The following is a 117839-nucleotide window of genomic DNA, read 5'->3' on the forward strand; positions in this document are numbered from 1 at the left end:
GAGTCGTATGAAGATTGCCTTGGACTCGGCGAGTCTGTTCTTGGACTCGGCGAGTCAGGTCGCGAAACCCCCAAACCCTTCGAGTTATGACTCGAATCAGTGAGTCGGGTGGAGACTCAGTGAGTTGGTCAGGTCTGGACTCAGAAATCAGTAGACTCGGCGAGTCATGGACTGACTCGGCGAGTCGAGCCAGGAATGGAAGGAATCTGAATATTATGAACTCGGCGAGTCCGTAGGGTGACTCGGCGAGTAGGGTTGACCTGGAAGGTTGACTTTGACCAGGACTGTGACTTTGGACCAGGGTGGACTTGGTTGTCTTTCGGGGGTCAGTTAGACTCAGCGTTACATTGATATTGGTAGTTCGGGGAGCAAGGGGAGCAGGCGTTCCGTGGGTTGTCGGGAAGCAGCTAGTAAGATCATCAGCAAGTTCAGCCAGTTCAGGTGAGTTTCCCTTGGTGTGAATGGGTCTAAGGCCACAATGCCGGCCCATGTAGTTATGAGTAGAAGACCTGGGGGTTAGCCCTAGGCATAGTATGTTAGCATTGTTGCAGTACGAGGTCCAGTAATAGCGGGCGGGCGCCCACGGACTTGTTTATATATGATAGTTATACTTGTTGTCTGTGTGATACATGTATGTACCTGGTAGGGAGGTGAGTGTGGGCGAGGTCCCGTATCTCACCAATAGCAGAGAGTGGATGGGGTTCCATATCTCACTAGTAGCAGATTAGGGGCGAGGCCCGAATTAGAACAGGAGTGAGAGTGGGCTAGGCCCGTACCTCACTACCATTAGGAGCATGGATGGGGTTCCATGACTCCTCAGTAGCAGGACATGGGTGAGGCCCAGGAAAGGCGAGGTCTTAGGACCGAACCGGTTGCGTGTGTTAGTTATGTGTTATGAAATGTTTATGTGTTGTTATTATTATTTGACGGGCGAGGCCCTGTGACAGGCGAGGCCTAAGTAAAACAGATCTGTATCCGAGCGGGGCTCGAAGCCAGGCGGGGCCTGGAGCGGCGGGGCCGTTGTAGCGGACGAGGCCCGAAGTAGGGGGCGAGGCCCAAGATAGGGGGTGTGGCCCAGTATGTGTAGTATGTGGATATGCATGGTATGTGGTAGGGTGGGGAACTCACTAAGCTTCGTGCTTATGGTTTTCAGTTTTGGTTTCAGGTACTTCCGGTAGCGGAGGAAGGAGCTCGGGGTGATCGCATGGCACACACCATAGATTAGACAGCCTGGGAATTTTACTCTGATAAAGAACATATGTTTTGAAAACTTATACACATATTATGTTTTGGAATGATGAAGTTATTTTAAGTAATGATTTATTAAAGAAATTTTTGGTCTTAAATTTTGGGTCGTTACAAGTTGGTATCAGAGCCTTGGTTTGAGGGATTCGGGCATACTCTCGGGTGTGCCTGAACTCAAACTGAGGGGTCGGATAAAAGGTTTTCAAAAGTGAAAAGATAGTTTCATAAAGAGAGTTTTGAAAAAGAAAATGGCTTTATAAAAGTAAAAAAAAAAAAAAAAAAAAAAAAAAAAAAAAAAGAACTTGAAAGAGAAAAGAGGTGTGGTGCATGCAATCAACCGAGCTCAAGTAAGTACCCCAAAATACCCATACAAGTTTATGTTTTGATTATCAGTTAATAGAGTAGAATGCTAGATTAGGACTAAGGATCTAGGGAGGATGCCTTATGTGCCTGTTATATGTGCTTTTGATCTGCATGACAGTGTAGAATAGTCGGTAGTAGGGTAGCCTGAGTAGGTTATGCCTGAGTTATGAGTTGTGTTGCATGCTAGTTAAATTCTTGCTATGTGGATATGATTGCTTGAGTATGTTATGGTTAGATTTTCCCTCGTCCGAATGCTTCTTGCTTTGTGCATTGTGGGATTCTGAGTGATGGGAGTTAGCCATTAGGTGGGTACGTCCCGTCACATGTGATCAGGGTTGAATAATCTCAGAGTGTTGGATTTGGTCCTATTGCGCAGCTCTCGTTTGAGTCCAACCGTTGTAGGAACGGGTCTTTTACTTGAAGGATTATCTGAGCCTCGTCACATGTGATGGTATCTAGGTGATGGCTAATTGGCATTGCGAGGAGGCCTTCAGCAGCTGAGGACTGGTAGAGTTGAGTCAAAGGGTTCCCTAGGGTGAGCCTAGGATGAGGTAGTGCTGAGAGCAGTAGAAATAGCAAAAGGGACCTGGTGGAGTCGAAGCAGTTCCTGAGGAAAGTACGGATAGATGTGGAAGGTAGTATGGGCCCGTACTACTGAAAGCAGAGGATCCGTACTCGATTCAGGGAAGGCCGAGACAAGATCGGGAACCTGGTAGTGAGTATGCTTGGTCTCGCAGTAGGGAGGAGTATTCTGATAGTGGTTATGTTGTATGTTTCAGTATGGTGACATTGCAAGAGGGACCAGCGGGCGGATCAGGCGCCGGAGAGAGTTTAGGCTCGGGTTTAGGGGCCGAGCAGCTCGAGGAGCAGATGAGGGAGTTGATATCAGTGGAGGTTACGCGCAATATTCTAGCTCAGACTCCTGTGATCTTTGGCACGGTCAAGGAGGGTATATTGGAGATTTTGGATGAGAGGCTGGGAGCCTTCCGTACTGAGATGATGGCTTTATTGGGAGTGCGTACCTTGACATTTCGGGAGTTCAGGGCTTGCGGGGCACCAGATTATCATGGGGCTAGGGATCCCATCGCTAGCAGCAGATGGTTGGCTGATGTTGCCAATGCATTCCGTACGAGCCGGTGTCCTGAGGAGGACAAGGTCCGACTCGCTTCCTGTCTTCTGAAGGACAGAGCGAGGGATTGGTGGGAGGAGATTGGTCACGCTTTGGGGGATGATGCCGCGTTGGACGCGATGACTTGGAGTGATTTCTCAGCGAGGTTTAGAGCGGAGTTTTCGCCGATGATTGAGGTGCAACAGTTGGCCCGGGAGTTTCAGGATTTGACGCAGACTACCGAGACTGTGGCGGAGATCACCGCCAAGTTCAGAGAGAGAGCCCTTCTGGTTCCGCAGTATGTCGCGGATGAGGAGATGAAGAAGGCACGATATCACGAGATGCTGAGGGATGACATCAGAGAGTTCGTGAGCAGGTCCGGATGTAAGACTCTGGAGGATATGATTTCTCGGGCCAGGGAGAGGGAAATTGATTTGGAGCAGATCAGGAAGAGGAAGTCGGATGAGGGTCAGGTAGCCGCGAGTTCGGGAAAAAGGCCCAAGGGGACGGATTCAAGGATGAGGGATTATCAGGACCGCAGTCGATGCGGAAGGTGTGGCAGGACGCACGGGGGCGCGTGCAGGAGTGGTAGTGGTGGTGAGTCCGGCTGTTTCAGGTGCGGTCGGACGGGTCATTTTAGCAGAGATTGTACTGCTACCAGCTCCCAGGGATCAGACTTGATATGTTTTCACTGCAATCAGCGGGGCCACAAGAAGGCCCAGTGCCCTAGTTTGTTTTCAGCAGGACGGGTGATGGCACCCGCCCCTGCAACTTTGAGGATCGCAGACGGCCGTCAGGGCCATGCGGAGGCGCCTGCGGTAGGAGGCAGGGCTTTTCAGATGGCTACTTTGGAGATGCGAGCGACGTCGGACATTGCAGGTATGTGACTTCCGTTTTCAGTTCTTTTATTTTGTGCATGATTATATTGTTATGGTTCTACATCATTAGCGGTTGAGAATTTTATCTCGATCGGATTCATTGGGATCGAGTTATATGCCATTTGCATACCTTGGTTATTGGTTAGTAATTAAGGAATGAGTTGTACCGAAGAACGTTACTTTGAGTGTAGTATCCGTAGCATGCCAAGGAGAGACTCGGTATGTCTCGCTAGTTCGGAGCCGTATAAGTTTCAAAATGGACAGGTCGGATCCTTAGCTATGGTAAGCTTGGGATTCCTCAGCGGATTGGTTATGGTAGCAAGGATTGGGATTTCTTCTCACCAATCATCGAGGGGTAAGTAGGGTCCATGTGGGGGAGAATCCTCCGAGTATATAAGGGTAAGGGCCACATGTAGAGCTCGTGTGAGTCGAATTGGGGGATTTTGAGGTCAGATAGTAGGAGATGCTTTCGGGTCAGCAGTCAGTGGTGGAAAGTGATGTAAGACTACGGGGCAGTCGTAGCATTTTGTGGTAACTCTTGGCGGAGTCGGGGCGAGGCCCTTATCTCCTAACATTCAGATAGGGAACGGGAATGGAAAGTGGATGAGAATGGTATGGAGCTGCCTGTATAGCCATGGAGAGATGAGACCTTGGAAGAGGCCTCCCTATGAAACAGTCGGGTGAGACCCGAGGGCGAGGCCCGTATGAGGATAGCAGTAGAGGTGAGACCTGGGGGCCGGGTGGCTCAGCAGTACGGTTGGGTGAGACCCGTGGGCGAGGCCCGTAAGTTTTAGCAACAGGTAGGATCTGGTAGGATCTTAGCGTTTAGGCAAGGGGATCGGGGATCCCAGGAAATGGTAGTGCCAGTATGGTAGAATAGATTGAGCTGTATAGGTGGCGGAAGTATCTTCGAATGTCGCTGGGAGCGACTAGAGGTTGTGCTGGGTCAATATTCGGTGAGGGTCGGTAATCCAGTTGTTGATAGGTCGGTAGGGACCAGGATGGTCTCAGTTCATTCAGAAGCCAGATAAGAGTAGCAGGATTCCTAGTCAGTAGCAGTGCGGGGATGCAGAGTATGGTGGAATTCAGTCAGTCGATCGTGGGGTGCTCAACACCAAGTGATAGCAGGATGAACGCCCAGAGGGTTCTGGCAACGATGACCCGTACTGGGAGTGGCGGGAGTAATAGATTTGGTAAGGAAAGGGTCTCCGCAGCGGCAGGAGGGATAGATGGTTATGGGGCGTTGCCTCGGGAAGGCAGGGAATCGCGCAAGGAAAGAAGGGGTGGACCCTTATGTTGCAGTAATCACGGATTACCAGAAAGATTGTCGGTGGGGTAAGTTGTGTTCCCAGGATGATCAGGGTCAGGATGCATCCGAAGTTATTATCTATAAGAATGGGTATTGGTCTGAATGATTAATCGGAAGGCCAGCAAAGTTAGGCAGCTGGTGCTAAATCAGATGGTGGGGCTTTGAAGGTTGATCGCCGACAGTAGAGTATAGTAAACTTCGAGGACGAAGTTTATTTTAAGTGGGGGAGAGTTGTAACACCCAAAGTTTCTAAGGCCAGGAAGGGAAAGAAAAACCCTAATTTAAGGGCCGACTCGGCGAGTCCAAGGAGGGACTCGGCGAGTTCGAGCGGGATTCGGGCCGAGGTGTAAGTAACCGACTCGGCGAGTCGGCTAAGGTGACTCGGCGAGTCTGGTCTGGGCATGGAAAACCCTAAATGCGGGACTTGGGGCCTATATAAACGTCTTAATCTCCTTCCTATGGTTCCTTACTGCCTCTTTAGCCCTGGATAACAACCCTAGCCGTCATATCTCCTAGTTGAGTCTTGGAAGGTGCATTAAGGCTTGGAAAAAAAAAGAAGAAGGAACTTGGAGAAGCAAGAAGGAGCTTTGGATCTGGGATTGTGAGACCATTCTGAGCACTTGAAGGTAATAAACTAGTTCCTGGACTCTTTTGCACCTAGATCTATGTGTGGTTGTGGGGCTCTTTGGCCATAATGTTGTCATTTTGGGATGGAGGCCGAATCTGGAGTTGCTACTTCAGATTCAAGTGTTTTAGGGCCTGGAGAAGCATAAAGTATCAGCCTTTGAGTCGATTTTGAAGTCCCTTGGCCCTACACCCTAGTTAATGGCGTATCTTGCCTAGATCTCCTTCTCTACACGTAAAGTTTGCAACTTTACGTATGGAATGGGCTTGGGAAGAGTGGATCTATAGTTTGGAGTCCATGCATGACTCAAAAATCAGCTGCATGTGAGGAGATCTGAAGGGACTCGACGAGTCCTTTGAGTGGACTCGGCGAGTAGCATGAAGAATTGGAGAAACTCGACGAGTGGGATGAACGGCTCGTCGAGTCGTATGAAGATTGCCTTGGACTCGGCGAGTCTGTTCTTGGACTCGGCGAGTCAGGTCGCGAAACCCCCAAACCCTTCGAGTTATGACTCGAATCAGTGAGTCGGGTGGAGACTCAGTGAGTTGGTCAGGTCTGGACTCAGAAATCAGTAGACTCGGCGAGTCATGGACTGACTCGGCGAGTCGAGCCAGGAATGGAAGGAATCTGAATATTATGAACTCGGCGAGTCCGTAGGGTGACTCGGCGAGTAGGGTTGACCTGGAAGGTTGACTTTGACCAGGACTGTGACTTTGGACCAGGGTGGACTTGGTTGTCTTTCGGGGGTCAGTTAGACTCAGCGTTACATTGATATTGGTAGTTCGGGGAGCAAGGGGAGCAGGCGTTCCGTGGGTTGTCGGGAAGCAGCTAGTAAGATCATCAGCAAGTTCAGCCAGTTCAGGTGAGTTTCCCTTGGTGTGAATGGGTCTAAGGCCACAATGCCGGCCCATGTAGTTATGAGTAGAAGACCTGGGGGTTAGCCCTAGGCATAGTATGTTAGCATTGTTGCAGTACGAGGTCCAGTAATAGCGGGCGGGCGCCCACGGACTTGTTTATATATGATAGTTATACTTGTTGTCTGTGTGATACATGTATGTACCTGGTAGGGAGGTGAGTGTGGGCGAGGTCCCGTATCTCACCAATAGCAGAGAGTGGATGGGGTTCCATATCTCACTAGTAGCAGATTAGGGGCGAGGCCCGAATTAGAACAGGAGTGAGAGTGGGCTAGGCCCGTACCTCACTACCATTAGGAGCATGGATGGGGTTCCATGACTCCTCAGTAGCAGGACATGGGTGAGGCCCAGGAAAGGCGAGGTCTTAGGACCGAACCGGTTGCATGTGTTAGTTATGTGTTATGAAATGTTTATGTGTTGTTATTATTATTTGACGGGCGAGGCCCTGTGACAGGCGAGGCCTAAGTAAAACAGATCTGTATCCGAGCGGGGCTCGAAGCCAGGCGGGGCCTGGAGCGGCGGGGCCGTTGTAGCGGGCGAGGCCCGAAGTAGGGGGCGAGGCCCAAGATAGGGGGCGTGGCCCAGTATGTGTAGTATGTGGATATGCATGGTATGTGGTAGGGTGGGGAACTCACTAAGCTTCGTGCTTATGGTTTTCAGTTTTGGTTTCAGGTACTTCCGGTAGCGGAGGAAGGAGCTCGGGGTGATCGCATGGCACACACCATAGATTAGACAGCCTGGGAATTTTACTCTGATAAAGAACATATGTTTTGAAAACTTATACACATATTATGTTTTGGAATGATGAAGTTATTTTAAGTAATGATTTATTAAAGAAATTTTTGGTCTTAAATTTTGGGTCGTTACAGAAAATTAAACCATTAATTTGATGACATTTCGATTTATATAAATATCATAGATAAACAGTAACTTTTAAGTAATTTCCCAATGCTACTATGTCAATGACCAAGTCCCATGAAATTACCGGTTGGAATTTGAGGTATTTCCATGTTCTGTTCTTTTGTTTTTGCTCATTTCAAGCTATATTGGGTCGTAGTAATCAATCATGTGAAATGATTAACTGCTGATAATATATGGTCTGTAACATGCTCATATTTTTATCAGATGGAGATTGGAGGGTGTAGTTTGCTGTAGTTATAACGGTTAACATGGTCACCCATAATTTATGCCCACCCTTTGCTTGACTTACTCTCACTAGCCACTACGTTTTTTATGTTATGTCTGGGTGAAACACGGACGTGATTGAGTAAACAGCCACCTTTGTTCAACGCATATGAAGTGTTTGTAGAAAGATGAGAAATGAATTGATTGAGAGAGAAAATTGAGAGAAGTGTTTTTCATTGTTATTGAATAATAATACAATATATCAATATATACTGAACAGAAAAACATTGCGTACTAATTACGATTCTAACATTTAAATGACGTGTCACTTCTCTAATGGTTGACTTATTGACTTTTATTCTCCAATAGCCCCCGGCAAGCTGGTGGACATGTAAGGAGACCAAGCTTGGAAATAGCATGAAGATGATCTGCACCAGATAAGGACTTGGTTAAAACATCAGCAGGTTGATCTTTAGTGGAAATGTGGGACAAAGATATGAGACCATCTTGAAGTTTTTCACGCACAAAGTGGCAATCTACTTCTATATGTTTCGTTCTCTCGTGAAAAACAGGATTCTTTGCTATATATATTGCTGCCATGTTGTCACACTTCACTGGTATAGAAGTGATATTAGGAACTTCAAATTCAGTCAGTAAACGACTTAACCAGGCCAACTCAGAACAAACCCTTCTCATAGAGCGATATTCATCTTCTGTGAAGACAAAGAGACAGTAGCTTGTTTCTTTGATTTCCACGAAATTGGACTTCCTCCCATTGTGATAAAAAAACCACTGACAGACTTTCGAGTAATAGGGCAACCAGCCCAATCTGAATCACAGAAGGCTTCTAATCTGAAATTTGATTTGTCATTAAGAAATACACCTTGATATAAAGTTCCTTTCAAATACTTGAGAACATGAATTGCTGCATCAAAGTGCTTTTGACCAGGATTGCTGTTGAATTGACTTAAAAATTGAGTTGTAAATGATAAGTCTGGTCGAGTATGTAATAAGAAATTCAATTTCCCAACCAGTTGTCTATATGATGTAGGATCCTTGAGTTGATCAGATTTGACATATAAATCTTTGAGTTTGCTAGGCAATGGAGAATGAGTAATTTTAGCATCATGAGGTAAGTAATACTCCAATAAATCTGTGATAAATTTGTGTTGGTGAACAATCATTCCATCTTTTGTTTCAACAAATTCTAACCCCAAAAAGAAATTAATGGATCCTAAATCCTTGATTTTGAACTGATTGTCCAAAAATTGTTTTAGATCATAAATCTCTTTATCATTATTCCCTGTAACCAGAACATCATCTACATATACTGCCACAATGATTATTGAGTTATCAACTTTCTTGATAAAAAGAGAATGGTCATTTGAAGATCTTTGAAAACCTCTAATTAAGAGAGATGAAGAGAGTTTGTCATACCATTGGCGAGAAGCTTGCTTCAAACCATATAGTGACTTGTTGAGCTTGCATACAAATGAAGAATCTGTTCCATCCATTCCAGGTGGTAACTTCATGTACACCTCTTCATGTAAATCGCCATGTAAAAAGGCATTATTTACATCAAATTGATGTATTCTCCACTTCTTTTTAACAGCCAATGCTACTAAACTTCGAACTGTATTGAATTTGATTACAGGTGAAAACGTTTCATTGTAATCTATCCCCTCTTTTTGAGTAAAACCTTTAGCCACTAATCGAGCTTTATAACGCTCAATCGATCCATCTGCTTTATACTTCACTTTATATACCCATTTGCAGCTATGGGTCGTTTTCCTTTAGGAAGCTTGACAATTTCCCATGTATTGTTAGCTTTTAAGGCATCAAACTCTTTTTTCATTGCTTCTTCCCATAATGGATTGCCTTTTGCTTGATGATAGAATAATGGTTCATTGATTTTAGGAGTGATGGAAATATTGTTAACCATTGCAGAAACATGATTGGAAGCATGATAAGCAGAATTAGAACCATTGATGAACATATTGGTAATGGTGTGAGAACAATCATCAAATTGACTTGTCACATTGTAACATATATAATCCTTTAAACGAGTTGGTTGAGTGATGTTTCTGTTAGATCTTCGAATTGGAGGTGGTACTGCTTCATGATTAACAGGAAAAACAGGTGGTATTTCTTCATGATTGATATGGTCATTGTTGATAGGAGGAACATGTAGTACTTCTTCATGATCTGGTTCATTGGGAGTTTGATGCTCTTGATTTTCATTGGAGCAATTATGTTCACTTTGGACATCTTCATTGAAAGACATGGGAATATATGAATCTTGGACATTAATACCCTTTGTGAAATGAAGAGGGAATACATGTTCAATAAACTTAACATCCTGTGAAATAGAAATGATTCTTGTTTCTAAATCAAGAACTTTATAACCCTTTTGACCAAAAGGGTATCCCACGAATATGCAAACTTTTGATCTAGGCATAAATTTGTCCCTGTTGACCGATAAAGTTGAAACAAAACATAAGCAACCAAAGGATTTCATGTCATTCAAATTTACCTTTTTCTTGAATAAGACTTCATAAGGAGAACTGTGATTCAACACTCTTGAAGGGGTACGATTTATGATGTGAGCAGCAGTCAATACACATTCTCCCCAATAACATTTTCCTAGCCCGGATTGGAAAAATAATGCACGTGATACCTCCAACAGATGTTTATGCTTTCATTCAACCACCCCATTTTGTTGGGGTGTGTACGGACAGGATTTTTGATGAACTATACCAAGAGATTGAAAAAATGAAATGCCCTCATGACTAGATCCAAGTTCAAATGCATTATCAGTACGAATATTCTTTATAGTGACTTGAAATTGAGTTTGAACATACTTGATAAATGCTTGAATAGTTGTGAATGCACTAACTTTATGTTTTAATAAATGTATCCAAGTACATCTACTGTGATCATCAACAATGGTCAAAAAATACCGAAATCCATTGTGAGTTGGAGCCTTGTATGGTCTCCATATATCTATATGAACCAGATCAAATGGTTGTTTTGATACAGTCTCACTCAATGAAAAAGATAGTTTGTGTTGTCTTGCTTGATAACAAACAATACATGAATTGAACAAGTCATTCGTACATTCCTTATTTGTAAGAGATAACAATCTCAGTTTTTCAAATGGTAAATGACCTAATCTATTATGCCACAGAGTTACATCATTCTTTTTGCATGAAACTATCTGATTGACATTAATAGATGTAGGAGTCTTCAAGTACTTGTTGCCACGAATATACAGATTGTTCACTCTTTTCCCTATAATGAAGCTATCCTTTGATAAAGGGGCCTGCATTACACAAAAATCATCAGTAAAGATTATCCAAACCTTTAACTGTTTGGTGATTTTGGCAATAGATATGAGATTATGTCTGAACTCTGGAACATATAGAACATCACGGAGATTGATGGTATTGTGGATTGGAACATCTCCAATTTGAAAAACTGGTAGTGTTTGACCATTTGGCAAAGATATGGAATGAGGCTGAGGAAAATTCATTAGTGAAGAAAATAAGGTTTTGTCTGAACAAATATGATCTGTTGCCCCCGAATCAATGATCCATGAAGATTTTTCACCATTTGAACCAAGAACAACATTTAAGATGTATGATATATGATTTCCTGAAGAATCAGTATAGTTACCTGCAGTATCCATTGATCCATCAGTAATCACAGAGTTGATTTGAGTTGATCCACTGTTATTGTTCAGAAGCTGCATCAATTGCTTGTACTGCTCAGGTGATATAGATTGAGAATTATCAACAACATTATTTGCCATTGAATCCATCTTCTTTGACTTTGTGAACTTGAAATCGGCTGGAAAACCATTCAGTCTGTAACATGTTGACTTCACATGCCCTGCCCTGACTTCTTGCAGTGAGAACAGTTAAGATTCCTTTTTGATGATTGATTCACTTGCATTGCCATGGCCTCCGTAACAACATTTGGATTTGAAGAAATATCTCTCTACCTTTCTTCATGAATTAACAATGAATGAACAGTAGAAATGTTAGGTAATGGATTCATCATGAAGATCTGTCCTCTTATAGCTTTATATGAATCGTTTAATCCCATCAGTAACTGAATTAAACGTTGTTCTTCCATAAATTTGTTAAAAAGAGCAGCCGATTCACATGTACATGCAGGAACTTCTTGAATCATCTTTAATTCATCCCATATCTTTTTTATTTTTGTGAAATAGCTAGAAAAATCCTCAGATCCTTGATTAATAGAGTATAATTTCTTTTGAACTTGATAGATCAAAGTGCCATTAGATTGAGAATACCTTTCTCTTAGTTCAAACCAGATTTCCTTTGCTGTCTGGAGAAACAATACACTTTCAGCGATTTCTTTGTTTAAAGAATTCAAGATCCAAGAGATGACCATTGAATTAACTCTATTCCATGCGTGAATGAGATCTGAACTTGCAGCAGGAGGATTCATAGAACCATCGACAAAACAGAGTTTGTTCTTTGCTGAAAGAGCTAATGTCATCGATCTCTTCCAGGCTGCAAATCCTGTTCCATCGAAGAGTTTTGACACCAGAATCGTGCTTGGATTGTCTGAAGATCCAAGATAATAAGGGCTTGAAATTTCAATGTTAGATCCATTGGATCCGTTTGCTTGATTTTGAGTAGAACTTGACATGATTTGAAAAACAGAGATCAAATGAAGTGAATAAGAAACAATAAGAATGAAATCAGGAACTTCTGCTCTGACACCATGTAGAAAGATGAGAAATGAATTGATTGAGAGAGAAAATTGAGAGAAGTGTTTTTCATTGTTATTGAATAATAATACAATATATCAATATATACTGAACAGAAAAACATTGCGTACTAATTACGATTCTAACATTTAAATGACGTGTCACTTCTCTAATGGTTGACTTATTGACTTTTATTCTCCAATAGTGTTTGATAATATGCTTAAGTGAACGCAGGTAAGAATATGAGCCTATAAACCATCCTCTTGCTCAAACTTGGGTTCAAACATGTTGGGGACATATTTTATCAATAAACGGATATGGAAAATATGCTTGTTAGAAGCAAAATCATTAACTTAATTTTTGTCAGTTTTGAAGCATCATGATTCAGTGAAAGAGATTAGATTCATTGTTGTAAAGAGGAGTCTAGACAAGAAATGGTAGTAAATGACTAGATGGTTGTGGTCTTGTACCACCACTCATTGCTAGTTGATAGATTCTATTGAAGTGTCACTTATGTAATTTTATTTAATTACTTCTGTACTAAAGAAATAAACTGATGTAAGCTGCTAGAAAATAGGGCCTGATAAAATTATTTTAGATTGTTTTAAGAGAAATAGATAAATGAAATGTTTCACAATAATGTAAGAAGTAATGCAAAATCAAGGATGAATTAGTCACCCTCAATGCAAGGTGCATTGAACTTTAACATTGTTGTTTAATGTGATTTGTATGTTTTGACTGTGTCTGGACCTTGCAGGCATCGGTTAATATGGTTAATATGATCTCTTAATTGTTTAAAGACACTCTTTGAGATCTTTTGAATTTACTTTTTCAAGATTACTGAGATGCTAAAGAATAGGATATCTGCTAAAGTTTAATTAGATTGTTGCTTTCATATAGAAGGAAATTGTATGTATCTCAAGATGGCAGCAAGTTCTTCTTCCAATTGTTTTCATGTTATGTGCTTTAAGCTTGGCTTGATATAGACAAGCATTAACCAAGCATTCTAATGTTGAACCCTATTATTATATCCCTTTGACTTCTTGAATACAAGACACTAAGGCCCTGATTTATTGTTTTTCCCTAATACATGATGCTTAAACACATTTGTGAAAACCATGACACTCAAGGGAATGGAAGAAAACAATGAGGTTAAATTTTTGAAAAATTACAACTTAATGGGGAAACATCTTCTCGATTTTCTCTATTAAGTCATTCTTTATGAGTTAAGTCATAAAGAAGCATCTACATATAGGTTACTTGACTGAGTATTGTCTTCATTAAGTGAACTAATTCAAAATAAAAATAAAAATAAAAATAAATAAAAAAAACTACACCTAATAAAAGATTTTATGCATAATGGAACTGTAATGAAACTTTTGAGGGCTTGGTACATGAAGTGATTTTTCCTGACTTGTTTCCATAAGTAATGATCATCCAACATGTTGTTGCCATTCAAGGCTTTTGAAAAATCTCATCTCTCTGATATAAAATATTTACAACAGAAGGTTACATTTTCTATGTATAAATAGATGTGGCCTCAAAGAATTGATAGCACCTGTGGGTTTAGAAACCAAGCCCACATAACAAAACTTCTTTGTATAATTATTGTTATATTAGAAAATTTGTTTGGGTAAAAAAGGTTTCACCAAAGAACTAAGTATTCAGGATACTACTCAACCAATAATGATGACAAATGAATCTTATAATTATGTTTACGAATAATGATAAACAGTTACCACTTTTGATTGAATACAATTAGGAAAGGAATTGAGTACTAAAAAACGTGGACATGAATGTCACAGTTTTCAAAGACACAGAATGATTGAAATCATTGTAACTTATCTCCAACGGTTCTTGATACTGTCTTTGGAAGCAAAAAGGATACACCATTTGTAATCCAACATCAGAATTTACATCATCATGAAGAGCACATCAGAAATGCACGAATCACATACCATCGATGCATAGGAGAAAAATAGGTTATAGCCAACAATGACCGCTTGGAAATAGAGTTAACCTTTATTATTCATTAATATGGGGGTCTTCTGAATTCCTGCATGAATTAAAGTATATAAATATAAAGTTGAATTAATGGAGAAGGATCCATGGTTGTTGACAATAACAAAACAACATACATGACTAGTTTTGAAATGTACTCTAAGAATTATTAAATCAAGGAACATGTATTTACCTCTTGTTTCATCTTTATAATGGAGTTGATATCCTCCCCTGCAGCATAAAACAGGCCAAAACTTGTTTCTATTTCTCTTAGCTGTGGAGTTGTAGAATTTCCATTGGTGAAAGTTGTTATTGCTGGGTAATACTTAATGCACAAAGTATCCAATAATGGGAATGAAAAATCCTCCTTCCCGAAGCTAAACCCCTTAAGACATTGAAGACTTCCAAGTACTAAGGACTTTAGATGAGGTAACACAATCTCTTTCATTTTGCCATCAGTTCGTTCCTCCTCTTCTTCTACAACACCACTTGCATCCTTAACAATTACCTCTTCAATATGCTTGCAGTTCTCTATACGTAGCTCTTGGAGTTGCAATAGACTACCAGCCATGAAACTAGTAAATACATGTTCTAACCTATCACATCCCCATATATCGACTCTTGTTAGGTTTGGAAACTCAAATACTGTCCATTGATTGCTCTTCCATATATACCTCAGACCACATAGATAATTCAACTTCATTTCTCTGAGGTTTCGAAGATTGAAAAGAGTAGTAGTAGTAGTAGTAGTAGTTTGTGACGATTCATCAAAACCACTACCACTACTACAATTACTATTTTTATTTCTCCCTGCTGCTTCCAATGCAGTTTCAAATACCTCCTCTACCTCCCAACATGAGAATACAGTTATCTTTTCCAGCTTTTGCAGTTGCAGCAACTCACTGGATGGAATAATCTTCTTAACATAACTGTTTATGTTTACATCTAACTCGATCAAGTTATGAAAAGACCAAGGCATCCCGTATGAGCTGGGGTATGGTGTCTGCAAGTCCAATAAAGAAAATGTAGGCATATGTTAAACAAAAACATTTGAAATATCATATATTGTACTAATTTGAACAATATACAAGAGATTATAATTATTAATCACGATAGTACTTAATTATAAATCCAACTAAAAGTTATCCAATTCATGGAGTACTATATTTGATCTCATAAATTAAGTTAGATATGCAGAATACGTTCTGGAAAATTTTGATTCAAGTGGCAACAAAAGATTAGACCCAAACTGGTATCATTTTGTTTTAATACTTTTACTTGGCCTCATGGTTTCTTAATTTGATGATGCCATATATATATATATATATATATATATATATATATATATATATATATATATATATATATATATATATATATATATATATATATATATATATATATATATATATACACACACACACACACACACAAGTAATTATACCTGACGATGTGCAGCAGTTGTGACATGAAAGTTAAGACCACATTCTCCAAGAGTATGTTTGCCTAATCCTGTGTGTATATACTTGAGTTGGGGGGCTGTGGACCCACCAGGTGCAAATACCAGCATTTTAGGACAATCAATGATCCCAACCATATCCAATGAAGGCCAGAGGAATCCATTCATCCCCAAGAAGAAACCCTCCAGCTCAGGTAGATCCAATAGTACAATGGACTTTAGATGAGGCAAGACCACAACCTCCTTCGATGATGATGATGATGCATTGTCTTCTTCCTTCTTCACAATCTCTTTCAAGGCCTTGCAATATGTTATAGTTAACTCTTCGAGCTGTCTCATGCTTGCAAGTGCAGAGAATGTGAATATGTGTTCCAAACCCCTACAACATGTGATGTGCAATATCTTTAGACTGGGAAGCATAATTACGTTATTTAGCCTTGGAATTCCACCATTTCCTTCATCACAACCACTCTTTTCAAATAATTCCTTCATCCCATCACAAGACCTTACTGTCAGCACTTGAAGCTTTTGCATTTGTCCTGCTGCATAACATGGAATCACACTTGACAATACATCACATTTATATATCTCTATCTCTCTAGCGTATTGGCATAAACTCCAAGAAGCGACACCTGCTTCTAAAAACTGCAAAACGCGTGGAAATTTGATGTAAAATTAAACTATGTACTTACCAGAGCTTAATTGTATGTTACAAAACTACATACATATACACAACTGTGGTATGAGAAAACCAATTCAACATTTTAATTTTAATGCTAAATCAACACCAGTGTTCTCCATATGAAAAATACAGTTTCCGTTTTTTATAAATAATGCCAGGGTTCACTAAAGATAAAATAAATGACACACCACTCTACAACCAAAAATTTTAGAATGCAAAATCAATGAAATTGAGAAAGCATATGTAATTGTTTAGCACAACAAGCAGCTAAAAATACTCATATCTTCTAGTTGAAATAGCCAACTCAAAGGTTTTCTATCAATTTGGTTGATGATGAAATTCGTTTTGGGTAACATATTTTAAAGCGCTGTTGAATGATGTGCGTAAATTAAAGCAAAATCAGTTTCAAGCATAAATTAAATGATGAGAAGTGAATAATTTTCTGGGTGCTAATGGAGACCGGCTGGAACCTGGCCAACAGAACCAATTAAATGATTCATCAGGAAAACAAACATATAATATTGTGATAGACAATATTCAACCTTGCATAGTTCTCCATTAATACTTGTGTTTGAAACTGATAGTTAATTATGCATGATTTTGTTTGTAGCATGATGGCCCCTAATAGCTAAACTAAGTTACTATGTTGTCTAATACCTAGCGCCTTCTTGGTTCTTTCTTGTTCAGATTAGAGAACATAAATGTGTTATCTTGGGTTTGATTTCAGTTCTTTTTTACAAACATGACACCTTTAGTATTTATAAAACCAAAAAGCACCAAAGAATAACATTAAATAATATCAATATATTATAATACGTATAATTAAGAAAAGTAGTACTAAATCATATTTGGCTTTGAAAAAAAAGACAGACGAAAATGTATCATATGACCATTACAAATTCAATTGAATATATATTTGATAATATAATTAAACAAATTCATAAGTCAGATAGTAATAAAGCTTTAAAAATGAAATAGAATTAGAGGAGTAAAATGGAACATTCTAAGAGGTTGATTCTTTGGGTTAGTTACACAAAACACAAAACTCAAAAAGCACTTAGTAGAATAAAAATGGTCGACAGTATTTGACCTAAAAAGCTACCTTCTCTAATGGTAAAAAAAAACATTCTAAGAGGTTGATTCTAAAGAATTGATCTCTAAAAAAACCTTCAATTAAAGATACTCTAAATATGAGAACTTAAATATATAAATGGTTGAAATTCTGGCTATAATGGATGCAATAAAAGTTTAAATCTCTTGTAGGTGATTTGGTGATTTTCATAGAATATTGCAAAGAAAAATGGATGTTAACAAAAAAATTAAATAAATACTTGTATATGTACAAAACATACCTCAAATTGATCAAGTGAAGCAGTAGCTGTAGTGGTATTGTTGAAAGATATTGTATTGCTCCCATCCTTGGTACCACCTCCACCAATACACTTCAGATTCTTCATGTATCTTATAATGAGAGAATCAAGCTGAGGGAACAAGATGGTGCTTGTGCGGGTAGATGTATTCATTTCTTCATCCTTGTCATCTTTGTTTGAAACAACTTCTTCAATACCATAACATAGTTCTATCTCGACTTTCTTTAGGTTGGAAAGAAATTTAGCCATGAGAGGTGAAAACAAGTACTTAATGCTTTTGCAATTATAAATACTTATATTTGTGAGGTTGTGGAATGGTGATTCTGATTGCTGTTTTGGAAGAGTGATGAATTTATTCCAGTTGCTGCACTTCCACACATGACTCATGTTGTCCATATAACATAGAATCAAATGCTGGAGGTTGGGAAGTATAATAGGCTGTTGTTGGTTATGGTGAGTTGTTACCAATTCTCTACTTGTTGGACTCTCACTATCTATCTCAAACACCACCTCCACTCCTTTAACTTTGTTCAATAAAAGTTTATGGAGGTTATGAAAAGAGTGCATGAGACAGGATGGGAATACATTAGAAATACAGCTAGTAGTAACTTGTAATGTCTCTTCCTCTGACAGAATATCAGTCTGCAGACATATATTTCAACAAAAAATGCAGCTAGTAACATGAGTACCGAATTGTGTTAATACTTTATATTCACACTTAGAATTTTGGATTTGCAAAAGATTGTTTTAATTTTAGGTAATTTTTCAAGAAACATTTGCGAATGATGGAAATTGTCAAACAAGAAACAAAGTTTAGTTTGAAATTGAGTTAATAAGCAACCATAGTCAATTAAAGGGTTAAGTATGCCAAATTTATATGCCCACCAAAGAGACACATAATTGTTTCCAAACAACCTAAGTCCCTACGCTTTTAAGTATCACCCTTTTTGATTGGATAATTAGGAATAAGAAGCTGCAACTGATACCCCTAATTAAATTTTAAATTAAAAAAAAAAAAACGAAGATGAATGGGTTCAACCATATTACCATCCCAAACCATCTCCTCTGTAAATCCACACCCCTTCCGATGTTGGAAGTACCGCCCCAGCTCTCCCTTCCATTTGTTGGAACTTTGTTAAATGGAAAACACTCTCTTTGGGATTTGTTCCACATCAAAGGCTTGGACTAGAGGGATTGGGTTGGATTTGGTGATTGGGCTAGGCAAATTGGTCTTGAAAGCTTATATTAATATATATATTTAATGGTCAAAGATTGGCCTTGGGCCTTGGGGTCTCATTGAATAGTTACAATATTTTATATATATATTAATTCCGATTTTGACTTTTATTATATATTAAAAATCTGTTAAATTCGTTTTAACTATTTTGACAGTTATTTTCGGTTAGCAGTTTTGGAGGGAAAAAACCTGGCAATCTATATGTATAAATAGATCACCAAAGACCAGATTTCGGGTTAAGAAAAATTGCATACAGATTCCTCTTATAATTTCGTACTCCAAATACAATGAAGGGAACATAGAGAATTTCGTCAGAATCAAAAGAAGTTCTTAGTTGATTTGTTGTATCCTCTAGACAGATCCCTACTAGGGAAATTTCTGTCTTAGAACACTGCAATTTGCAGGCCTCAATCTACATAATTTCGTTTTTGTGTTTCTATTGTAAGCATAAACCATTAAATATGTTTTCTGTAAACTGATTCTTGTATATATATATATATATATATATATATATATATATATATATATATATATATTTCAATTTCGTTTATTTTATTTCTATTAATCTTGTTGATTGTATACTTTTGTCATAACACCATTTTCATCAACCAGATCCAGACCCACTTGGTCCAGCTGTTTTCAAGATAATCTCTCTACAATGTAGAATTTTATCAACTTGAAGTACAAAATCATTTAACTTGCTATCAAGATCAAGAAAACAGAAGAAAGGAATTTATATTGGCTTGTAGCTTCGGCTCTCATCTATCTTATTATGTTGGTTGAGTTTAAGCTGAATCGATTTCAGCATTTAAGATATCTGGTCTAAATCAAGGTATATAGAACATAAATAGATGATGGTACCTAGAACAAACCATGGCTGTTGTAAAGAGGCTACATAATTTGTAGTGCTTAGTGCTTTGTATACATTGTATTCCATGTTTTTTTTTTTTTTTTTTTTTTTTTTTTTTTTTTTTTTTTTTTTATAAATATGAGTTGGGATTGATTTATGGTATGAATTGTGGGTTGTTTAATGACTTTAATCAAATTTGGGGTTTATTTGTGTAATGATTAGAGTTTATTTTTGTTATGAATTCTTGGGTTTTTTTCAGGTATTTTTGTTCTTTGCATCTCCGACATGCTTTTTCCGTGGCATGTTGATCAAAAGTATTTTTGTTGTCTTTTAATCCAACTAATGGTTTGTGTGCTTCAGTTGGGTTTTTTACATTCTGGGTTTTTGAATTCTTGGAATTTTATTATTATTATTGGAGATGGTCTTATGGAAGCAATTTAAGATTAAGACAGAGGTCCTTATTATTAAAATAAAATATTAATATATGTAATAATACTAAAAGAAAAAGAAAAAATTGAAGGGAAAAACAGTCCTTTACATTAAATTTATCAAAAAAAAACTGTAATGGCGTTAGGAGAAAAAAATGTGATGGATTTGCCAACTATAAAAATATGTATACTACATGGACCAAATTTATATGTCTACATAATAAAGTATGTCAAACTTTACCATTGTGTTCTTTTTTTACTAAAAAATCATAAATGGCATTTATAACAAATAAAGTTACAAAATTTTAGTAAGCATTTGTTATGTTTTAAACTATTTTAAACTTGTTATAATAATCCTCTAATTAAAAATCATATGTTTTAGTCATTTTATAAATAAATGAGTTGGTCACATTTATACATGAATTGTTTCGCAAACATTACTTCAAGTGTTTTGTCGGTTAATGGTTAGTAACCTTATGTTCCAATTGTGATGCCCAATTTAAGTCATCCCATCCTTTTTTTATATAAAAGAAAAGCTTAGTCCTTAATCATGTAAGAAAGTTCAATTGAAAGTCATACCTGCTCTTGCACTTGGTTACTCTCTACTAATTCGCTGTTTTGCTTGTTTTCACCGGAATCCCTTATATTCATTTCCATAAGTGCTCTCAGATCAAAACTGGTGGTGGAAGGTGTGAATACATTTCTAAACCTCTCACATCTTTCAATACTTATGCTTTCAACAGCTTGAAAGCCATAGACGAGGGGACGAGAGTTATATGCACCTTTTATCCTCCACACCTCTCTTAGATTCCCTAAGTTCACCACTTTGATGCTTCTTAAGCTGCTAATGTTGTCTTCTTCACCAATTGCACCATTACAATCCAAGTCGATGTTGAATAACGATTCAATGGAACCACAATTCTTGACTTTAAGTTCTTCAAGATGATGCAGCAGAGACATGGGATTGCACGGAAATAGATTCACAAGGTTATGGCAATTATTCACTTCAATCTCTTTCAATTTAACTTTCTCATCTCTATTAAGTTCCCAAGGCCATATTTCCTTTAAGTTCTCCATGTCATCAATTTGAAGTGTCTCCAACTTAGGAATCACAACCTGCAAAAAAATCACCCCTTAATAGCCACATCCAAAAATAATACATCACACAATCAAATTACAAGTACATTTTCAAACTTTTAGTATAAAAGATTATTTAAATTGTATTTACATAAAGCATGTATATATCTACCTCTCCCTTAAACAAAGTAGATGTTTCCAGTGGAAAAATGCATGTGAAACCTGGAATGCCCTTAAGTTTCAAATCTATGAGTTGTGGTAACTCAATTTTGTTGAGATTAAGGCACAAACCTAATAGCTTCGGTAGTCCACCCAAAGATAAAAATTTCAGCTTGGGGAATGTAATTGTTTCTTTTCCACTACCCCCAGTCCCATTATGTATGATTTCTTCCATATTATCGCACTCATAAACTTCCATATGCTCAAGATTTGACAAAGTGTTTGCAACACAGAGTTTGAAAAGGTATCTCAACACCGCACAACCAGAAACGACAAGGACTCTTAAATTGCATAATGAAGAGGATTGAGAAGAATTTGAAGATATTACCTCAACATCTTCAAGATCAGTCATGTCATCTACACTTAAACAAAGCACCACAGTTTTCACAAACAACTCATTAAGTTTCGAGTCTAGTATGTCACCTTTGCTGGTTACTAACTGCAACGTGTTTTCATATGGGTGACTACTCTTACTGATATATCTATCTAAACGGCGTCCCACTGATATCTTGAATCGTTCAAGATTCTTAAATGACACATTCTTCATTTGATCCTTGTTATTAAGGAACTCTAATTCTAATGCGAAAAGGCTGCTTGAACGCTTTGACAACTCATTGTAGTTATCATCTATAAGACCAGATGAATTTCCAATATAAAGTTCTTCAAGTTTGATCAAATTTTTCAAGACACTCTGTTCTATACAAAGACCATGAGAACATCTCAGATCAAGTAGCCTTAATTTCTTTAAGTTTCCAATTGTCAAAGGTATCCGATCAATTCCAGAATCAACAAAGCTGAGCACTTCCAAGTTCAACATATTTCCAATACATGAGAAATCAAACATTCTTAATGAACATGCATGAAGTTGAAGCACTCGAAGGTTTATTGAGAATTGAGGTGATGAAGGAAGTAATGGATACTTCATTTCATCGTAAGATATTATCTGAAGCTTTTCCATTCCTTTATAAAAGTCTTGAGGAAACCTTAGCCACTTATCTCCATGCATAAGTTTCAAAATCGTTAGATTTGGGAAATTAAGGTCTCTTGGAAACTCAGATATACTCTCACATGATAATGAAATTGCTGTGCAAGAGTCGGTCATATTATTTTCAATAAAACCATGCATATTACCATGGCTGACAATTGAAGCATGCTCGACTTTACAATACATATCTAAAACAAAATCGCGCACCAAATCGTGAATCTTGATGTACCCAACATAATTACTTTCAATTAACAAATTTGAATCCATGAGTCTCTCAATACAAGAATACAACCTCGTTCTTGCCTTTCTAATGGTATACACTTTTTTGAATAAATTTAATCCCCACCCATATCTCACTAAATCCTCGGTAGGGATATCAAAGTCTTCGGGGAACAAACCGCAAAGCAAAAAAATGGCTTTGGTCTCCTCATCTTGGAGATTGCGGTAGCTCATCTCGAAAACTTCATTTGCAACATTTTCAGTTTCATGGTCCTCTAAACGGGAGAGTGCATCTTTCCATGAATCCTTGCTTTTATATCTAAGAGTTAGGGCCATGGTTTTTATGGCAATGGGTAAACCACAACACTTCTTTACTATATCTACCCGTATCTGATGAAGCTCCCGATCATAAATTTCTACGAATTGGAGGAACAAATTTTGTGCTTCTTCTTCTTCTAAGACTTTGACATTGATAATTGAATTATCTTTAACTCCCATCATTGTGCAAATATCTTTCTTTCGTGATGTCAATAAGACCTTGAAGTTGACACCTTGATTTGGTAAAGAAGTACTTAAACCGATATCTTCTAGATCAACAAATTGCCAAACATCATCAAGTATTATGAGGAACTTATTCTTACCCCCATCAGAGTTGTCATTAAACCATTTACGAAGTTTATCTGCTCTGGCTGATTTAGTGCTTTCACTTAGGTCTATACGAAGGTAGTCTGCTACAGCTTTCTGAATAGCAATAGGGTCTGTCTTTTCGCCTACAACCGCCATAACAATATAATTGAACATTTTCCTCTTTTCCACAACGTCTTTTATCCTTTTCATCATTGTGGTCTTCCCCACACCGCCCATCCCACATAAGGCTACCATGTGACCTTTGTGGTTCGATCCAAGTGCTTTTAGTGCTTCTTTAAAAGTCACCTCTCTTGACTGGAATACATTGTGTTCAATTGATGGGGTGGAGGTGGATGCCTTCATTGAATCGAGTACTTTGCCCAGAGGAATGGGATGATCAGTCCAAGTAATTAGAGAGTGTCGTCTCATCACACTATCAATCTCCTCAATTATATTGAAGGCATTCTTCCCTACCTTGTGCCTAATCTTTAAATTAAAGCAACTAACGACTTCACCAAGAACCTTTTCGGATTTTGCCATGATTTTTCCTACATCTTTCAACCAACCCTCGACATAGGTTGGAACCTCAAGATGATTACTAGTATTTCGCATCATGTGTTCTTCAACGCTGAATCTTGCAGCATTTAACTCCGTCATTTTAATACCCATGTTCCTCACATACTTCATGCAAGAAATAATGTAACGTAGGTAATCGTTAATGGGAACCATCAAAATTGGAATAACTTGTTTCATGATTTCATTAGTTGCTTCCATTGTTGGATATGCTTACTTGTGTAGCACCTACATAGTAGCCAATAATTAATCATACATAATTATGTGGAAATTAATAATAGACAGAGCAATTACATGTCCTATTGGATGAATTTAGTAAATTTGTATTGGCCCATAGATAGTCGAATAAATGATGTATTCCATAAAACAAGTTATTTTATAATTGAAATGAGTTTAAAATACAATGTTATAGAGTTCTAAGGACGATGCTAGTAATATAAATCAAGTAAATGGTTTTCATGGGCTAATTATAAAAACATTAAAATATGAATATGTTAAAGATGATGATAGCAATTACATGCATTTTAGATTAATTCTATCGATTAAGGTTGGAATTTATAGGTGATGTAATGTGTAAAGAAGTCAACTTTATAATTAAAGATGCATTTAATATTAGCTCATGTCTAGAGCCAAGATGTTGCTTATTGTTTAAAGTTGTATATCCCAAAACATTACTATAAGAAAAAATATAATTATGTTAATTCTTTATTTGTTCAAATCAATCAACAGTATCCCCATAGAAATATGTCGAAACATATAATTTTCAATCAAAATGACAATAAATCATTTTTAATAATGACTAACACTTATCTATCATTTTGACTTTGGATTTAATTATAATTATGGTTATACATCAGTTAAAAACATAGTAGAGTTTACACTTGTTGAAATCGCTCGATAGTAAAAATGATTATTTTGTCATTTCATTGAAAATGATGTGTTTCTACATATTTTTTATGGCAATATTATCGTTCCATTCCAAAAAAAGAAGAGATGTACTATTCAATTATAGTTTTTTGTTTATACTAATGCTCTAGAGATGCAAAAACTTGAATCGTCTTCAACAACACCACTAAAACTAGCAAGGATCTAGTAGATGAGGTTAAATTGTTAGCATTCAATTGGTTAAATATTGGAACTAAGAAAGCGATTATTATTAATTGTAGAACTAATGTATGGATCCAAAATTAGAATGCGTCATAGACTTGTAATCCAAGCTTCTCACTAGCATTTTTCCTTATAAAGTGTTTTTTGATGTAAAAAAAACATATATCTATTTTAGGGGATCCTTCCATTGTAACATCTTCAATTTGATCCCATAGTTTTTTTTCCTTAAATAGTGAAAACAAAACTTGTGGTAAACTAAATAAAATAAATCATAAATTGAAAATAAAGAATAAGAAAATGAGTTAGTAAAAGGTTTAGATTAAAAGGTAAAGAGGATAATAATTTGTATTTAAAATAGAAAATACATGAGGGAGGGATAAATCAGACAAGTATCAATTAAAAACTAGTTCCTTAGTGGTGAAAATGAAAGAATAGGTCTTGGAGGGGCTTAAGGTGTCAAGTAATTAAATATGTATAAGTGAGACCAGTTCTCTTCCCTCGCATTTTACCCCAATTTGATCTACAGAAAATTAAATAACAGATGGCGTTTTCATGATGCTAATTTTAGTCTTAAAGTTTGATTGCATGCATATAGACGAGGGAAGTAATGACTTATGGTGACTCATAGCGAGTATAATAATGGCCTTTAGTGACTAATAACGAGTATTATGGTATCTCATATCAAGTATTAAGGTGACTTGTGGTGACTTATAGAGAGTATTATGGTGACTTGTGGTGATTCATAGTGACTATTAATGTGACTTGTAATGATTAATTGTGAGATGAGAGTTTAAACCTAAACAGTTTAAGATGAGCAGTTCTACTTGGGATGACTAAGGGTTTGGGAACTTATTTGCAATGCATAGTGAGTCTTGCACTATTTGTTTATTTATGATGTTTATATGAGAACGGACGTTAATAACAATGTACTTTGACTTATTTTATAGTTTTCTCCAAGATGAGTTTTGTTGTAGTAAAGACACTAAAAAAAATGAAAAGCGAAACAAGAAAGAGAAAAAAAATAATTTTTTCTTATAAAAACAAAAACAAAAATAAAAAACATGAAAACAGAGTATATATCTATTTAAATGTTAAAAAAATTTTAAAAATCGAATATAAATGAAAATAAAAGAAAATAAATAATAAAACCCACTTAAATAACGTTCCATGAACATTCGTCGCACATGATTAAATCCTCGAGTTTGTATTAATTACCACCAATGTGGGTAGCATGCGAACACATCACCGGAGCCAAACCCTATATATATATATATATATATATATATATATATATATATATATATATATATATATATATATATATATACCCGTGCAATGCATCGGGATATAATTTTCTACAGTAAATGGATGGTTCGATCGATATATTATTTCCTTCCGAAAGTCAACCTTAAAAGGTATTAGCTATAGATTTTATGATTTTCTTGCATTATATGGTAAATCTTAATGAGGTTACAAGATATAATAAGTACGAAATAATGAAAAATAAATAGATTTTATGATTTCTTGCATTATTAGGAAAAACATTAGAATATTAATTTTCAAGCTTGTAAGTGGCCCATCATAATTATATGACATCTTATTATAACTTTTAGCATTGTAATATGGTTAATTTTTGAAAAGCCAAAGGCAGTTAAGTGATTATAATTTTCTAAAAGATTGATCTTAACTTGTACAAACTTTCAAATAGGAAAACTCATACTCTAACAATAGCAATTGTTTAAAGAGCGATGGTCCTATAAAAAACTTTCAAATGGTTGTTTTTTCACTAATTAAAGTTTTCGTATTCAAATATCTTTGGTGACTAATATAGCGCATTATAAATGCAACGACTTCCATATACAATAACAAAACCTACAAGATATAGCCAAATTTCATTCATAATCATTTCACGTTAGAATATGATATAAACTTAATAGATGGGCAACAGTAGAGTTGTGCATGGGTCGATTTGGGTCGGTTTTGGACCCAAACCCAACTGGTTTTTAGAACCCAATAGGATCGGTTTCTTATAGGTTCAATTTCGTGGGTTCTGAGATCGGTTTGGGTGGTTTTTTGGTTTCTTGGGTTCAACCCATACACTCACGAGAAGATTTATACCCTCAAACTATCAAGATTGACAACTTTAGCATCACTTGTAAAGGCGACAAAGGGTGAGATGATGGTTTGATTTTCATTAGAAGATTTATAGACAATACCGGAATTCGGGATATAAATTGTACGTGAAAAGAAAATTCATGATTCCAAATTTGAATTCGATAAATATAGGATCCGATTTAATATATACAGTTAAGAATTATTAGCTTGTTCAAGCACAATAGGATTGTTTTTTATGTTTAATAATATATACTATTCAACTTTATAGGTTAACCGATGGTTACATGAAGTGGAGAAAGAAATAAAACCTAAGATTTAGGAGAGTCGATTTATGCATTTTCTAATTGTATAGTATGCTATAAAACTTATACCTCTTAATGTTGAAGAATTATATATATATATATATATATATATATATATATATATATATATATATATATATATATATATATATATATATATGGGCTTAGGGAATATGTGGTTGTCATGTACCTAATGTTAGGTATAGAACCATCCAAAAACTATAGATTTTTAACAAAATGTCATCGAATCTCTCTACCATCTTTCTTGTATCCTCTATTAGAACTTATACTAAGCTTTGTATATATTTTTATGGAATTTTATAAGTTTGATTTTGCAGCACAAACCATATATAAGAGCATCACAAACCATCTATAAAAATATTTTACCAACTATTTGTAGGTCTTCAATTGAAATTTAATATAAAAAATACATTGAAAGATTGAAATTATTTATTAAAAAAACTCAATAAACTGCTTATCATAAGACATCATAGAAAACCCATACAAGTATACATAAGATAGGTATTGAAGGAAGTTATGAAACCTATTAAAGGTCTAATAAAAAACACATTTGAAATAGAAAGATATTGAAGATAAATCACCAAATAAAATATAATATAAGTTTAAAGGCAATAGGAAGCTAAATATTAAAGAAAAATGTATTTTTTAATCAAAATAAAGTCGATTTTGATGGTTTTATACCTAACATTACATACATGACAGCCACTTATTCACTTTTCCATATATATATATATATATATATATATATATATATATATATATATATATATATATATATATATATATATATATATATATATATATATATATAGTAGTATGGTACTCGCACAATGCAATGGTCGGGGATTGGGGCGGTGGATGCTTGATGCTTTTTTCGATGAATGATTACGTAACAATTTAATGCGACAGGTGGCATTTAGTACGTTGTTTAGTTTAAAATAAATGTTTGTTGTGGTTTTGGTTTTGGTTAAAAATAAAAGTATAATGGTTTTTTAGTTTAAATATATAAGTACCTTGTTGGTTTGGTTTAAAATAAAAGTAAGTTGTTACTTTTGGATAAAGTTTAAGTATCTTAGTATGTTGCTCTCGCTTTAAAAATAAATTTGCTGCTATTTTACATTAAAATGAAAGTAGGTTGCTCTTGGTTTGAAAATAAATTTGCTGCTATTTTACAATAAAAATAAAAGCTTGTTATGGTTTTAGTTTAAATAAATGAATGTGGTTGTCTTGGTTTGGTTGCATACGTAAAGCACGACTCATTGCTTGTTGGGGTTGGGTTTTATTTTATTGCAAATCTGGGAGCAAATTGTTATGATTAATGTTTAAATATAAATTAAATAATAAATAACATGAAACATATAAACGTAAAAGTATAGTAATCAGAATCGAAATTGGACTATAAATATTAATGATACCACAACAAGGACCAAAATTGAAACAATAGACCTTTTAGGACTAAAATTGCAAACAAAATATTTATTGGGACCAAAAATAAGAAAATTATACTCAATTGGGAAAAAATGTAATTTACTATCATATTGATAATCAAAAATTGAAATGGTAAATAACACTTAGACATCCACATTAAAACAAAAGCAAAATCAAATATAACTAATTCCATATGTGTCGAAATGGTCATAAACCAACATAAAAATCTTAAATCCAACCACAAACATAATTACTACCGGTCCTTTCATTTGGCAAACATTCAAATTAAGCAATTTTTTATCTTCCAAAAATTATTATAAAAAAGAAACACCAATAAAGTGTTGAAAAAAGTATACGATGGATTGTAGAGATGAACACTAATATTAAACAAAGGGTTTGCACCAATATTGAAAAAAGTACACGAATTGTAGAGATGAATGTGAGAGACAAATTTGATGGAGGGACGAAGATTGGGGGAATAAAGATGGAAAGTAATTATTTGATAAAATGGTTTCCTTTTATAAAACTTATGTTTCAATAAGTTGTATATTGTGTATTGAAGGGTAAGCATAAATTGATTGCATATGATGTAGTAGGTGTGGTACCTTGTAAATTTCAAGAGATGTCTAAAATGCTTTATATAATAATAAAGCTATATATATATATATATATATATATATATATATATATATATATATATATATATATATATATATATATAGTGAGAGAGAGAGAGAGAGAGAAAGGCTCAAATGTTTGTAGCAACTATTGTGTTCATTAATGTACCAATCGGTTTCTGGAAAATGCAAATCAACGACTACTTCTACCAAAAGAATTTTAATCAACTTTTGTCGGAACAAAAAAAATTTCTTAGGAATCAGGAGGATTAGGATTTATTAGATCGGCATGCACTTGGTGTTGTGAGGTTATCCTTGGCAAATAACGTTGCTTACAACATTTTCCATGTGGAGAATACTCATGGTTTTATCAAGGAACTACATAACATATATGAAGGGCCTTTAGTAGCGAATAAGGTTTGTGTGATTAGATAGTTGATATTAGATCTCAAGAGAATATGGATATCAATTAGGCAGCTTGATAATGAGGGTCATCATGTTAGTTTTGGTGATCAAAAATTGAATGTGATGAAAGAGAACATAGTTGTTGCTAAATGTCTCAAACATGGTACACTATATATAGGGGGTGTTTGGATAGGAAAAAAAAAAGAGGTGCTTATTGCTTATTCCCACAATAAGCTAATTTGAGTGTTTGGATAAAATCCAACTTATTAAGCTAAATAAGCTAATTTTAATAAGCATCCCTCCCCATGCTTATTGCTTATTACTTATTCCTACCACAAATAAGCTATAAGCAATAAACTAAAAAACTAATCCAAACACCCCCATAGTCGAGGTTTTTGAAGTTGAAATACGTGTAGTCGAAGAAGTTTCGGACACCTACAAATATGACACCAAAGTCTTGTGTATATGAGTGAGGAGGAAACTGAGATGCTAGTATCCATAGGAAGATCTAAAGACGGCGATAGCTATTTATAAGCTATCTATTATTGGCAATAAGAAGATTGTCACTTTTCCGAAGATAGGCAATCCGCCAACACCAATCACTATGGAAAAGATATGTGAAAGTTCATGAAGAATTGGAAGCTCTGATAAACCTAGAGAGAGTAGGAAAACTGGTGATAATATGTAAGAGAGTGAAATTACGGTGATGTTACAGACAATGTAGAGATCGAACCTCCTACTAGCTAGAGATCTATTACAGAATAAGGTACTCGAGTCAAGTACTCTCCATTAACTAATTACTTTACCTGAGTCAAATCCAAAGGCTTTGATGATGAAAGACTCCATATAGTAGGAGAAAGCTATGGAAGATGAGTTGCGTACACCGTAGAAAATGTTGGAAGTCAACTCTGACTAGGTCCTGCTTTTGACCGAGTTTTTGGAGAAAATGGGCATTTGGTTACCAGCTATTTAAGAGAAAGTGGATGTTGTTTTCTTTTTTGTTTTTGAGTAAAATAAGGATTGTTTTTAGCCTTTAAATAGTAGTAGTATCTTGCATTTTATTCCTGTGTATTCAGTTTTGATTAAAAGTAATAAACCAGAGAAAATTGCTCCAAAAGAGTGTTCTTTCTTCCTTCTCGTTTCAGTTGCTTGAGTGTGATCAGGTCCTATGGAAGCTTGATTTCCAACACTTGGTATCAGAGCTAACCAGGTTCAGTTTATGCCAAAATACATCCGGTACAAAATAATGTCATCTTCAAGTCAAACCGTTACAAGAGACAATGGTGGAGTGCCATTTCAATGTCCGATGTTGACTCCCACGAACTACACCACGTGGGCGATCAAAATGGAAGCTATAATGGATGCCCAGGGAATATGGGAATCCATTGAACCAGTAAACGGAGAAGCTATGGATGAGAAAAAGAACAAGTCGGCTCGGGCTTTTCTTTTTCAAGCAATACCGGAAGACATTCTGCTGCAAGTGGCGAAGAAAAGGGAAGCAAAAGAGGTTTGGGAATCTTTGAAGTTAAGGTACCTGGGAGCAGATAGGGTACAAAAGGCAAGATTGCATACACTCAAAAGTGATTTTGAGGCGTTACGGATGAAGGACAGAGATTCCATTGATGATTTTGCAGGAAAATTAAGTGGTATGATTGCAAAATACAACAGTCTCAGGGCAACTCTTGAAGATGGTGTGTTGGTGAGAAAGTTGCTTGACTTAGTTCCAGATAATTACCTCCAACTGGTGGCCTCGATTGAACAACATGCAGATATTGACACAATGCCATTTTATGAGGCAATCGGTAGACTGAAAGCATACGAAGACCGCTTACGACTTCGGAGCGGGTCAACTAATGAACAGAGCACTCTACTACTCACTAAAGTTAGATGTTAAGAATGTTCAGAAAACTCCAGGAGGAAGTTCATCGAATGGAAGAGGTCGTGGTTCACAACATCATGACAGAGGTGGTCGAAGTGGATCACGTGGTAGAGGAAGTACCCGAGGTAGGGGAGGCCGTGGAGGTTCCAGTTGGCAGCGAAATTCAGGGATCAACTACCAAAAGAGCAGGGACAAGAAGCATATAAAATGTTTCAACTTGAGGAGCATGGCCATTATGCATCTGAGTGCAAGGCACCAAAGAAGAATGGTGATGAAGCCAATCTGACTCGAGTAGAAGAAAAAGAACCGACACTGCTTCTAACTGTGTGTGGAGAGGATGATGTCACCATGGTCTTGCTAAATGAAGAGAAGGTGTTTCCAAAACAAAACGAGGCAAAGAATGAGAAGGGTGAAGATATATGGTATCTAGATAATGGGGCAAGCAACCATATGACAGGGGTGCGAGAATTCTTTGCTGAACTTGATGAAAATATAACTGGGCAGGTACGTTTTGGTGACGGCTCTAGAGTTCAAATCGTGGGGAGGGGCTCTATTTTGCTGGAATGCAAAAATGGCGAACAACTAATCACAGAGGTGTACTTTATCCCAGCACTACACAGCAACATATTGAGTCTGGGACAGATGACTGAAATTGGATATAAATTTGAGATGGTGCATAAATACTTGAGAATACATGATGAAGGTGGTCGGTTAATGATGAAGGTGCAAAGGTCAAAGAACCGCCTGTACAAGATAGCGCTTCGCACAACTCAACCGGTATGTCTCGCATCAAGTCTTAATGACGAAGCTTGGCTTTGGCATGCGAGGTTGGGGCATATAAACTTTCAAATCATCGATTCAATGGTAAGAAACAACTTGGTACGAGGAGTACCAAATTAAAGCATCCAACAAAGTTTGTGAAGGGTGTCTGGTTGCTAAACAAGCTCGTCAACCATTCCCGAAAGATAGAGAATGGCGTGCAGCTAAACCCCTTGAATTAGTCCATGCTGACTTATGTGGTCCAATCGATCCACCCACAATGGCAGGTAATCGATACTTTATGTTGATTATCGATGACTATAGTAGGTATATGTGGGTTTACATGATTAAAAGGAAGGATGAAGCGCTTAAAACCTTCAAGGGGTTCAAAGCACAAGTTGAGAGTGAAGGTCACTTGAAGCTAAAGGGGTTGCGGACTGATCGAGGGGGGGGAGTTCACCTCCCAACAATTTGTTGATTTTTGTAAACAGGAAGGAATCAAACGGCAATTAACTGCCCCATATTGCCCTCAACAGAATGGGGTGGCGGAACGTCGCAATCGTACCATCCTCGAAGCCATTAGATCTCTGTTGAAGACGATGTATGTACCAGATACGTTATGGGGGGAGGCAGTTTAACATGCTGTCGACATAATCAATCGAGTTCCAACGAAGGGGTGAAGGGAATGACTCCATACGAAGGGTGGAAGAACAAGAAGCCAACGCTTGAGCACCTGAAAGTGTTTGGCTGTGTCGGACACGTAAAGAAACCCAAGAATCAGACCACGAAACTCAGTGATCGTAGCACGGTGATGGTATATTTAGGAAGCGAGCCTGGAACAAAGGCTTATCGTTTCTTCAACCCTAAAGAACATAAAGTAGTGGTATCACGTGATGTAATCTTTGAAGAGAAACGAAAATGGGTCTGGGCCGGTATCCAAGGTCATGAGCCCACATCAAAAGAACCTTGGTTTGAAACATTTATGAATAATGGATACAAAAGAGAAGCCCATCAGCAAACAATTGGAGGCCAAGTTGAAAACCCTATCAAACAAGACAATGTAAACGATCCACCTTCACCACTGCTCGCATCACCTGGAGCTAGTTACGACTCAGAAAATGCATGAGATGCCACACCCTACACAACGAACGTGAAAAATTCACCGACATATACGCACCAAGACGAGAGTTCTTCAAGGTATGATCATACACCTGTTCGAGGTTTTCGAAACCTATCTGAAATTTATGATGAAACGGAGCCAATAGAAGTTGAACTAGAAGAATTAATGCTTGTGGATGGTGAGCCAACAAACTATTTAGAAGCAGCAACTGATCAAGATTGGCAGGAGGCAATGAAAAGAGAGATTGACTCCATCATTAAGAACCACACATGGAATCTGACCACTCTCCCAAGGGGGCAGAAACCAATCGGTTTAAAATGGGTGTATAAGCTGAAACGGGACGCAGAAGGAAAAGTATTGAAGCACAAGGCTCGTTTGGTAGCAAAGGGGTACGCACAACAGAAAGGCATAGATTTTGATGAGGTCTTTGCCTCGGTGGCATGGTTGGAAACTATTCAACTATTACTGGCTTTGGCAGCGAAGAATGGGTGGAAGGTTCACCACTTAGATGTAAAATTAGCCTTCCTGAACGAGGAACTACAAAAAGAGGTATACGTTTCTCAACCTGATGGTTTTGTGATTACAGGAAAGGAACATATGGTGTATCGGTTGAACAAAGCCCTTTATGGGCTACGACAAGCTCCAAGGGCATGGAATATACGCCTAGACAAAACACTTAAAGAATTCGGCTTTAGAAGGTGTCCTCAAGAACAGGCGGTGTACAAGCTTTAGAACACAAAATTTTTGTTGATAGTCGGAATTTATGTCGATGACATGATTGTGACAGGTTCTAGTGAAGAAAAGGTGGCTGAATTCAAGAAACAAATGCAAAAAGTGTTTGATATGAGTGACCTGGGGAGGTTATCTTACTATCTTGGCTTAGAAGTAAACCAATCCAAAGAAGGCATTGCAATTGGTCAAGCAGGGTAAGTGAAAAAAATATTAAAAACGGTTGGAATGATGGACTGTAATGGCTCAAAGTACCCTATGGAACCAAAGTTATCCTTGACAAAGGATGAAAATGGAGAGTTAGTGAATGCTACAGAGTACCGGTGTCTCATTGGAAGCCTGCGATACTTGATTCATACAAGACCGGACCTTGCATATTCGGTAGGAGTTGTTAGAAGGTACATGGAAAACCCAAGAGTAAGCCACCTCAAGGCAGTAAAACAGATTCTAAGGTATCTGAAAAGCACCATCAATCATGGCTTGATGTATAAACCAGGTGGAGATGGGAAGCTAATTGGGTATAGCGATAGCAGCTACAACATGGATCGGGATGATGGGAAAGGCACAACAGGAACAGCATTTTACCTTTCAGGTAACTTGATCACTTGGTGCTCGCAGAAACAACACACGGTAGCTCTATCTTCGTGTGAATCTGAATTTATGGTTGCAACTGTTGCGGTCTGCCAAGCATTGTGGCTGAGAGGTTTGTTGAAAGAATTAACTGGAGAGGAAGCTGGGAAAGTCAAGCTATTGGTAGACAACAAATCCGCGATCAAGCTAATAAAGAATCCGGTTTTCCATGGAAGGAGTAAACACATCGACACCCGATACCACTTCATTCATCAGTGCATTGAAAGAGAGTTGATTCATGTGGAGCATATCAGTGGAGAGGAACACAAGGCTGACATTCTTACTAAAGCACTCCCAAGATTGAAGTTCACAGAGATGCTAAGCATGTTAGGCGTCGAAAACCTGGAAGATATAAGTCAGAGTTAACGGGGGAGAATGTTGGAAGTCAACTCTGACTAGGTCCTGCTTTTGACCGAGTTTTTGGAGAAAATGGGCATTTCGTTACCAGCTATTTAGGAGAAAGTGGACGTTGTTTTCTGTTTTGTTTTTGAGTAAAATAAGGATTGTTTTTAGCCTTTAAATAGCAGTAGTATCTTGCATTTTATTCATGTGTATTCAGTTTTGATTAAAAGTAATAAACCAGAGAAAATTGCTCCAAAAGAGTGTTCTTTCTTCCTTCTCGTTTCAGTTGCTTGAGTGTGATCAGGTCCTGTGGAAGCTTGATTTCCAACAGAAAAAACATGTTTTGGGTTAAGGATTTGTTAGATGGCAATAAGACATATGAGAGTAGATTTGTAGTCAAGGGATTCCAACAGAATGGAGAGGTTGATTCTCCACTTGTGAGGACGACAATAGCCTTTGAAGATATCCATTTAGAGTAGCTAGATGTGAATAAAGCTTTTCTCCTTGATAAATTGGCAGATGAAATCTACAAGGCACGACCTACTCTTATAGTTTTTGGTAAGAAAAATTTGGTTTCCGAGAAGAATAAAAGTATGTATGGAATGAAGTAAGCTTCTAAGCAATGACACTTAAAGTTTGATAACTTCATAAAGAGAAAAGAGTACTTGGGACGTGGGATGGATCACTATGGGGTAGAGAGATTAATTATTGTGATGTTAAGAGCACATCCTTTAGAGTAGTTTGTAAGCAAAAGATATCCTTTTCTTTTGAGAGCTAAACTAAAGTGCAACCTTTGTGAGTGTGGTTGTAATTGTCCTTGAAAGTTAATAAAATCATCTCTCTCTTGTTTGTTCTGTGGACGTAGGTAGGCTAGATTGACCGAATCATGTTAAATGTTGTGTTCGAATTTCTGTTTTTCAATTATAGTTTTTGAAAAGTTTTATTCCGTGTGTTTTACCGAATTCGTTTATCATTTGTCTGAAGTTGCTTAACTTGTTTTTTGAATTCCGACAATTATTTAAGAGGTGAAATTTTAATGCTTAACAAAAAAAAAAGTACAATTGGTTGAAACATATACTTATATACTAACTTTTTAATCATTTTTAATTTGAAATAAGTAAATTACTATTTGAATAATATAACTTTTTAATAATACTTGATATATTTATTATTTTTAAAGAAAAAATGAATATTAGTGGCTTAGTGCTATATTAAGGATGGTGATATAATGAATTTAAAAGAATGCAACTTGAAGAGTCGTCAACACAAAAAGAAATCTCTCATATTTTCTTTCTCAAAATAAGGAAAAAAAAAAAACATGTTAATAAAAAGACTTGACGTGGTGAACATCTTGGGAAAAGTTTAAAATCGAATGACAAATTTGTTTTCGATGCTCAAACTTTACTATGGTTGAAAATTTGTAAATAAATATTTATTGTAATACAATATGTTTTACATATAATAGTACAAAAGATATAACAAAACTCTCTTATCACTGTGAAGCTCAAGAAAAAGATGGCATTAATAATTCGGATGCAAACATGTTAAGCTGTTGGGTAATAATTCATGTGCAGCATAGCATACCCTTCAATACCAACCGAAACATAGACCCAAAATCAAACTAAAATTGAGTGCAAAGTTGAGAATCAAATTGAAATTGACATTAAACCTAGCTTTGGAAGATTTTAGGAAATAAAGGAATTATTGGAATATTTTCATAAATACAATAATTTGGTAAAAAATAATAAAGAAAAGAAAAGTTACGGTATTTCAGAAATGGTTGCTTTAAATTTATGTTGTTGTTTTGGTACATAAGACATGCTCTAATCCAACAACTATATAAGTATATATGCATCCTAGATTCCTTTAGCTGATTCCAATTGTATTGCTTTGTGCCCTAGACTATGATGTAATTTGTAAATATAGTCAATATCATGATCTAAAATGAATTTGAAGATAAACTTGTGGCATACTAATTTTGAATATGATGACAGTAACAAAATTTAAGGTTAATTGCAAAGACTGATATTCAATTATGTCATAATTTAGTTTGGTACCATAAGCTTGAACATCATCAAAAAATATGAGCAAATTGTTATTCTTTGTAACTAATTAGCATAAGCAGTATGTTCTTAGCATGGATCTTTTTAATTTAAGTGATCAGATTCCTAACTAAAACAATTTTGTAGTCATTTTATGATATCTCTCTCTCTCATCATCATATACTAGAATATTACATCTAGATTCACTTGCTCTTAGTATTCACCATCGTTCTTTACCAAATCCCAAACTCATGCAAAATCTTATGAGTCATAAAGCACAGAAGTCATAATCTAAGTTCAATTAAAAAAAAAAAACAAAAAACAAAAATCATGGATTCTATAGAAAATGCTTGTAGAATAATGCATAAGAAAAGAGAATAATACCTGGACTTTGCCTTGTTCTTGCAATCTTCTTGTTTGAAACTCTCTCAAACTATCCAAAATAAGGTACTGAGAAGGGCATTTAAAGAGAGAAAAACAAAAGCATCAATAATATTTTGTATTAGAAGTTTGGGTGTGGTGTGGGCTTGGTATCCTAACTTTTCATTTATTTATGGTCTTTTCATTATAATTTAAAGGCAAATCTCTTAAAGGAAGCTATGAATGTCCTATAAATATTGAAATAGTAAAATTTAGTGATTAGAAACAAGTAATTAGCCATAAGTAAAAGAAAAAGTTTATAATGATATTAATTCAATATCAAGTGAATAATATACTAGGCGTAGTCCCCAGACTATCCATATATTATCCAGATATTATTTTTCAAATTTATTACTGAACAAAGAATTTTTCATTAATTCTGTGATTAAGGTAGTCCACACCACTTTTCTCATGGCTACAATAAACAAGAAAAGATGTAACCATTTAAGAAAGACTAGACAAAAAATCAATATAAAGCAGGCCTAAACAACCAACAATAAAACACAGTGGATAGAAGATGCAATTCACAGGGACAAAAGCTGCAATTTAGTACAGTATTTATCACGTGATGTCAACATTTACAAGACATTGATTGATGCTTATTTCAATGCTTGAAGAATTGATGAAGTTATTGATAAGTAGAAGAACATGGTGGATGATGGTTTTAGAGTGATTACTACTAAACAAGTGGTTCTCTAATAGGAAGGAAAATGGAAAAATTGTGGAGTGTGAAAGTCAAAATCGATGAAGTAATCAAAACTCAAAATCGATGAGGTAATCAGAAGTTAAAATCAATTTTGTTTTATATGCTAAAAGGAACGATGACACAGAGTAATCAAACATCAAAATCGTTTTTGTTGATGAAAAAAACGCAGTGAAGAATGGAAAAGACTAAATACATACCTGTGGTTTGATTTGGTTTTACCGATGAAGAACAATTGTATTACTGTTGAAGATAGATGAAGCAAGCAGCGATGGTTACCGAAGAAGGAGGTATGAGTTGTTTTTGCTGCAACGATGGTCATTTCTTTTTAGTGAAGCTGGAAAGGCAAGGGTAATTTGGGAATGATTTTCTTTCCCACCCAATCAGGCCAAATATGGGGGGATGATTTTGAGGGGAAGAAACCCTAATTTAATCCTTCACAATCCTCTCGTTTCTTCATTTTTCTCTCCATTTTCTATTACTTTGGTGATTAACATTTCGTTGAAGCTACTTTTTGTCTTATCCCTCTTTTCTACCTGTTTCTATCTTCCATTGTAAAACAAATGTTCATTACAAAGATGGAATGGACAGCTAATGGAATTGACAAGGTAATTGAATGGTACATTACCATTCCAGTGTCATGTTTGGTTATTCGAATGAGAAGGAATGAAATTAGTTATTTATCCATATTGTTTGGTATGTAGAAAAAGAGAAATGATTTAAATGAAAATACTTGACAATGACCAAAATATCCCTACAGCACAAAAAGTTTTCATAAATAGATATTAAAAAACAATCACATAAAGTTGACACTTTGTGCAAAGAGAATAAAATTGAACAAGCTCGCAAGATTTTCTTGGATCTAAAATCATACATCCCATGCCCACATAGTGCTCATTTTCTAGATATATTCATACATGGTTGGTGAAAAGCTAAGAGGGTTGCGAAGCACATTTAACAATTTAAGAAATATCTGTTATCACATATTCGACAATCATCAAGTCATATTGTCAAGATTCCATCTTTGGAAAAGTCAATTAATGAGTTATTGAACGAGATGAAAGGTCATAATTTCCCTCCTAATACAAGTAGATCAAATATCGAGTAGATGAAAAAAAACACCCAACAACACCAAAACTTATAAACAATTGAAAAAGAAATATAAAGAAGATTTACTTTCAGGCATTCTATCCAACACTTGACATGCATAGATTGTTCAAGGTTTAAGAAATTCTTTCATAGATTTTTAGAATTGTAATAGATAGAAAATGAGTAACGTTGGGATTTAAGGGATCAAAATAACAATGTGGAGTTGAAAGTCTTTCTTTATAAAAAGATAGTGTTCCTTTCAGAAAATCCAATATTTTCCCTTTAAAAATAAGTTGCAGTCTAAAAACCCAAAGACTGAAATGTACAAGTATTTTCCATACTTATAATATTTTCCCTTTAAAAATGAGTTGCAGTTTTAAATTACATAAAACCGTTTGAGTGAATGTATCCCCGTAAACTATATGTATCGTTGTTTCCCCATATGAGTTATTAACCGTACTAACGACATAGATGGCCTGTTACGAAGTTCTTCAGGCGTTGGAATGTTATGACATTTGTCACCCTAGACCTGCCGGTCTAGTTGTTGCAAGCAACTTAGGTGCGGGATTGTCAATCCCAATATAGATCTATACACAACTATCACGCTCTCTTACTGGAGACCCCGGTTATAATACAGGACTTTTGAAGGTACACTGATTTGTACGTGAAGATTTTGGCTCACAAAATTAGATTCAACGGGTTTACGTATAGTGTAAATGAAAAACCATTTTGTAAGTGGAATAATAATCTTCCATAGTAAGTTCATAGTGTATAAGACCCATAAATTATACCGATTATAGTTTATCATAAATGTTTTGTAGTGATGAAAACCTTTATATGTAATATTATCACCTTTTCATGGAAATAAAATAGCATGAAATTAATAAATCCACATTTCCTTAATATTATACACTTTGCTCAGCATGATACAAAGTGTTGAAAATTCACAAACCATACTTGAATCGTTTATTTTTACATCAAACAGAAGTACGCGAGTCTTTAGCTTTTCTGTTCACGTTTTTAGAAAAATTATAGAAAAATCATCATAAGTCGTAATCTGGATCCGTAAACTCTCGGAGCTTAGAAAATGAGTCTACTTTGTCCAAAAATTTTGTTATGTCCTTAGGTGGTTCCTAACCAGAGTGAAGATGTTCATTTTCACAACCTGGTACGAAATTGTTCTGAAATGACAGACAGTTTTGTAAAAATCACCATAAATTGTAGAAAAATCGTATGAATGCATGAAAGTAGTCCTTAAAAAGGTATAGACCTTAACTATTTTCATATTGTACAATTTTTAAAAATATTAAGTTTAAGATGGGTAAAACAATCCATGAATAGATAGCAACTTTTCTGTAAAAAGCAGATCTTTAAGTTTAGATAATGAATTAGTGATGTAACTTGTATCCCCCCCACCTCTTAAAACTTGGAAAAAAAACCTCGAAAATGTAGGGGTATCAACTCACCTTATATGTTTTCTTGATGAGTGGAAGGTTGAGGATGAAGAGTTTCAAGTCAAGAGCACTTGAAGAGTGCTTGGAGATTTTGATTATCCTATGGAGACTAATATGTGAATATGTGTGTAAATGACTTAATATTATCATGGAAGTATGTAGAAATCTTAGATGTTTGAGGAAATACTTACCAATAAGGAGGAAAGGACTCAAGAACACCTCTTGTAAAGAAAACGTGACTTAGAGAGAGAATGAGGGATTCTTATGGAAGGAATAGTGGAATTTTGGAAGGAAGTGTAGAAATGAAGAAGGAAAATCTTCTAAAAATGTTTATATAGGATAGAATAATGCAAGTGGATTTGTTGGGATGTGTGATGGATAATGATTTGACCAATGGAGACTAGAGAAGTAACATAAATGTGACATGGGTCTTGATGGTGGATCCAATTGGTCCACTTGTGTCATATAATATCTTTTTAATTTTAGATATAATTTTATGCAAATGTGTGGTTTATAATTAATAAAGCTTGAAGATGTGCATAAAATATGAGTTAGGGGGTCTAAGATGTGAAAAATATGAGTTTTATGGAAAACCGACGTCATAAACTCTTAAAAATGACGAAAAGTCAGAAACTGCCAAAAATCCGAAGTGGAGTGCGAGGGCTTCGCAGGTTTCGGATGCATGAGTATAAGGTGCAAAAGTGTAAGATGCGAAGGTCTCGGATGTGAAAGGTAGGATCCGAAAGCGAATGTCATCCTACGAATGCGAAAGTACCCACTGTGAATGCGAAAGTCACAGGTTCACTGTGAGAGGGTTCGTTGCAAGAGGTTTATGTATGAAAGTGAGGGTTTCAGTACAAAAGTGAGGGTTTCACAGGTTGCTATGGTTCCAAAGGCTTGCGAAGCTTCGTAGATGAACGGTAACCTGCGTAACTTTCTAGATCTTTTTGGTTTTCTCCTCCCATTTTGAGTGGTTTTCAACAAGTTGAAGGGTTGGGATGGTATGGGTGTTTATCGAAAAGGTTAGAAGTGTGATTCTAGTTACCAAGAGAGATATGGAAGAGATTTGGGAGAGAGAGAGAGAGAGAGATTCTGTTTGTAGCCTTTGTTATGGTTTTGCCCCATAGTGTTAGGATTATAAACTCCACTACGCCGTGTTATGAGTGTTACATATCCCCGAAGGATACATAGTTGAATTTCATCGAGTTGTTACGTTATTCACCCTATTTAGGGTTTATATTTGAAAATTTGAAATCTCCGAGTGATACTTTGTATTATGATAGTAAGTTATTCATTAGGAAACATAGCATAAACCCTAACATACTAGTACCAGTTGGGTTGAGCAGGTTTACTTTGTTGACTTTGCTTGACCAAAATTGATGGTTGTCACACAAATATATACCAAAACAATCAATTTTATCCAATAACATCATGTCAAAAAATTGTAATACATTGATATTAAAGGGATCTAACTTTACATTGTTATTAAGAGGTTTTCCCGAACTGTATAACCTAATACTACACTGCTATTAAGGGACACCTTCTTGTTTCTATTTCTTATTGTTATGCTTCTGTTTCCACATGATACCTGTTTTCATCATCAACACATTTGTATTCAGAAAGGCTTAAAGTATCATCAATCTATGTTATGAAATATTAAAATTTAATACACATGTAGTAAAATAACTTTTGCCAATTGTCAAATGGGTCTTTTAGAAATACCAAGAATCCAGGCTTCAATATAGCCCATACCTGTATAAAATATTAAAATTTAACACACATGTAGATTATAAAAGTTAATATGAAAGAGTGAAATAGTAAAATACCTTTTGCCAATTGTCATTGCAACAATTCAACCAAAAACAGGAGGAGAATTTTCTTTCATCATCCCAGTTTGAGATTTTTGGTAAATGCTTCACTAATACATATTCTTCTTTTAGCTAGGAGCCATACTCTAGACAAAAGGATAACTTTGAAGCCCCCATAAACTTGCATACCTGTTTTCAACATAATTTATGTAGGAAGGAAGAATATGATTCAAGTTTCCAATATAAAATATAAGTTACCTCTCTGGAATTGACAATGTCCTAGTGTAAGGTCAAACCTTGAAATATGATAATGTTTAAAATAGACTCAGCATCAGCGCATATCTCAGTATCAGCATCAGCGTGTCAGCAGCTCAGTTTGTAATAGTTTAGTTTATTCAGTGCATCGTAACAAATCTTGTATTTATCTTGTTTCCATAGTTAGTCTAATTAGTTAGCTGGCGTATCCCTGATTTGTAGGGATTGTCTAGAATAGCAGTATATAATCTTTTGTATAGGTTTGTGAATGGTTACGCCTTTCACAAACCCTAATCGCTGCTTTGTGCACACGATAATCTCTTTGTGAGATTATCTTTCTTAGTGAAAGCTTTTCTTCGTGAATTCCTCTTGTTTTTATTTTCTGTAATTGTTTGATAAATTTGATTGATCTAAAGGCCTCTTCAATTGGTATCAGAGCAGGTTTCACTTATCAAACAAATGGCTTCATCTTCTTCTTCGTCGAACTCATCAAATCATCCTTCTGCTAAAATTCCTCCTTTTGATGAAACAAACTTTGCTATGTGGAAAATAAAGGCTCTATATGCTTTAGAGTCAGTAGATGAAGACATGTTGGACATTGTCGAAAAGGGTCCATATGTCCCAATGTATCAGCCTCTGAAAAACAACGTTCCTGATGGTGCCATGAAGAAAACACCTAGAGAAAACTGGACGGCAGATGACAAAAGAAAAAATGGTTTAGATGTTCGTGCTCGTGCCGCAATCAGCTACGCTCTGCCATACAACATTTTTGGGCTAGTTCAAAATTGCATCTCAGCAAAGGAGATGATGGATACTCTGACTGTATCTTTTGAAGGCACTGAAGAAGTCAAGGCTACTCAAATAAATGATCTTAACCGAAGGTATGAACATTTTTTTGCTAAGAAAGGTGAAACCTTGACTCAAACCTTTAATAGATTCAATACTCTTGTTAATGATCTTCGGAGACTAGATCAGTTGAAGCATAGAACTGTTATAGTGCAGAAGTTTTTGGATTCTCTGGGTGCAGGTTGGGAGAACCATGTTGATGTGCTGAAAAATAGTGAGAAGATCAATTCTATGGACTTACAAAGTCTCTATGGAAATCTTCAATACTATGAAGAATCTAAGCTTCAAAGAAAGGAACTGGTGAAAGATTCTCAACGTGAATCATCTGTAGCTTTTTTCTCAAACAAAAAGCTAGTGTCAGATTCAGACACTGAAAGTAATTCAGATACTGATTCCTCTAAATCTGACACTGATGATCTTGAAAAAGTTGTGGCTAGTGCAGCTTTGATTGTTAAGACTTTTGAGAAATCAGGTCGAAACTTCTCAAAGTTTCAGAAGAAGATGGGTGGAAAGTTTTCGAAAAGATCAGAAGCTGATAAAAAGCATGGTACTGATAAGAAAGAGAAGGCTCAGTGCTTTAACTGTGGGAGCACTGATCATTTTGCAAAGGAGTGTAAACAAAAGAAACAAGGCTCGGATGAATACTGGAAGCAGAAGTACAACAAGCTGATTGAGAAGCTGAAAGCAGAGAACTTGGAACATAAAGTTCTTGTTGCTGAAGAAGAAAAATGGAAGACTGATGAGGAGTCATCAAATGATGAAGTCAAGTGTCTAATGGTAAAGATAGAAGACCCGGATGTTTCTGAAAATGGCAAAAGTACATTTGATGCTGATATGTCTGATGCTGTTGAAAATTCCAGGAAGCACAACACTGACTCTTCTTCAATGTACCAGGTTAAAAACTTTGTTTCCTATTCAATGAATGAAAAAATCAAAATGTTTGAGTATTTGGGCGTCATTAATTCTAAGAAGAATCAAACAATAAGAGATTTGCAAAATCAAATTGATCTTCTTGAAACTGATATATCCATGAAAAATAACATTATTGACTCCACTCAGGAAAATCTTAGAATCACTAGTTTGTCAAATTCTTCTTTGTCTGCTGAAATTGACAATGTTAAAAATCTTTTGATCAAAGAACAAACTGTGCTTCATACTTGGGCAAAATCTCATAAGAATGCAAATTATATTATTTCTGCTCAAATTCCACATTCATGTGAGAAAATTCTTGGGGGTAATTTTGCAGAAGCTGAAAAGGTTTTTAAATCACAAGAAAAGGAATCTGAGTTTTATTCCATGAATGAGATGAAAAACAATTTCAAAAATAAGTTTGTCAGTAACTCTTTTATTAATCAGAGTTTAATTGATGAATATTGTATTACTAATTCTGATGGTATTACTGAGTGTAATGTTGAAATTACCGGAATTGATCCAACCTCTTACCCTACACATCTTGTAAGACCAACTCCACTCACTGAGAATATTATTGCCTTTCCTATCTCAAATGGAGTGTTTCATGCTGTTCATGAACAACTTAAGCATTTTCCTGATTGCAATTCATCTGTGAATGAGTCCAAATCAGACACTGATAGCTCATCATCTAACACTGATCAAATTCTTTCTGACACTGAATTCAGTTGTGACTCAATGATAAACAAAAGGATTCAAAGCTCTCTTGGTGAATCTTACATGTCGAAATGTGTTAAATCCAAAATTTTGCTCACCAAGAAGAACTTTGGTACTAGAATTTGTTACAGATGTGGTGATACCTCTCACAAGATCAGTGAATGTTCATTTGATAAATCATCTTTAAGAGCTGATAATATTAAAGTTACAAATGAAAAATGGATTCTTAAGTCAAATTCTTTAAACTGTCTTCCTAAGGAGTGTTATAATCTATTATCAAATAACTTTGTGAATGACCCATCCTCGAATGGGTCAGTGTGTTCTAACTAGTTTCTCAGCACTGCAGGGTCAGGAGCATCTTTGGTACTTAGATAGTGGTTGCTCAAGGCATATGACAGGATCAAAGTCTCTCCTGGAAGATTATGTCAAGAAAATTGGTCCTGCAGTTACTTATGGAGACAATGGAAAGGGGTTCACTAAAGGATATGGAAATATCAAATGCAATAACGTGGTTTTTCAAAATGTTTCATATGTAAAGGGTCTCAAACACAACCTTATCTCCATCAGTCAATTGTGTGATGCTAACTATGAAGTTCACTTTACAAAGAAGGAAGGCAGAGTTGTCAACACTGACAAGAACATCGTACTTTCAGCAAGTAGAAAAGATGACATATATGTTCTTGACACGTTCTCGAGTGACAAGGCACTGATGCAATACTTCTTTACAAAGTCTCAGACGAATCTTAGCTGGATTTGGCACAAAAGGTTCTCTCATCTAAGCTTCAAGAACCTATCCAAAATATCCAATCAAGATCTGGTTAGAGGGCTTCCAAAATTCAGCGTTGTGAAAGACAAGATGTGCTCAGCTTGTGAACAAGGAAAACAAACCAAGTCCTCTTTCAAACCCAAGTCATGTTCCAGTATATTAGTCCCTCTTCATTTACTCCACATGGACTTGTTTGGACCAATTCCTGTCCGTTCTCTAGGTGGAAATAAGTATACTCTAGTGGTGGTGGATGAGTTCACTCGATTTACATGGGTGGTTTTCCTGAAGAAGAAAAGTCATGTTGCACAAGAAATTATTTCACTGATTCGTAAAAATGAGACACTGACAGGTCTCAAAGTTAAGCAGCTAAGAAGTGATCATGGTACTGAGTTTCGGAATTCGACTCTTGAAGAATTTTGTGATCATAAAGGAATTGGGCAAAACTTCTCAGCTCCTCGTACTCCTCAACAAAATGGAGTTGCTGAACGAAGAAATAGAACACTAATTGAAGCAGGAAGGACCTTGATGATCCATGTTGGTCTTCCTATGTCGTTTTGGGCTCAAGCTGTCAATACAGCGTGCTTCACTCAGAATCGATCTCTAATTCACAGGATTCATAAGAAGACACCATATGAAATGCTGAAAGATCGAAAGCCAGATGTATCCTTTTTTCACATATTCGGATGTATTTGTTATATTCTAAATCAGCGTGACCCAAGATCCAAGTTTGAACCTAAGGCTGATAAAGGTATTTTCGTTGGGTACTCATCTATTTCAAAGGCTTTTCATGTTTTTCATGTGAACAGGCAATGCATTGAAGAATCCATTCATGTGAAGTTTGATGAGGAATCATACACTGATGAAAAAGTCACTCATTCCTCTTCTATTTTTCAAGAGCTTCTCTCTTGTCCATTTGACGAAGTCCCTCCTGCTGGAGATGAAGCTGATTCTTCTGATTCTATCGTTCCAGTTCCATGTTCCTTGAATCAAGATACTGCAGCCAGATCAGCAGATAATTCTTTAGGTGCTGATGAAATCCTTGAAGCTGAAGACTCTCATGCAACTGATAACTTGTCAGTGTCAAACTCTCCGGAATCAACATCAGTTTCTGAACATTGATATCATCCAGTAGATCAAATTATTGGGAATATTCATGATGGTGTCCGAACCAGATCTCGTGTATCTAATAACTTTTGCATGTATATTAATTTTGTTTCAATGATCTTACCTGACAAGATTCACACAGCTCTTCAAGATGCTGATTGGATCAGGGCCATGCAAGAAGAACTGAATGAGTTTGAAAGGCACAAAGTTTGGACTCTTGTCCCAAGACCATCAGGAAAGACAATCACCGGAACTCGCTGGGTCTATCGCAACAAGGTTGATAAAGATGGAATCATTACTCGCAACAAGGCAAGGCTTGTCGCTCAAGGGTTTACTCAAATTGAATCCATCGACTACGGCGAAACCTTTGCTCCAGTTGCTCGCATTGAAGCAATCAGACTGTTTCTCGCATACGCATCCTACATGAATTTCATTGTCTATCAAATGGATGTGAAAACAGCCTTTCTTCATGGTGTGTTAGAAGAAGAAGTTTTCCTCAATCAGCCCCCAGGCTTTGTTGACAAAGATCACCCTGATTATGTGTACCGATTAGACAAAGCTGTTTATGGACTGAAGCAAGCAGGGCTTGGTATGAGACGCTGACATCGTATCTTCTTGAAAATGGATACAGACGAGGAGCAATCGACAATACTCTCTTTATCAAAAACAAAGGCTCAGATATGGTTCTTGTTCAAATTTATGTCGATGACATCATTTTTGGCTCTCCAAATGAGAAGCTGAGCAAGGAATTTGAAGAGATCATGTCTCAAAGGTTCGAAATGAGCATGATGGGGAAGATGACCTTCTTCTTAGGTCTTGAAGTTCAGCAACAAAAGTCAGGTATTTCTATTTGCCAAAGTAAATATATTTCTGACTTGCTTGTTAAGTATTCTCTCAATGACTGCAAACCAGCCTCTACTCCAGTGTCCAAGACTGATAAGATACACGCTGATCCAACTGGAACTGATGTAAATCACTCTCTGTATCGAGGAATGATTGGATCTCTTTTATATCTCACGGCAAGTCGTCCTGATATCATGCTTGGAACCATTCTCTGTGCTCGATTTCAAGCTAATCCCAAGGAATCTCATCTCATGGCCGTCAAACGTATCTTTCGATACTTGAAAGGGACTCAAAACCTAGCACTGTGGTATCCTCGCGACTCAACATTTGAACTTTTTGGATACACTGACTCAGACTATGCAGGATGCAATTTAGACAAAAAGAGTACATCTGGTGGATGTCACTTCCTTGGAAATCGTCTCATCAGCTGGTCTAGCAAGAAGCAAACATCAGTAGCCATCTCAACTGCAGAAGCTGAGTATGTTGCTGCTGGGAGATGTTGTGCCCAGCTATTATGGATTCAAAATCAGCTTCTCGACTATGGGATCAAGTTCTCAAAGACTCCCATATATTGTGATAACACCAGTTCCATTCAAATCACACAAAACCCTGTTCAGCATTCAAAGACGAAGCATATCGAAATCAGACATCATTTCATCAGAGATAATGTTGAAAAGGGAAAGGTTGTTCTTGAACATGTCAAGACTTCAGAGCAACTTGCTGATATCTTCACTAAGGCACTGGATTCTCAAACAACTGCTTACATTATTGGAGAACTTGGAATGATTACATTGTAATTAATTTTGCCGTTTAATTGTGCTAATGTTTGGTATTGTCTTATAAGCTGATGTACATTGTGCTGATGATGACTTGCTGATGATATTTGCATACTGAGTACTTGGTTTGATCTCCCATCTTTCTCTCTTCTTCAAGTGTTCTAAACTAAAGTTGAATGATTCACTGTACTAAACCATACACTGATAACAACTTGAAACTCTTTGCCGATAGTTAGATCAAAACACCAAGATCTATCACACGCAACTATCCCCTCTTACCAATCTTACACTGATTCTGTGATTCAGCGTGACAAAACACACGCTGATGAGAGTCTAAAAATCTTTGTCGATGGTTAGATCAAAACACCAAGATCTATCACACACAACTATCTCTTCTTACCAATCTTACACTGATTATGTGATTCAGTGTGCCAAAACACATGCTGATGAGAGTCTAAAATCTTTGTCGATGGTTAGACCAAAACACCAAGGTTTATCACACGCAACAATCCTCTCTTTACCTTCTTCTCATTCAGTGTCTAATGATTCAGTAAGATAAACCACTCACTGATAAAGTCACAACACTCTGTGCCGATGGTTAGATAATGAAACTAGTATCTATCACATGCACCAATCTCCTTGCTAGCCTCAATTGAGCAAGCTGTATCTTGAATTGACGGAGATATACTTTCAGCATGTAATTTTTGTGACACTAATCTCAGCGCTTCCGCAAACACTGATTGACGTTTCATCTTCAGTCAACGGCTCCTTTACCCAACGGCTACTTTTTAATGGCTACTTTTTATCTGACAGGTTGTTACGATACGTCATTTTTCTTTTAAAGAAGATAATCATTACCTTTTTGAAAGGCCTGTTTAATTCCATATTTAAACCTCCTCTCTCCCTATTTCAAACTTTCCTTCCACAATCTAACCTTCTTTCACCTATACTCAAAACCCTAAAACCCTAAAAACTCTCTAATGGCTGCCTCTTTGTTCACCTTCTCTTCTACTTCACGAAGGGTAATCCCTGCCCCAAACTCTCCTCCTCTCCCAATATACATTAAAGCCACCAATGTTGTGTTCAACCCTGATATTCCCGAGGTTCATCGAGGTCTTGGACTCGATGATTTTGCTAATTTCTTAGCCTCTTGCCGCCTTCGATACGCAATCAGTGACGTTCCATCAGAGTTCTTCCCTGAACAAGTTTACGAGTTTTACTACATTGCAACCGTCAATGATGCTGATGATAATGTTGATAATGAACCGAATGACAGAGACACCGAACCTGTTGACAACACCACTGTTCAGCCTGAGTCACCAAAGCCAATGCATGAGTCTGACTCTGCGGGGCATAATAGTCCAGCAGCTACTGAAAAGCTGGTTGAAGATAGTGAGCATGATGAAGAGCATGATGAACCAGATGATGAATGTCAAATACTGGATATGAACTTCATTAATCCTCTTATTCCAGTTCAAGAAGAAAGTTTAGATGACCTTGAAGAATCTCATCCGCTATCAGTCGATCTTGTTGCTGATCCCATTGTTCCAGTCCAAGGAGAAGATTTAGACGTTGCCAGTGAAGAATCTCATCCGCTATCTCGAAAGCGTAAGGTAGCAGATACTGACTTGGCTCATTCTCAAACTGATACTTCTCTGCCTGGCAAGAAACCCAAGTCCATAGTCAGTATATCAAATCTTGCGGCTGAATGGAACATGTCTCCTGATCAAGTTAAGCAAATTCTTGATGAAGCTAATCAAGCTCAGCTTCTAAAGAACATTGCTCAAGCTGATGAATCTCTTATTCAGCACAAACTTAATCTCAATCTTCTCAACCTTCTCCTAGCAGTAGTAAGCCTAAGACTGACAGTGTTCTTGACAGGATTGATCGAAAGAGGTTTGAAGACGTTCTTAATCGACGAGTGTGGTGATAAGATCATAAGAGTTAAAGCTTCCAAACCACGAAATGAGAAAATCCTTATGCTGCTGATCACTCGCCAAGGTCCTCAGCATTCATACACTAAAGTTGTCAAGAGGGATGAGCTGATCAGGTATGGATATTCTGAATGGATGGAACTACTTGAACTAGCATCCAAGCAAACCTCAGCTCACTCTTCAGAACTGACTTGTGCTCTTCATTTGCTGATCAAGAAAGTTCAGTGTTTGGATCTTGTTCCCAAAGAACGACCTCAGCATCAAGGCCAAAGGTTATCTGCTCCTAGAACTCGAAGAACCAAGTTTCAAGTTGATGGTGAAGATGTATTGGTTCTAGACTTTGGTGCTGGTGGAATAAACAATTCTCTTCCCATCAGTGTTGATCCGGTTCAGCATAAGTTTATCTCAGCTCCTGAGCACGGGATGTTCTATCTTGATAAAAACAGAAAGATGTGTTTTCAGCGAACTGCTGAGATTCCAAAGGCTCCAACCACTCATCTCGTTGGCTTAAGGCAAATGTGCATGAGCCATCAAGATCTCTCCGGAGAATTTCACATTCTTATTGCCATGGAGTTGCTGAACAGAAGACAGAAGTTGCTGGATAGTCCTTACTGGCCAGTAAAAATAGAAGCTGAAGCTGAGTATGAAGAGTTCCTGTCCAGCGGTGTTTTAATTTATTTTGTTTTGAACATCATCATATTGCGGGAGATTGTAAGGTCAAACCTTGAAATATGATAATGTTTAAAACAGACTCAGCATCAGCGCATATCTCAGTATCAGCATCAGCATGTCAGCAGCTCAGTTTGTAATAGTTTAGTTTATTCAGTGCATCGTAACAAATCTTGTATTTCTCTTGTTTCCATAGTTAGTCTAATTAGTTAGCTGGCGTATCCCTGATTTGTAGGGATTGTCTAGAATAGCAGTATATAATCTTTTGTATAGGTTTGTGAATGGTTACGCCTTTCACAAACCCTAATCGCTGCTTTGTGCACACGATAATCTCTTTGTGAGATTATCTTTCTTAGTGAAAGCTTTTCTTCGTGAATTCCTCTTGTTTTTATTTTCTGTAATTGTTTGATAAATTTGATTGATCTAAAGGCCTCTTCACCTAGGGATAGATAATGTGGTAATTTGAGAAGACAAAAAGGTCCTTAAGAGAGAAAGAAAACTCATTGACTAGTCACTAGTCGCTACCTACTGAATGAAATACAAAACATAACAACGAATTAAAGGATGATACACTTCCAGAGAGAGAGAGAGAGAGAAAGATAGTGTGTGTGTGTAACAACCAAAAATTTTCATCCAAATTTTCGTTTTTAAATTCATAAAAACATAAGTCATATCATAATTCCAAAAAGTGTTCATAAAGTTTTCCAAAAACATTTATTCTAAATCCAGGATCATCACTCCTTCTCGATGCAGGTATACAATCATGTCGGAGCTTTCCCACGGTCATCGGAAGTACCTAAAACACATAACACATAACATGGTACGCATAAATGCTTAGTGAGTTCCCCAAAATACCACACACATCTCATTAGCCACTCGAGGTTGTAACTCAATAAGACCCTCTAGTCAACGTGTCTCAATGGGACCCTCCAGTCCACAACTCAGATTGGATCCTCTGATCCCTTTGCTCAATACTCAAATAAACATAACATACATATCACAAAGCAATAAAGAGAATATCAAAGTATACGATATCTCAAACATAGAGCATGCACATAAGACCCTCCGGTCACACGTATGTTACCCTTCACGGTATGTATAGTGAGAAGACTCACCTCATGATTAGTAGAAAATAGATACACACGTGGTAATCCAGAATAGCCTCCACCTAACAATATAGACGAACAACTCAATCAAGAACACTATTTTTCCCCTTTATATAAAGTCCTCTTTGTTTACCCTCAGGATAGGTAAAAGAACATTGTTGACTTTGTTTACCTAACCCTCAGGATAGGTAAAAGACCTTTATACTCGTCTAGATATAAAAGAAGTCCCTAAATGACCCACACACAAAGTCAACAGACAAAGTTGACCTGACTCGCTGAGTTCACCCATGTGACTCGGCAAGTCCAATCGCGTTTCTTCACTGTTCTCACCGGCATTCACTCAGATCGTCGAGTTGACTCCTAACTCGACGACTTGTCTCTGGGTCAAACCCGATCCGAATCGTCGAGTCGCTTCATGGATTCGGCGATTCATCTGAACAATCCTCTCATTTGATTGACTAAGGTCAGATCTGCAACTCTAAACCATAGATGTAGCCTCCTAGCATCCGAAAGTCACGTAAAGGTCCTAACTTGGGCTCCATGCATGGTGTATATTGCTCTATAAACCATCAATACTCCATTAACGCTCTCAAGCTCCAAAACCCCGTGGTTACACAACCATAACTTCCTACTTTCGGGCTCTCTGGACCTCAGAAGGTCCAGATCTACAACACAAGATTAGAAAGGGAATTGGATGCATCCAAAACCCTATTCAAGAAGGTATTACAAACCCTAACCCCCAAAATAATATATCTACACCATTGAGGAAAGAAAGGGTCGAATATAATACCTCCAATTAAAGTCCTCTGAATGAGATCTTCAAATCTAGCAGCCTCCTTTTATCTTCTAGGTTGAAATCTCTTCTCTCTTGCAAAAGTTATACTAATAATCTCAAAGTAGCTATCTCTCTCTCTCTCTCACACACACTCTACTCGCTCAATGGCTCTCTAGGGTTTCTCTCTGGAAGATATGGCCGCAATGGGAGGCCATAAGGTCCTTATATAGGCCTCAGACCCAGAATATTAGGGTTTACCTCATCAGCGCTGACTCAGAGAGTTAGCTCTCCGACTCGTCGAGTCTAGTCATTTATTTGTGTCATCAACCGTGTCCCTACTTGACGAGTTGAGGCACCAACTTGTCGAGTCCCTCTGAAATTCTCAAATTAAAATAATAAAATATTATACCTGGAAAACTGGATGTTACAATTCTCCCCCGCTAGAATATGACTTCGCCCTCAAAGTCATGCTCCAAAAATAGCTTAGGATGCTGCTCTCGCATCTCCAACTCCAGTTCCCAAGTAAAATCGGATCCCCTCCGATGTTGCCACTGAACCTGCACCAGGGGCACTTCCTTGTTCCTCAGAATCTTCACCTTCCGATCTAAAATTGCAATAATCGTCTCAACATATTTTAGGATCGCATCAACCTGAATGCCCTCCAATGAAACTATTGTCGTCTCGTCGGCTACACACTTCCTCAGTTGGGACACATGGAAGGTGTTATGGATTTGGCTCAATTTAGCAGGCAGCTCCAACCGGTAGGCCACTTTGCCCACCCTGGCAATCACTCTAAAAGGACCAATGTATCAGGGCCCCAACTTGCCCCTCTTCCTAAATCGGATCACTCCCTTCCAAGGGGATACCTTCAGGAGAACAAAATCTCCAACCTGGAACTCCAAATCGGAACGTCGTATATCTGCATAACTCTTCTGGCGGTTCTGGGCCGTCAGTAGCCTCTGTCTAACCTGCTGAATCTGCTCAGTCATCTTGAGCACTATCTCAGTGCCACACATCACTCTCTGACCCACCTCTTCCCATTAAATGGGAGTCCAACACCTCCTTCCTTATAACAGCTCGAAAGGAGGCATGCCTACGCTCGAATGGTAACTGTTGTTGTATGAAAACTCAGCCAAAGGCAAGTATGTGTCCCAACTCCCTCCAAAGTCTAAAACACAGGCACGCAACATGTCCTCGAGTGTCTGAATCTTCCACTCACTATGCCCATCTATCTGTGGGTGGTATGCGGTATTGAAATGCAGACGTGTAACTAACTCCTCGTGAAATTTCCCCCAGAATCTAGAGGTGAAACGCACATCTCGGTCTGACACTATTGAAACCGGCACCCCGTGCCGAGACACCACCTCCTTCACATAAATCTCGTCTAATTTCTCCGCCAAAGAGCTCTCACTAATAGCAAGAAAGTGAGCACTATTCGTTAGTCGGTCCACGATTACCCAAATTGTGTTGACCCCACGCGCAATCCTCGGTAATTTGGTAATAAAGCCCATGGAGATCTGTTCCTACTTCCACCAAGGAATCTCCAGAGGCTGCAATGGACCATGTGGACGTTGATGCTCTGCTTTGACCTGACGGCAGGTGAAACACCTCTCAACTACCCACGCAACATCCCTTTTCATACAGGGCCACCAATAATCCCTCTTCAAGTCTAAATACATCTTAGTGGCCCCGGGATAGATCGGGAACCTCGACCTATACGCCTCCTCCATTAATATACTCCGAGCTCCGCCCATATAGGGCACCCAAATCCGCCCTCAGAAAGTCAAAAGCCCTCGGCTATCCGTCACAAATGCAGATACCTGCCCAATCACCCACTCCCTCTTACGGTTCTCTGGTCTTACAGCCTCCGCCTGGGCCTCCCGGATGGTATCTAAGACTGGAGTCATCACCGTCATCCTCATACATATGTATAGGATCGGAGCACACTCTGCTCTACGGCTCAAGGCGTCAGCTACCACATTAGCCTTGCACAGGCGATACAAAATCTCACAGTCATAATCCTTTACCACATCCAACCACCTCCTCTGCCTCATATTAAGATTGAGCTGGTCCAGAAGATATTTCAGACTTTTATGGTATGTGTAAATGGTGCAACGAACCCCATACAGATAGTGACGCCAAATCTTGAGGGTGAACACCACTGCCCCCAGCTCCAAATCGTGGGTAGGATATCTTGTCTCATGAGGCTTCAACTGCCTCGATGCGTATGTTATCACATGCCCCCTCTGCATCAGAACTGCACCCAGTCCCGATATAGATGCATCACAGAAAACTACGAAGTCCTCCACTCCCTCTGGAAGGGCTAACATCGGGGCTTCATACAGTCTCGCCGAAGGTTCTTAAACGAGGTCTACTGCTCGGAACCTCAAATAAAAGCAACACCCTTCCGGGTTAATCTGGTGAGTGGAAAGACAATCTCAGAGAAATATTTAATAAACCTTCGGTAATAGCCGGCCAACCCTAAGAAACTATTGATCTCAGATGGAGATCTCGGTACCTCCCATCGCATAACTGCCTCAATCTTGGCCGGGTCGACCAAAATCCCCTTCTGATTAATGAGGTGTCCTAGAAACTGGACCTCCCGTAACTAGAACTCACACTTGGAGAACTTGGCATATAGCCTCTCCGATCTCAAAACTCCCAAAATCTCTCTGAGGTACTCCTCATGTTGTTCCCTAGTCCTTGAGTATACCAGAATATCGTCGATGAACACAATCACTGATTGATCCAACATGGGCCTGCACACCCGTTCATGAGTTCCATGAACGTTGCCGGTGCATTGGTGAGTCCAAAAGGCATCACCACAAACTCGTAATGCCCATAATGAGTCTGAAAGGCCGTCTTCTAAATATCCTCATCACGAACCCTCATCTGATGATAACCAGACCTTAAGTCAATCTTGGAAAACCAAGATGCACCCTGCAACTGATCGAACAAGTCATTGATCCTCGGAAGTGGATAACGGTTCTTTACCTTCAACTTGTTCAACTCCCGGTAGTCAATACACATACGGTGTGCACCATCCTTTTTCTTGAAAAAAAGGATCATATCTCCCCACGGTGAGCTACTTGGTCTAATGAACCCCTTCCCCACTAGCTCCTAGAGCTGAGAGGCTAACTCCTGCATCTCTGGCGGCGCAATGCTATAGGGTGCCTTGGCAACAGGTGCCTCTCCTGGGATCACATCAAACCGAAACTCCACTTGTCTCTCAGGTGGAAAACCTATCAACTCTTCGGGAAACACATCCTCAAACTCACATTCAATCGAAAACTCATAGATACAACTCATTCTCTCAGTAGCAACCCGTGTATCAATCGCATATGCCATATACCCCATGCATCCCTGCTGTAAACTCTATATCGCTCGGGCAGCAGAGCAGAAAGCCGACTCAGGCCTAGTACCCTCGTCGTACACCGTAAGTACTCCCCCACTAGGTTCTCGTATAGTCACGAACTAACGCTGGTATTCTATCATAACTCAAAATCGACTCAACCAGTCCATGCCCACAATGACACAGACATCACCCATAGCGATCAGTACTAGGTCTATCGAAAACTCAACACCAAAAATCTCCAGAGTACACCCTCAAATCACATCAGTAGCCAAAACCTTATGCTCGTCGGCTATGCAAACCCTCAGAGGCCGACTCAAAGCCTCACGCCTAATGCGAAGGTGAAGACTAAAAGATAGGGACACGAAATATCGACTCGCACCCGAGTCAAATAACACCAAGGTAGACATAAAATTCACAAGAAAAATACCTATACACATCATGATATAAGCACAATATCTCAATATAATCATAGGAATGAATAGATTACATACCGACCACGACGTTAGGTGCTGCACGGACCTTCTCCGTTGTCAGCTGAAAGGCTCTCCCATGAACCCTCGACGCCTCGGCCTTCACAGGCCGACTATCAGTAGCACGCACCGAAGCTGGTGCAGATCCCTGTGCTGACCCCTGCACGAGCTGAGGACACCCGGCCTTACGGTGACCTGTCTGGTTGCAATGGAAGCAAACCGAGAATCCATTGGGGCAGTCCTTCGCCATGTGCCCCTCTTTGCTACACTTGTAGCAAATCCCCATATGACATGTACCCTCGTGGCTCTTGCAACACTTGCCACAAGTGCGACCCTTCTAGCCCCCAAATCTAGTATCAGCGGGTTTGGCCCGCTTCGTCGCCAGCTGCGACTGCACTGGACTCCGGTCCCTACCCCGGGACTCCTCCTCCTCCCTGGTCTCTAGCTCAAGATCAATCTCCCTCCTCCTAGCATTGGCATGAAGCTTAGCCAATGTCTTGTATGATGAGTTCGCCAAGAACTCTCGTATACCCTCCTCAGAATGCTCAAGTACCGACTCACATGTGCCTGCTCAGTGGGCATATGCTCCGGGCAAAACATCGCCCTTTCGTGAAACATCCTTGAGATCTCAGTGACTGACTCTGTCTTCTGCTTGAGAGACAGGAACTCCTATGCCAACCGCTCCCTCTGTACTAGGGGAACGTACACATCTTGGAACATATGAACGAATCTCTCCCATGTCACTGCAGCAAGGTCTGCATAGGTAAAACTAGAGGTCACAAATTTCCACCAGTCCTTCGCCCCTAAGCGAAGTTGGTTCAGCGCAAACCGAACTCTCAAGTGATTAGGGCACGAATAAGTATAGAAACACCCCTCAATGTGTAACACCAAATTTTTAAAACAAATTTTTGAATTTTAAAACACACTTCCATTCATAAAATATTGTCAAACATATTGTATCCACCGATATAATAGTAAAAACATATCCCAGAATCATATAACAAAATTCCATGAGTGTGTACAAATCATGTCGGCGCCTTCCCGTTATCATCATCGGTACCTGAAACACATACACAAACACTGTAAGCATAAAATGCTTAGTGAGCTCCCCGAAATACCACATACAACATATAAGCAACTCGATGCTAGAATTGTGGTTACCTTCCGGCCATATATAACTCTGTGGGACCCTCCAGTCACATAACTCTGTGGACCCTCTGGTCCTAACTCTATGGACCTTCCGGTCCTAACTCTGAATCATACATAACACAAACACATAGAAATCATATCACATAGATAGCACATAAGATACTATGTCACATAGCTCTAATTACCACTCTAGGTAAAGTATAGTGAGAAAACTCACCTCGGGAATCTCGGTAAAGTCTCGTACTTAGGAATACTGGCCTAGCCTCTGCCTAATCACAATGGTAAATTACACTAAATAAATATCACTCCATAAAAGTTGGATATTCTCTCATTAAAATCCCTAGAAGGGTAAAAGACCATTCTACCCCTTTTCTGGCCCAAAAGGCCCACTAGTTGTCAAAACCCTAAAAGTCAACAAAAGTCAACTGACCAACACTGACCAGACTCGTCGACTACCCTTGGGTGACTTGGCGAGTCCAAGCGGGTTTCCCCATCCTAATGTCTCCCTTGACTCGTCGAGTGATCCTTCCACTCGGCAGGTCAACCCAGTCCTGAATCAAGGGGCAACCCCGCCTCGACTCTTCGAGTTCCTTATGGACTCGGCGAGTTCCTTTCATGGAAATGTTCAACTGACCTCCTAAGGTCAGATCTACTTCCCTAACTGATGGATCTATCGTCCTAGGCCTCAAATATCACGTAAAGGTGCAACATTTACGTGCATGCAACCAATAAATGATCATAAATGAAGAAATAACCCCCAAAAGGGCAACCTAGTCCCTAATTTCTCATCAGTTTGCATAGAGTTGAAGGGTAATGGCTCTATGGACCCCCTATAGACCAGATCTGATGCTAATAGCAAAAAGGGAGTCTCATACTCACTAGATCTCATATGGAAATGGAGGAAAAACCCTCAAATCATGGAATCCTATTCATCAAAATGAAATAGGAAAGAATTATACCTCCAGGAATGATGTTCCAAGCAGATGATCACGGATCTAAGCTTCCCACACTCCCTAGCTTGATGATCTCCTCTTCCTTCTAGCAAGAACCACACCAGAATGATGAAATTTGCCTCTTCAAGCTCTCAAACTCACTCTCTGCTCTCTAGGTTTCTCTCAGGGGCAACATAGCCGCAAATGAAGGCCATAAGAGCCTTTAAATAGGCTCACAAACTCGGGGATTAGGGTTTCATTTGCCAGCACCGACTCGGCGAATCAGATACCCGACTCGTCGAGTCTGGTCGTGAAAACACGTGGAAGGATCCTCCCCTACTCGACGAGTTGAGGAACCAACTCGTCGAGTCCCTCCATAAATAAATAATAAAATAATGAAATTATCATACCCCGAGAATCCGGATGTTACACAATGTCAAACATCCATCTCATCGCAACAATCGGGTCCTGAGTCCCGTCAAACTCCGGTGGCTTCGTGTTGCTAAAATCCCGAAACAACAACGAGTCACCTCCCTGAGGTCTAGTAGCAGCGATAGCTGCAGTGGCGGCAGCAGCAGCATCCTCAGTGATAGCAGCGTATCGCTCGTCGAAAGTCTCAATCAAGGTGGTCTTAATAGACCCAAACATCTTAGGAATCTCTACTCGGATGGTTACGGCCACCTCCTCATGAATGATCCTCTATATATCCTCATCACTAGCCCCACCGCCTTCTGGGTGTGTCCCCACCATGATGTCTCTGAAACATAACACAAACATGTCAAAGACTAGTTCGAGTAGACTCACACTCGATCATTTTCCCTACTTGTTCCTTAGCTCCCTAAGAATTTCTACTTAGGTTGCATACATATCTGATGTTTTCAGTAGTACGAGCCCAATACTACCTTCCACATCCGGCCTGTAGTCATCCCAAGTCCTCCTCCTACGATTCTAATTCCCAAGCACTATACCCCTCTCAACATCAGAACTAATCTCGTCTCAACTCTCTTACTCTAAATGCTCATGTTCTCGACTCTCATGATCACATACACATAGCACATAACAAATAATTACGATTCCTAAGCTAAGGCATCACAAATGAGGCATCCTAGCCCTAAGATATGGAATACCTAGCTTATTCTCTAGCATGCATCACTATTATTTCATTAATTTTTTCATAGCACAAGTAAGTAAGTGAGGGTATTTTGGGAAGTCACCGTTCGGGCTCTGGCTGATTGTACACACTGCTCCATCTCGATTTCTCTTGAACTCTTTCTCTTTTAGAAAACTCTTTTCTTTTTGAAAATCTTCTCAAATCCTCAGTTTGAGTTCAAATGTACCCGATGGTGCATCTGAATCCCTCAAACCAAGGCTCTGATACCAACTTGTAACAACCAAAAATTTTCAACCAAATATTCGTTTTTAAATTCATAAAACATAAGTCATATCATAATTCCAAAAAGTGTTCACAAAGTTTTCCAAAAACATTTATTCTAAATCCAAGATCATCACTCCTTCTCGATGCAGGTGTACAATCATGTCGGAGCTTTCCCACGGTCCTCGAAAGTACCTGAAACACATAACACATAACATGGTAAGCATAAATGCTTAGTGAGTTCCCCAAAATACCACACACAGCTCATTAGCCACTTGAGGTTGTAACTCAATAAGACCCTCTGGTCAATGTGTCTCAGTGGGACCCTCCAGTCCACAACTCAGATTGGATCCTCTGATCCCTTTGCTCAATACTCAAATAAACATAACATACATATCACAAAACAATAAAGAGAATATCACAGTATACGATATCTCAAACACAGAGCATGCACATAAGACCCTCCCGGTCACACGTAGGTTACCCCTCACGGTATGTATAGTGGGAAGACTCACCTCGTGACTAGTAGGAAATAGATACACACGTGGTAATCCGGACTAGCCTCCACCTAACAATATAGACGAGCAACTCAATCAAGAACACTATTTGGCCCCTTTATATATATAAAGTCCTCTTTGTTTACCCTCTAACCCTCAGGATAGGTAAAAGACCCTTATACCCCTCTAGATATCCAAAAAGTCCCTAACTGACCCACACACGAATTCAACAGGCAAAGTTGACATGACTCGCTGAGTTCACCCATGTGACTCGACGATTCCAATCACGTTTCTTCACTGTTCTCACCGAGATTAACTCAGCTCATCGAGTTGACTCCCAACTCAACGAGTTGTCTCTGGGTCAATGGTCCTGGGTCAGACCCGATCTGACTCGTCGAGTCGCTTCATGGACTCGGCGAGTCATCTGAACAATCCTCTCATTTGATCGACTAAGGTCATATCCACAACTCTAAAACATAGATCTAGCCTCCTAGCATCCAAAAGTCATGTAAAGGTCCTAACTTGGGGTCCATGCATGGTGTATATTGCTCTATAAACCATCAAGATTCCATTAACGCTCTCAAGCTCCAAAACCCCATGGTTACACAACCATAACTTTCTACTTTCGGGCTCTCTGGACCTCACAAGGTCCAGATCTACAACACAAGCATAGAAAGGGAATTTGATGCATCCAAAACCCCATTCAAGAGGGTATTACAAACCCTAACCCCCAAAATAATTATCTACACAATTGAGGAAAGAAAGGGCCGAATATAATACCTCCAATTGAAGTCCTCTGAATGAGATCTTTAGATCTAACAGCCTCCTTTGATCTTCTAGCTTGAAATCTCCTTCTCTCGTGCAAAAGTTATACTAATAAGCTCAAAGTAGCTCTCCCTCTATCTCTCTCTCTCACACACACACTCTACTCGATCAATGGCTCTCTAGGGTTGCTCTCTGGAAGATATGGCCGCAATGGGAGGCCATAAGGTCCTTATATAGGCCTCAAGCCTAGAATATTAGGGTTTACCTCATCAGCGCTGACTCTGCGAGTCAGCTCTCTGACCTGTCAAGTCCATTCATTTATCCACGTCAACAATCGCGTCCATACTCAATGAGTTGAGGCACCAACTTGTCGAGTCCCTATGAAATTCTCAAACTAAAATGATAAAATATTATATATCTGGAAAACTGGATGTTACAGAGAGAGAGATAGAGAGAGAGAGAGGGCCTCAACATGTGATAAGATGCGATTGTTATCTTGAACTATATTTACTCTGGGAAAGTAGCAAGGGTGGGGTGGAGTCATGCCTCTTTGTAGATTTGACCAAAACACATATCACAAGGACAAATCCACTACTATTAAGTCATTACTATATTTTCTAATTAGAATTTTTTGAAAATATAGGTAGGTAGATAGGGTTAGGTACCTAGGCAAGGAGTTTTTGATACTAGGTTGATTGGAATATTGTGCAAGGGGACTTTGTAGGCTACCATACTTGTCCAGAGCATCCTCAAGTTGTGGTGAAGGAAACTGTAATCATTAACAAGCAATAATCATATTTCATATATAACTTAATATAAACCAAAAAGAATCAAATACAAAATATGAAAGTGAAAGTGAACAAGGGGGCATACTTACTTTTAATAAAACACGAAAAGAATGTGGTTGTGTTTGTGAAATGCATTTCAAAAATCCAACCCAAAATTTTAGGATTCTCCATACCTATACACAACCACAAACATTTATTTCCTCTCTCTCTCTCTCTCTCTCTCTCTATATATATATATATATATATATATATATATATATATATAATGGTTTTTATGATCAAGTCGCTCATGCGTTTACTTACGAGTTTGGAAAGTAGCTACGAAACAAAGTCAATCTGGAGCATGAATGAAACCAAACCACAAGTTACAAACTGATACAGAAAGTCAACCAAATTAAGATTAAGATGATGGAAATGAATCTAAAAAGGAAAAGTAGGCTAAAGTTATGTTGTTGTTAACAGATAGGTTGGGATTATTATGAACTTGTTCCAACTTTTCAAGTGTCATCCCCATGTCCAGGACCCATAACAACCACCATGATTTACAAAAATAAGAGCCATATCGACACCATTTCCTACAACATTATAAGATATACATATACAAATATATTACAAATACACATACACTAGGAATCGAAATAAAGTTTCTGTTATACATTATACTTTACATGACAAAATGAATTATAGCGTCCTACTTTTTATTTTTTAATTATAGCATTAAATTACATTACGATTTATATCATCCTACTTTTTTTGTTTTTAATTATAGCATTGTAGTTTTGAGGCTTGCCTAATTAAGACATAAGAATTTAAGACATCCTACATACATAAATTCTTATTGCACACAAATACACATATATCCATCATACCTACACACACACACACACATATGTATATATATATATATATATACAATATATACAAATACACATATGCATACATTATACACACATAAAATTTTGATTGCATACAAAGACACATATACACAATACACATACATCAATTATATATATATATATATATATATATATATATATATATATATATATATATATATATATATATATATAATACATACAAATACACATATGCGTACATTCATACACACATACATGATTGCTTACCAGATACACATAAACATAAACAAAATGCACTCATAAACATTTAAACTGTTGGATTAAACAAATTTGCATACTAAATACCAAATACCGTATGTTTGCATACTATCAAATTTATGTAATAATCGTTACATTTCTTATCATAACCTTGAATATGACCAAAATAATTCTATAATTATTTTAGGTCATAAAAATTTGCATACCATATGTTTTAGCTCAAGTACCATCTATTTGCATACCAAATACCATCTATTTGCATACCAAAGAGAATTACTTACCTGAATTCGAAATTATAAGCATCTGTGGTGGTGTTTATGCCAGAAAAATATGCAATGGCGCCTCGCCGCAGCAGTAACAATGGCTGTTTGTGGATTTCTTGATTACAAAAAAAATTATCTTAGAGAGGACACAATTCGTAGGAGAAAAACCGATAGGAGGGATGAGAAATTACCAACTGGCGGCGGTTTTGTGGTGGAAGGGTCACCGAAAACACACCTAATCGCCGGTAAACGTCCCAAAATGGCTGGTAAACGCCCCAAAATCGCCGGTATAAAAACCCCGGTGGTGTTCCTGTCGGTCAAGGTGATAACTGACTTGTGAATGGCCTTAAGTTTTCCAAATGGTTAAAGTGGAGTCGTAATCGCCGAGGAAGAGAAGTGGGAGTGATAGTGAGAAAGTAGAATGTTGACATGGGGATGAAATGGACTTAAGCTATTACCGACGGTAATAGTGGTGATGCTAAATATGTTTCCTTGCAAACCTAAACTAGCATAAATGTATTAGACACTAAATTTTAGTCTTGAATAAGTCTAATTAGTCTCTCTTTATTCAAACATGAAAATTAGTTGTAGATATTATCATCGGTTCAAATACATGGTATCTATTAACCGGTCTTTGATTGTTTAGTCATAGATGTCTATTTTTCTTGTAGTGCGTTCATTGTTGCTTTGTTTGAGCTTGCCACCACCAAAAATATATGAGTTATGAGGTCCATAGTGCATCTAAGAAGCCCAATACTAGCCAAAGATCATCTCCGTCAACTCTCCAAAACCCATATCATCGGATCTTGAATAATCAATAATCCCACTAATCCGTTGATCATCCTCGCTCGTAATTGTCTTCGAAAAATATGAAATCAAACACAAAAACTAGAAAGTACCCGAAAATAAATATATAATAACAAAAAGTAAAATATGCAGAAGATTAACTAAAAATAAAAGAAAAAATAAGCTTATATAAACTCTAGAAAAAATAAATAAAATGTACCTATCAGGTTGTTTTAGTTGCAAACTGTACGGATTTGTGATCCTCTTTTGGAATATGTTTCTTATTGTGGTTTTGCTGCCTTTACTAGGGATCAACGACGGAAATCAGATCGCTAATCTCTGGTTCCCTCCCATATTTTGTCTCATTTTCAATTCTCTCTCAATATTTTCGTTCCCCCCTATATCTCCCTCCCAAATTCTCCCTCTAAAAATATCTTACCCTAATTTCAACCCGTCACTCCTTACCTCCACGACCGTCGATTCTGGCCACCCCACCCCCAACCCCTAACATCACCAATTTCTGCCGCCACCACACCCAATAGCGCCGATTCATGACGTTAAGTACACCTCAGATTCTCTTAGAGGTGTCGACAACGAAATTGAAACACCACATTATGGGTTCTTCGAGTTTCTGTTGCCAATCTCCATGATTCCAGGTATGTTTTGATGTTTTCGACACTTTCAAGACTATTCTAATCTACATTCCCCAAATCTATGATTCTATAAAGTCAGCGTCTCAATATTGTAGATATGAAGGATAATCGTTAGTCGAGTGAGTAGATGGCCATGGATGAGGAATCATCGCTTGTTGATGAGAATCAAAATGGAACTCAAACACTTATTCATAGCAGAGAAATTCATATTCTAATTTGGGTGTTCTTGTTGTTTTACCTGGCTTACGATGCTGCTCAGAATTTGCAGAGTACACTCAAAATTGTGAGTTTTCTTTTTCTGGTTTCTACATATATTCAGTAATTTTATGTTTAGTTATTGTGTTAAATTTGATCAATGTTTGTATGTAGACTGTTAGGAGTGTGTAATGTAGTGTTTCTATGGATCGTTTAAATCCGAAATAATTCATTTATATATAAGAGGTGTAGAAAAATGCATCATTTTTTATCACAGAGAAGTTGGTGGATGAACGACTCTATCCTTTCCACATTTCCGATTAATGAATTAATTATTGAGAAAACTTTGCTAAGTTCAGTATAAAATTTGTAACAAATTGATGTCAATTTGGATTTGAGGAATCATAATGTTAACCTCAAAAGTCAAGGTATACGTTTTGATGGAATGGAGTCATAGTTACAGATGGTTGGTTGATTATTTTGTGTTATAAAATGTATAATGGTTGGTTGATTATTTTGTCTTATAAAATGTATAATGGAATGGAATCATAATTACCGATAAATTATTCCTTTTTGTATGGATTTTTCAGCTAATCGGGAATCTCTCAACTCTTTTTTTTTTTATTTTTTTTTTATTTTTATTTTTTTTTTATTTTTTATTGAAGGGTGAAATTGTAAGCATCTATAACTAAATTGATCCCATAAAATTTGATTCTAAAAATGACTACTTATTTTCTTCTTTTTGTTTCTTTTTTTATATATATTATTTAGTAGTAGAGCATCTTATGTAGCCACACATAGAGGATCAACCATCTGTCCACAATCACTATTTGATCCTGTGCAAACCACGTTTTTAAAAGTACGTTTATACAAAGTGTTTGCTTTGTATGTTATTCTTGATCGTATTCATGAGGAGATAAAGGATGAGTTATGTGCGGAACGTGAAGAAATTGGGGACAAAATACAAGAAACTGTCAATATGTATAACGACATCTTAAAACCCACTCAAGGAAGTAACCTACCCAATTAATTAGACTTGCACACTTGATTTTTGTAATTTGGTTTTGATATTATAAAATCGGTTTAGCCTTTGACACTTGATTATTGTTATTTGGTTTTGATACTTTAAAATGGAGTATTAATTTTTTCATTTTGCTAGTCAAATATTATTAGCTAATTTAGTACTTGAATTTTAATTATAGTTTATTGTATGCATTGAGTTTCATTTTGTAGATTCTGGTTATATATTTAGAACAACAAAATTATTGCTATAAATGTAATTAGCTATAGAAATTGCGACAGAATCCACTGGTTTTTAAAGCTTTCCCAACAAGGTATTCGACAGCTAAATAATCCAACAGCGACGGATTAGCGACAGATTTGTGACGGAATCTAGAGGCTCCTGAACAGTTTGTGTCATCGCTAATCTGTCAATAATCTGTCGCTAAATCCGTCGCTAGTCCATCGCTGACAATTAGCAACAAGGGTTTTTTCGACTGGCAAATTCCGTCGCTGATGGCCTTCAGCGACGGATGCAACGGAATTGACGGTCGCTGATACCCCTGTTTCTAGTAGTGAAAAAGCTCTTAGTTTTGTAATATTTTCATTAAAAATTTTAATCTTATCATTTAAGTTTCCAGTATTTCGCTATTGTATTTTGCATATATTTTTCACAACCAATTGCTATTTTTCTGTAATTGAGTCCAACATCTACTACAACATAATCTAGCTTAAGTCACTCATCATCGCATTAACACTCGTAAACCCACGTAATGATAACAAAAAAATTTTAAATATTAAAATTAATATCTTCAACTAACATACTTAAATCAACATGTATCTTGTTATTAGTTTTACACATTTTTTCCTCATTCGTGAACATCTTCATAGCAACCGTGTTCTTCTTCAGATCTTATTTAGATGATCAACAATTTTCCCCTTGAATACTGGTGGCATAGTTGTTTGGTTTAGATGGCTAACACTACAATCAATGGGGTATTAGAACATTAACGTCATCATGAAGAAGACATCCAAAAATCATGAATTAAAAGGCCATTAATAGGCAATTAAGAGATTGGAAATAGAATTTACCTTTAATATGCACTTGACTTTAATCAGTCTTTCTCTTTTCTGAATTCCTGCATAAATTACATAATTAAGTTTGTAAATATTGGTAGCACATTTTGACAGTATCAAAAAAAACTTTTCATATGTAGTTTACTAATTATTAAAGGAAGAAACTAGTTTACCTCTTGTTCATCTTTATAAAGGAGTTGATGTCTTCCCCTGCATAAAACGAGTTATAATTTATTTCTATTTCTTTTAGCTGTGGAGTAGTGGAATTTCCCTTGGTGAAAGTCGTCATTGCTGGGCAGTAGCTGATTGCCAAAGAATCTAATAAGGGTAATGAAAAATCCTCCTTTCCCAAGCTAAACGCCTTAAGACGTGGAAGACTTTTAAGTGTTAAGGAGTTTAGACGAGGTAACACAAGTGTCTCATTCGTCTTGTCATCAGATTCTTCTTCTGCTTTTACAACAATGACCTCCTCCATATGCCCGCAGTCCTTTATACATAGCTCTTGGAGTTGCAATAGACTACCAACCATGGAACTAGTAAACACATGTTCTAACCTATCACATTCACTAATTTCAACTCTTGTTAGGTTTGGAAACTCAAACACTGTCCATTGATTTCTCTTCCATAGATTCCTTAAACGATCTAATCCCACTAACTCCAGTTGTGTTAGGTTTGGAGGATTGATAAGAGTAGTAGTAGTTTGTGACGATTCATCAAAACCACGTCCACTACTACAATTTCTATTTCTCCCTGATTCTTCCAATGCTTCAAATACCTCCTCTACCATCTTACAACCACTCACACGAATCTTTCCCAGCTTTTGCAGTTGCAGCAACTCACTAGATGGAATAATCTTTTTAACATCATGACTATGTTTCACATCTAATTCAATCAACTTATGAAAAGACCAAGGTGTCCTTTCTGAAGTAGGAGGGAATGTGGTCTGCAAGTTCAACAAAGAAACAAACACCATGAATTTGAAATGTCATATGCCATAAATATAACGAAATTGTAAGAGTAATAACAAATATCAATGAGGTGATTATAATTATTATTAAAGATGATCATGGCAATTACTTACCCCAAACAGAAAAATTCGAATTTTGATCTCATAAAGCAATTAGTTATCCATATGTAACGTTGTTTAAATGAATTAATTAAAACATTTTTACTTAATTGGATGACGTGGTAAGAATAATAAAGAAAAAGTTATACCTGAAAGTTCAGACCATGTTGATCAACACTATATATACCAAAGGTTGTTTTTATAGACTTGAGTTTGGGAGCTGTGGACCCACCAGATGCAAACACTATCATTTTTGGGCATTTCTCGATCACAACTTCATCCAATAATGGCCACCGGAACTCATTCATCCCCAAGAAGAAACCCACCAGCTCTGGTAGAGCTTTTAGTACAATAGATTTCAGACGAGGAAAGACCACAACCTTCTTTGATGATGATGCTGATGCATATTCTTCCCTCTTCACAATCACTTTCATTGCCTTGCAATTCCATATCTTTAACTTTTTGAGATGTCTGAGGCTTTCAAGTGCAGAGAATGTGAATATATGTTCCAAACCCTCACAACTTACGATTTCCAATATCTTTAGGTATGGAAGTTTAGGGACAATAGCATCATTTATTCTTGGAATTGCTGGTGTTGGTGTACCACCTTTACCTTCATCACAACCACTTTTGTTGCTGCTTGTCTCTTGAGTTTCAAATACCTCCTTCATCCCATTGCAAAACTTTATTTTCAGCACTTGAAGCTTTTGGCTTTGTCCTGCTGCATAACATGGAATCACACTTGACAATGCATTACACCGTGATATTTCTATCTCTCTAGAGTATTGGCATAAGCTCCAAAAAACACCACCTGCTTCAGAAGACTGCAACAACACATGCAAAATTAAACTATATATATGCTAACAGAGTTCAATTGTTTAATTGTTACCATCCTTGCTATACATACATACATATACATTACTTTAATACTTTGCTATTATTTATATAAGGCATATAATTTCACATTTGGTTTTTAGTTTTAACAACGAATGACAAGACTCCTCGCCACATTAAAAAATATACTCTTATTTTATTAATAAGCAGATGTATTGAAGAGAAAATAAATGGCATACGACCCTGCATCCTGAAATTTCAACAATGATGATCAACAAGGTTGAAAAAGCACATGTTCATCGCAACAAAAATTATATAGTTCGTATTTTAAGAAAAAAATTATTATCATATCCATCAAAATCTAAACATGTAACTCGTTGAAATTATAGCTATAAAAAAATAGTCCAACTTAACAAATTAAATGCAGTTTTTAATTAAATGAAAAAGCGTTTAAAATGCTTGTTAAAAAAGCAACAAAGGATACATCATAGATGTAGTAATTGAACAATTTAATATAAAGAGATAAATAAACAAATGAGGAATCATTTTTTTTATTTGAAAAAAACCAAATATCAAGCATTATAAGCTAGGTTGAAGATAGGTTCAAAGTAGAACTGAAAGTTAAGGCCGGGGCTTTTTTCCAAGATTGCGCAATTTAGATATGAAAAAGATGAACCATCATTGGCAGCGGAAAGAGATTTTAGGAAATGCATGGTATGCCAAATTCGTGTTTGCTAGCTAGTGATTGATGGTATATATAATTTGTGTATGTAGATTATAATCAGAGAAATTAAATATCCTCATAATTTTGTTCCTATAAATCTTCCAATTCAATTAAATAGTGACACGTGTAACATTTAATATTTATTTAATGATATTTTAATTAGGTAAGAGGATTTGTAGGAACAAAACTAGAGAAATTAAATATCCTCCTACTTTTTGTTCATACAAAAATAATGATATTTGTAACATTTATTTTTTTTTAATAATATTTTAATATACTAATATGACGCATGTAAACATTAATGTCATTGGTGTTTATGCATATCATTGTTGGTTGAGAATCACGTTAGCCAAGTTTGACTAGAAATCAACAAATCAATGGAGTTTTTTATTAATACAATCCGGTTAAAAAAGGAAGGATTTAATTTGTTTCTGAAAGTTATTTGCAAATGGTTATTATCCGGAATGGAGATAATGTTGTTAGCCTAATAATAATAATAATAATAATGATGATGATGATGATGATGATGATGATGATGATGATGATGATGATGATGATGATAATAATAAGAAGAAGAAGAAGAAGAAGAAGAAGAAGAAGAAGAAAATGAATGTCTAAAAATTACAGATGACTGGTGTTGTATCTCGGGTCAAAGAGAAAAGAAGTTAGAGCTGAGCATTTTAGTGGATCTAAGCCTATTTATTATACCAAATTACTAAAATGCGATAAATAAAATAAATAACTAGAATGCAATGCAATCAATCGAACACGTAGTCGAATCTTAGCTATTTAGTATGTTGATAGTTGATATTATTATTAATTTTTTAATGGGTTTGATATTATTATCTTAATAATTATTTTTTTAACTTGTAATTTTCTTTCTTGTTGTTTGTATGCTCTAGCCTCTCGTCAGAGTTGGCGCTTTTTTTTAATGATATTTACTGAGCTGTTCATATATATATATATATATATATATATATATATATATATATATATATATATATATATATATATATATATATATATATATATATATTCTAATAAATGAATAATTTTTAATATTCTTGTGCCAAATGTCACTTTAATACAAGTCCTTATTAATATTATATCATGTGTCATGTAGATATGTTAGACAACTCATTCCAAAATTCAAATTTACATTTTCTAATTATATGTTAAATTTGAAGTTAAAATAACTTTAAAATTTTGATATATCTCTTTATTAATAATTGATTTAAAATGAATTATTAAAAACAATTGATTAATAATTATAAATTTTTATTATGAAAGTTTAATTAATTTTATAATCGTGGTTCCTACGGGTTATAAACTAGCATATATATATATATATATATATATATATATATATATATATATATATATATATATATATATATATATATATTCTAATAAATGAGTAACTCTTTTGCCATGTGTCACCATGTTAGACATTGTAATTAATATCATGACACTTGTTAATCTATTGACACTTGTAATTAATATCATGACACTTGTCAATCTATTAATTCTCCATTTCAAATTTCAAATTTCAAAATTTAAATCACATTTTAATTACATTAAATTAATAATATTAGAATTAAAATAAAATAAAATTTATACCAATTATAATAAAATAAAATTTATACAAATTATAAGATGATATATTGTACGTATTTATATGAATCAACGATTATAATTTTATATATAATTAAAAAAATATCTTTTATTTAATAAGTTATTTAAAATTATTAATTAATAGTTTTGAGTTTTTACTTAGAAAGTTTAATTAATTTTGTAACCGTGGTTCCCATGGGTTATAAACTAGCATATATATATATATATATATATATATATATATATATATATATATATATATATGTGAGTTGGTTTTGGAATTTGTCCCGTTTCTTATTCATCCTGGCTATGGAAGGCTTGTATGTGGTTTTGTATCAAGCTATTAGGATGACTAATGTGTTTTAAGGAGTTCAGGTGGGTGGGGCATCTATAGAGGTTTCTCATTTTTATGTAGATAATGTAGTTCTACTTTTTGATTGGTCTCTGGAGAACGCTAGGTGTATTGTGCGTTTTATGGTGATCGGGGATTAAGATTAATATGCTAGAAAACAAATGAGTTGATAGGGAGTTCCTTTTTCGTAGCTGAAGGAGGTGGTGATGTGGGTTGGTTGTGCGGCTACTCGTATTTCATTCATTTATTTTGGTCTTCCTGTTGGTGATTCAATGGTTAATGCTTGGGAAGGTTTATTGGAAAGGTTCACTTTTATACTATTTATTTGGAAGTCAAAGACCATCTCTATTAGAGGCAGGCTTACTATTCTTAGGTATGTTATTGGTACTTTGGGTTCATATTACATATATGTGTTTGATTTTCATGTTCTACTTCTTAAAGCTCCAGAAGTTTTGAGAACTCGTTTTTCTGAGGAGCGAAAGCTTCATTGGATTCGGTACTCTTGTGTTCTAGCTAGTATATTGGATGGTGGTTAGGTGTTGGTAGTTATGGTCATATAACATGGTTATGTTATTTAAATGGCAACGATTTTCTCATGATGCGAATCTGTTATGGTTTCTATTGTTGTGAACAACCCTCAAGAGTCAAGACTACTAGGTCATGTGAATTTTGTGGTTGCTTATACAAAAAATTTTGTTTTGTATCACATGATATTTGATTTCATTCATTCTATTAGCATATAACTGCTAGTACTTGATAAATACATAAACTATTATTCTATTAGCATATAACTGCTAGTGCTTAATAAATACCTTGGCAATTAAGCTTTATCGGGATTATTATGGTTGACCTTGTTATGATGTTGAGATTTTATCATTATCATTACAATTAATTATGTTACAAAAATTAAGGTGATACAACATACACAAAATAACAAATGGTTAGAAGGGAGAGCATCATCAAAATAACAATGGTTAGAACGATGAGCATCATCTAATTAGAAAAATAAATCTTACTAGTAGATGATAGGATAAATAAAAAAATTACTTATTATATTTTTGAATCATCAAAATAACAATAGTATGTCAATTTTCACACAAATGAAAAATGCCAAACTATTAGATGTAATGTCAATACTTTTTTTCTAGAATATTGCAAAGAGAAATATATATTAAAAAAAATTAAATTTGTTATTGAAAATGTAGAATACATACCTTAGATTGATCAAGGGTGGTAGTTATAATGGTATTGTCAAAAGATAATTCATTGTTCCAAAATTTCGCACCACCACCACCACCGATATGTTTGAGAGTTTTTAAGCTACTAAGATGGAGAGAATCAAGATGAGGGAACAAGATGGTACTTGTGTTGGTAAATGTAGTCATTTCTTCATCCTTATCATCTCTGTTTGAAACAACTTCTTCAATACCATCACAAAACTCTATATGGACTTTCTTTAGGTTGGAAAGAAGTTTTGCCATGAGAGGTGAAAACAAGTACTTAATTCTTCTGCACCCATACATGTATATGGTTGTGAGGTTGTAGAATGGGGATTCTGATTGTTCTTTTGGAAGAGTGACAAATTTATTCCAGTTACACTTCCACACATGACTCATGTTGTTCATATAACGGATATATAGATCCTCAAGGTAGGGAAGTACTATTTCTTGATTATGGTGAGTTGTTACCAATTCTCTACTTGTTGGACTCTCTATCTCAAACACCACATCCACTCCTTGACATTTCATCAATTTGAGTTTGTGGAGGTTCTGGGAAGAGTGTGTGAGACACGATAGGAATGAAATACCAATCTGTACGTACATATATTCCAATTAAACGCTATAATTAGTAACTTCAGTTGGTTAAAAATGACTTGTATGAACGATATATCAATATATAATTGCACATTCGTTTACAATTCAACTTTATAATTTTGGATTTGCGTTGGCTTATTCTGAATTTAGGTAAAATTTCAAGGAATATTTGGAAATTATGGATGATGTCTCCTTTTCAAGTAAAGGAATTTTAATAATTAGTTGTAACAAAATTATGTCATACGAGTGGCAAAAATCAAAAATCAAAAATCAAATTTTACAGTTATGCTTAAATAATAAGGATAAAAAATTTAAGGGTCCAAAAGAATCAAATCAATTAAGATGTTAAGGTATTTATAACAAGAAAAAAAAAAGACTCTATTCGGGCAAACTAGATGAAAAACTGGTTTTTAGCTTATAACATGACTTATCAATAAGTTTACTTATAAGATATTTTGTAAACTATGATAAACTACTTTTATTGTTTTACCAATTGCTAAATTATAATAAGCTAGCTTATTATTATTATTATTATTATTATTATTATTATTATTATTATTATCAAATAGGACCAAACTGTAGTGCTTAATCTAATTATAAGAAGCAAAGCAACAAATTAAAGGGTGGTTAAGGTCGGTAAATATTATTTCCTCATCTCTTACAGCCTATAAATATATGTATTTATTTTCAAATATCGCCCTTTTTGCAAGGTTAAGGGACAACGAATTCGAACTTAATTTGGCATAAATATTAAGAAAACAACATTACTAACAACTAGAAACCATTTTCGAATTTAATATTAACAATAGATCATTTGAAATATTACTATAAATGACCGCAAAACATTTATTATTATTATTGCTACACACATAATTTGTAAAATCTTTAAAATATACCTAAATTTTTTGTAAATTTTCTCAAGTCATTATAAAAAAAAGTTTCTTTTCAATATAATTTATATTCTTTATTTATATGTAATCATTAAAAAAATACAGTGCTTGTATTTTTTATTACAAATATTATTTTTACACTTGACATTTTTAGTTATTAAACATGTTAAATTAGCCACATGATTATATCCAATAAAAAGCCACTTGGTTATGAATAATATACTTTTGGCTTTTAGATTTTGGCCACAAAAGTTTTAGGTTTTAGACTTTGGCTATAATATTTTCGTATGTTAGTAGGTTTATGTGTACAAACTAATTAAAAAATCGTCCCTGTAATTTATATAAAAGGTCCTAGGCAGGGATTTTTTTTTTACGGAAAACAGTCCATGTGTTTCAAAAAATTAGAAAAATGGTTCATGTTTGATAGAAAATTATAGATTACACCCGTTGCAAAGCGGACATCGGAATATGAAGTTTAGGAGGGGCGTCTAGTTTAATTATTATAATAAAAAAATAATAGTTAGATAGATTTTATAAATGATGTGTAAATAGAAACTTTTATTAATGGGAAATTATGATATGTTGCATTTTATGTACTTATTACATTTTAAAAAACATTTTTTACTAATTGTTTATATAAAAAAAAAGATATGTTACATTTTATAAATGACATGTTAATAATAATATACATTAGCTTATCGGTTAGTAATGTTGTTTTTCTAACTGTAATTTTTTGTAATTGTTTAACCGCTTATCTCTTTGATGTCGATTAGTGGATGCATGTCGTGTGCGCGTGTTATTTGATGAGGTCTTGACAAGTCAAAAGGAAAAAACAAAAAGATTAAGGGGATGTGTCAAACCAAACCTTAATTAAACATAAACTAAGATTGAAATCCATACATACCTCTTGCTTTTCCTCTTGGCTACTCTTTTCCGATTCATTGAATATCCCTCTTTCTCCTCCGCAATCTTCGATCGAAATCTCCATAAGTGCCCCCAGATCAAAATTGGCACCGGTAGGTGTGAATAAATTTCTGAACCTCTTACATCGTTTAACCATTATTTTTTCAACAGCTTGAAAGCTACGGATGTTGACACCAGAGTTAACTTGATCACCTTTTATCCTCCACACCTCTCTTAGCTTCCCTAAACAGTCTACTTCAATGCTTCTCAAGTTGGTTTTGATGCCGCCTTCTCCAATTTCACCAGCACAATCCAAATCGATGTTGAATAAGACTTCAATGGAACCACACCACTTGACTTGAAGCTCTTGAAGATGATGTAGCAGAGGCATGGGATTGCATGGAAACAAATTCATAAGTTTATCGCAACTATTCACATAAATCTCTCTCAGATTAACTTCATCACTCGTCCTAAAGTCACAAGGCCATATCTCCTTCAAATTATCCATATGAATAATAGACAATTTCTCCAACTTAGGAACTAGAACCTGCATAACAATATATCATCCATTAATAGCCTCATCCAAACAATGCTTACAAACAACTTTTTAAAAACTTTTAATTGAAAAGATTATTTGAACTGTATCATCATAAACCATATTTACCTCTGCCTTCAAAAAACAGGATGTTTCCAGCTTATTCTTGGGATAAATGCTTGTGATATTTCCAATTCTGCTAAGTTTCAACTCCACGAGTTGTAATAACTCAATTCTGTTCACATTATGGCACAAACCCGATAGCTTTGGTAGCCCAAACAAACATAAAACTTTCAGCTTTAAGAAAGTAATTGTCTTTTTTCCAGCATTCTCACTACAGATGAGTTCTTCCATATTATCACATGAATCAACTTCAAGATGCTCTAGATTTGACAAATCTTTGGCTACACCAATTGTGAAAAGGTATCTCAACTCAGCACACATGGAAACGACAAGGACTCTTAGAATTTTGAATGATGAGGGTTGAGGAAAACGTGAGGACTTCACATCAAGATCACCAAGATCATTCATATCATCAACACTTAAACAAAGCATCTCTGTTTTCACAAACAACTCGTTCAGTCTAGAGTCCAATAATTCACCTTTCTTAGTAACCAACTTCAATGTGTTTTGGACAGCATACATGTGCTTCATGTAATCTCCATATAAATAACGTCGTCCCACTGAGATCTTGAATTTCTCAAGTTTTTCAAACGACATATTCTTTGGTTGGGCATTGTTTCGAAAGAACTCAATTTCTAATGCAGAAAGACCTTTTGAACGTTCTGCTATTTCATTATAGTTATCATCTGTCATGTTGTATATACCCTTACCTCGATGTCTAAATTCATCATAAAATCCCATATACAGCTCTTCCAGTTTGACTAAGTTTTTCAAGATACCCTGTTCTATATGAAGATCATCACTACCTCTCAGATCAAGTACCCTTAGCTTCTTTAGATTTCCGATTGTGGAAGGTAACATTTGGATGCAAGAATCAGCAAAGCTGAGCACTTCGAGGTTTAACAAATTTCCAATACTAGAGAAATCAAACATTTGTAATGAACATTCATGGAGATGAAGCACTCGGAGGTTGGTGGAGCATTCAGATGACAAGGGAAGCAATGGGTACTTCATTTTATCGTATGATATAACCTGAAGTTTTTGCATTCCTTCATAAAAGTTTTGAGGAAACCTTAGAGACTTATCTCCATGCATAAGTTTTAAAATCATTAGGTTTGGAAACTTAAGGTCTCCACAAAACTCACATATACCCTTGCATGTTAATGAAAGCCCTTTACAAGAGTCGTGCATATCATCTGCAGGCCACTCTAGCGTATTACCATGGTTGACAATCGAAGCATGCTCAACTTTAGAAAACATATCCAAAACAAAAGAACGGATGAGATCATGCATCTTGATGCACTGAACATCATCAACTTTTATCAACAAATTTGTATAGATGAGCCGCTCAATGCAAGTGTTGAGCCTAGTTCTTGCTTCTCTTATGGTATACACTTTTTTAAATAATTTCAATCCCCACCCATACCTCACCAACTCCTCCATAGGAATATTGGAATCTTCTGGAAACAATCCACATAGCAAAAAAGTGGATTTAGTCTCCTCGTCTTGGAGATTGTCATAGCTCGCTTTAAAAACTTTAGAGGCAACATTTTCAATGTCATGATGCTCTAAACGAGACAGTGCATCCTTCCATGCATCCGTACTTTTATCTCTAAGTGTACATGCCATGGTTTTAATGGCAATGGGTAGACCACAACACTTACTTACAATATCTTCTCCTATCTTATGGAGCTCAGGATCAGAACCTTCTACAAACTGCCAGAACAATCTTTTTGATTCTGCTTCTGTGAGAAGTCCCACATTAAAAATCGAATGACCTTCAACCCCCATCACAGTGCAAATATGTCGGTCTCGTGATGTTAACAGGACCTTGAAGTTAACACCTTGATTTGGAAATGGACTTAATCCAATATCTTCCAAATCAACAGACTGCCATACATCGTCGACTATTATTAAGAATTTATCCTTACCTACATCAGATTTGGCCTTGAACCCTTGACGAAGCATATCAGCTCTTACTGACTTAGTATTTGCATTGAGCTCTACACCAAGGTAATATGATATAGCTTCCTGAATGGAAATGGGGTCTGTCTTTTCCCCTATAACCGCCTCAATGATATAACTGAACATTCTCTTTTCTTTGGCAACCTTCTTCAGCCTTTGCATCATTGTGGTCTTCCCCACTCCGCCCATCCCACATAAGGCTATCATATGGGATTTGTGGTTCGGATCGAGTGCTTTGAGTGCTTTTGTAAAAGTCAACTCTCTTGATTGGAAGTCATTATGTTTAGTTGATAGTGTAGACGTAGATGACTTCATGGAATGAACCCTTCCTGGAGGAATGGGATGATCAGCCCAATTGATCTCTTTGTATCGTCTCATGACACTATCGATCTCCTCACTTATCTCAACAGCACTCCTTCCGGCTGTGTGTCTAATCTTTAGATTAAAACAACTGCCAATGTTGTTAGGAACATTTTCCACTTGTGTGTTGATCTTTCCTACATCATCCAGCCAACCCTTGACTTGAGCTGGAACCTCAAGATTGTTACTAATGTTGTGCCTTGTTTTCTCTTCAACACCAACTTTTGCAGCATTCAGTTCTATGATTTTGATACCCATGTCTCTCATGTACTTTGTGCACAAAATGAGGTAACGTAGGTATCTGTTAATGGGAATCATGAGAATTGGAACAACTTGTTTCATAATTTCATTAGCTGTTTCCATTGTTGGATATTCTTGTGGTAGCACCTGCATAGTAGTCAGCAATTGATCAAACACAATTCAATGGAAATTAATAATGAATGTAGCAATTGCATGTACTCTAGATTTCCATTGCATTAAGTAAGGACCGATGATGTAATCAATAAAATACAAGAAAATTGCTTTTGATTGGTATAATTTTAAAGATGGTTATAACAATTACATGCATCCTAGATTCATTTCATTGAGTAAGGTTTGAGTAGACGGATGGTGTAATGTGTAGAAAAATACATTCAGTAATCAAAGATCAATTTTACAATAAACTTTCTGCCAACTTTAAAGAAAATTAATATCAGTATTATTTAATGTTGTGGAACATGTGGAAGCCAAAACAATAATTAGGATGAAATTGTAAAGAAGGATTTAACAACGATGTCCAAGAATCAGTTTTATCCGGGGTGTTTTGGATTGCTAATTTAAAATAACTTATCCTTATTTGTAAAAGTATTTATTAGCTTTTCCCGGTATTAAAACAAAGTTTAAATAAAATTGGATTAGCTTATTCGGTGTAAAAACATAATAATTTGATAAGTTGTTTTTTAGCATTTGGCAATTTATTATGTTTATAGATGTAAAATGATCAATACAGACATATAGTTACTGTAGGGTTAATATGGTAACTTTGTTAAATTAAGTCCTAAGCTATTTAATATAAGTTAGAACCACTAACTTATCAAAAACATTTTATTTATGTCCATAAGCACTTTTACTTTTAATCTACCCAAAAACTAAAATTTATTTATCAACCAATGTCAAACTGCAAAAATTAATAAGCACCTTAAATAAGCAATCCCAAATAATCCTTTCATGTAGCATAAATAAGAGTACGGGCAGATTGAAAACAAAAACTAGAACTCAAAACCTTACTGTATGTCACCTACAACATTAGAATCTTTTCCCTGATGGTAAATTTGGTCCCTGAATTTATTATTATTTAATGCATATTCTTCAGTTTCACACTTATAATAAAGTTTTGAGAATTATATTATTATAATTAAATCCCCGTGATTTGCAACCACACCTGAGTGTTTATTAATAGATCTATCCTTTTGCCAAGAAACCTATAATTAAAATAAATTAATCAAAGATGAAATTGAAAAAACAAAAATTTGAATAATCTTTTTATGACTTTCCTCCATCAATTTGTTATTGTTTTCATGGTTGGTCTTTTACAACTTATCATTATTTAGGAAAAAAAAAATTAAAGTAAATGTTATAACTTTTAATTGGTTATTAAAGTTTAATAATCATTAAAATATTGCATATCTTAACCGGTTATATAAGGTAATATACTAATAATATAGTACGAATCAGTCATCACATTTTCATTGAACTAGAACAAAGAATAACAACCTTTTTTTTCATATTACCTATAATAAAGTTTTTAGTTTGTATTATCCAAGTCTTCTCTTGATAATTAAAAACATGGCGGATGAAATTATAAACTTAATTAGACGAAGTTGATTGAAATCATTTGTATTTAAGATCTCTCTTCTCATGTGGGAAAATAGGTTTTTATCACGCGGACACACACACTACTTATTTGATATACTATGGACTGTAAATACTGAAAAAGAAGAGTTGGGATTATCATTATTTTTAATTGGAATACTGGAGTAAGGTTGTTAGCATAAATAGTTCAAATATGTGATTTGTATAAAGATTTCATATCATAATCTAACATGAATCTAATGGAAAATAATGATATTAAAAAAAGAGAAATTAAATATCCTCCTACATTTTCTTCCATTTAAAAAAAAACAAACAAACAGATTATGGTGTAGAAATTGACATTAAACCTTGTTTTGGAAGATTTTGTAAGAAAGGAATGTTCGTATGGAGTGAAGAAACAGATTTCATAAAATAATCTGGCCATAAATAAGGAAATCAAAAGCCAGGATACTTTAAAAATGACTGCTAACTGCTTTAAATTTATGTTGATTTTCCGGTATGGAAGACATGTATAATCCAGCAACTATCCAACCTCGATTCCATTAATTAGTGGAGTCAAATTGTATTAGCTTTGGCCCCTAGACTATAATGTAATTGGTAAAAATAGTCGGTCTCATAATCTAAAATGAAATTACAGATAAACTTGTGGAATTTTCAACATGATGATAGGAACAAAATTGAAGGCTACTTGCGAAGAATGATATGCAACTTTGTCTTTATTTAGTTTGGTTGGAAAAGATAGAAAATCTTTAAAAAAATAAAAAATAAATAAATAAAAAAAAAACTATTGAGTTTGTTATTCTTTAAAACTAATTAGCATGACCAATCTGTTACTATTAGCTTGAGTTTTTCAACTTAGCAGATCAATTAATTCCAAATTAAAACAATTTTGTAGTCATTTTAGTCTCTTTCTCATCATCATTTACTACCATTATTATATCTGGGTTCGCTTCCTGTTCTTACCCAATCCCAAATTCATGCAATATCTTATGAATCATCAAGTCACAATCCAGGTTCAATTTAAAAAAAATACACAAAAAACAATGGATTGTATAGAAAATGCTTGTAAATTAATACAGTACCTGGACCTTTTTTTTGTTCTTGCAATCTTCTTCTCTGAAACTCTCTCAAACTTTTGTGAATAACATACTCAGAAGGGTATTTAAAGAGAGAAAAGCTAAAGCATCAACAGGGAAAAGCAAAAGCATTTAGATGTCAGGCCCTTGTAGGGGGTTTGGTATCCTTACTGCTTATTTAATTCTCGTCTCTTCATTAATGATCAAAGGTATATCTCTTATATGAACTTTTGTTTGTCTCATAAATATAAAAATAGAAAAATTTAGTGATTAGAAGCTAATAATTAGCCATAAGTAAATGAAAAAGGTTTATTATATCATTAATTCAATGTCAAGCAAAAATAAGTATTAGATGCGGTCGTGAAGCTATCCATAAATCATCAAGATTTTAATTTTCAAAATTATTACTGAAAAAGTAACAACGAATTTACCATTGACGATGTCAAATATAATTTGATAATTTTCATTTTAAACTACTGGGTAACCAACTTATAATTTCCTTCACATTATAACATTTTCAACTTAGAGAAATTGTAAGTTGTAACATGTTAGCATTTATTTAATTTTGTTTTTCAGTGACGTTAAATATAACATCCAAGGAAAGTAATTGAGCAGTACATATACCAAATTGGCATCCAAACATTACCACATCAAACATGTAACAAGCTTTGGAAAAACGAAATCCCAAACCTAAATCATAAAGTTTCTCAAAACCTATTCTTTTACATACTGATTATAATTTTGCTTTTTATGATCTTGATTTCTTTGGGCACATTTGTTGATAGCCAAAAGGTTTGCCTTTGAGATGGTTTGCAACGTAATGGTGACCAAAGTAGCTCTACGCCATCAATCGTTGAGAGTTTGTTGCATAATTTTTATTTTTTTACATTTCTATTGTTTCTTTTTCCAAGTATTTTATTGTTGGTTAAAAATTTCTCTTAAACTACGTTATTGTTCAAATGTTCCTTTCATTTATATTAGCAGTAGTGCCATAAAAGAAAAGTAAATTTTTTATATTGATAAGTAGTTTCCCTTTGGCTCAGTTTTATAATTCCTTTTGATATGTATTAGGCAGGAAATAAGACATGTAACAAATTTCGATCCACCCAAAAACTATATATATATATATATATATATATATATATATATATATATATATATATATATATATATATATATATATATATATATATATATATATTATGTGCAAAGAAGATGAACATGTCCATCTTCAAGGGGTCAACAAGATATGTACAAATAAATTTGAAATAACGGAGAGATCATGGTACGTTGACACAATTTAAGTTCAGAATTTTAATAATTGGACTAAATACAAGTAATAACAATGTAATTTCATTTATTTGTCAATTATAGCATCTTACTTTCATTTCAGCATATTACAACCATGTATGTACTTTGAAAATTCTACCAATCATAGCAGTGAAACTTATATACTTGGATGAGATTGTGATAATTGGGTAGATTTTTCAAAGTAGAATATTTGAATAAACAAATCTTATGAAAGTAGTTGTTGTCTCCCACTGAAACTGCAACCATTTTTATCCTTACCTGAGCTCTCACGGCAACAGCCCAACCTCGACCTTTTACCTTGAAGCAAGAAAAGTTGCATGATGTAGAAACAAAGCAATAGAACATAAAAAAATAGACATGTAGTCAGAAATGGAATTGAAATGAATACTAATAATCATTTGGGAGGATAATGACACACATCAAACTTTGCTTCCTTGAATAAGCACATGCTCAAGTTGTAAATCTTTCCATCCTACTGATAATCAACGCAAAAACATCATCAGGGTTTCAAGTTCTGCCAGACCTTTAGGCTTCCTAGGACATAATTATTAGGGAATCAAAACTAGGTAGCATCTTACATCTCTATTGTTTCAACCATAATAATAGGGTTAAGACCCTTTTTGAGCCAACAAAGGTATATTAACATCTCTATGGCTTCTCCTATATGATGAGTATCCTTGTCTATGAAGAATAGGCCCAACATAACCTCTACAATCACAAATATGCCAACAACTAAACTTCACACTGAATTAAAAAAACAAAATATAATCAGTTGCCATAGCAACTTTTATTGTTACTTCCTCTGTTCTTTCTACTTATTTCTTAATAATATAACTACTAACACCTACAGATTTAATATATTCATCAATTAAACCATACAACTAAGAGACTAAACACCTAACCTCCAAAATTTACTCTTAAGGATACTAACCTGCATCTTGAGGTTATTGTATGTTGAACATGTCAAATCCTAAAGTGTACAAAGTTACAAACTATTGTCTTAAAATATTAAGCACTGATTTGTAATCGGTAAATATAATTACGTGATATAACGTACCTTACACTGATTTTTGAGCATGCTTTTTTCATTCAACAAAACTCCCAATTTGATATATTGGCGTACCAATATTTAGGGTTCGGGATTTTACCCTGATAATCGTCTCGCACTCTTGATTCCTTATCTTTTAGCTGATTTCTTAACTGGTTGAGCCTCTGACTTATACTCGATCTTCATTATTATTGCTTAAATTTGGAAGTCACATTCAATTCACTTATGTCGTTATAAACTGCACACAAACACTTTACCCGTTTCTAAATTTGGGAGACGATCAGACGAGGTAAAAAACAGAAAGTTTTTTTCTAATGGTCCCCATCATTTTGCATAAAGGTACCCAAAATTCCACACTAAAACCAAAATATACCCTCACCTAAACAAGTTTATGCTTCCTCATGCGAAAAATTAGTAATTCAACATTTGTGTGCATTTTATACATAAAAACCACTTTTGACGTTTAGTTGCATGATATTTTAGAATAGGGATGATCATATAACCCGTTGGACCGGACCGGACCGGAAAAAACCTGGGATCGGACCCGGACCGGACCGGACCGGATATTCTTATAGGTGGGCCGGTTTTCGGGTTGTTTTTTACTAAAACCGGGTTTCGGGTTTTGTTTTTTACTAAAACCGGGTTTCGGGTTTGGACCGGACTGGACCCGGAATAAAATTGTAAACCCGGACCGGACCGGAAATCAAACCTTATTAATAAGTTAATAATACTATTTCCTTAATTCCTTTTTTGAGTGTACAAAAAAAAAAAACAATTGAAGCCGATACAAGAAACCCTATCGACGGCTTGATTTCTTTGAGTTCGTTCTTAGTGTCAATCGATGCTTTCTTCCCTCTTGCTCTCTAATACTTCCTCTCCTCTACAATGGTTATTGAAAATTGGGTTGGTTCCATGGAAGATAATCAAAGTCAAGTAAGTCTCAATATTTTTTATGTTTGATGTCGTAAACTCGTAATGTAAGTTTTAACCGTGGGTCGTTTTTCTATTATGTTTTAATCATGGGTACGTGATTGCCCCATGTGGACTCTTTCTTGCCAAATAGTGTTAGATTGCATTTATTACGGCATACACAAGCTACACGTACGATGAATGCCCCATGTGGTGGAACTAATTACCAGCCAATAGTATGGGTTTCATATGATGTTGTATTAATATATTAGATTTAGAGTATGGGTATTGTAATAAGATAATGTAGTATGGGGTGAGTATTAGTTAATGGTGTATTAGCCTATTAGGTATTATATATACATGTTGCAGTATGGTAATCAAACATCCAACTTACTTCAATCCAAGTTAATAAGTTTGAAAAGATGTAGTTGCAGCAAGCTCCGCCTGATGCTGTTAATTAGTCTTGGTTTTGATTTTATATTTCTGATCATCTGAGACTTCATCTCCTCTTAATGAGGATTCAACTTTCTTCCTGGATTCAACTTTTAAGATTTGGGATTTGAGATTTTTTTATTATTTAATTTCTACTTTTGAGATTTTTTTTATTATTAACTATTTATATAATATGGCAATTGTTACTGTATTTGTTGTTTGTTAAGATTATATAACACCCCACATATTATTAACTAAGTAATTGTTTTTACTTTATTGTATTTTTATTGTATTGTAGGATGATGATGTCTTTGTTGATAACACCCCACATATTATTGATGATGATGATGTTGATACTAACAAAGGAGACATAAATATTAAAGATAACACTGCATTGCCAAAGAAAGAAAATAAAAGAAAACGGGCACCACAAAAAAAAGGTCAAAATGTTGGGATTCAATGGAAGTGGTTATGGACGAAGATGGAAAGAAAACCAATAAATCTAAGTGTAAACATTGCTTTAAAGTCTTTAATTCCGATGTAAACACAAATGAAACTTCTAGCTTACTTAGACGTGCAAGAAAATGCAAACAAAATCCGGATAATATTAAAGGGCAAAATACTTTACAATTTAAAAAACAACCTCTTGGGGATGGTACTAGTGTCACCGTATGGAAACACGATGAAGACCGGATTAAAAAAGCTATGCTAAACTTATTTGTTGTAGGTGAACTCCCGTTTAAATTTGTGGAAAATGAAGCTTTTATAGAATACACAAATGCTCTAAACGGGAAAGTCAAAATACCATCTAGGCATAAAATTAGCCGTGATGTTGCCAAGTTTTATGTTGAAGAAAGGAAGAAGTTGTTAACTTTCTTTGCTAATCCACACAACATGATACACTTGACAACCGATAGTTGGACTTCATCGTGTCAAAAAACGAATTACATGGTTGTTACGGGGCACTTCATAGATAACGATTGGGTCATGCATAAAAGGATTTTAAATTTTAAACCAATAGATACTCATGTGGGAGAAGACGTGGGACGTTTGTTACTTGAATGCATACATGAGTGGGGGATAAAAAATGTGATGACTATAAGTGTGGACAATGCCACTACAAATGACAAAGCATTGGAATTCTTGACCAAAAAACTTCCCAACTTGTATGAAGGTGGAAAACATTTTCACGTTAGATGTGTGGCTCATATTTTGAACTTAATTGTGAAAGATGGGTTAAAATATCACAATACTCACGTGTCATGTGTTCAAAGAGCGGTGAAATACATTAGACATTCAACCGCTAGAATTAGGAAGTTTAAAAAATGTATGAAGGATTCCGACTTAGAAGAGGATAAGTTTTTATGTGGAGAGTGTCCAACGAGGTGGAATTCGACATTTGAGTTGTTGAAGAGCGCTTTGAACTTAAAAGATGCTTTTTTTGAATATGAAGTTAAAGGTAAAAATGTTTTTTTTTTGTTGTTATTTTTTACAAATAAAAGCTCTTAGAGTGCAATTTTTTTTATTAAAATTGCTATTTTTTTGTAGACACCTCATTTGCACGTGATCTAAGTAGAGTCCTGCAGCGTACCGATTTCGAAGTGATAGAAGAGGTTATAATGTTTCTTGAAAAGTTCAAAACAAAAACGGAGATGTTGTCGGCTTCATCAAAACCGTTGGTACAAGCTGTTTTACGGGAAATTATAGATGTTGACCAACATCTAGAAACGTGTTCAACAAAAGTACATCTTTGCCATATGATCCCCGACATGCGTACCAAATACAACAAGTATTGGGGTTCAATAGAAAATTTGAATGATTTCACGTGTTTTGCCGTATTATTGGACCCCGTCTATCTTTTTGTCAGCTATCATCAAGAAGATGATCGAAAACACGAGAACGGAAGAAAACATATTGTTGGAAAGCACCATAAAATTGAATACGATGTCTACGGTGCGGGAAATTGAAAAAAGAATGGAAAATTTATTTAAAACCTATGAAGAAAAATATGCAAATGTAGGTTCGTCTCAGAAAGTAAAAGAAGTTGTAAGTTGTGATGTGGGTAACGATTTTTTGGACGCTTTCTTGATGGGACAAGGAGACACGTCGGCGACAGTTGAAAACGAATTGAGAAGATATTTAAATGAACCTAGAGTGACTTTTGATAAAATTTTTGACATCCTAGATTGGTGGAAAAAAAATGCATTGCGTTTTCCGATAGTCGCTCGTATGGCAAAAGGTAATTCTATTATTTATCTTTGTTTTCTTTTAGTTAAGTTATAAATTATTATATTTATAATTTTATGATTGCTTGTTGTTAGATATTTTGTCCATACAAGTGACGACCGTGGCGTCAGAATCCGCTTTTAGTACTTGCGGTCGAATTCTAGATGAGTATAGAATACGTTTGAATAAGCCGATTGTTGAAGCTTTAGTATGTACCCAAGATTAGGTAAGAAAATCACGAAACCCATTATAGATGATGATGAAGACATATTGAAGGATGATGGCATAGCGTTGGGTAGTAAATTTAAATCATATTTTATTTATTTGTTGTTTGTTAAAAAATTTAGATGCTCACTATGCTTTGGTGTTAATTATATAGAGATTGAAGCGGCGATGGAGGAAAAAGAAGACAGAGGGAATGGAAAGAAGCCGATTGAAGTTTAATTGTTTTTTTCATAAATTGTTTGTTTTCGTATAATGGTAATTTGGTTTAGTACATGGTTATTATTAGTTTGGTTATTATTATTTTGGTACAATAATATTTTGGTAATTTTGGTTTGCTACTTATTACATTTACATTCATCTTCAATTATGTATTTTTTTTATTCCAATTGTGCAAACAACAAAAATACGAATGATGGATATTACGTAGTAAGATTATAACTTGAAATAGTATGATAAAGACTAGAGAGTAATATTACAAACAAAACCCGAAACCATAAACAACAAAGATACAAACAAAACTCGAAACCGTAAACAAAACTGCAAAAGTATAATTCGGTCCAAAACCCGAAACCCGGTTTAATATCGGGAACCGGACCGGACCGAACCCGGACCCGGTACACGCAAAAACGGTCCGGTTTTCGGGCAAGGTAATTCATGATTTTCAGTCTTCGGGTTTTCGGTCTTCGGGCCGGTCCGGTCCGGGTTTGACCCGTTGCTCATCCCTATTTTAGAATATTTTATTAACAACGCAAGTCTATGTCTCATCTTAATCTACCTGGCAGGACAAAAAGTTGCATCAACAAGTGTTTGTTTTCCTATGACAAACAAGGTGTCTCAAAAGGTACTTCTATTTATTATAACATCTTATTTTCATTTTTCCGTATTGCAACAATGTACTTCCAAATTTTTGTTTATTTATGAATGCATTATACTATAGAAAAACTACTTAGTTCTAGCATTGTACTTTCAACACTTTTCTTATTGAGATCACTTGTACTATGAACATTCTACCAGATTATATCAGTGAAAGTTGTTTTGTAAAGAAATGAAAGTAGGATGATATAACAAATAGATAATTGAAAATACGTTTAACCCTCAAATGAAGGTGTTGACATTTTATTCTTCAAATATCGATTAATAATCACTTGTATAGTTCCTAACTACCTAATTCATAAGCATGAAGTTTCTTATATGGGATTGGTCACATCGATTAAAAGTAAAACACTTTCTATTTTGAGTTGGGGCCAAATAGAGAAATGGACAACGTACTTTCAACATTCTATTGATTTAGCTCATTTGACTACTTTTCATAGTGATTAAACCATTGCATTTTTGTTGCTTAAAACACTACTAGAAATGTGTGGTTTTTCCAATGGCCATATCTAATGTATTCCGTCACTAAATGTCATTTCAAATAGATTTTCGACGGGAAGTAGGTTTTCGTAAAAATGATCATGGGTAAGTATTTACGATCAATTTCCGATGGATTTGTGAAGAATTACAAACGAACTGTCTTTTTATGGATTTCTAATAGACTATTTCAGCTTTTAGTGACAGATGATTTCGTCACTAAAATGAGTAAAAAAAAATTAAGAATCCAGATATTTTCTGCCTAAATTGCAGAAAAAAAAACCTAATATATGAAAACTATAATAAAATTCTTATTCATCCACAAAAAAAAATATTACAATAAACATTATCTGTTAAAACATTGTAGTTTGCATTTACTCAATGTACTTCATAAAAGTAATTTAAATACAAACCAATACAATGCATTTCAATTGTCGTATCCTACTTTGTACAAGATATATCTTGTACTCAATTTAGATTCAAAATCATAAAAATGGTTGTCCACTTGTTGGAGGAATTAAGGTTTATGTTGGAGATTTGGATACACACTTTTCGAACATATGCTTGAGTTGTAAGAAATTCAGCATAGGATAATCCAAGAGGACACTTACGATTCTAGGTATAGAAATCGTAAGCCAAATTGCTAAAAGGATTCTATGTTTCTTTGAAGAAAAAGAGATCTAATGATTTGCATCTGTCTCTTCTCAAATAGAAGAGCTATTTATTTATAATAAACAAGATTAGGGTTGGTCGTCAGGGTTTCTTTGAAAGCAAGTCATGGAAATCCGAATTTTAATGAGGATTTAAGGTTTCCAAAACTAACGAGTTTTGTTAGTTTTACCATAACCACCTTCAAGGATTTGAATTTCCCACTATGTTCACATATGTAAAATTCGGACTCTGGCTCTGTCCCTTGGACCCCGCTAGGGGCACTGCCCCTAGACCCCGCCAAAGGGCGTGCTGCCCCTTTGGAAACCCCGAACCCCCGACTTGTCGCCAAACCGGCTTCTAATTCGATCTTATACATGTGTGTACTCCGCACAAAGCCGTATATATATATATATATATATATATATATATATATATATATATATATATTATAGTACAAATTATGAAGCCCCTTAGTTCACATGTTAGTTCGAATTACATAAAATGACATGGTGACACTAAAATCACCAACACCACTTAAATGAGCGAATCTAAATGTGAGTATAAAATTGTATCTCTTAACTCTTGGATGACGAACCATAATAAAAACCAAGATTCAATACATAAACTATTTATAAAATAAAGAAAATGGACAAAACAGAAAACTGTATTCTTTACTCCCGCTACCAATTTTGGCAATCCACTTTAATTTTTACCCATTATAGGTATATACTTATTTAATTGACCGACAATTGCAATGCTTTAAGTGATTTTTCTATACAATCCTATCTACATTTCGTTTTACGATAGAAGTTACTAGTTAAGATGTAGTAACATGACTAAAAACATGTCCAAGCTTTATAATGTATTACAATCAATGATTTTGAAGCGATATTTTCTATATCTTTTGAATTTTCAAGCTTTATGATGTATAGGTGTATGTATGTATATGATTATGTGGACGAGTATATGTATTTGTGTATTTGTATGTATATATGATACAATCTAATTTTAATTAGCTAAACTACCAAAATTAGATTAAGAGATAGAGACACTTGTGGAAAATTTTATGATAATTAACTTGTGACAACCCGAAATTTATAGCATACATTCTTCATTTCTATCAAAGTTAGCCTCGTTTTGCTATTTTATAATGAAGTTTTGGGTCTATATGAGTGCTTAAGGCTTAGTATAATCAAGATACGTGTTGGAGGATGGGATTGGAAGTATGTAGCATCGAAAAATCGGGCCAAACACACCAAACTAGGTGTGTGCGCGTGTGCGGCCAGCCAGCCGCACACACCCAACCGCACACCCCTCCAGCCGCACACTCTCTCCTATATATGCTACCCTTGGTCATTTTGATCATTTCTTACACTTCTTCAAAGCTAGGACCCGAAAATCCTCTCAAGTATCATCCGAAAAGGTAACATCTTTCACCAAGAACACCAAGAACACCATGTGTTCTGGCAACACTCACATGCTGGCCGCACACCTGGCCGCACACACATGCTGGCCGCACACCTGGCCGCACATACACATATAGTGTGTATTTTGACCATACACTCTCTTGTATAGCCTTATAACCCCTTCTTACAATCATATATAGTTGTAACACTTCAATATAAGTGTTTACTAGTCCCTGAGGTGGTCCCAATTCAATAATTAGTTATTTATAACACTAATTATATTCATATATGTATCAATATATATTAAATAGGATTCGCGTGGATACTCAAGTCTCCACTTGACACTTAGCATCTAATCCGACATTTTCATCAGAACCACTCACTACAAGTGAGTTCATACCCCTTAATTAACCTTTTAAATGTTTTTAAATGCTTTTATAGGGGTAATACAAGTTGAACAATTATAGTTATTATATCAATCAGATGTGATTAATAACTACCAATCAAATGGTTTTCTTACTTTTCAAACTGTTTATCAAACTGTTATCAAACTGTTTTACCTCAAACTACTTTACAAACTCTTTTAGTTGTCAAATACTTTTATTAAACTCTTTTAACTTATATTCAGTGTATCTATATAGATATAGTTATATAAGTAGGATTGAAAGGACTTTGGACTGCTAGCCTACCTTGCTTCCTGTTCCTTGTTTGGTTGTGGACTTAGGGTATTAAGGTTAGTTGTCCGAAGGTCATTTGAATCCTAGTTATATATTATCTATATGTATATAGATATAAAAGGTTATTTCTTTCATTTAATTCCATGCCCTTGGGTAGCAAGGGTATACAAACATGTTCATACATTACTAGTAAGCTACTATAGGGGTAGTTTAGGAAGATACTATTACTAGAACAATGAAACATACAATGAGTCAGTTCATACATGAGTCAATACATACTATGATGAGAAACAAACATAAAACAGAGTGATGAGAAACAAACATAATAACAGAGTGATGAGAAACAAACATACAAGCTAGACAGAGAAAGAACACACAATACAGCTAGCACACAATTCACATAACATATACATTAATACATTTATGTGAGCCATTAAACAGGGCATGGCACTACCTGCCATGACTGTTTTTGCATCAGAATCTCCTTAATTGGGGAGCGTATGAGTTTGTGTATAGATCTATACTGGATTGACTATCCTACACCTTGTTGCTCGCTACAGTGGGACTTGCAAGTCTATGGGTGCCAAACGTCATTTTTGTGGCATCTTACATTGTCACTTTACTATTGAGTCGGTAGCAAGATACAGGCCGATCACATGTTACCTTAAAATATACAATTGGCTTAAGGTAGTTAGTACAACAGTAGTTTACTTAATACTACATTACAGTACTAAAACATTTTCCCTTTACATTTTACTTTGTGATATTCACACAATAAAAAATAATGCAAAAACTATATTTTTGGTTAATGATAGTCGGATTTGGGAAAATACACACTTTTACAAGAGACACACACATAAATGCTAGATGCCTTGGTAGAAGGCTACTTTTAGTAGGAAACATAGGGTTTTCTAGGAGAGTTCAAACAAATACAAAACTTTTACAAACATACACAATACATTTTACAAAACATCTTACAAATGCTTTCATACAAACGCAGACACTAATATATTCATGATCTCACCAGCTTTAAAGCTGATAAACTCTTTCAAAATAACTTGTATTCTCAGGTCACCAGTAGACAGGTACAGGTGCCAGGTTTTGAGAAGCTGGAGCTCGTTCAAGACTCCTCTTTTGTTTTGATGTATATTGTTTTTGGTGTCTTTATAATTTGACAGAACACACTTGTATGAAATTATATTATTAATGCAATGGATGATGTTGTTGCTTGTTTACTACTTTACATTGTTGTGATACTGTACATGACGTCCTCCACCCCGGAACGTTTCTGCCGTTCATAGGTTTTGGGGTGTGACAGATTGGTATCAGAGCACTGTTTATAGTGAATCGAGTGTATCAAACCATAAAAGATATACGAACTATAAACAAAAGTGGGATTAAAGTACTCTAATAAAGAGTTTATACTTTTAAATAATAAAATATTTAACCAAGTATACATACCTGCATTCATACTAAAAATCAGTGTCACTAGGACAGAACAAAAGTATTATGATTGTTGGACAGCACAAGTAGACTTAGAGACATATGGTCAACCCTGGGAAGATGTAGCCTGATCAACTACATTATCCGAGGAGTGATTAGCATGTGCCTAAGTATGTTTGTGAGGTTGCAACAAGTCTAAAAACTTACCAACACTTCTACAACAAGAACAGTAGAACAGAGCAATAAAATTAAAATACTAAAGGAGTATTTTGTGTTACTATAATTACTTATCTGAGAACTAAAGGTCTTTATTAGTATGTCAATAGTTGTTGAGTGGATACGCTAAGGTTATATGTGTCTAGGGTATCATAGACTTAGAATCTGTGATCTTTGCTTTACTTCCTGTTCCTTGTTTGGTTGTGGGCTTAGAGTTAGGGTCACTTATTCGAAGGTCTATCCTGTCTTGGTTACATAGGACTAGTATGCACTACGCAAATGTTGAAGTAAATAATAAAGATCATATTATAATTATCTAGTTAACTCGTCTATTAATTATTTCTTTATCCCTTTTTTCGCGTAGATTAAATGGCTAGTCTCCATTTTCCTGGAGACCCGTACTTTCCCACCAACGCCAATGCAGTATGGCTGGGTGACGAGCCAGAAGATGAACATCCAATCCCTTTGTATGATCACCATGCTGAAGTCTTTTCGGATAGTTCCGACTCGGAGCCTGAAGTCAACAACCAACCCCCGGCTGTTCATAACCCAAACCCTCGCCTAGCATTTCAAGGACCCACACCTCTGTGGGACACAAACTTGAATAGATAGAGTCAAGAGCAAGGGCAGCCCATGCCCTACGATGGAGACAGAAGCTTCTACAACCTCACCGAGGGAGGTTCAGCTGATAGGGTCCTACCTATCATGGTTCATAGGATTTCTCAGAACACCGAGCAAGGCCGAGCAGCTATCGACCGAGTAGTGGAGGTTGATGCCAACTCTGGCGTTAACACTGTCCACATTCGCCAACTGGAGTCCGCTCAAGGAAGGGCTCAGGTCGGTAATGCAATGCTTCAGAGGGAACTTGCTGAAACCCGATCTGAAGTCAGGGAACTTCGAGCTCAGCAAGCAAGATCTGATAGGCATGTGAGAGACATAGAGCGTCTCCTATCGGATTCAAGGACTCACTCTAGCAGTTCTCGTCGCTGATAGAATCTTATCAACTTCTCTTTTGGATATAACGTAGTTATGTCAAAACTCTAATCTAATTTCCTATCCTTGTAAATCTTAGACCTGTTAAGTCTTGATTAGGTCATAGTTCTGTCAAAATTTTCCATCTTGGTTGATGTAAGACCTACTTCTAGGTCATTTTTCCCGAACTCATTACATCTGTATTTCCAGTATCTTTGACGGATATCTAATCCAATGGAAATTATTATCCAAAAGCTTTCATCCTCATTCAAGAATCCATTCAATTATGTTGTTGGGCTATGGAGAGTTAGTCCATGATTCATTCTCATCAATTCTCTCTAACTTATTCTTATCAATATCTTCATCATTGTAAACTTTCAGCTCAAAGATGCCTCCACGTAAATCACCAAGAAATAATCCACCACCACCTATTCCTCAATTTGATACAGCAACCCTCAATGATGTTGTATCTGCGGTTGTGGCAACAGCCATGGCTGAATATCATTCCTCAAGTTCCGCTGGAGGAGGGACTCCTATTCCAAGTATACATGTTGAAACCCCTGTGCGCTCGAGAGAGTGCTCCTACAAGGACTTCACAAACTGCAAGCCATTATCCTTTAGGGGAACTGGCGGAATCATTGTACTCTCACAATGGTTCGAGAAAACCGAATCGGTTTTCGCAATCTGCTCCTGTCTAGAAGGGAGCAAGGTGAAGTTCGCAGCTTGCACCTTTGAAACAAAAGCCCTAACATGCTGGAATAGCCATGTTAAGTCACTATCTCTTTCAGTGGCTAATGATATGGGCTAGGATACTTTGAAAGACCTCATGAGTGAGGAGTACTGCCCGAGGGGCGAGATCCAAAAGCTGGAGGAAGAACTTTGACGCCTAACCATGAAGGGCTCCGACATTGTCGCATATACCGCTAGGTTTTATGAACTGGTGGCCCTCTGTCCCAATATGATTCATACAGAGGGAAAGAAGATCGAAAGGTATATATGGGGGCTGGTGCCACCATACCAGGTCAATGTTTTGTCATCACGCCCTACTACCTTTGATAGTGCCAAACGATTGGCACAACAGCTAATTGACCACGGGGTTTGTACCTCGGCTGCAACAACCACCCTGACCATCTCAGAACCCGAAAGAACCACTGAGTCCAAGCGGAAATTTTGGGATGACAAGAAAAAGAAGAAGGCTGCCAAGAAACAGCAGGTCGTGGCAGTTCATGTTGCGACAACACCTGCCACTGATGCTGCTCCATTAAAGTAGTATTCTGGAAGTTTGCCGCTCTGCAACAAATGCAACTACCACCATGTGGGAGCCTGTCGGGAAATGCAGTGTGTAAACTGCAACAGGAAGGGGCACACTGCCCGTTTCTACAAGGCTCCGGCGAGGCCAATCACCCAAGTCCCCGGCGTAGGAGTGGGCCAAGCTTGCTACAACTGTGGCGATGTGGGCCACTACAAAAGGAACTGCCCCAAGACAGGGAATGCCGATGGAGTAGGAAGAGTTCTGGCTATAGGCCATGAGGAGGCGGTTGCCGACCCCACAGTGGTCACGGGTACGTTTCTCCTCGACAACTCTTATGCATGTATACTATTTGATAGTGGAGCGGAGAGGAGATTCGTGAATCAAACATTTGCTCAATTACTTAAGCAAAAATCACGAGCACTCAAAGAACCGTTCATAGTAGAAATGGGCAATGGAAAGACGGAATGCACTAGCAGTATATTCATAGGGTGTATCCTAACTTTAGATAGCCATTCATTTTCGATCGATCTCATGCCGGTCTCAATTAAAAGTTTCGACGTCATCATCGGTATGGATTGGTTGAGTCTTCATCGTGCCAATATCATGTGTTACGAAAAGGTTGTCCGCCTAAATCTTTCGTCTGGCGAAACCCTAGTAGTATATGGCGACAAACCCGGCACGAACCTTCGTATCATCTTGAGCATTCAAGCTCAGAAATTTTGAGAAAGGAATGTCGCGCATTCCTTGCTCATGTGGTCGATGTGAGCCAAGAAACGAAACCTATTCAGAACATTCCAGTAGTACGCGATTTTCCCGACATCTTTCCAGAAGAGCTACCGGGATTACCTCCGCAACGCCAAGTCGAGTTCAGAATCGACTTAGTTCCAGGGGCTACTCCCGTAGCCAAATCGCCTTATCTTCTAGCACCTGCAGAGATGCAAGAAATATCCTGTCAACTTAACGAACTGCTCAGCAAGGGCTTTATCAGACCAAGCTTCTCACCCTGGGGAGCTCCGGTCTTGTTCGTCAAGAAGAAAGATGGATTGTTCCGTATGTGCATCGACTATAGGGAGCTCAACAAACTGACCGTCAACAATCGTTGTCCTTTGCCTCGGATAGATGATTTATTCGATCAACTGCAAGGGGCGAATTTCTTTTCAAAAATCGACTTGAGATCCGGATATCACCAACTACGAGTGATAGGGGAGAATGTTCCGAAGACAACCTTCCGAACTCGTTATGGGCACTATGAATTCGTAGTGACGTTGTTCGGATTAACAAACACGCCCGCTGTATTCATGGATTTAATGAATAGGGTGTGTCGTCCTTACTTGGATCAGTTCGTCATCGTCTTCATCGATAACATACTTATCTACTCTCGTAGTAAGGAAGAGCATAGTCAACATCTGCGTTTAGTCTTAGAAACATTGCGCGTGGAGAAGCTTTATGCGAAGTTCTCGAAATGCGAATTTTGGATCTGCCGAGTCGAATTATTAGGGCACGTGGTTAGCGAGGAGGGAATACACGTGGACCCATCCAAAATTAAAGCCATTGAGAGCTGGTCAGCACCGAAGACGCCTACATAAATTCGTCCATTTCTAGGCCTCGCCGGCTACTATCGCAGGTTCATTCAGAACTTCTCCCGCATTGCGAAGCCTCTGACAACACTGACCCAGAAAGGTGTGGCCTTTGACTGGGAAGAGAAGCAAGAGAGAGCGTTCCAAACGCTCAAACGAGCCTTGTGCACCGCACCAATACTTTACCTTCCCGAAGGGATAGAAGACTTCGTTGTCTATTGTGATGCATCGAATCAAGGACTCGGATGTGTTCTAATGTTGCGAGGTAAGGTCATCGCCTATGCTTCGAGATAGCTAAAGACACATGAGGTCAACTACACTACCCACGATCTTGAACTAGGAGCAGTTGTATTTGCTCTGAAGATCTGGAGACACTACCTTTATGGTACGAAGAGCACAATCTTTACAGACCACAAGAGTCTACAACATATATTCGACCAGAAGGAGCTCAACATGAGACAACGACGGTGGGTTAAGCTACTCAGTGACTACGAATGCGAAATTCGTTATCATCCCGGTAAGGCCAATGTAGTAGCTGACACCCTAAGTCAGAAAGAATATTCTGGTCGAAGAGTCAAATCATTGACGATGACTATCCATTCACCCTTATCCACACAAATACAGGTGGCTCAGCTCAACGCTTTGAAACCTGAAAATGTGACCAGTGAATCCCTGCAGGGGATGGATAAGAACTTGGAAGTCAAGGGTGGCGAAGCTTATTATCTCATGGATCGGATCTAGACCCCGAAACTTGGTGGCTTCGGAGACTTAGTCATGTGCGAGGTGCACAACACTCGTTACTCCGTCCATATAGGTTCATATAAGATGTATCTGGATCTTAAAAAGTTATACTGGTGGCCTAACATGAAAGCAGAGATTGGTACCTTCGTAAGTAAATGCCTTACTTGCGCAAAGGTCAAGGTCAAATACCAGAAACCCTCAGGTCTTTTACAACAGCCCGAGATCCCATAGTGGAAGTGGGAGCGGATCACTATGGATTTTATTACCAAGTTGCCCAAGACAACGGGGGTGGACTTGATGCCATATGAGTCATCGTCGACAGATTGACCAAGTCCGCGCACTTCCTGCCTATCAAGGAAATAGACAAGATGGAGAAACTTACAAGAACTTACATTAGGGAGATTGTACGACTGCACGGTGTTCCCATATCCATTATCTCAGACAGAGATAGTAGGTTCACTTCCAGGTTCTGGCAGTCGCTACAAAGTTCCTTAGGAACTAGGCTGGACATCAGTACAACCTACCATTTGCAGACAGACGGATAAAGTGAGAGGACTATCCAAACCTTGGAAGATATGTTGCGAGCCTATGTGATCAACTTTGGGAAAGCATGGGATACTCATTTACCCCTTGTCAAATTTTCCTACAACAACAGTCATCACACAAGCATAAAGGCTGCTCCATTCGAGGCCCTCTATGGCTGCAAGTGCAGATACCCTCTGTGCTGGGCTGAGGTGGGTGATACCCAGTTAGCTAAAGGACGAGCTCCTAAAAGCACTCTCACAGGTCCGGAGATCATACGGGAAATGACGGAGAAGATCGTTCAGATCCGTGAACGGTTGAAAGCCTCCAGAGACCGACAGAAAAGCTACGCTGATAAACGTAGGAAACCATTGGAGTTCCAAGTGGGCGACCGTGTTCTATTGAAGGTCTCACCCTGGAAGGGCTTTATACGCTTCGGAAAGCGTGGAAAGCTAAATCCACGGTACATAGGGCCTTTCGAGATTCTTGCCAGAATCGGCCTAGTAGCTTACAAACTTAACTTACCGAGCGAACTCAGTAACGTGGTATTTACATTCTACCTTCCATGTATCGAACTTGAAAAAGTGTCTGTTCGACGAGACTCTTGTAATCCCACTTGATGAGATCAAGATCAACGAGAGCCTCAACTTTGTGGAAGAACCAGTAGAATCATGGACCGAGAGGTCAAGCAAACGAAACAAAGTCGTATCCTGATAGTGCAGGTTCGCTGGAACGCCAAACGAGAACCTGAATTCACTTGGGAGCGAGAGGATCAGATGAAACTGAAATATCCTCGTCTTTTTATTTAGTTATATGTAACTACTTATTTGCTTAAACTCTAATTTCGGGACGAAATTCCTTCTAAGGAGGGGATGATGTGACAACCCGAAATTTATAGCATACATTCTTCATTTCTATCAAAGTTAGCCTCGTTTTGCTATTTTATAATGAAGTTTTGGGTCTATATGAGTGCTTAAGGCTTAGTATAATCAGGATACGTGTCGGAGGATGGGATTGGATGTGTGTAGCATCGAAAAATCAGTCCAAACAAACCAAACTAGGTGTGTGCGCGTGTGCGGCCAGCCAGCCACACACACCCAACCGCACACCCCTCCAGCCGCACACTCTCTCCTATATATGCTACCCTTGGTCATTTTGATCATTTCTTACACTTCTTCAAAGCTAGGACCCGAAAATCCTCTCAAGTATCATCCGAAAAGGTAACATCTTTCACCAAGAACACCAAGAACACCATGTGTTCTGGCAGCACTCACATGCTGGCCGCACACCTGGCCGCACACACATGCTGGCCGCACACCTGGCCGCACGCCTGGCCGCACACATACATATAGTGTGTATTTTGACCATACACTCTCTTGTATAGCCTTATAACCCCTTTATACAATCATATATGGTTGTAACACTTCAATACAAGTGTTTACTAGTCCCTGAGGTGGTCCCAATTCATTAATTAGTTGTTTATAACACTAATTATATTCATATATGTATCAATATATATTAAATAGGATTCGCGTGTGTACTCAAGTCTCCACTTGACACTTAGCATCTAATCCGACATTTTCATCAAAAACCACTCACTACAGGTAAGTTGATACCCCTTAATTAACCTTTTAAATGTTTTTAAATGCTTTTATAGGGGGAATACAAGTTGAACAATTATAGTTATTATATCAATCACATGTGATTAATAACTACCAATCAAATGGTTTTCTTACTTTTCAAACTTTTTATCAAACTGTTATCAAACTGTTTTACCTCAAACTACTTTACAAACTCTTTTAGTTGTCAAATACTTTTATTAAACTCTTTTAACTTATATTCTATGTATCTATATAGATATAGTTATATAAGTAGGATTGAAAGGACTTAGGACTGCTAGCCTACCTTGCTTCCTGTTCCTTGTTTGGTTGTGGACTTAGGGTATCAAGGTTAGTTGTCCGAAGGTCATTTGAATCCTAGTTATATATTATGTATATGTATATAGATATAAAAGGTTATTTCTTTCATTCAATTCCATGCCCTTGGGTAGCAAGGGTATACAAACATGTTCATACATTACTAGTAAGCTACCATAGGGGTAGTTTAGGAAGATACTATTACTAGAACAATGAAACATACAATGAGTCAGTTCATACATGAGTCAATACATACTATGATGAGAAACAAACATAAAACAGAGTGATGAGAAAAAAACATAAAACAGAGTGATGAGAAACAAACATAATAACAGAGTGATGAGAAACAAACATACAGGCTAGACAGAGAAAGAAAACACAATACAACTAGCACACAATTCACATAACATATACATTAATACATTCATGTGAGCCATTAAACAGGGCATGGCACTACCTGCCATGACTATTTTTGTACCAGAATCTCCTTAATTGGGGAGCGTATGAGTTTGTGTATAGATCTATACTGGATTGACTATTCTACACCCTGATGCTCGCTACAATGGGACTTGTAAGTCTACGGATGCCAAACGTCATTTTTGTGGCATCTTACATTGTCACTTTACTATTGAGTCGGTAGCAAGATACAAGCCGATCACATGTTACCTTAAAATATACAATTGGCTTAAGGTAGTTAGTACAACAGTAGTTTACTTAATACTACATTACAGTACTAAAACATTTTCCCTTTACATTTTCTTTGTGATATTCACACAATAAAAAATAATGCAAAAAATATATTTTTGGTTAATGATAGTCGGATTTGGGAAAATACACACTTTTACAAGATACACACACACACAAATACTAGATGCCTTGGTAGAAGGCTACTTTTAGTAGGAAACATAGGGTTTTCTAGGAGAGTTCAAACAAATACAAAACGTTTGCAAACATACACAATACATTTTACAAAACATCTTACAAATGCTTTCATACAAACGCAGACACTAATATACTTATGATCTCACCAGCTTTAAAGCTGATAAACTCTTTCAAAATAAATTGTATTCTCAGGTCACCAGTAGACATGTACAGGTGCTAGGTTTTGAGAAGCTGGAGCTCGTTCAAGACTCCTCTTTTGTTTTGATGTATATTGTTTTTGGTGTCTTTATAACTTGACAGAACACACTTGTATGAAATTATATTATTAATACAATGGATGATGTTGTTGCTTGTTTACTACTTTACATTGTTGTAATACTGTACATCACGTCCTCCACCCCGGAACGTTTCCGCCGTTCATAGGTTTTGGGGTGTGACATAACTTCAACCATCCGGTTATAATTTATAGATAAAATAGGAAATAACTCTATGCTGACAAAGGTACAATCTTGGTACTATTAGGCAATTCATTGATGGATCTACCCTAGTTGGTCGATGGGTTGTACCTAGTTGGTCGATGGGTTGTATAAACTGCCCCTCCCTTAACAATGATCTCTTCATCTAGCTCCATTGCATAATTGTCTATGGAGCAAAATTATGGAAAGCGAGCATGGATGTCTTCATAAAATTCAAACATGGATTATGATATATCCTTGAAATGCCAAGCGACTAAGACCTGTAATGTAGTGTAGTGAAACCAATGGTCGAGTAACTGGCTTAGAGTATTCTTCTATCTCTTGTATGATTGGAAGAGATCGTGGAGTTGTATTGACATAAGCTTGTCAGAGTAGTAAGATATGAAACATGTGGTGTACCATGGAGCCTATAGGTAGGTCTAAACGGTACGCTACTCCTTCGATTCGTTTACTGATTCTAAAAGTTTCATATAACCTCTTGCTTAACTTTTTTGTAGCTTGTGAGTGAGTATACAATGTTGACGATACTCTCATTCACATAAATAGACAATGTTTTCCACCTTGAATCCCTGCCCGAGTTTGTGAGTATTTTTCTAGATATGTTATTCCTTGTTGGGCTCGTCGTAAATTTTCTTTTTGGGAGAGATTGAAGTTGGTTATGTTTTGTAATTGTAACATTGATGGATGTTGAAGAGCAATCACCAGGGTTGCATCGATTGATATCGATAATTGAGTGACAATAAAGTACTCGGAAGGGCGAAATATTAATGGCGGAGTGGTGTAAGGTATTCTACCAATACTCAACGAGATATGTGTATGTATATTTGTGTGTATATGCATGTGTATGTGTCTATGTGTATGTATGTATATGTGTATGTACAGTTATACATACATATATATATATATATATATATATATATATATATATATATATATATATATAGAGAGAGAGAGAGAGAGAAAGAGAGAGAGAGAGAGAGGGAGAGAGAGAGAGAGAGTGTGTGTGTGTGTGTGTGTGTGTCATTCAATCAAGAACAATTCTTAATTTCAGAATACCTAGAACAAATTCGGACCACATAATTTTTTTAACTAAAATAAAAAAATATACTTATATAAATAAAAAAAATTAAAAAATAAATAAAAAATAAAAACCCCACAAACTAACACCACTCACTACCCAACAAACATTACCCATCACCACCACCACCACCTACGATCCACCACCACCACCACCACTAAACAACCATCACCACCACCCACCACCATAATTCAAAAGTAGGATCTGAGAAGGTACAGGAGTATTTATGCGTAATTGAAAAATTAGGTCCAATTGAGAAGATATGGGAGTATTTAGAAACGCAATCTTAAGATTTTCAAAAGTCATCGGAAATCATCATAAAAGCCGGAAAGATCATCTGAAAAGGCTCTGGAACTCCCCTGTGCAGCATTCTAGGCTTCAACTAAGAAGGAATGGGATTATTTATAGGGAAAGTTAGGCTTCAATTAAGGCTCTACAAGAAGCACAAACTATGTTTGAGAAATACGAACCGTTCTTGGCAGTGGGTCGATTCCATGCATAATTAAATGAAGTAAATTGGCTAAATCGAGACTTTTTTTTTCCGGAACACTGGCATGAAGCATAAGCCGTGTTTGGGTATCCAGGTTGTGCTTGCTCAACACAATGTAAAAGAAAATTGAAAAATAAGAAAAACATAAAAACGAACTTCGGGAAGGAAGCACAACCCATGCTTGGCAATTGGAGCATTCAAACCATTAAAAAAAATTCAAAAATCCTCCGGTTAAGTTTTGTAAGTGGAGCACAAACCATGTTTGGTGAAGCATGGCCATTGTTTAGTCGTTTTAGCATTTCGAATCTAGATAACCAACAAATATGCTCCAAATATTCCTTGTTTATATCCTAAAGCTTCCAAACTACCGCTTCACTTCAAATTACCTGAAATAGACTCCAAAACATGAGCAATACTAGATTCAGACGAAATACATGAGTTGTCCATTATTTAAACTAATGTGAACATAAAATCATAAAATATGATGCAAAATACTATTATAAACTAACATAATAGATGCATAAAATGGCATCTAACAGGCAAAAAATAAACCATCATGACCGGGTACACAATTACTCATCATGCAAGAGATGTAAACAATGGAAGAAGCACCGGTGGAATGGCATACTACCTAAATGAGAACTTGATTATGTGGGGATTACACAAGCAACAGTGTGTTGTTTTATCTTCGTGTGAGGCGTAATTTACGTCAGCTACTACAACCATGTATCAAGGAATTTGGATCAAACACTTACTGAATGAACTTATTGGCTACAACATCAAGGCACCTGTCTTATATATTGATAACAAGTCGGCGTTGTATCTTGTAAAGAATCATGTATTTCATGGGAGAAGCAAACATATACACACGAGGTATAACTTCATACACGAGTTTGTAGAAAGAGGACACATAGAGGTATAGTACGTATGTAGAAAAGAGTAGGAGACATATGTTCTTACCGACTCAATGGGTAAAACACAATAGGTAAAACACAGTTCCTAGAGTTGAGAGACCTTCTAACACCCTATTACAAATCGTTTCCTAATTCAAGGTTGTGACCTAAATATTGGTTATCATAAGGTGTAAAGGTCTAAATATGGTGTGAGGTGTTGAAGGTTCTTATGTCTTGTATTAGTTTCGAAGTCTATAATGATGTTTCTGATGGGTTTTAGCCATAAGAACTTTCCTATGTGCGCATGCAAAACCCTAATGCTTGGATCTAGGCTTTCTAATTAAACATGCTTTGAATCCAAGACTTCTAATGACTAATTAGGTTAAATAACAACATTGAAACAGATCTAGAACCATACCTTTGTGTTCTTTGTTGATCTTGTAGTCTTGGAGCTTCTAGTGTCATAAATGTCACTCCTCTAATGGCTTACAAACACTAATAGCAAGGAAGATGATTTAGGAGAGAGGAGAAGGGAGGAAATAGGCCAGGGTTCTCTTACTTTTTAGGTGAGATGCCGATTTCCCTTAGCCATGGGGTCTATTTATACTTGTAGACTCCTTAAGGGTTACAACCTAAAGCCTAATTGGATAATCTTCTCTTAAAGCTATCCAAATCCTTTCCTTAGATAAGCAATGGACGATTTTGAAGCTATCCTAGCTTCTAGAATCTGTCCACTATATATCTATAAGGATTTATAGTCTAAAGCTTAACTATCAAACAATTGACAGTTTATACCCCTTTATTTAATTAATCTCTTTAAGTCACCAAATTAATTCTAATTAATTCTATGACTTATATTAATCAAATAACCATATATTATTATTTATATTATTCTCATAATATATTAATAATATTTACTCTCTCTTAATAAATTATCCTATCAAGTTGCTATGGTGAAGGCAACCCAAAAGGACCATGCATAACCGGGTCAAATACTTGCCTAATATAGTTGCAGCCTTAGACACTATTCCAACAGTCTCCCACTTGGATAAGTCTAGTAACTATATGCACAAGTGCAATTCGGTTTGCAATCGTAGCTCTCAAAGACGCTGTTAAACTCTGATCTAATCAATCTTGTCCTTTAGATAAGGGATCGTACAGTCCTCTGTTAGATATCATGCTGACAATCCTATGGAACGGTTAGTCAAGCATTTAGGTTTCTCGATCTCTGATTTATTTGACATAGAACTTAATCGAACACATCAATTCAGTTCTGACCAGGCCCGACACATAAGTCAAATCAAATCATCGAGCGGCCGAGATATCGCTTTTACCTTCTTAGATAAAAGTTACAGATAAACTTCGACTTATATGCATTTACTTATTCATTAACCAACTATACACAACAATGCGTTTTATAACACCGAGTTACTGATGCGTTTTTCGCATTATCAATGTACAATCAATTAACAAATAACAAACCATATATCTAGGTTTTAAGACTATATGATATTATCGTCTTGCGATCACCCTTTTATATCATATTCCATAAGGTGATTCCAGCAAGCGCGGGTTTGTTTCAATGCTCAAAACTAGTTCATAAGCACTCATGAACGTTGCAGCAACCCTTTGCTATGTCTAACACCATTTAGACAATCTACACACCAATTCATGACAATCTTCATTCATATCTACTTCCAACATATGAACGATTGTGGACAATTTGAACAATTCGATTATTCCTAATAAACTCAATTATTCTGGAAGTCAAAACATGCAAAGTGAAACAATAGTTAAACAATTAACATAAGATAGTAACATTACTCATAAATAAAACTCCTTTATTTAATCATCAAATGTTAATTACATTCATCTATTACACGTTTCTAATACTATCTAATCTATACTAATATCATCCTTCAGCCCAATACTCCTAGCATGCTGCAAGTGCTTAACCCTACTCAGTCCCTTTGTAAGCGGATCTGCTGGGTTATCTTCTGATGATATCCTCTTTACTACGAGTTGTCCTTCTTCTACACGATGTCTAATGAAGTGATATTTTCTGTCGATATGTCTTGATCTACCATGATCCCTCGGTTCCTTGGTCAAGGCAACCGCTCCTTCGTTATCACAGAAAATCTCCATGGGCTCCTTTATGGCAGGTACAACTCCAAGATCACCGATGAAGTTCTTTAGCCATATTGCCTCCTTCGACGCTTTGCTCGCTGCAATGTACTCTGATTCGCACGTTGAATCAGCTACGGTCTCCTACTTGGAACTCTTCCATGTCACTGCTCCTCCATTTAGGGTAAAGACCCAGCCCGACTGCGAACGGTAGTTGTCCCTGTCGGTCTGAAAACTGGCGTCACTATACCCTCGCACCTTCAAGTCATCACTCCCTCCGAGAACTAAGAACCATTCCTTCGTCCTCCGAAGGTACTTAAGGATGTTCTTCACTGCAATCCAATGGGCTCTGCCAGGATTCCCTTGATATCTGCTAACCATGCTCAAAGCGAAGGCTACATCAGGGCGAGTACAAGTCATAGCGTACATGATTGAGCCAACTGCGGAAGCGTATGGTACTCGGCTCATTTCTGCTATTTCAGCTTCGGTACTCGGACTTTGAGTCTTACTCAACTTGGCATTACTTTGTATCAGTAGTTCTCCCTTCTTTGAGTTTTCCATACTAAAACGTTTTAGTACCTTCTCTAAGTAAGTATTCTGACTAAGTCCACTTAGTCTCTTACTTCTTTCTCTTACTATCCTTATTCCCAAAATGTAAGAAGCCTCTCCGAGGTCCTTCATAGCGAAGCACTTCCCGAGCCAGGACTTAACCTCCTACAGAGTCGGGATGTCGTTTCCTATGAGTAATATGTCATCGACATATAGAACGAGGAAGCTTACTATACTCCCACTGGCTTTGACATATACACATGATTCGTCTTCGCTTCATACAAATCCAAACTCCTTGACTTTCTCATCGAAGCAAAGATTCCATCTGCGAGATGCTTGCTTAAGTCCATAAATGGACTTCTCAAGCTTACACACTCTATTCGGATGCTTCGGATCCACAAACCCTTCTGGCTGAGCCATGTATACATCCTCAGCCAACTTCCCGTTAAGGAAAGCGGTCTTGACATCCATTTGCCAAATCTCATAATCATGAAATGCAGCAATTGCTAGCATCACTCTAATAGATTTAATCTTCGCAACTGGTGAGAAGGTCTCATCATAGTCAACTCCGGGAGTTTGAGTAAAGCCCTTCGCAACCAATCATGCTTTGTATGTGTGTACATTTCCATCCACGTCGGTCTTCTTCTTGAAGATCCATTTGCACCCAACGGTCTTACGTCCGGGCACAAAATCAACCAAATTCCAAACTTGGTTATCATACATGGATTAGATCTCGCTATCCATTGCCTCTTTCCATTTCGCAGACTCCGGGCCTGCCATGGCTTCCTTATAGCTATTAGGTTCATCAAGATTTACTAGTGTACCATCACTAATATACGTGTCCCCTTCGGTAGTAATATGAAAACCATAAAATTGGGGGATGAACTCTAACTCTATCGGAACGTCTAAGAGGTAAGGACTCGTCAATCGGTTCAACCGGAGTTTCCTCTTCGGGTTGAGTGCCAGCGGTAGAGGTTCCTTCATCTATCGGCTCTTGAATCTCTTCAAGTTCGATTTGCCTCCCACTGTCTCCTTGGCTTATGAGTTCTCGCTCTCGGAAAACTCCTCTCCTCACAACGAAGACAACATTGTCCTTTGGTCTATAGAAGAGATATCCAAAGGATGTCTGCGGGTAGCCGATGAAAATACATCGCTCACTTCGAGGTTCAAGCTTGTCGTGAGTATCTCGTCTTATGAATGTCTCGCAACCCCAAACCTTGATATGTGCCAACGAGGGAGCTTTCCCTGTCCACATCTCGTGAGGTGTTTAGGCAACCTTCTTAGTAGGGACTTGGTTAAGGATATGGGCGGCAGTCTCTAAGGCATACCCCCAAAAAGAGATAGGTAGTGAAGCACGACTCATCATAGAGCGAACCATATCCAATAGGGTTCGATTACGCCTTTCTGCCACACCATTCAACTGCGGTGTCCTAGGAGGCGTCAATTGCGAAACTATTCCACACTCCTTGAGATAATCGTGGAATTCAAGACTTAGTAACTCTCCTCCTCGATCGGATCGAAGCATCTTGATTTTCCTGCCCAATTGATTCTCCACTTCATTCTTGAATTCTTTGAACTTTTCAAAGGTTTCTGACTTTTGCTTGATTAAATAGATATACCCATATCTACTATAATCATCGGTAAAAGTCACGTAGAAGCGGTTCCCATCCTTCGTGGTTGATCTAAACGGTCCACATACATCGGTATGTATTAGGTCCAATAGACCTTCACCCCTTTCACACGTACTCGTGAAGGGTGATTTAGTCATCTTTCCAAGTAAACAAGACTCGCATGTGTCATCTTCCCTAAGGTCGAATGACTCCAACACTCCATCCTTTTGGAGTTGGGCTATGCGTTTCTTGTTGACATGTCCAAGACGACAATGCCACAAGGATGCTTTATCCATACTAGTGGAAGAATCTATATTCAAAACATCATTTCCTAAGTTATCAACAATCATAACAGTTTCATAAATTCCATTACATGCTATAGCTTCAAAGTAAAAGACACCATTTAGATAAGCCAAAATAGAACCATTCTCATTATTAAAAGGAAATCTAAATCCTTGTCTATATAAACCATGAAATGAAATGATGTTTCTATCCATTTCTAGCGAATAGCAACAATTGTTCAAATCTAAACACAAATTATTCCTAAGCACTAAAGAGTACACTCAAGAGACCATTTTGGGCCTTTTGGGTCTTGAGCCTTTTGGGGTTTGGGCCATGAGTTTTTGGACTAGTATTGGAAAGGGTAAAATGGTCTTTTACGCTTCAGAAAGTTGGTTTGTGGTTTAGGCCTTGGATTTTGGGTTATATGGTTAATTATTAATTAAGGTTGTATTTATTGTTAGTTAGTGCGAGGTTATCCGGTTCAGCGACTCGAGAAGCTATTTGGTTATCAATAGATTTGAGGTGAGTTTTCTCATTGTATCCATGGGTCGAAGGCATCAATCCTGGCCCATTACTTATTATGTGGAATGCTAGTTGTCTCTTTGATACTTGAATGAAAGACCAGGATCTGACCCCTAGCTATTTTATGAAAGAACAAGATCTGGCCCCTGGAAATTGTATGAAAGACCAGGATCTGGCTCTTGGCGATTGTATGAAACACCAAGATCTGGCCCTAACACTTATATATAAGATTGGGATTTGGCCCTCAGCACTGCAAGGAAAGACCATGAGGGTAGCCCATGACACCTATATGTTTAGGGTATGTGGTATATTGGGGAAATCACTAATTTTTGTGCTTACGGTTTTATGGTTATGGTTTCAACACTTCATGTTCGGAAGGGAGGGATCGACTTGATCGCAGCGCATCCACCCATGTTTCCGTAATGTGATGATTTTGGAAATGTACTATGATGACTGTTTTATTATGAAATACTTTTGAATGTTGGAATAAAAGGATAATTGGTGTTTTGGTTGAAATAAAAATCAAATTTTTACCTCATAATTTTTGGATGTTTACAGATATGTTGGGGATAAAACACATAATAAGTTCTAAATTTGAAGGAAGGACTTGACATGAACACTTTGGATTAAGGGAGAGTATGCTGGATTTAATCTATTGTGTTTAAAAGACAGATTTTTACTGCAAGGGTATTTTGGTCCATTATCTCCTTTTGAATAATTAAAAAGCCATGTTGCCCATAAAGTCCTTATCTTTAAGTAGAATGTATCTTTAAAAAAATATCATTAAATATAGAAAACGTATTGATTAAATATGAAAATATTATTAAATATAGAAAATGTACTGATTAAATATGTTGATTGAAAAACCCACACCACCGAACCCTGGGTAATTCCCCTCCCTCCTTGTGTTCAGCTGGAAAATCTCACACCTCCCGCCAAAAAATCACACAACTTGTGTAGGAAGATGCAAAAATTTATTCTACCTACATCATGTCCAGAAAAACATAGAAAAAAAGTATAGATCGCTTGAGATCTAGAAAGGCTAAGATCTTGGCAGGAAAACATATGAAAAAAAAAATGCATAATAGGTTCAATCTAAAAACGCACGAAAAAACAAAAAGGAAAAATGCAATGAAATCGAACAAATTGTTGGAGAAACACCTTCTGCCCCACCTCAAACCTACAAACTTCTTCTCCCATTTCTCCCTCTCTCACATTCATCTCATCTCTATCATATATAGATCTAATATTTTTCCTTAACTTCACACACCGACCATAAATGCGAGACACAAACATTATTGATTCTCACACTATGTTACAAACTCTTTTGTAAACCTAACAAAAACTTGAAATAAAATAGATCTCTCCCACATGATGATGATAACTACCAGCTCCGACAACTATCCTGATTGAAGCTTTCGTCGCACCAAATCTTATGTTGGCGTCCAATTTCAATCGATTAAGAACATCTTCCTGTTTTTCGGTTTGTTGCAAATCTGGTGTTGGTGGGTAAATCAGGACAGATAAAGGAAGTTATTGATGGCATGGGGGTGTTGGTGGATATCACTTCTCAGGCGCACAATCACGAAGCAGATTGGGAGGGCCTTCAAGGTTTCGACCGTAAAAGAGAACAATGTCGGGTGTTGGCTCATATAAGAGGCATCTTCAGGTGAGGGGCGTATTCACTTGCAAGATCTATAGTTCTTAAGAGGTATAAAGCTTATACCTTGTTCATTCATGTTCTAGATCCCTTTTTGGAGTGAATTAGGGCTTTTAGGAGCCATTTTGGTAACCAATCATGAGTGCAAGTATGGTTGGGGGTGAAGACTCCAGATCTGAGTTATTGGAGGGGTCTCATGGCATAAAGGTACCAACTTTATGGCCATGAGAGCCCCATGCACATTATAGAGCACTTTTTATTGATTTTTGAGCAAGAAACCCCATACATGTGCACCAAGTTTGAGACTTTACGTGTAAAATAGACATTAGGAGGCCAGATCTATGGTTTTGATGTGTTAAGACCCATTTAAATCGGTTGTATAGTAAGATTCAAGGAGAGACTCGACGAGGTGTTCTTGGAACTTGGAGAATCGGTGTGTTTTGACCACCAAATCCATTTTGTGAATGAACCAGTTGTTAGGAAGGAAAGTCCCAGGGATGTTTAGATGCGGAAAAGGACCTGAGACTCATGGAACTCGACAAGTTGTTCTTAGGACTCGGCGAGTCCAAGGCAATCTCCCAATCGTTGAAGATGAACTTGACGAGTTGTTCATACAACTCGGCGAGTCATAGACTGGACACGTTCTTATGAAGGAGATGAACTCGACGAGTTGTTCATACAACTCGGCGAGTCGGATGAAGATGGTCCCGATGGTTTGAAGGAAGAAGAACTCGACGAGTTCTTGCTAGACTCGACAAGTGGAGTCGGGGTTGGATCTGGTTAGTGGAGCAGGGACTCGATGAGTTGGTAGGCCAACTCAGCGAGTCAGGTCAACTAGGAGTTGACTTTGACCAATGTTGACTTTGACTAGTTATAGTAATGACCCTGGTTAGGGTCATATGTTCTATTTGGTGACTAAAGGATTATCGTGTAGGGGTTGAGGAGTCGAGGAGGGTCGGTCTTTGCACAGAGGACGGTTCAGGCACTACACGACATCGAGGTGAGTTACCGTCCAGTAGGAGTGGGTCTAAGGCCGCAATGTCGGCCCACTAGCAGGAGTTGTGTGATAGATTATTGTATTTGTGATAATCATCTAGGTTTGTTTCTACCTGAGATGTTTTATGTGTTAGCATGATATGATGTTATGTGATAATGGTAGTAGGGGGAATAGTCCTCAGTCACCGGTCGATAGGGTCGGAGGGGTAGTTTAGTACCCAGCTATGTTAGATAGATTATGCTATGTGACACGATATTATGTGGTAGTAGTAGGTAGGGGTGTTCGTTTGGATGGATCAGCTCAATACGATCCAATTAAGTAAATCCAAATTGATTTCGGTTTTCAAAATATGGATCCGAATAATCCAAACTAAATTCAAATCCGATCCGATCCGATCCAATTACAATTCGGTTGGATTGGTTTTTATAATTCGGTTTTCAAAAACTAAAACATTTTAAAATGCAATATAATTATAATATTATCTAATTTTTATAATAGAAGAAAAAAATAACTAAGTGTGATTTAAAATTTATAAACTACTAAGAATGTATGTTATAGTTTAATATTTAATAGATAAAGAACTTTTAAGAGAAAATGCATATTAATGTTTTTTATTAGATAAAACTTTTTGAACTTATTTGAAAAAATAAATTATAAAATTAATAAATAGTTATAGTTATATTAAAGATAAATAAATAATAAATTGTTATTCGGTTTTTTTGGATTATTCGGTTCATATTTTATAAACCAAAACCAATCCGAAATCCAAAATAGTAATTCGGTTTTGGTGAAAACCAATCAAAAAGATCTGAATATCCGAACCAAATATTCCAATCCAGTTTGTCCAATTGGACAATTCGGTTTTATCCAAATAATGAACAGTCCTAGTAGTAGAGGTGAAATAGTCCCCAGTGTTCGGTTGTCAGGACCGACGGGTACGTCAGCACCCCAAAATAGCTTCTCCCGGGAATGTCAGGACCCCAGAATGGCTTGACACGGGTACGTCAGCACCCCAGAATGGCTTGAAATGGGTAGGTTGGGCACCCCAGAAATTCCCGGCAATATGTATACTATGAGATCATATGGTATGTGGTATGACGGGGGAACTCACTAAGCTTTGTGATTACAGTTTCAGTTTTGGTGTTAGGTACCTCGTCATCCAAGGGGAAAGAGTTAGCGGCGTAGCAGCGAATCACACACCCACACACTTGGTTTCCGCAATGAGTTTTCTCGAATTGTACTATGATTTATCCTATTACTGATGTTTGATTTTGAGACATGTTTATGATGGTTATGGATTATTATGTTTTCATCCGTGTTTTTAGTAAACCATTTTATTATTTACTTAATTAGAAAACGAAATTTTTGGACTCGAATTTTGGGGTGTTACACAATGATGCCGACATACCTTGGTTTCAACAATGTTGGAAAACACAATAAACTAAAAAACGAGATATATATTTAATCTAAACACGAGCAGAAACCTTGGTTGCGATGTGCTATTGGCTAGCTGTTGTGGGTAAATAATACGTCAACAACGATAGCTATGAGGAAGGAGGAGGACATCGATATTTGTTGCGTCTTGTTCACGTTGTGAGGAAGAAAAGGGTCGGTTGTTTGCTAGTGAATCGAACGTGAAACAAAAATGTCGATTATTTATGTGTTGATGGTGACAAAGGGGATAGTGGTTTTTATAGGGTTTAAAAATTGATTGCAATTTTATAGGGATGTGATGTGATTTTAATTTTGGAATTTATTTACTATACATGTAATATTACTAATTTACACTTATTGATTTATTTAAAAATTTAATTTTGCTAAATTCTCATTGGTCCATATGTGCAAACAATACTTGTTGAAAACATATGAACTTAACTCTCTCTCTCTCTCTCTCTCTCTATATATATATATATATATATATATATATATATATATATATATATATATATATATACAGGCCGTTCCTGACGGTGGGCAACCTGGGTGACAGCCCAGGGCCCACGTCTCCAAAGGGCCAAAAATTTATGGGCTTTATTGTTTACATATATATATATATATATATATATATATATATATATATATATATATATATATATATATATATATACACACACACACACACACACACAAAATTATTACCTAAATGAATTTTAGGGACTAAAGTTAGTTCAAACTCAAATTAGCTCAAAAGATATACAAAATTATTACCTAATTGTTATTGCTAATTGAATACGTCTATAACGAAGAATAAATGATTTTTTTGAATATTTATTATATTTGTCTTTGAAGGACCTTTTTTTTCTTTTCGCCCCGGGCTCATATACGTTTGAACCAGTCTTATATATATATGAGGGTTCAATTGAGAAAAAAAAGGTTGAGAATGGGGGAATCATTCTCAACCACTCATTTATTTTTGCCGCAAAAGCTTTCGTCGTACCTGCGGAAATGGGAAAGGAATAGACTCGTGTTTTCCAACAAAACATGTTTCCTTAAACTATGCTAAGCATTACCTTAATATATACAAAAACATAGTTTTTTCGTTTTTTTATTTTTATTTTTATTTTTAAGAAGCTATTTTTATCGAAAAATGATTTTAAATATACCAAAATTCATGATTTTTTATTCTCTACAAATAGACATCTATATTGATATAGTTTCAAGATAATTTTTTTTTTTTTTTACATTTTCAGCTATCGTTATTCATAAGTGAATAAAAATGAATTATGTTTTTACTATAATACATTCGTTATTCACTTATGAATAAAAACAATGATTAATTTTTTTTTACAATTTAAGTATCATTCATATATGAATATAACATATACTAAACATAGTATATTCATATTTAAATATTAGATGATGCATTCACTTGTGAATATTACATAATATATTCACTTGTAAATATTAGATGATATATATTCATTTATGAATATTAGATAATATTTTCAAATCTGAATATTACATAGTATTACATGGTATATCAAATGTAAATATTACATAGTATATTCACTTGTGAATATTAGATGATATATTCACTTACGAATATTACACAGTATATTCACATATGAATATTACAATGTGTTTTCACAATATATATATATATATATATATATATATATATATATATATATATATATATATATATATATATATATATATATATATTATATGTTATTCACATATAAATAACATACAGAATTGCATATTTGTTTTTTTTGTTTTAATAATCATATACGGATTCAGGTGAGAAAACATATTCATATATGAATATAACGTGGTAATTTAGTTTATGCATTTCATCAAACAGTTGGAGTGCATACAATTTAACTTGAGTACATTACACGAATGGTCCCTATGGTTTGGGGTAATTTGCGCATTTGGTCCGTAAATTATTTTTTTAACTCGGAAAGTCCCTACTGCTTGTTTTTGTTACGCGCTTGGTCCCTACTATTTTTTTTGTTACGCGTTTGGTCCCTATCTTACATAAAAAGACTATTATTTAAATAGGAAAAATGGTGGGGTAGGTAAGGTAAGGTGAGGGGGTGGGGTTGGGGTGTGTTTATTTAAATAAATTAAAATATCAAGGGCAAAATAGTTTTTTTTTGGATAAGACAGGGACCAAACGCGTAACAAAAACAAACAGTAGGGACCTTCCGAGTTAAAAAAATAAGTTAGGGACCAAACACGTAAATTACCCTAAACCACAGGGACCATTCGTGTAATTTACTCATTTAACTTTTATAAAAATGTTAAAAACATGATACTTTGACTATTTAAATCTTACAAAATAGTAGATAGATAGAGAATTATATGAAGTTTTTCAAAAAAAAAACGATTTGATCTTTTTCTAAACTCAATTTTGAAGTTTTATTTGAGAATCAATGTTGAATGAATGATATGAAGTGGATATTTTGTTGATTATCGATGATGTTGATCTAATAACGTTGGGAGTATAATTAATCGTAGATGTTGAAAATTTGATCGTATTCAAGCAGAATTGAAGGCTTGAATAAAAGAACCAAAAACGAATTTTTGTTGTTAACTGTTGAATCGTGTTGATAAACATGTTATTGACGAAGATTGATGATTGATTAACACCGGATGATGGTTTAACTGAAGAAATCTGGATGATTGTTGAAGGTTGGAGGAGAAATTTGGATGATGAACGATCGAAATTTCTATACAGTTACGTATTTGAGATTAAAGGTTATTATCATATTTACAAGTTTGCCACCGTGTCTTTTTATGCTTAGATTAAATGAGTGGCTGAGAATGATTCCTCCATTCTCAACCTTTTTTATTTTCTCAATTGAACCCACCTCTCTCTCTCTCGCTCGCTCGCTCTCTCTCTCTCTCTCTCTCTCTATATATATATATATATATATATATATATATATATATGTATCCGTCTCTCTTTTCACCTCAAACATCATCCAACTCAACTAAAGACCTATTACTTGCACCCCAAACAAAATAGACCATACATATCTAGGTTATAAAACATTTACATCATCTTAAACCTCTTTTAGCAGCATTATCCATTAGATTCATTTTTCACCTTTAGTGTTCTTGAGTTCCAAGCAACTCAAAATGCTCAAACACACCATTAATGCCTACATAAACACTTGAAAACAAGTGCACCACCATAAACACAATAAACCCTCCCTCTTTTTATACAACCAAATGCGAGATTCAACCACTAGCAGTTGATATATTATAAAGTTAGGTGAAGAACTTAATACCTCAATTCGGAGAAGCAAAACCTATAAAACTTGTGTAGCAATGCAAAACCTGTGAATTTATTGATCATCAATGCTGACTGAACTCAACTTGAATAGTTCGATATATTAAAATACAAATTTAGTTTGATTCGTTGATTAACATTGTTGTAGGATGTTTTTGTATTTCTCATCCGAATCTTTTGAATTTGCTTTTTTCAAACCTATTTGTTTTCTTAATCGTTGTAAACTCTTTATACACAGTTATTTGTGCCTTTCTGATGACAAGTACTCATGAAAATTTGCACCAATCTCTTTTCTTGGGTGGTAAAGAGTAGGAATAACACTAGAGTTTAATCATATATCTGCAAGTAAGAAAAAGAAACAATGAGTAGCTGAAGATGACAGCAAATTTTGCTTTTATTTACTTCATGGTATGTGCTTCAAGAATGCCCA

The 117839-nt window shown here is 36.4% G+C and overlaps 5 protein-coding genes, 1 long non-coding RNA gene and 1 pseudogene across 7 annotated transcripts; 3 read left to right on the forward strand and 4 right to left on the reverse strand.

The window, feature by feature from the left end:
* Positions 1 to 8259: 8259 nt before the first annotated feature.
* On the reverse strand, positions 8260 to 11387 carry LOC145029489 (uncharacterized). Its single transcript, XM_078978007.1, has 3 exons — positions 10528 to 11387; positions 9334 to 10035; positions 8260 to 9193 (listed from the first exon to the last, which is right to left on the reverse strand). Exons 1-3 carry the CDS (start codon positions 11385 to 11387, stop codon positions 8260 to 8262), a joined length of 2496 nt encoding a protein of 831 aa, XP_078834133.1.
* A 179-nt stretch (positions 11388 to 11566) lies between these two features.
* On the reverse strand, positions 11567 to 12247 carry LOC145029490 (uncharacterized). Its single transcript, XM_078978008.1, has one exon. The coding sequence runs from the start codon at positions 12245 to 12247 to the stop codon at positions 11567 to 11569; it is 681 nt and encodes a 226-aa protein (XP_078834134.1).
* A 1830-nt stretch (positions 12248 to 14077) lies between these two features.
* On the reverse strand, positions 14078 to 39217 carry LOC145030635 (uncharacterized). The gene is made up of 8 exons (XM_078979014.1): positions 38855 to 39217; positions 37916 to 37981; positions 21585 to 24263; positions 20915 to 21451; positions 17803 to 18462; positions 15754 to 16413; positions 14503 to 15312; positions 14078 to 14364 (listed from the first exon to the last, which is right to left on the reverse strand). Exons 3-8 carry the CDS (start codon positions 24234 to 24236, stop codon positions 14341 to 14343), a joined length of 5343 nt encoding a protein of 1780 aa, XP_078835140.1. The 5' UTR covers positions 24237 to 24263; positions 37916 to 37981; positions 38855 to 39217; the 3' UTR covers positions 14078 to 14340.
* Positions 31277 to 31924, forward strand: LOC145029492 (uncharacterized). Its single transcript, XM_078978009.1, has one exon. It carries the CDS (start codon positions 31277 to 31279, stop codon positions 31922 to 31924), a length of 648 nt encoding a protein of 215 aa, XP_078834135.1.
* LOC145029493 (secreted RxLR effector protein 161 pseudogene) lies at positions 34749 to 35513 on the forward strand (annotated as a pseudogene).
* A 26269-nt stretch (positions 39218 to 65486) lies between the features above and the next one.
* LOC145030636 (uncharacterized) lies at positions 65487 to 67127 on the forward strand. The gene is made up of 3 exons (XR_013676669.1): positions 65487 to 65853; positions 65946 to 66133; positions 66817 to 67127. It is a non-coding gene; the product is annotated as an uncharacterized LOC145030636 (long non-coding RNA).
* Positions 67128 to 67821: 694 nt separating this feature from the next.
* LOC145030634 (uncharacterized) lies at positions 67822 to 84904 on the reverse strand. Of its 2 annotated transcripts, none has more exons than XM_078979012.1 (8): positions 84597 to 84904; positions 76983 to 79688; positions 76320 to 76865; positions 73926 to 74522; positions 69337 to 70011; positions 68295 to 69064; positions 68137 to 68183; positions 67822 to 68026 (listed from the first exon to the last, which is right to left on the reverse strand). In XM_078979012.1, exons 1-7 carry the CDS (start codon positions 84615 to 84617, stop codon positions 68156 to 68158), a joined length of 5343 nt encoding a protein of 1780 aa, XP_078835138.1. In that variant the 5' UTR covers positions 84618 to 84904; the 3' UTR covers positions 67822 to 68026; positions 68137 to 68155. The 2 variants fall into 2 exon arrangements, with proteins under 2 accessions (XP_078835138.1, XP_078835139.1); XM_078979013.1 differs by lacking the exon at positions 84597 to 84904 and adding an exon at positions 82235 to 82540.
* Between the last annotated feature and the right edge of the window lie 32935 nt (positions 84905 to 117839).

This window comes from Lactuca saligna, chromosome 2 (genome assembly GCF_052625555.1).
Source record: "Lactuca saligna cultivar CGN05327 chromosome 2, ASM5262555v1, whole genome shotgun sequence".
NCBI lineage: Eukaryota > Viridiplantae > Streptophyta > Magnoliopsida > Asterales > Asteraceae > Lactuca > Lactuca saligna.

Bases quoted from the DNA above. Each gene is read 5' to 3' on its own strand.
- LOC145029489 (XM_078978007.1), bottom strand. From the start codon at position 11,387: ATGGATTCAATGGCAAATAATGTTGTTGATAATTCTCAATCTATATCA. The intron at 10,036-10,527 runs GTATTTTTTGAC...ATCGGTCAACAG, and splicing joins CCAACTCACAATGGATTTCG to GGACAAATTTATGCCTAGAT. The intron at 9,194-9,333 runs GTATATAAAGTG...TACAGTTCGAAG, and splicing joins CGACCCATAGCTGCAAATGG to TTTAGTAGCATTGGCTGTTA.
- LOC145029490 (XM_078978008.1), bottom strand. From the start codon at position 12,247: ATGTCAAGTTCTACTCAAAATCAAGCAAACGGATCCAATGGATCTAAC.
- LOC145030635 (XM_078979014.1), bottom strand. From the start codon at position 24,236: ATGGAAGCAACTAATGAAATCATGAAACAAGTTATTCCAATTTTGATG. The intron at 18,463-20,914 runs GTATGACTTTCA...ATATGTCTGCAG, and splicing joins GTAACCAAGTGCAAGAGCAG to ACTGATATTCTGTCAGAGGA. The intron at 16,414-17,802 runs GTATGTTTTGTA...CGCGTTTTGCAG, and splicing joins CTTCACTTGATCAATTTGAG to TTTTTAGAAGCAGGTGTCGC.
- LOC145029492 (XM_078978009.1), top strand. From the start codon at position 31,277: ATGTCATCTTCAAGTCAAACCGTTACAAGAGACAATGGTGGAGTGCCA.
- LOC145030634 (XM_078979012.1), bottom strand. From the start codon at position 84,617: ATGCTCAAAAATCAGTGTAAG. The intron at 79,689-84,596 runs GTACGTTATATC...ACTACTATGCAG, and splicing joins TGCTCAAAAATCAGTGTAAG to GTGCTACCACAAGAATATCC. The intron at 68,184-68,294 runs GTAAACTAGTTT...TAATTTATGCAG, and splicing joins TTTATAAAGATGAACAAGAG to GAATTCAGAAAAGAGAAAGA.